The sequence below is a fragment of the Saccopteryx leptura genome, chromosome 1 (genome assembly GCF_036850995.1).
Source record: "Saccopteryx leptura isolate mSacLep1 chromosome 1, mSacLep1_pri_phased_curated, whole genome shotgun sequence".
NCBI classification, from domain to species: Eukaryota; Metazoa; Chordata; class Mammalia; order Chiroptera; family Emballonuridae; genus Saccopteryx; species Saccopteryx leptura.
In genome coordinates, this window is record NC_089503.1 from 366,568,557 (window position 1) to 366,712,735 (window position 144,179).

The 144,179-nt window shown below is 37.2% G+C and overlaps 2 protein-coding genes across 5 annotated transcripts in view; both read right to left on the reverse strand.

The window, feature by feature from the left end:
* Positions 1–22,731: 22,731 nt before the first annotated feature.
* Positions 22,732–108,318, reverse strand: TINAG (tubulointerstitial nephritis antigen). Of its 2 annotated transcripts, none has more exons than XM_066361379.1 (11): positions 108,082–108,318; positions 99,997–100,060; positions 99,187–99,276; positions 93,734–93,848; positions 77,423–77,546; positions 72,100–72,250; positions 68,801–68,981; positions 67,314–67,359; positions 63,643–63,766; positions 29,332–29,377; positions 22,732–23,623 (listed from the first exon to the last, which is right to left on the reverse strand). In XM_066361379.1, exons 1-11 carry the CDS (start codon positions 108,209–108,211, stop codon positions 23,489–23,491), a joined length of 1,206 nt encoding a protein of 401 aa, XP_066217476.1. In that variant the 5' UTR covers positions 108,212–108,318; the 3' UTR covers positions 22,732–23,488. The 2 variants fall into 2 exon arrangements, with proteins under 2 accessions (XP_066217476.1, XP_066217475.1); XM_066361378.1 differs by having other exon boundaries at positions 107,857–108,318.
* Positions 108,319–143,720: 35,402 nt separating this feature from the next.
* The window catches only part of MLIP (muscular LMNA interacting protein), a 270,123-nt gene continuing 269,664 nt past the window's right edge, over positions 143,721–144,179 (reverse strand). For all 3 annotated transcript variants that reach the window (XM_066359164.1, XM_066359158.1, XM_066359156.1), the window contains one exon: positions 143,721–144,179. This exon is cut by the window's right edge and continues 925 nt beyond it. The gene's annotated coding sequence lies outside the window, so the exon portion shown is untranslated.

Below are 144,179 nucleotides of genomic sequence, written 5' to 3' on the forward strand. Positions count from 1 at the left end.
TGTTTTTGGTGAACTCAGCCCCATGTGCATCTCATTCTCTTCTTCCCTTTCAGAGCTAACCTTAATGGAGAATGGGTCACTTTGCCATAATCCCATTCTTTTGCACACCCTCCTCAATCATATGTGTATATGTGTGTGTGCATATGTATATATAATGTATACACACACACACATCTCAACAACACACTCAGGACATTTTGTATGTAGACTTAATGGAGAACTCCACACCTGCATGTTGTTTAGCTCTCTCTCCCTCCTCTCCTCACAGCCGTTTCCCCTGAACTCAGCTTCCTTGGAATGCTGCTAGCAAACCCATTCCCTTTCAGCTCACTTTGGTAAATCCAAAGACATTATTAATGCCTCCTTAAGCGAAGGGGCTGTCTCTTTATTTAACAGCAAAGGCGTAGCAGAGACATATCTGGTCTCCTTCCTCCATCGGTCTCTGAATCGGAAAGACAGCAACAGAGAATTTATTTTCTCACTGATGCAAATCCCCCCCCCCCATCTTAGAAGTCAGAGAGAAATAGAGTAAGTTCTAGTTTTAAATAATGGGTCCCTCCATGGCCAATGCCTGCTGGTTATCTGGTATACCATCTGGCTTGCTCACTGCGACCCTAGCTCCTTGAGGAGCAAGCTGGGGGCTTTGTGACACAGAAGCTCTCCCCTGCACAGCAAGGTGCTTTACACACAGTATGTCTGGAGGAGGAAATAAATAAATGGCTGAATGGATGAATAAGGAGAGAGGATTTTGTAGCAGTGCCTATTCTCTGCATGTACTTAAATGTCTGATTAATGGGCTGTGCGAGCAGCAGATTGCTGGGTGGGCAGGGTCCCTAGTGATTCAGATGCCAGCAATATGGTTGGGATGAGCTCCTAGTGCAATTGCCTCTCAAATTATTATATTTAAGTGGTAAATATGTTTACAGACCTATTAGGAGAAATAATTAAGATGTAAAATTATACTAAACTATCCTAATACAAAGGATCTAAATAGAGTTGCCTACTTTCTGATGTAGTACCACAAAGGGTTAAGTGCATGGGACTTAGAATAAATCAAACCCAGGTGCAAATCCTGGCCTGTCACATCCAAGCCACGTAACTTTGACAAATTACTTAGCCTCACTTTTCTTTCCAGTAAATAGTTATTAAAGAGGTATTGTGAGAATTAAAAGAGAGAACATATGTCTAAAGCTCCTGGCTTACTTAACGTAATGTTTGCTGCTTACTCAGGAAATATAATGAGGTACTTACAATAATGCCATGTCTGTTATTATTAAAAAGAACCAACGATAACTAAACTGCTTGATGTTGAGGAATATGCTGGGCATTAATCTAAGATTTTCTTCAGCTTGCAGAATTTATTAATTCTTCTGTTAATCTTTGAATTCAAATACAATTTTGCAATTGTTCCCTCTTCCAATTATTTTTAACTGTGTTAAAGAGTTACAAACCAGGCTGCATGAGATGTCTGTAGTTCATTGAGATCAAAAGGGGGGAAAAGCATTCCAGTATGTTATTAGCCAAGAGAAGTTGAGATCAGTAATATGTAATCCAATCCATAGCACACTTTCACATATTTTATTCTAAATTGTGAGGGGGAGCTGGTTATATAATATATACAGTTCATGATAGCATTTATTGCCCACTCTCAGGAAATATAGTATAGACAAGTTATTTCCATGATTTTTTTAACTGTCTTAAAATTGTACCCGAAAAATATGAAAGCTGTCTTAAGACTATTCTATTAAAGGATTGGCTTTATTGAGTGGGCTGTGCTTTGATAATGTGCTGTCCAAAAACTGTCACAGACTTTCAACATTGCTGTGTCAATTTTAAGTGGGAACAGCCATCTTGTCTATTTCCATGTCTGTGATTGCCAAAGCCACGATGATTAGTATTTGTGGGCCTGACTGTGTTTTCTCAAGCCTACAGGGTGCTAAATGCCTCCACTTTTTCTCTTTGAACTCAAGGCCTTATCAACACCTGTGTGGACATTTTAGCTCCACATAAACTCTGAGTCCTGTGGGAAACAGAACTTCATCAAAAGGCAAACAGGATCCCATGCTGTGCTCTCCTCACATTTATGGGTAATCAATGTCCATTTAGTTGTGTTCTCTAATGCATGGTGTTTGCCCTATTACATAGAACGGAGAGTATTTTGTATGTATGTTAATAGCATTTATTGAGTTGTTTCTGGTTTCATAAAGCTAGAAAGACAATTTTTTTTAACTCAAGTTTTATTCATCATAAAATTTATACAATTCCTCATCACTGTCAAAACTCCCATCTATTAGCTTGTCCTCATCTGTGTCTGATGACGAATCACTGTCTTCAACGAGCACAAAAATAAGTGCAAAAAAGCGAGAAACACAAGTAAAAAAAAAATCTACAACCATTGTATAAGACACACCCAGTTTTTAGAACCCAAATTTTTTTTAAAAGCGTGAGTTTTATACATGGGGAAATACGGTAATTGAGCACATCTGTGAATCAAACATTCCACTTGTCAATACGACACAAAACAGAAGTGCGATTGTCTCTCGCCATATTGCGGTCTCGGAGAAAGACAAATTTTAAAAATAATTTTTTGTGATGGGTTTATTGCAGGAGGTGAGAAGCCAAAAGGCCCTAATGCACATGGGGCTGCTCCTCAGCCATCCCAGACATTCCTGTTCTCGGTCCCTTCCTCTCCACAGGGGCATCTACACATCTCCCCCTCGGGGCATCCCGCTACACAGGCCCCATATCAAGCCCCTTTCTTTCCTGGGTCCCACTCCTGAGAAGACGTGACAGACAGAAAGAGAAGACATTTCTAATTGGTAATATGTATAATTCCTTTCATGTCAGAAACATACAAAGAGCCTATATTCCTAAATAAACACAGTCTTACGAGCATCAAGTCCCCAGGTAATCTCTGCATTAGAGCCGAGGAGCAGAGAAGATGAAAGATGGGAAAGACACTATATTGATTGACGGGAGATGGAAGGAAGATGGAGACCTCTCCTGGGAGCCAGCTGCTCCCTGTGAACAGTGCATCTTTGGGGAGGGACGTCTGTTTTCTTTTCCTGTGAGAACAACACGGAATTGAATTCTTTTTTTTTAGCCCAATAGATGTTCCCACATCCAATTCAAGAGTAGAGGGATCCAGAACAGGAGTTGACTATGGAGCACATGGGAAGACATTAGCCTAACAACTGAAATGAGAAGAAATTGATCTTCTGTTGTGACAGGTGGACAGATCATTTTCACTTGGGGTATGAATATTTGCTAAAATTAAATCCTCTTTGGTTGTTGAAAGAATTCCTACCCACCCTATCCTCCCATCCTGCCTCTCTAAAAATGATGTGTTTAAACATTTAAATGAGGTCCTTAGGAGCTAGGCAATGAAGAGACTTGAAGCATTTGGGGAATAGACTCAGATTTGTTTAAAACAGGCTCAGTTTTGAACATTTAATTATATAGTCACCCCAGGAACTTCAATTGAGTTGGCAAAATATAGTCATTCGAATGAGGCCAAGACACAAATGAATAGCGGTGGGAGTGGGTAGAGGCAACGACAGGCCAATAATTTACTTTTCTCTCTGCCACATTCTTCATCTGCTAGTTCCTCTCCATCCTTTTCTCAATCTGAGGAGCTCTTACATGTTTGTTTGTTTTCTACTCAATGTCCATTTTACTGGTTTTCTCCATTGTTGAGTCTGTCCTGAAATCACCCATCCAACCCTCAAGAAAAATTACTTTTTTATGAACATGGAGAATTTTGTTCGTGTCCCGAACACTTAATATTTAGAAGCAATTATTTTTATGCCCATCTTCACCTTCACTGGGTCTTTCTGTGTACCTCGCGTAGAGTAGTCATTCAGTAAAGAGTCATTACATGGAATGGACTGAGCCAGGGAAGGACTGTGGTTGAGCAAGCCCCTTCCGCCCACTCGCCGGGGCTCCTTTCCATTCCACTCTCTCCTAGTTCCCTTGTCTTCACTATCCTTCTTTCTTCTGCTATCATTTTCCTTCTTCTGCTATCATTATTTTAGTGTCTTCTCTTTTATTTTCTTCTTAATTTTGTATTGAATTTGTTGGGGTTAACATTGGTTAGTAAAATTTTATAGGTTTCAGAGGTACAGTTCTGTAGAACATCACCTATATATATTGTATGGTGTTTTCACCACCCCAAATCCAGTCTCCTTCATCACCATTTACCCACCGTACACCCTCTACTACCCCCTCCATCCCACTCTCCCTCTTGTAATCACCATACTGTTGTCTGTGTTTATGGGGTTTCTTCTTTCCTTTGTGTAATCCCTTCATGATTTTCACCCAGCCCCACAACCACCCTCCCCTCTGACAGCTGTCAGTCTGTTTCTATATTTTTTGTTAATTTATTATATTCATTAAATTCCACATATAAGTGTAATCATATGGTATTTGTCTTTCTCTGACTGGCTTATTTCATTAGATAAAACTCTTCAGGTCCATCCATTCTGTCACCAAATAAGATTTCCTTCTTTTTTTTTTTATTTTTTACAGCTGAGTACTATTACACTATGTAAATGTACCACAGCATTTTTATCCACTTATACTGATGGGCACTTGAGCTGCTTCCAAATCTTGGCTATTCTAAACAACGCTGCAATGAATATAGGGGTGCATATGTTCCGTTGAGTCAGTGTTCTAGAATCAGATACGTTTTTCTAAGTAGAATCACTAGATTATAAGTTTCATTTTAAAAATTTTGAGGTAATTGTACACTGTTTTTCACAGTGGCTGCACCAGTCTGTATTCTTAGGAAAAGTGCATGAGGGTTTATTTCCTTTTCTCTACCTCTACACCAACACTTGTTGTTTGTTGATTTATTGATGATAGCCATATACTTTGAAAGCCGCTTCTCATAAAAAAGTTCTAATGTAATGGGAGGGGGAGAATGGGTTGTTTTTCTCATTTTATAGAAGAGCCCACCCACTAAATCCAAGGGGTGCTTTGTGACTTGACCAAGAATGTAGCAGGGCATAGAATATATAAATTGTTATTTCCTGGACTAGTCTTTTATACAATATTAAACTTATAACATTATAATTCTGTTTATTCTCTTTCCAGCATAGTTATTAATTTATACCTATGATAGATATCAAACCACATCATTTTATACCACTCCAGCAGAAAAAGGCAAAAGATATATAAAATATATATCTCTTTAGTAAGGGGAAGGTAAGTTCCTTCCCCTGTAGAACATCACTATATATTGTATGGTGTTTTCACCACCACAAATCAAGTCTCCTTCCATCACCATTTACCCATCACATTAGAAAACATATGAATCACCTTTTCATTCCTATTGATGTTCGGCATGTAAAACCAATACAATTAATTAGAACATATGCATTTTTTAGAGTATGAAAAAGGTAAAAATAAATGATTGTATTACAGTAGAGTTAAACATACAACCATCTATCAGAATGCCTTACTTGTTTGTATTTTTTCAAGGTTATTAGTTTCTGCCAATAAAATCCTCCTCAGCTAGTTTAAACAGAAAGGAATTTATGGAGTCGTATTGGGAGCTCAAAGAATTATTAGGTGTTGAACTCCCTTGTCAAGAACATCTCTTACAACAGAATTGGCCTGAAAGTTTGCTTCAGACACTAATAACACCAGAACAACTTTGGCTCTGCCTCAATTGAGTTTCTTAATTTGAGATGCTATCACATATCTACTGCCAGTCCCAGAAATACTATCCTGAACTGGCTTGATTAGGAATTTGTTCCAACTGTTTAACCCAGAATCAAAAGTCTCTAATGCTACTCAAGCCAGCAAGATCCACTTTCCATATTAAGCTTGTTTCTTCATCTAAAGATCAATTACAAAGCAAAGTTCAGGAAGGTTTTGTCTCATTGAAGAACACTAGATCATCTGTTTGACCCTAATGGAAAGGGAAGCTGAGGAATATAATTTTATGCATTCTTTTATGGGAAGGCAGCATTCAATAAAACTATTAAAATGTTCAAAAGAGTTTAGACATCTCTGAATGATAGAGGGTCATTTATACCTGTGTAAAATATTGCTTTGATTTGTAAACCTCTATAGAAAAAGAAGAAAAAAATAAATATTAACTGTCCACTAATTTTTTTTTCATGCAGATTACTATTGTTCATTGGTTCTCCGGTATTTTCTTGGGTAAAAGTTCTGAAGCTAGATTAATTTTAAAATTGTAAAGTCAGGTCCTGGCCAGGTGGCTCAGTGGATACAGCATCAACCTGGTGCCAGAGGTTGTAGGTTCAATCCCTGGTCAGAGCACATATGAGAAGTAATCAATGCATGCACAATTATGGAACAAATCTCAACTAAGTGAAACAATGAGTTGAGATTTCTCTTTCTTTCCCTCTACCTATCTCAAATCAATGGGAAAAAAATGCGAAGTTAAAGGTATTCACATGCTTTAGTTGTGCTTTTTTGGAAAGGTAATCAAAATAGATTTCTAAAATTATATTCTGTGTTCTTTATATTCTGCGTTCTTCAAAGAGTCAATGTTACTCTGAGATTAGATGAAACAAATCTGTTTTTCTATAAAGACATGATTAATGAAGCATACTGTTTTCTCTGCTTCCAGAGTTAACTTATGTTACATTTAAATGTACAATAATAATACAGTGCTTTATTAGCTTTCTTTAATATAGGTTTTTAGGCTTTCACATTTATATTTGCAAAACTTCATTAAATGCTGCTATTGCCAGGTATCTTGTTTTAGAAGATACTCTTCATCAATAAAGAAATACTATTTTCCTTGGCCAGATAGCTTGGTTGGTTGGTTGGTTGGTTGGACCATGACTCGGAAGCACAGAGGTTGCTGGTTCAGTCAGGGCACATACAGGAACAAATTGGTGTTCCTGTCTGTCTCTCTCTCCCTGACTCTCACAAAAAATAAAATTAAAAAATCTAATAGGAATCTATTCTTTTTTCTCTCTTTCCTACTTATTGACTTGAGCTACATTAAGTTTAAAAAGCAGGTGAAGGGGAAAGCACTATTGTTCAGATATTTTCAACCATGGGATCACTCCAGCAAAACTGTGTTTTGTGGTCCTGGCCAGTTTGCTCAGTGGATAGAGGATGTCCCAGGTTCGATCCATGGTCAGGGCACACATGAGAAGTGATCATCTGCTTCTCCTCACCTCCCTCTCCCTCTTCTCTCTCTCTTCTCCTCTCACAGCCAGTGGCTCGATTGGTCCAAGTGTCAGCCTCAGGCACTAAAATTAACTCTGCTGATTCGAGTATCCTCCCCAGATGGTGGTTGCCAGGTGGATCCCAATTGGGGAACATGAGAGAGTCTGTCTCTCTGTCTCCCCTCATCTCACTTAAGACATTTTTTAATTGTGTTTTGCTGGTAGGTCTGCCTGTCTGGCCAGCAGAGTATATACATATTTTTAATATTTTTATTGAATTTATTGGAGGTGACACTGGTTAATGAAATTATATAGATTTCAGATGTACAATTCTATAATACATTCTCTGTGTACTGTATTGTGTGTTCACCACCCAAGTCAAGTCTCCTTCCATCACTATTAATCCTCCCTCTACCCTCTTCCACCTCCCCCACCCCATTTTCTTCTTGAAATCCCCATACCATTGTCTGTGTTTATAAGTTTTTTTCTTTGCTTAACTCCATTCAGAAAATAAACTAACAAACAAAGTAGAAACAGACTCATAGATACAGAGAATAGACTGACAGCTGTCAGGTGGGGTGGGGGTTTTGAGGCTGGGTGGGAAAAGGTGATGACTTGCACATTTGTGCACTCACAGTCTTGTTTGAATCCATTGTTAGATGCATAATCTTAAACAAATTATTTAAACTTTATATATTGAATTTCCCACAGTAGTAAAAGACAAACCTGATAGTATATGACTCTCGTTTCCTGAGAATTTTAAGAAGATATAATTAATAGCCTATGTACATATTTCGTGTTCCTTCCAAGAAATGTATAAAATATTAAACTTTGGTCATCTTTGAGTAAGAGAATAAGGTTCATTCAGTGTTTTTGTCCACCCCGCATTCTTTCATACCCTGTATTAGGTGACCTCATTCAAGAGTCTGAGACATACTTAAAACTAAGACAATGAAAGTTCCTTCCTGAGATTCATGTATGTTGAAGGAGTCAGACTTCCTTTTCTCCAGAGCCATGGTTCTCTCAAATTTGAGCATACTTCAGAATCATTTGGAGGATATGTTAAGAAACAGACTGGGCCCTGGCCGGTTGGCTCAGTGGTAGAGCGTCGGCCTGGCGTGCGGAAGTCCCAGTTTTGATTCCCGGCCAGGGCACACAGGAGAAGAGCCCATCTGCTTCTCCACCCCTCCCCCTCTCCTTCCTCTCTGTCTCTCTCTTCCCCTCCGGCAGCCATGGCTCCATTGGAGCAAAGATGGCCCGGGCGCTGGGGATGGCTCCATGGCCTCTGCCTCAGACGCTAGACTGGCTCTGGTCGCAACAGAGCGATGCCCCGGATGGGCAGAGCACCGCCCCCTGGTGGGCGTGCCGGGTGGATCCCAGTCGGGCGCATGCGGGAGTCTGTCTGACTGCCTCCCGGTTTCCAGCCTCAAAAAAATACAAGAAAGAAAGAAAGAAAGAAAGAAAGAAAGAAAGAAAGAAAGAAAGAAAGAAAGAAAGAAAGAAAGAAAGAAAGAAAGGAAGGAAGGAAGGAAGGAAGGAAGGAAGGAAGGAAGGAAGGAAGGAAGGAAGGAAGGAAGGAAGGAAGGAAGGAAGGAAGGAAGAAAGGAAAGGAAGGAAAGAAAGAAAGAAAGAAAGAAAGAAAGAAAGAAAGAAAGAAAGAAAGAAAGAAAGAAAGAAAGAAAGAAAGAAAGAAAGAAACAGACTGAGGATGGGAAGCCCAGATCTAGAGTTATTGAGTCAGTAGGTCTGAGATGTGACCCTGGCATTTTCATTTCAAGCAAGCTTCTAGCTGTTGCTGATGCTGCTGGTCCAGGGATAACACTTTGAGAGCCATGTCTCTGGGGTCACTAAGTTACAATGAGCCCAAAACCACCGAGTAACCAATTCCCATACTTTGTCAATAAATCTGCTCCTTTCTTTCTTTCTTTCTTTCTTTTTTAAAAAATAGTATGTGATGAGGCCAAAGCTCAAAGAGGCCGAGAAAGAGAGCAATGAGAATTTGAGTTAGGGAGAGAATGGTGAGGTCATCATTTAGGCTCTGGACCCAGTTGACCGTATACCTTGCTTTATCTCTAATCTCCTCAGTTATATGAATCTAATCTCCCCAGTTATATGAATCAATTAGCTTAACCTAATTTAAAATGGCTTTTCATATTTTGAAAACAAAAAAAATTGTGTCCCCTCAGTTTGCAAAAAAAAATCAGGAGCTTTAATGGCATCATTTAGGGCTCTAAGTTTCATTTAAGAAGGGTCCCAGAAAAATGTATGGTACTGTGGCCATGTTTGATTCAGTAGGAAGAAGATGTTCCGGCATCTTTATATATAACAATATTGAGTACCAACAATTTTCAAAAAGGTTGAAAATTTTTGTGCCATACATTGGAAGATATTACATAAAACAGAGGATCAGTGCATTGGTGATTGATTTCTTAAAATATACACCTGATCACTTAAAATAAAGATGGTATTTCATTTCAACACAGATTTTTCTCTGTTCATTATTCTCAATTAGATTTTAAAATAGTTCATCAGTAGAGTTTAAATTGTAGAGGCAGCATAACATTATAGTTATTTACAAACATACTTCCGGCACTCTGGCTTGGGAAAGACTCACAATGAGAAGAGAATTTGCCTTTTTTTTTTTTTTTTTTTGGCATATTTGCACTACCTGTTTTGCTAATTCTTAATTGACTCTAAACACAAAAATCTATTCAAAAGATTAAATTCATTTCCAAAAATAAAAGTAAAAGGACATAAGAAAGGGGTGTAGGGCAAGTACAGGAGAAGACTTTTGAGGATCCTAATAGGTAATTAACACAATAAGTAATGTCTTCTTTGCATAAGTTCTCCATTCCCCCACAGAGCCAAAATCAAGGTCTTTTAATCTTTTAGTTCACTTTCTTTTCTAAGGATTATTTCTTTATACTGCCCTAAAAAATGTCCTTCATTTTTCATTAATGCTTTAAGTGCAAAGCTAGTTATGGTGATTATATAATTTTTCCAAGTCTAAATTGGGTTTCATACAGAGCATTATAAAGTCAAAAGGCAGAATTCATATAGTTCTGCGATTTTAGTGTTTATATGAATAAAAAAATATAAACTTTCAGAAGTTAGTTTTTTCTTTTCTTCTCTTTTTCTTTTTAAACCAAGTATTCTAGTTAGCATTTGTTTGACCAACAATAGCAGAAGTGGTCAGTTTTGATTATTCCTATTATTAGAGTTTTTATACTTGCCCAATTTTATTCAACAGAGACTATTTGTATAAGTAGCCAAGAAAAAACCCATATAAATTTTGGTATAAGTTTTCTGCATATCTGCATCATACGTGGCTCTATCAAACTGCCTAGTGTGATTAAAACCAATTTTATTGGTTTCTTGTGTTCTTGCTATTTTGATTAATCTGAAACATCTCATTTTATGGACATTACTGAAACTAAACTTGGCCAAACACTAAAATGCTCACCAAAACTTTAAATCAGTTATTTATATTCTGTGTTTTAAAACATTGACTATTCATCAATAAGAATATATTAAATATTTGTTTGAAATGAATATTACATCAGCACAATTAAGAATACAAACATTTCTTCTCAAAAAAATTTGTCATTCAACTATGAAGATAATATACCATAAACACAAACTCTCTGTCTCTTTATCACTGTCTTTATCATCTATCTTCCTATCTATCATCTATCTATCTATCTATCTATCTATCTATCTATCTATCTATCTATCTAACATATAGATATATAGAGGTTATATATCACTATATATAATGTATAGAGAAACTATATATATCACTATATATATCACTATGATATAACATATATTATACAGAGACATCATATATATATACACATAGTAAATTTTTTGAGTATCTTTAATTTTTTTATATTTCTTGCAACTTCCCATCTAATATTATGGGTAAATAATTTAATATTAGTCAATTCTTGGTAAAAATAGTCATTTCTCTTAAATTTTTTATTAATTTTAATTTATTGTGCTAACGTGAATTCAAGTGTCCCACTCAATATAATTCCCTCACTCCCACCTCCTTGTCCCTCATTAACCCCTCTCCTCCCTACCTTTTGGGATTTGCTGTCCTGTTATTTGTATCTATGTGTTATGCATATATAATTTCACTAATCCCTTTACCTTCTCTGATCCCAACCCTCATCCTCCTTCCTTCTGACTGTTGTCCCTCTAGTATCCGTGACCCCACCTCTGCCTCTATTTTGTTCCTCAGTTCACTTTGTTCATTAGATTCCACATATAAGTAAGATCATATGATATTTGTCTTTCTCTGCCTGGCTTATTTCACTTAGCATAATAGTCTCTAGGTCCATCCATGCCATCACAAAAGGTAAGATATCTTTCTTTTTCATGGCTGCATAATATTCCATTGTATATATATATATATATATATATATATATATATATATATATATATCACAGCTATTTAATCCACTCATTCACTGATGGACACTTGGGCTGTTTCTGGATCTTGGTTATTGTAAATAATGCTGCAATAAACATGGGAATGCATGTCTTCTTTTGAATCAGTGATTTGGTATTCTTAGGATATATTCCTAAAAGTAGGATAGCTGGGTCAAAAGGCAGTTCCATTTATAATTTTTTGAGGAAACTCCATATTGTTTTCCACAGTGGCTGCATCAGTCTGCACTCCCACCAGCAGTGCAGGAGGGTTCCCTTTATTCCACACCCTCACCAGCACTTATTGTGTGTTGATTTGTTAATAGGCACCATTCTGACAGGTGTGAGGTGGTATCTCATTGTGATTTTAATTTGCATTTCTCTGATGATTAGTGATGTTGAACATTTTTTCATATGCCTATTGGCCATCTGAATGTCCTCCTTGTAGAAGTTTCTATTCAGTTCTTTTGCCTATTTTTTAATTAAATTGTTTACCCTCCTGGTGCTGAGTTTTAGAAGTTCTTTATAAATTTGGTTATTAACCCCTTATCAAATGTATTGGTGAATATGTTCTCCCATTGTGTGGGTTGTCTTTTAATTTTGTTCATATTGTCTTTAGCTGTGCAAAAGCTTTTTAGTTTGATATAGTCCCATTTGTTTATTTTGTCCTTTATTTCACTTGCCCTTGGAGATAAATTGGCAAAAATATTGCTACAAGAGATATCAGAGTTTACTGCCTATGTTTTCTTCCAAGATGTTTATGGTTTCACGACTTTCATTTAAGTCTTTTATCCATTTTGAATTTATTTTATCGAATGGTGGAAATTAGTGGTCTAGTTTCATTTTTTTTGCATGTACTTGTCCAATTTTTACAACACCATTTATTAAAGAGATTAAGACAGTCATTTCCATATCAAAAATAATTATCTGGGGATTTAATCTTTTCCTTGATTGCTTTCAGGGAGGTAGCTCATTCTTAGGATTTATTTAACCTTAATTGCAATATTCTGTGGTTTTAGAGAGAGAAGGGTATTTGGACCTCACCATCTGCATCTGTTCTTACTGGTATAAGCTGACATAATGCTCATTTTCTTGTCTGGCCTCAGGCAAGATCATCCCTCTGCCCACTGAGATGTCCATCTCAATGTCAAGTTCCAGTTCATTCCCGTTTTGTATAATTCACCTATACTTAGAGGCCACTCTTGCTATTATGCTGTCCCTGCCTGGTAAGTGGGAGACTTTGGGTCTTTCCTATATTACTTTAGGACTGTGAAAGACTTAGGGTCATATCAACTTAACAAGTGAACTCTTCATTTTATCTCATTACCTGTTCAATGACTTCCATTGTACCAAGAATAAAATCCGAACTCCTTCCTGTGGCCTCCATGTGAATCTGCTCTCTACTACTGCTCCAAAAATACCTTCGTTCATCCCCCAATCATATCCTCCCTCACCCCACTATGCTCTGGACAGTTTATTCTTCTTTCAGCTGTTTCATCAAAAATATTCTTGTCTCCCCTTTGCATAGGAATTTCTTTGTCCTGAAATTATCTTCTCTCTTTATTCACCTGGCTGACTGCTTAATGACTTTAATATAACTTCCTCCCAAAACCTTCCATTCATGCCCCTACTCTCTGGGTGAATACCTCTTCCTTCAGTTCTATTACTTTCTTAATTCTAGCTTGTTTTCTTTATAGACCTTAACTCTTGAATATATTTGTTTATTTTCTGTCTTCCCACTAGGCTGACAGTAGAAACTATGTCTACTTTCCTATGCTTATATGACTCTACAATAGACTGGGCACTCAGAAATATCTGTTGAACTGCATAGCAAAATTACACCCAGCAAGTTAATGCCCTCCTTTAAAGCAGTATTTCAAGTACAAATTCATGAAATCCTGAAGATTCACTCTAAAAATTCTTGAGCTCTAACTATTTTTATTGATAGTTACCTAAAACTGAGTTCATACTGGAATTCTCACTCTCCCTCACCCATCACCATTAGTCCTATATCAAGTCCTGATAATCTTATAATCTAAACATTTTACAAATTTAGGCATTTCTCTTTCCCACTTCTCTAGCCCAAATCACTGCCATTTCTTACCTCAAGCTTCACAATAACTGCTGACAACTATTCTTGTCTCTAGTTTTCCCACCTCAAATTTACTCTCCAACTAGCAGCCAGAGCAAATTTCCTAATCCTTTAATAGCCCATGGCTTTTGGGATAAAGGCAAAACTCCTTAACAGTTTCCACAGGCCTTTCAGTCTGCTTGTTGCCTATATTTCTAGCATACGCCCCATCTCTCTCTCTCATTTACAAATAACCTCTACTTGATTTCTTTGAGAGAACTTCTCCCTCCAGACCTTCAGAAAGCTTTAGTATCAGCCACTTTCTCAGGCCTACTCCTACTTTCCCTTCAGTTACCAACCTAAATATCCCTCCAAAAAGGCCTTTCCAACACTCTGAATTATACCAATTCCTCCTGCAAGAACTTCCAGTCATCTGAAATTTTCCATCAAAACATCCCTCTTCATTAATTGTAATTATTTGTCTATTTATCATGCCAGACTAAAACTATATGAAAGTAGGGACTAAGCCTGACCTTTGCCCCCAAATTTTCAGTTCCTAGTGGAATATAACACAGAGAAAATGCTCCATAAATTTGTAATTAAATAACTTTTAAACTTAGACATGAGATCCTTACCTACACAGTTTCAAAAAGACTGTGTATGCACCTATGTATATGAGTGTGCCCAAGTGTGTGCATGTAAGTGTGTTTCTACCCTAGAAGCCATCAGATTATTAAAACCATTGGTGTCAAATGAAAGGTGAGATCCTGTGTCTAAGACATGTTTCAAGATCTGTATTCTGGCCCTGGCCAGTTGGCTCAACAAATAGAGTGTTGGCCCCGCATACAGAAGTTCCAGGTTTGATCCTGGTCAGGGCACACGGGAGAAGTGACTTTCTATTTCTCTTCCCCTCCATCTCCCCCTTCTTTCCCTTTTTTCCCCCCATAGCCAGTGGCTGGACTGGTTCGAGTGTCGGCCCCAGGCACTGAGGCAACCTGGATTGGTCTGAACATCGGCCCCAGGCTGGGTTGCCAGGTGGATCCCAGTCAGGGCACATATTAGAATCTATCTCTATCTATGCCCATTCTTCTCACTTAAAAAAAAAAAGAAAGATCTGCATTCTCTTCCCACTGCCATCACTACAGCTTGTACCATGTAAGGGTGGGGAGAAAGGTGGTCTCATTAATTTCTGTCTTCTTCAGCTGCACGCGTCACTTCATGTATTAAGTGAAAGACTGCATAAACACCCCCTATTATGTATATCACTCTAAACATAGAAAAGCTCAATAAATGTTAGTATGATTAATATGCTCATTTAGTTGAATATGAATAAATAAAATATGAAGGTATAATAACTCCCCAGAGGTCTTAAAGCCACTTTACCTGATTGTTTAATGTTCATCAGAAGGATAGCAACCTAATTTTACTGTATTTTATAGGTTTCTTTCAACACTATATTAAAATAGAAAAAATGGAATTCTTATTAATTTAACTATGTCATCATCTTAATTATTTCATAACCTTCTAAGCACTGTTCATATGCATGTCAATAAGTAAAATATTTTCAGAGATAATCAGAATAGGACTCCTTCTAACTATGGAGTAGTTTAGTTTCAATTTTACATTAATATTTATTTCCGAGGTAAGATACTCATGCCATATTAATTCATGACTCAAAAGCATAAATGAGACAGAGTTGATTAAATGCTACAGAGATTATATATGGTAATTGCAATGATAAGAATAAAGCTTACTGCCTTTGAACAAATATCTCTTCTCTTTACTGGGAATACACCTGTGAATTCAACATACCAAATTCTAAAATACCCTTGAAAGAAATACGCAGCAAACTACAAAATATAAAACAGATTTTTAAATGCCAAAATCATTTACATCTTGGCTGAAATTTCTTGCTATTTTATTTTCTCTGTCTCTGTATAAAACTAGAAGGCTAACAAAGGAATGATCTATAGCTTGTAGTTCTTGAAAAAGAAAATGTTAAGACCTTCAATTAAAGAACTAACAGTTAAATGCCTGCCTGGCCACAGAGAGCAGCACTCCCTGGAAACATAGCTTTCATCAGTAAATGCATGGGAACTAGCCTTGTATGAATTTTTCAATTTAAAATATGCATTAGAGCTAAGTGACTAAAATATGTTTCCTGCAACAAAAAGTACATTAGTACAGCTAGTTATCAAATCACTCATTTGGCGTATCACTGAATAGAGATGATTGAAGACAGTAAGTACAGTAGTTTTCCCTTCTGCATGGATTTACTCTCCTCCATTTCAGTTACTCACAGTCAACCACAGTCTAAAAATATAAAATGGAAAATTCCAGAAATAAACAATTCATAGGTTTTCAATAGCACAGCATTCTGATGAACGTGATGAATCCCATGCCATCCTGCTCCATTCTGCCCAGGACGTACATCATCGCTTTGTCCAGAGTCTTCACACCATATGAGCTACCCTGTTCTTAGTCACATATTACACAATACATAATAATATATATATTATTAATCCTCTAGAAACATCATATTCTGCCAATTAGAGAGACTGACCTCCGTCTGAGTCCAAAAACCTCTTTATGCCATTTTCAATGCATCAGAAAGGAATTCTTAAGATCCGTTGTGGCTTTGCTGCTCAAAGGAGATGTGGCTGTGGCATCTGCACTGTGAACCCAGGATCCTCCTCTCCCTCCTGGCCTGGCGTTTCAAACAGAGGTGGGGAGTGTGGGCTGGAGGAAATGGGTGAAGGTACAAACTTGCAGATACAATATAAATAACTTCTGGTGCCTTACTTGTGGTGGCGCATTGGATAAAGCATCAACCAGTTTGAAATGCTGAGCTTTCCAGTTTGAAACCCGGGGCTTGCCTGGTCAAGGCACATATAAGAAGCAACTACTATGAGCTGATGCTTCCTGCTCCACCCCCTCTCCCCTAGCTCTGAAATCAACAAATACAATCTTTAAAAAATGATCTGAAAAAAAAAAAGTTCTGAGGATTTAATATATAGCAAGGTGACTACAGTCATTAATACTTGGCAACTTGAAAGTTGCCAAGAGAGTAGATCTTAAATTTGAGGGGATATTAATTAAACTGTGATAATCATTTCAACAATATATGCATACACCAAATCAATATGTTGTACACCTTAAACTAATACATTGTTATATAAATTATATATCAATAAAACTGGAAATAAAAAAAATACTATATTCAAGATTTGGTACTATCTGTGGTTTCAGGCATCCATGGAGGTTTTGAAATGTACCCCCTACAAATAAAGATGGACAATAATACATGAGATATAAAATATAACTAGAACTGACACAACTTTTCTCCAATTTTGACTACTTAGAAAATGTTTTCTTTTAAAATATTTAAGTGATGACAATTATGAAAAGCTAAAGGAAACAATAATTTTACTGAGAAACATTTAGAGAGTGCCCTAAATAGGTGCTTAAATTTGAACAGAAGAAAACTCAAAATTAATGAGTTATGGGTACAATTTAGGAAGTTAGAAAAATACTAGAATAAATTCAAAAAAATTAGAAAACAGTAAAGAATTATGATGAGAGTAGTCATTAATTAAACAGAAAACAAAAGTATATTAGAGCATACCAAGAATACCAAAATTTGTTTCTTTGCAAGGAAAATGGATTAAATAAATCTCTGGTGACATTTTTCAAGAAAGTAAAAAAAAGGAGAGAGAGAGAATACATAAAGAATAAATAATATTAGGAAATAAAAGTGAGAAATATTAAACTAAAATATTATTATAATAACATGAATAATATAAACTAATATATTTAAGAAGTTAAAGACAAATGAAGTGAGAAAATTTATACATATACATGTATGGCTATACATACTGCAAATCTTTTCTCTTGGTACTATCAGTTCACTTTTCTTGTGTATTTTAAAAATGTCCTAACATCATGTCCTAAACATTATGTAGCAAAATTTTGCAAATACTTGTTTCATGGTTAATATTTTCTATATCTTACTATTTCTTCTTGGATTGCTAAATATATATATATATATACATATATATATATAATTTGTATGGAATTATATATATGCATCATATAATTCATTAAAATCATATAGTTTATAAATATATTTATATATTATATGTGATAAATACATTAATGTAAATGTAAACATGGAAAATATATTAAAAGTATGTACAATACACAAAGATACAATAAGGAAAGTGAACAGACAAGGCAAATAAATCAATAAAGTAAGTACTTAAGGAACTAAATTCCACTAATTTCAGAAAGCTTTTCTATGTTTAATGACTCTAGTGAATCCTTTGTGGATCACTAAAAGAAAGCTTACACACTTTCTAATGAGAAAAATTTTTATGTATTTTTAGTTAAAAATAAACTTCCTCAAAATTTATCGGTAGAAATTATTGATTTTAAACACAATGCTTGGACTAGTCATTACATGACCATGTTTTGTGTCCCTGAGGAGATGACACTGGAGTAGGGAACACAGGCAGTAAAGTGATAGTGACTTTATGTATGGTATATGTCAAAAGTCATTTTGTTCTGAAACAATGTGTTCAATATTCATTCACTTGCTAATTATTTACCACATATTTATTGTGTATAAACTGTGTTTGCTACTGGGGGTGGAAATCCTGAGGAATGGGGCATAGTCTTTACCTTAGAACAGCTTACAGTTTACTATACATCATCTTGCCAAGTCCTAACGATTATCAGCAGGAAATATGAACTAAAATTGTAAGAGTTAACATCTGTGGTTTTGTAGGTCAATGGCTTGTACACTTTTAATACCCCTAATGCTGGTATTTAAATACTACAAACCATAAGCCTGCTGAGGAGGTGACTGTCTCTTATATACTAAAAGAAAGCCACTGGCCCTGGCTGGTTGGCTCAGCGGTAGAGCGTCGGCCTGGCGTGAGGGGGACCCGGGTTCAATTCCCGACCAGGGCACATAGGAGAAGCGCCCATCTGCTTCTCCACCCCCCCCCTCCTTCCTCTCTGTATTTCTCTTCCCCTCCCGCAGCCAAGGCTCTATTGGAGCAAAGATGGCCCGGGCGCTGGGGATGGCTCCTTGGCCTCTGCCCCAGGCGCTAGAGTGGCTCTGGTCGTGGCAGAGTGAAGCCCCGGAGGGGCAGAGCATCGCCTCCTGGTGGGCAGAGCGTCGCCCCTGGTGGACGTGCCGGGTGGATCCCGGTCAGGCACATGCGGGAGTCTGTCTGACTGTCTCTCCCTGTTTCCAGCTTCAGAAAAAAAAAAAAAAAAAGAAAGCCACTTACTGATGCTGACCTATAAAATGAGGTAATTGAGAGGGGGACCTTAGCTTTGTGAGATATGATTGACCTAAAGAAAAAGTAAACAGTTGAAAAAGGTGATAGCTCTTAGCCATTAATCAAAATTTGCTTATAACTTACACATCAAAGTCTGGAATTATTGGTAGCTTAGAATATGACAAGAATCTTTCCAATATAATGGTCATGAAAGCAATGATGGCATTGGTGATAATAGTTGTCATCTATTTACAGCTTACTCTTTGCCAAGAATCATGTAAAAGCTTTTCAAACTATCTCTCAATTACTACTCAGAATAGTAAGGGTTAGTATCTATAACTCTAGTTTGTAGATTCAGATGAGTCTCACTGATTATAATTTGTTGACACAAATCTTTCCTAGATTCCCTCCTCCTTTTTTTTAGGTGAGAGAAGGGGATATAAAAAGACAGAGTCCTGAATGTGCCTGGAAAGACCAGGATCCACCAAGCAACCCCTATCTGGGGCTGATGCTCAAATCAACTGAGCTATCCTCAGTGCCCAGGACCAACACTCGAACCAATCAAGCCACTGTCTGCAAGAGAGGAAGAGAAAGAAGGGGGAGAGGGAAAGGAAGAGAAGCAGATGGTCGCCTCTCATATGTGCCCTGACCATGGATCAAACCCAGGATTTCTGCACACCAAGCCAACACTCTATCTACTGAGCCAACCGGCAGGGCCTAGGTCCCCTTCTTGATCATTCCTATTTTTTAGGTCAACATCATTTCTTTCTGGCTTAAGCTAGTTTGTCTTGGGGTTTGGTACTATACTATCAAATGAGGCCTATTATGAATGGTGGGACACTCACAAAATTTTTGAGATATATTGCTCACAGATGATAATATTTGTCCCTTACAGAGTAAGTTTAGAACACCTTTAGAATAAGGATCACTGAGGCCCAGGCCAGTTGGCTCAGTGGATAGAGCATTGGTCCAGAATGCAAAAGCGCTGGGTTTGATCCCTGGTCAGGGCACACATAAGAATTGACCATCTACTTCTCTCCCCCTCCGCCTCCCCTTTCTTCTTCTTTCCCTCTTGCAGCCAGGGGCTTGATTGGTTCAAACAATGGCCCAGGCACTGAGGATAGTTCGGTTGACTGGAGCTAGATGGGGGTTGTTGGGTGGATCCCAGTCAAGGCACATGTGGGAATCTGTCTATCTCCCCTCCCCTCCCCTTAAAAAAAAAAGAAAGAAAGAAAGAAAGAAAGAAAGAAAGAAAGAAAGAAAGAAAGAAAGAAAGAAAGAAAGAAAGAAAGAAAGAAGGAAGGATCACTGAACTCTTGAGCTCTCCTTACAACACACTTCACTGAAGCACAGTTCTGTCACATACTTGAGTGCCCTCACACACAACGGTTTTGACTTTGCACCCCAGAGCACTACGTGGACATTTCAGACTGGCTCCAGAGACATCCAGCCCCTGGCTGCGTTCTGAGAGCGCCACCGAAGTTGATTTGTGGATAAAGATAAACGCTCCCTGTAATATTAAAAGTCAGAGGTTAGGGTATGCCAACCTCTCTCTAAGAGCTCATTAGGGGCCTTTAACTCAAAACTATATCTAGGCCAATATCTGCCAAAGTGTGTTTTATAAAAGAATGATTTTTTGAGGTCAGACCAGGAGGGCACTGTTTCTCCTATGGGCCCCCTTGCTATTTATTTATTACCTAGCACAGTGGCTAAGTGCACATAGGAAGCATATACTAAATATTAAACAGATAATACATGATTTAATAGAAATTTTTAGGAATAAAAGAGTCATATGTGGAACCCTGGTACGTAATTGTGTCTGTCGATCGCCGCAGAACAGTACCCACTCAAGATGAGTGAGGACTGACATACAGGAAGTGCTTTGCCAAACTGTATCGTGAACATTTAAAATGGTGGATGTGACACCAGATATATCTTACATTCTATACAATTAGATACTTTTTTCTTTAAAACCTCAGAAGAAACATAGAATTAAGCAGCTTGCCTCACAGGCAGGAGAAGACCGTTCTTTGTCAAGTCTTTTCCTAATTAAGAGGTCTTACTGACAGTGCCTCTGAGGAGAAATCCCACTTTATTGGGTATACTTGTCAATAATTTTCTAAAGCATTTCTATCAGATATGGTAGCAAAATGATGTACAGTAGTATGTATAGCTGAAGATGGAGAAGCTTTTTCTCTTTTTTTTCTCTTCATCCAATCATCTCAACCTTTGTAGTGGTGGATTTCTTTTCCCTCTTTCATTGACTTTTCTGAAGGAATGTCTGTGAGTTCTCTAGAAGAGTCCTTCCAGATACAATAGCATCTGGTGAATTTATGCTGTTTCTCTCTTAAAACATTTTTTAAAAGTTGTTTATGACATACTACTCTCTTTTTCATCCTTTTTTTTTTTAAAAAAAGTAGAATCAACTTTCACTCAAAGAAAAATAGGAACCCTGCGATGAGATTATCACAAATCTTTTGATAGGCAATGGGAGAAAAACACCAGAATCTCTAGAAACTACTGTGAATAAAGTAGGAAAAAGTCTTTTTCTATATAGATTATAACATGTTCCTTATCAGAAATTTTACAACAGCAGAATCTAGGTCTACAATCTAGAACCACAGATCATAATGTGAAAATTAATTCCAACAATTTCTGTCCATTTACAAAGATAAGTTGGATCAACCTAATCCCACTAAGTGTTTTTAAAACCAGTGATGTCATCTGACATTTTAGCACATAATTAGTCATTATTTCCTCAGTCTTCAGCATCTAAGGAATATTCTGAAAGTGAATATTCACACCTTGAACAGAGACACTGTTGGTCCCCTGCCCGTATGACCTCACCCACACTATTTCAGTGGACATCAACCTGATATCCATCTACCGGAACCCACTTTTCTTTACCTGTGGGTCCTTTTCCTGATACCAGAACCTGCCTTTCCCGCTGGTATGCCAGAGCAGAACAACCTGGGAATTCATGGACCCCCAGAGCAGCCTTCAACCAATGAACTTCTTTCTTGGGTGGCATATAGCTAAGGAATGTACCCAGAAGGATAAAAACTAGTCACCTGTGGTGGTGCTTTGCTTGTTAATGCACCCTGCACTGTCCACCTCACTACCCTGTATCAACGCCCCCCCTCCTTTCTCAGTGTTCCCTTCACCCACAATTTGCATTCAGAATCTTATCTCAGGGGCTTCATCGAAAGGAACCCCAGCTACAATGAAACCAAATTGTTTTTCTACTTTCTGAAGGGTTGGCAGCCATCTCAACACAGTGAATCAGCCTCACGAGGAACCATGGGAATAAAGCTGCAGTCGTTAATGGAGAAAACAACAGTTGCAGCAACACTTCGCCTATCTGTGCTCTGCCTCCTCCCATGTTCAGCACATCTGGCTTGTTCCATCAGGGCGCCTTTGAGCACAATGACACAGAAAAGTTACACCGTAAAAACTAAGATGAAAAGAGTCCAAAAACGAAGGCCATGGACATCCCATCGTCGTAATTATAATCGGCCATGCTCATTTACTGATCAGCTTTGCTTCTTCATTTATTAGTTTGCCATTTAGGAAGCCACTGAATTATAAAAGGATTGTATCCTTCTCCAGACCATTATGATGATGCTATTTTTATTTCTCTGACTATAGAAAGCTAAAAATTGGATGCAAATTTGTGCTATTTAGCTGACTTTTTAGAATCTCAGGCTGTGAACTGTGAAGCGATTGTGATAAAAGTGCTAAAACCAATATAATAATGTATGTCAACTATAATGGAAAATATAAAAATGATTAAAAAATACGATCTGTAGGCGAAAAAATGTATTTATTCCATTTGACTTATGGCAACACATCATTGTCAAGACTGTACTTCTACTGTTAGCCTCCAAGCTTTTCCATTTCTTACCATCTTCTCCACAATACATGCCATTACACAACACCATAAAGACTAGTTATTTGCTGTGGGGAGTGACTTCTCTTTTGTGTTCGAATTGCAAGTTAGGTTTAGGCAAAGAAAAAGAAACAAAATGTTAGCTTTTTGAGAGAAACAATTAATAATCTATTTCCATTGCTTTTGGCAAAACATAAACAAGCTGAGTTAAGGAGGCATTATTTGGTTGAAAAAAAAATCATAAAGATGGAAAATTGGTGTTTCAATTTGTGTTTGTTGTCTAAAGTCCGCATTGCTCAAAGAGAGAAACCCTATCATTTACAAATGAATGCCATGAAGTTTAAGACAAAAGCCATCACACTCTTTGTGAACTATCAGAGTCAAAAGGACATTGTTCTCATAGAATAGTAAAGACAAGCGGGGAACTTTTAAAGGTACCATACATAGCCTCCCTGCTATTCTCTCTCACTGTTTTCATATTCTCAGTTATGTAAGGGAAGCAGAGGCATAGAGCCTGTGATAAAAGAAGAAAACGAGAAGATTATAATAACAAGGTGAAGACGCAAAGAATCCACTGACACAGAGAACCTCACATTGCTTAATTTTGATTTAAGGGGTTACTTAAATGCATGGCCTATGAAAATTTAATGGCATGTTATGGTTCATCTGAACTTGTCAGTTGGCCCCAAGCTGCGATAATCAACTTTTCAATGTCAGACTCATTAACTCCTCGAAGAATCCTGAAATAGCCATTCTCTCCCCATGACTTTCCCCAGGAATTGGCAGCAATCTGCAGAAGAAAAAAAAGAAAAAAGAAAAAGCTGAGTATCATACTTGGATATTTTAAAATTCTGCCTGTGAAAACAAAGGGATCTCATATGTAGCTTGTTTCTTGTCTTTTTGATAATAGTCATTCTAACAGGTGTGACGTAATATCTCATTGTGAATTTGATTTTCATTTCCCTGAATGTTAGTAATGCTGAACACCTTTTCACATACCTGTTGGCCATTTTTATGTCCTCTTTGGAAAAATGTCTCCAAATCCTTTGCTCATTCTTTTGCTATTGAGTTGTATGAGTTCTTTATATATTTTTGGATATTAACCCTTATCAGATACATGCTTTGCAAACATTTCCTCCCATTCCATAGGTTATCCTTTTATTTTGCTGATTGGTTTTTTAGTTGTACTGAAGTTTTTAGGTTTATATAGTACCAATTGATGAATTTTGCATTTGTTGCTTGTGTTTTTGGTGTCATACCCAAAATACCTTTGCCCAAACCAATGGCAAGGAGAATTTTTTTCCTTACATTATCTTCTAGGATTCTTACAGTTTCCGGTCTTACAATTAAGTCTTTAATTCACTTCTAGTTAATTTTTGGGGGGCAGTATAAGATAGAGGTTCAAGTTCATTCTTCTATATGTGGTTATCCAGTTTTCCTAAAACCACATATTGAAGAGGCATACTTCCCCCATATGTTTTCCTGGCTTCTTTGTCAAGTATTAGTTGATCATAAATCAGTGGGTTTATTTTGGGGCTCTCAATCTCTTCGTTGCTCTATGTACCTATTTTTATGCTAGTATCACACTGTTTTGATTACAACAGCTTTATAATAATACTGGAAATCAGAAAGTGTGCTGCTTCCAACTCTGTTCCTCTTTCTCATGATTACTTTGGCTATTCAGGGTCATTTGTGGTTTTGTATAAATTTTAGAATTGGTTTATCTATTTCTGTGGAAAATGTCATTGAAATTTTGATAGGGATACATTGAATCTATAAATGGCTTTAGATTGTATGGATATTTTAACAGTATTAATTTTTCCATTCCATGGCCATGGTGTAGCCTTTCAATTTACATCTTCTTTAATTTCTTTCATCAATTCCTTCTTTAATATTCAGTATAGCCCCTTAGTCAAATTCAGTCCCAAATATCTTTTTATATTATTGTAAATAAGATTTATTTTATTATTTCTTTTTTTAGATAGTTTGCTGTTAATGTATAGAAATGCAGCTGATCTTTGTATGTATATTTTGTATTCTGTAGCCTGACTGAACTCATTTATTAGGTCTAATAGAGTTTTGATGAAGTCTTTAGATTTCTATATATAAGATCATATCATTTGCAGTAATGGCTTCACTTCTTCCTTTCCACTTTTTTTTTTCCTTGCCTGATTGCTCTGGTTACAACTTCCAGTACTGTATTCAATAGGAAAAGGAAAATTAGGCATCCTTATTTTTTTTAAATTTGTTCATTTTAGAGAGGGGGAGAGAGAGAGAGAGAGACAGACAGAGAGAGAGAGAAGGGGGAGCAGGAAATATCAACCCCCATAAGTGCCTTGACCAGGCAAGCCAGAGGTTTTGAACCGGTGGCCTCAGCATTATAGGTTGACAATTTATTCACTGTGCCGCCACAGGTCAGGCAACATACTGATTTTGTTCATGATCTTGGCAGAAAAGCTTTTAACCTTTCATTATTTAGTATAATATTCAATGTAGGTTTGTCTCATATGGCATTTATTATGTTAAGGTATGTTTTTTCTATACCCAATTCTTTCTGTATTTTTATTATAAAAGGATGTTGATTTTTTCAAATGATATTTTTGTACCGGCTGGAATGATCATATGAATTTTAACTTTTTATTAGTATGGTATATTACATTTTCTGATTTGTATATGCTCAATTATCTTTGCATCCCAGAGATGTATAACTTGATTATGATATATGATCCTTTCAATGTACTGTTGAAGTTGGTTTGCTAGTATTTTGTTGATAATTTTTGCATCTATGTTCATTAGGGATATTGGTCTATATGTTTATTTGTTTATTTTTTTGTAGTGTCCTTATCTTATCTGGTTTTGTATCAAGTTAATTCTAACCTCAGAATTAAAAGAAAATTGACAGTGTGCCCTGCTCTTCAATTTTGGGGGAAGAATTTGAGAATATTTGGCGTTAATACATTTAATGTTTTATAAAATTCTCCTGTGAAACCATCTAGTCCTGGGTTTTTCTTTATTAGAAAGTTTTTGAATGCTAATGCAGTATTCTTATTCACTATTCCATTAAGATTTTCTATTTTTTCATAGTTCAGTCTTGGTACATTGTATGTTTCTTGGAACTTATCTGTATCATTTAGGTCATCCTGTTTAGGGGAGAAATGTTGGTCAAAGTATACAAACTTCTAGTTATAAGATGAATAAGTTCTGAGGACTTAATATAAAGCCTGATGATTATAGTTAACTATAATGTTTTATAACCTTGAAAGATGCTAAGAGAGTATACTTAAATGTTCTCACCATATACACAAATCAAAATAATGATATAAGGTGATGGATGTATTAACAAACCTTATTTTGATAAATATTCTGCAATATTTAATGTATATAAGTATCATCACTTCATACACATTAAACTTAAACTTACTTCAAACTTAGTCTCCTGGCATACAAATTGTGTAGATGATGTAAAGATAGGGAATATTTGCTTTCATTTCTCCCAGAAATACTTGATCTTCATATACCAGGAGAATTAGATCTGTAGCCATTTGTCTAGTAAATTGATCTGATCCCAGTGGAAAATAAAAAATTTTCTAGTCTCCCCAAGAGGGCCAAAATGTTAGAGACCAGAAGAGTCCCTAAATTAAGATAGAGGGTACCAGAGCACCGAGCCTTAGCTCCCTCAATATTTACATGTCAAAATGAATGAAGCCTGTCCTCTAAAGACATTATCTGCTAGTTATCTTGCCCTTGAAAAAATTTGGGGGTCTAAAAACTGGGCACGTCTTATACAGTGGTTGTAGATTTTTTTACTTGCATTTTCTGTTTTTTTCACACTCGTTTTTGCACTCACTGTTGAAGACACTGATTCGTCATCAGACACAGATGAGGACAAGCTAATGGATGGCGTTTTGACAATGATGAGGAGTTGTATAAATTTTATGATAAATAAAACTTGAGTTCAATAACTTTATGTAATACATTTTATGTAATACATGGTGAAATATAGTATAATCCTAAAGGCAAGGATAAAAACAAAGGACACTTTCCAGTTCATCTTAATAAAAAAAAAGTTTTTGTTTTTTTCTCTCCCCCTAGAAAAAAAGAGGTTGCCTCTCTCTCTCCTCTGTATAAATGGAGAAAATCCATTGTTTTCTGTCTCTTGCTTATGAAGTATAAAGTGCTACCTCTGTAGAAAACTTCCATTGGCTCTTAGGCTCTTCTCAGAGCACCTGAAAGACTCAGGTGTGGGGACCAAGGTTGTGACATCTGGTTGTAGATCTTGTTGTATCAATTAGGAACTCTTTTTTTCTGACACAAGTGCCTTAATTCAAGTGGGACAACATCTCAGAAGCGTCACAATTCTTGACAAAACAGTTCAAAAGTACTTAAAGATTTTATACTGTAATTAAAGCAATATTAAGTTTTATACAAAGGTAAATCATCTTAGTGACCTGATCAAATGCATAGAATAATGTTCTTCATTCGATCATTCAACAAATATTGTTTATGTTACTACTATGTATCAATAACTTTATTTTGCTCTTTGGATACATCGGTTAATTAAGGCAGATATGATTCTGGCCTAACATAAGTATAAAATTTAGTGGAGAAAAATGTCAACAAAACTGTTTTTACAATAGTAACACAAAATATTACAAATTTTCAGTTTAATTCTTGTATTCCTACAACTTACATTAAATATTTTATCTGAAATAGTCACATTAGAAAGAAATCCTGTCCCTATACCCATGATATAAAGTTTTCTTTGAAAATTTTTGATAAGTAGCATGTTCCAAATTGATAGTAATTACAAGAGTAGTTTAAACAGATAGTGTGCATGTTTTGAATACATGAATGGGAGTCAGTGTGTCTGTATTTTGTGTATGTGTGTATGCATGCATTTATATCCCTCATGCGGCTCAAGGATTAAATTGATGAGGTTGAAGAGAATCAGAGTTTTCCTTTGCACTTAACATTTATATTCATATTCATTCAACATATTCATATTTAGTCAACAGTTACCTAGTGCTATATGCTAAGGAGTGTTATGCAATAAATACATTAATCAATGAACTTATTTTTGTCTTTAAATGTTATGATGAGATTGAATAACTATTCACATATACTTAATAAAAATCTCATTCAGAAACCTAATTGTAGCTATTCAAAGAACATCATCTTTCACATATTATGAATGTTAACTTTTGAACATTAATGTTAATTATTGACTAATTCAAGGTTTATTTTCATGGGAAAAAATTATATCTAAGAAAGCTCAGTTTAAGTACAAAGACACATCATTCTACTTTTTTTTTTTTTTTTCTGTATTTTTCTGAAGCTGGAAACGGGGAGAGACAGTCAGACAGACTCCCACATGCACCCGACCGGGATCCACCCGGCACGCCTACCAGGGGGCGACACTCTGCCCACCAGGGGGCGATGCTCTGTTGTGACCAGAGCCACTCTAGCACCTGGGGCAAAGGCCGAGGAGCCATCCCCAGCGCCCGGGCCATCTTTGCTCCAGTGGAGCCTCGGCTGCGGAAGGGGAAGAGAGAGACAGAGAGGAAGGAGAGGGGGAGGGGTGGAGAAGCAGATGGGCGCCTCTCCTGTGTGCCCTGGCCCGGAATCGAACCTGGGACTTCTGCACGCCAGGCCGACGCTCTACCACTGAGCCAACCGGCCAGGGCCACATCATTCTACTTTAAAGAATAATGTTCCCAGATATCAAGACAGAGACAGGTATGATCATGTACCTGTGAGACTGATTTTTGTGAGTGCCTTATGGAGAAATCTAAATAACATGAGTCGGTCTGGTGAGTACAAGTCCTAATATTTAATGTTTTATAAGTTATAATAAGCCCTCTACTGGATGCATTCAAATTCAAATAAACATTATCACCTCAACTTATACTATTTCTGGAAAACAAAAGGTGTACAATATAAAGACTTGAGACAATTCATTATAATGTATTGTAACCAACTGAATATTGTAACATGTTTTATTCTTGTCCAAACTGTTTCTCATATGTAGCTTTCCATTATTTTTTAGACTACATATTTGTTCTTTCTTTATATATAAACCTGAATGTGTTATAATTGGCAAAAACACTTCACACAAATATAAATAACTGACACAAATGTTACAAAGGCATCATTCATAGCAAAAATAAAGTAAGAATACAAAGTCGATTGGCTTATATGAGAGAAGTCTAACCATTACTTTAAGTTTACCATAGATGATAGTAGAAAAAACTTTTCCCATTGATTCTCATTTTGAAAAATACTGTATACTTTTTCAAATTTGAAATAAGAGTAGTTCAGGAGAACTATTACTGTAATATTAAAAATGACAATGAGTTTTGTGTTAGAGAAAATACCAATATTACACACAATATAGTACAGTGACTTAGGATGTCACTTACTAATGCAAAGCAGAGAATAGAGATGCAGACAATTCTAAAATATTTACTTTACAGTAGAGATACAAGTAGAGTTACATACCCAAAATTTTTCTTTTTGTCCCTGGGCTCCTCTCAGTTTGCCCCATCTACAAGTAATAAGAATAATAGTAATAATAATATGATTTAAAATGCTTAATTTGCATCTTGATAAAATGCCAATTATTTTCAGGACTGTATCTTTTTTATTTTCCTTTTACTATGGAGCTGTCATCATTACCCTACAGAAATGTGCTTGAATAGTTTTCTTTTTGACTATAGCATTATTTACTTGCTTAGAATATACTCACCTATATCCCAATGGCTTGAAATCAAACTTACTAACCAAAGATAAATCTTAGAGCAACTAGAGTATGGAGGGTTATTTTTTGTTTTTATTTATTATTTTTATTAAAGTGTATTTGGCATAAAATAGTATGTTAGTTTCAGATTTAAAACAGTGATTTGACAGATAAATGGAAAAAGAAGATGTGATATATACATACAATGAAATATTATTCAGTCATAAAAAAGTGAATAAAAACTGGCCATTTGTGGCAACATGGATAAGTCTACAGTACAATATTATATTAGTGAAATAGGTCATACAAAGAAAGATAAATGCTCTATGATGTCATGGTGGTTTTACAGTACTTAAAATATTTCTCTTTTCTTTATATCTAGTCCTCAGAAACTTGAAATTATGTCATAAGTTACAAACCTCCAAGATTAGTGATAAAAAAAACCAATGCAAATACAGATTGTTGTAGAGAAGATAATTTATTTAAAAATATTTATACACCTCTATTACTTTATAAAGTGGGTAGTCACCCAACGTCGAGTTTCTTTATATATGGAAATAAGACCCTGCATTCCCAGTGCTAGCCCATTTTCAGTATAGCATGGAACAGTTCATTAAGAACCCAAACCTACAATATCTCACTTTTTTCTCTTGACTAAACCCAGTTAGGTACATGTTCCTAACATGTTCTATTTACTAATGAAATAACAAAACTTGTCCAAGATCATGGAGTGGGAAATGTCGAATCAGAACACCAAATCCTGTACTCCTTTTAATATATTACATTGCTTCTCTTAAGCCTCCAACCGCAGTGTGTACTGAACAGCATCAGTTTTACGTTGAGAACATATATTGACTACCACTTTAATGGGATTTAATAGATTGTGAGAACACAGTTTTGCCCACATATCACCCCATCAACCCATCCCAAATATCCCAGTTCCCAACATAAGAGCTTCTTCAAGCTAAATCATGGTCTGCCATAACATTTCTGGAACAGATACAAATTTGCTGTTCAAATATTTTCAAGATATCAGTTGCAGAAAATTAGTTTTAATATGGTACAGAAGAGAATAATGGTACCATGCATGGAAGTATTGCCTAAAGACGACAGGTTTATGATAGAGATCTTGAGGCATTCAGGAAAATATAATGCCTTTTGGATCCTTTGGCATGAGAGTGAGGGGAAAGAGTGATCTCAGGTTAGAAAAACAGTAAAGAATACTTTTTCTTTCTCTTGCTCCTGACAGAGGCTAGGAGTGGTACTTACACTGATTGCCATCTCTCTTTTAGTTATCTGCTACACACAGGCATAGACTGGAACACTTTAAGGTTTCAAATAGCTGGGCAGTTTAATGGGTAAGTTTAAACTGATCCAATTTCCAAAGCCATTTTTGTAACTTTTTAACTATGCTTACATCCTTTTAACTTTTCTAGAAAGCCATCATTATTGAAAAAACTTACCAATAATGTATATATATGCCTCCAAACCTTTCAAGGACCTGATGTACTTCAAGTAGGAGATCATATCTGAAACTTTGAGTCTCTCATTTCTACTAACTTACCATGAATAGTGAAACAATTTAGAAAGCCTTTACCACTCAATCAAACTTTCTTTTAGATGGTCTGGCTACTAGTTACTTAAAAGAAAATACAAGAGTAAATAAAAAAAATCTACGGAGCTATGTAACTCCAAAATTATACAGGAAGCAGGGGGCCCCCAGTCTGAGATCCTACCAGACTTGGTGAGAAGTTGGGGGCAGGCTTGTCTGAGGCACTAAGGAGTCTCCCAGAAAGAACTGCCAACCAAGAAACAGGTATTCAGACATGACAAGCTTGGTGCAGTAATTAAACTTTGATCAAAAGAGAAGGAACAATTGAGAGTATAATTTCCTCCCTGTTACGCTGATCTATCCAAACTCAGTCCTCACACCACACTCAGAAAAGTTCTGAGTTGGGGAAGGAGGGAAGTCATACTTATTATTAAAACTCAAAAAAGCAATTTTATTAAAAACTCTGCATATTCTATAAAACACTTTAATAACACTCAAATAGAAGGTAAAACTAAAAGTGGATAGAAGTTTCCTTCCCACTTTGTAAGATCTTTCAAACTTCTTGGGCCCCAGTGCATTGAGGACAATGCATAGAAAAGCAAAGAAATATTCAACAGAAAAATACACCATGAAATAAATATTGCACTTATAAATAACACCATTTTAGTTACCCCAGGGTCCTCTCAGAAATATTGAGGCAGAGTTTGAGGACATGAAGACTATAATTGCATATGGAGTTAAGATTTAGCAAAATAATTACTAGATATCATTTAATTACCAACAGATCAGAGATCAACCAATTCTATGAAAATAGAGCATTTCCTCAAAAAGGCAAAGAGGCACTTTAGATTATAGTTGTATTATTTTTCTAGTATTAACAAGTAAATTATCACTAAAGTAAACTACCTTAGTTTGGAGACATCTAAAATTTTCAATTATATGATAGATAGCAATGCTTCCAATCTTGCAAATCTTTCAACTTTTTGGAGTGCTGTAAATTTTCTTTCAAAAAGTATTACTGTGTATTATAACTTTAAGATGCATTACTTAAAATACCAGTCATTTTATCCCAAGGGGAACACCAGCACTCAGAATATTCTAAAACATCTCAAAATGAAGTCTTCAAATAAGGTAATAAAGGGAAAGTGAGGAAAGGCTGCTACATCTGATAGTTTCAGAGACCAGGATGATTATGGAAGAAAATTATAAACAGAAGATGTTAACTTCTATGTAAAATTCAGATGGAAAGAAGATATCCCACTTTACCATAGCAGCTATAGTGTAGTGTACTTCTCCTATGTTGCATCCTCTGTGTCAAATGACAAGCAATGTCTATCCATCATAGGATCTAACACTGGCACTGTGATCTTCAGTTAAGTTTTCTGTCCACTACCTTCTCCACACAGTTTCTAATATGATAATCAAATTTCCCAGATTCACAATGGGGTGTTATAGAAAACTATACCTGTGGGTTGTTGTCTTAATATCCCATGCTCTTAAATACAGGGAAATAATCACTTGCCCTAGGTATTTCCCATTGGTATAATAGCAAATTCATGTAATGAAACCTTTGGTGAGGGTCTAGGATGAGTCATCCCACAATGTGCCTCTGGTATGGAGACTTTTTTGAGCTAAAGGCAACTTTAGCCACAAGCTCAAGAGAAACTTCTACTTTCCACATTAACTACCTAGAAGAATTTAAATTATGGGTGTTGCCCATAAGATATTATCAGAGATAACTTCTTTTGACCTATCTATAGGGAGGAAAAACTTCCATTTATTAAAGTTCTGCTGCTGTTGTTGTTGTTTAATCATTCTGCAATGACCCTTTGAAGCCCCCAAGGCACTTTACCTCATCCCTAGGATGTCTTATACACCTATGTTCACCTTCTGTCTCTGAATCTCTCCTGCATTTGGGGTCTCTGACCCTTTCCTGTAGACTGGGTTCCCACACATATGTATGTATTAAACTTGTATTAAACTCTTGTTAATCTGTCTTTTTTACTATTAGACCAACCAGAAGAATCTTCAGGATCGAGAAAAGTCTGTTCCTCTCCCACACTTTTATCTACACAGAAGTGAAGGTTAACTAGAGCAGGTACAAGCAAGAACACTACTTATATGACTCATTTATAGGAGAGAGGACATCTCTTTTTGACCTCTGAAGGTTTTTTGTTTTTTGTTTTTCCTAATATATGTATGTTTCTGAATTGTGGTACTGAACTTTTACTTGCCGTTACCAGTGAGCTGAAAAATTCTATAAATATGCATATATTTTCACCAATGTACTCTTTCAAATCAACAGCTGTTTTTGAAAACTGGAGATCTTTATATTCATATTTGCTCTAAACATAACTAGTCACACTCTTCTTTCCTTTACTTATATCTGTTCATTACAAGGACTATTCACAGCATTTATTTAGACAGACCATAACCTTAACCTTACTCTTAGATTGTTTCTTTAAACTTGCTGCTCTAAAACAAGCTGTACAACAAATTCACAAGCTTGAGAGATCTTAATAGTGGCTTTTTTGCCTCAAAATGACTGTACTTCATATAAAATTGATCCTGTTCTTTTGATTCTTTTCTACCTCATAAAATTAAATAGCTTCAATTATTTGTTAAGATCCATTAATGTGTATTTTTTTTCTCCAAATTTAGTAACATCTGGGAAAATGACAATATTTTAAAGATCTGGGCAAGTCTGAGCCTATGTACCACATTCCCTGAGGATGCCTGAGAACTGGTGGTTCCCTACATGAGTTTATTCACACATCAAGCATGTGATCACTTAATCTCTTCCTTCTGGAGTCATCTTATATGCTCACTTTTAGACAGTTTTGGAAACACGATTTTTCTTTTGCATACTATTAAAACTCTTAGTGGCGAGACCCTAAATTCTACAGAGGATAGCATGAAACCAAGTTAAAGAACAATATTAGATTTTATATTGCTAACATTATGAATATCTTTTGCAAACTTTTATTGAATTTATTGGGGTAACATTGGTTAATAAAGTTCTATAGGTTTCAGGTGTACAACTCTATAATACATCATCTGTATATCATATTGTATGATCACCACCCAAAGGAAGTCTCCTTCCATCACCATTTATCCCTCCTTTTAGTTCTTCTGCTCCCCCCTCAGGCCCCTTTCTCTCTGGTGATCACCACACAGGTTATAAATATCTTTATGCATATTTCCTTCAAGAAGAATGTTGCTCTTTTCAATAACCGTGTTGAACAATACTAGATTTCCTAAAACCTTATTTGAAGCTATGTCTAGATAGTAAAATTATTGGACACAAATAACTTCTTTGTATATGATTTTAAATGATAATTTTTTCCCCTTGGTTTTGATTTTGTCATTGAGGTTCATAGATTCAGTGATATCATATTTAACATGGTCAAAAGAGTATTAAGGTAAAACTTTCTTAAAGTAATATTTATAGTCCTATGAATATTCCTTTTTAAAGTAAAGCACAGAATCTCTTCTGCTCTATTCATTTCTTCTTTTATTCAGCAACCTCCTGTTTAGTGTGAAGAAGGTACCTTGAGATACGAACAGACCAACATACTTTTTTTAAGATACGAGCTACGACTCAGTCCGTATTTTTGTTTGAGATCCAAGCAAAATTCCGAGATACGAGTAGTGATTTGGGAAGCTGCCGCTAGTTGGCACATTGGCGCACAGGTTTAGCATTGGCAGTTTGATATATCATACGAGTTGACTGACTTACGAGCTTGGTTACAGAATGAATTAAATTTATATCTCAAGGTACCACTGTATATTTTTTGCCTTCAAGAGGAAAACAATTTAATGGGATGAAGCTGGGCAATAAAAAACAAAGCATAAAACAATTTGAATTCTTTAATTACCACTTTTTCAAAGCATGTTTTAAACTTTTCTATGAGTTACAGATGAAGAAATTAACTGTCTGTGGAGGTGAAGACAACTGCCTTCACAGAACTGAATTCAAATTCTTTAGAAATGAGAGTATAGTGTTTTAGGCACAATGACTAAATGGAAAGCCACAGAGAGCCACAATAAGCTTATCTCTGCCTAGTCTAAGAGCATCTTTGGCCCAGTGTGACAGCAGAACAGCAATGGCAGACAGGAAATGAAGGTGGAAAGGCAGATCTGGCTGAGGCCGTTAGGAGTACCCACGACTGCCAAGGTTGGCACTTACAAAGCTGAGGATAGTCATTTGAATACAGCATGTGAAATAATCTAAATAGTTTTTCAGAGGAACAATGCTGGCACTACTGAGGGATAGACTCTAGGGGGAGGAGGCTAAAACATGAGATGGATGCCACACAGTTAAAGAAAGACATAATGAAAGAAGGGAAGACTCACAAAGCAAATATTGTTCATTCTGTTAACATTCGTATCTCCAACATCCAGTACAGAGGCTGTCACATAGTCAACCCTAATTAGATATTCACTGAACAAGCATGTTGGGTGCCCCGGCTGTGAAAATGGACAGGAGGGCACAGACTGGAGATCTATATTGGAATATAAAAAAAAAGTGATGGAGTCTCTGGGCCAATTTTTACTGACAGAAATTAAGAAGAGCAAGTCAAAGTTAACTCCAGAATTTCAAGGTTGAGTGAGTAGGTATATCAAACGTGGCATCACTAGAGGTGCACTTCACATTACAGAAATGTGTTCCTGACAGTTAAGGTTGAGTTATCATCGCCAAAGGCTGTAGTTACACAGTGGCTTCATATTCTTTGAGTTGTCTCTACTGATAGTGGTTCTGCATAATAGCCTTTAAATCCATGGCTTTCCAGGGTTTCTGACAGTTAACACACTGTGAACCAAGGCAAGCTGGTTATAAGATGGTCAGCAATGGGGAAAGGTCACGTGAGGAACCCAGACCCAGGAACTTTGGCTAGAACTGCCCACACTCATGCACGCCAAAAGAAACTTCCCAAGAGTCCCTTGGAAAAGAATGACTGTCTGTCAGCCAGTGAGATTTTGCTACGTCATATTAGCTCGACCACCCTAGAGGACCCCTTGAAATTTGCCCCACATGGTCTCTCCATGCAATTTTCCTGACCTCCATCTCCCAGGCCAGTGAATCTTGTCCGAGAAGCACTGTATTCAATAAAGCTTTTGCTTATCCACAGTTGGTGGCTGCGCCCCTTCCTTCTTCCTCGGTGGAGAAAAGTACCTTACACTGGTTATTAAAAGAAATTGTGAAAGAGCCTTTTATGCCCAGTGAGGAAGTCTTCTGTGATGGGAATTCTTATTCCCTAACTCACATGTCAAGAGCACATTTTCTCAGGAATCAAGTTCTCTAAAGCAGGCCTCATATCCATCTGAGAATCTGGAGTTACAAGAACAAAACATGTTTCGTTTATATTGACAGTAAGTACATCACACTGTAGCAGGATCAGCTAGACTAAAATGTCGCAATGCCTCTGATGACTTGCTACTTCTGGGGTCCTAGCCTGTACCCAGTAGATTTGACAACAGGAATACAAATTCATGTTTTCTGGGCAGACCAATTCTCTATTAATGAATGTAGATCCAGACAGATAAAAAGTTTCTAAACAGTGGATGTGTAAAAAAAAAAAAAAAATCATGTAGGATAACCTACTAGAACAGGAAATTTTGGAGGCAAACAACAAATATGTAAGAAAGCCTGATATGGAACTCTAAACTTTCTTATTAAGGAAATGAAAGTCAGATAGAATAGAGGTATAAAGAAATCATCAGATAAACCTTCAGTCAATAACAGTGATGCAACTACTTGGATATAGGATTTTTGTGTTTAAAGGTAAGACTGCAGACAGACTCTCAGCGCCCTTTACACAAAGATTTGAAAGATAACTGCAGGAACAGTGAGGCAAAGATATGCAGGCTTTTGTTCTACTTAGTAACTACATTCCCAAAAAGAAGATGCTCTGGCCCAGTGCATGTGGAAGCATTGGATATGGTGGAGAGCTATCAGAGAGTGTTCATGGTAGATCAAAGGTGAATAAAAATGACTGCATGGGAAAGCACAATGAAATAAGGGCATCCCCCCCCCCACCTTCATTTTCTACTGAAGCAAAATGTAAATCAAGCCAGGGTTCTCTGAATCCAAGATTGAGTACTTTTATTGCTACGTTCTGCAAAGGAGCTACAGATTTTATTAAAGATTGGAGAAACAATGGCAGATATCCGAAAGATATTTCTTCTATGAAGATGTCTGTCAAAGATAATTGTGCACTCCTAATATTAATTAATCATACAAACAGTGATATTTACTGAGTTGCTGACATTATCATTAATTCTACCCTATCCTATTATCTCAGGAAGCAAATTTGACCAAGAAAGAAAAGTATGGAGGAAATCAACAGCCAGGTTGTGTCCAGTTTCTGCTCTGGTCACAGTAACCTTCTGTGGAACTGCATTGCCTATACTGACAGAATAAGTGTTAAGTTCCCCACAGCCATGTGAAGTGTCCCAGGGAGAGAGAGTGCAAGGCTAAAATCACCCATTATCATCGATGACAACGGGGTAATATCGTATGAAAATATATTATACTTTGAGGGAAAACTTGAGCCATTTGATGTTAGGAAGAGAAATGGCTGTTTATTGTCTCATCAAATCTTAGCACTGGAAGGCATCTCGAAGATTTCAGTATACCCCCGGGGTTGTCCAACTATGACTCACAGGCTCAATCTGGCTCACCGCCTGTTTTTGTAAATTAAGTTTTACGGAACAGTCAAGCCCATTCCTTTACATATTACCTATGTTCACTAATGGCAGACTTGAGTAGTCAAGACCATATGTCCCCCACCCCAAATTAATCAAACTCTAATACAATTTCATTGCTCCAGAAATAGGGCAAATGAGGCCCAAAGAGGTTAAATAACACCTCAAAGTTATATGGTAAGTGGCTAAATTGTCACTAGCGTCTAAGGAGCAATTGAAAACAAAGGCAATCTAAAGGAGGATGAAGAGAAGGCAGAGATAGCTGGCATCGTTTCCAGCTATGGTGAGGGAAGGCACGGTGGTCCTCGAACGATTTGTTGATGATATCAAGAGGCCACGAGGACACACCTGAGAGAAGAGTGTGAAATGGTGCCAGGAGCTACCCCTTGCACATTCACAGAGAAATCGGGAAAGGTTTGGAAGCAGTGGGATTGTATAGGCAGCCACAGAAAGACAAAAATGGTGATGAGTAACAAGATGAACTGAAACAGGAAAATGTGGGGTTGTAAGACAGGAAGAACAGTGTGGTCATTATCACAATATTCCAATCAGGGCTTCATTCATCACGTCCAACCATCTCATTTGTATCCAGAAACGTACTGGACATAATCATCACAATGATGGGATTAACAAGAAGAATATCTAATGCATTTATTTTTGAGGATCAAAATAAATCTAAGTTGTCACATGGTATCACAAATAGTATTCATTTATCACCTGCAAAATATGTTTTTTGCAACCTTTTCCTTTTTAGTGCAACACAGATTTGACATGACCTTTTCTTTGGTCTTATTGAAGTAGTAATATTCTACTTGTTTCTGTTCAGAAAACACATTATAAATTACCATAGCAACACATGCCTTTTAACAAAATCTCCCAGTTTGTTCACTCATTAGAATTTTCAGTTGTATCATATTATTAAAGCATAGTATAAAATCCTGATACTATATTCTGAAATGGTAAGCTCATATTATATGTAAAAATGTACAATGATTTTCCTAAAAGTGAGCCCTCTTTCAAGGGACAACCATTACACACTCCATTTGACGGAATAAAGTCAGAAACCTCTACATTTCCTAACTCTTGATGTTTCCTTCCCCAACCACACACCTCTAGAAATTCACAAACATACACTTTAACTAATATCTATGTCAATTCTATTATACTTGGAATGGGAGAGCAACAAATAAAACCTCCAAAAAGAATTTATTAAACTAACTTGAAGATAGCACAGTACCGAAAAAATAAAATTTTATCACACAGGCCCCCCCAAATCTGAAGTATCCACAGACATTAAAAATCATCTCAGCAAGAAGTAAAATATACTTTCCCAATAATTGAAAGCAATTCTCAGTCTTAGTTAACCCATTACTCTAGTTCTCCGTGAATCTAAGGGTTTGCCTATAATCACCTTCCTCAGTTGGGCCATTTGTTCACGGATCACATCTTTCCTTGATGTATACCAACCAGTAAATTGTTATTTCCAACCCCACTGGTTTCAAATAATCCACTAGAATAAAAGTGTTATTTTACTAAACTACTACTACTTATGTAGCTTTCTTAGTAAAAATAGAATCATCATATCAAAAGTCATGAAAATTTTGTCACATTTACCAAAGAAATTAATCATTTCTTCCTACAGTCACATTTCTGCTTTCCTCCTCATCTTTATCATTTACTTGTGCTCACAAAGTAAGCTGACCAAAAACACCTTTAAACAGTAATACATTAAAATATGTATGTAAAAGTGTATTATATCATTGATAGGTACTCATTAATTTCAAAATTAGAATCAGCTCCAAATTACAGTATACTCTTTTTAAAAATAATGTTGAAAGCAGGTTCAGAGAAACAAAGAACAAATTTAAAGTACGATTTTTAAAAAAAAATTGGAGGAAGTATAAAGCTAGTGGTGTACTAGGTGGCAGACACGCTGCCTCGTTTTATCCTCACAAGTCAGTGAGGAAGCTATTATCACAATGTAACAGATGAGGAAACTGAGATACAGAGAGATCCAATAGCCTTCCTGAGACCACACAGGAAGAAGGGCAGAACTAGCGTTTGAACCTAAGGTTGACTCCTAAACCTGTGTTCTTCATGTTCCATAGCATTACGTCCACAATTAAGACGAGTCCTGTGCTGTCCTGAAGCATAAATATCATAGAGACCTTTGTGTGTGTATACATATGCATATGTTTTATATATGCCAAATGTATGTTTTTAAGCCACATTTTTTATGAATGTCAAGAGAGCTCTTTAAGAATTATTTTTAAAAACAACACTCCTACCATGTCTTCACCTCAAGAAAAATTAAGCCTTTCTTTCTTTGCTATGATTGTTCTGCTTCATAAAAAGCCAGTCTGTAGCGATGGCAATTACAGAGTAGAACGACCTGGTCAGCGTTTGAGATGACAAATCAGGGAAAGGCCAATGTCAAACAAGAGAAAACAAATGGAGCACAAACTGTCCTGTCAACGTGATTCAGTACTGACAGAGAAGGCAACATGATTCAATCAGCCCTGAAAATACAAGAAAACGAAAACCCATCTATCAATTTCACCCTCCCCAGGACCCACTCCGCCTCCACTTTTCTGTCAATGAGTTCGGCTCAAAGGATCCCAAAAGTCTGTGGAACCCCCCAGTGGCTTTTCTGGATGATTGATGAACAGCTTTCCACAGCTGTAGCAAACCAGGGGGGTCTCATTCTATTTTGTTTATATAAACGCTCTCCATGTTACTCATCTCAGTAGGTCCAGCACCTAGCAAGGTGCCTAGTCACAATCATTGCTCAATAAAATCTGTTAAAAGTTTGAGATGATAATAAATTAGGGGAGCATCTATATCAACTAAATAATTGCATTTTTCACTTTCTATTTAAGGTTCAAATATTTTTGGAAGTCATTCAATATAATAGCCAAAGCATTCTCTTAGACTTCAAGTACACTTAGCTATTTTTTAAAAAAATTTTCATTAAGTTTTATTCATACACAATATGAAAATATATGAATATCAAGTAAACTCACATAGGAGGAATAAAATTTGACAGGACTTAAGATAGAGATAAAGAATATTCTAATATAATTTGCATCGACAATTATAACCACAGATACAAATGCAAAGACTAAGCAAGAAAAAACAACTTCCACTTCTTTCTTTTTCTACAGACTTTGATATCTGTTTCATGTGCCTTCTAAGTATTGCCCTATCAGCACCACTTCACACTAAGCACTCCTGCCTTTGGGGAAGCCTTACTTTCCCAGGTCTGTGTGACACCAAGCCTGTTCTCCCTCTCTCACCACTTTTTCTGTTTCTTCTACTATCCTCTCCTCTATATTTGACCTTTAAATGTTGGGCTTCTTGGCCCTGGCCGGTTGGCTCAGTGGTAGAGCGTCGGCCTGGCGTGCAGAAGTCCTGGGTTCGATTCCCGGCCAGGGCACACAGGAGAAGCGCCCATCTGCTTCTCCATCCCTCCCCCTCTCCTTCCTCTCTGTCTCTCTCTTCCTCTCCTGCAGCGAGGCTCCATTGGAGCAAAGATGGCCCGGGTGCTGGGGATGTCTCCTTGGCCTCTGCGCCAGGCGCTAGAGTGGCTCTGGTCGCAACAGAGCGATGCCCAGGAGAGGCAGAGCGTCGCCCCCTGGTGGGCGTGCCGGGTGGATCCCAGTCGGGCGGATCCCGGTCGGGCGCATGCGGGAGTCTGTCTGACTGTCTCTCCCCGTTTTGGGCTTCAGAAAAATACAAAAAAAAAAAAAAAAATGTTGGGCTTCTTCCAGGTTTGTCTGTAATACACGTCTGGACTTCTGTGGCTTTAGCTACCATCTAACTGTTGATCACTTTCAACAATTTCTTTCTGGACCTATAAAAGCCCAGGGTTTCACACCAAACACACACATGCACATGGATGCTTATTTAACATTTCCACTAGGAGCCCTCCAGAAATTTTTAAATAATGTATCTAAATTAAACTCTTGGTTTTCCTTCTACTTCTATCTATTGTTCTCCAACAGAACATCTGTGCAACATGTGGCTCATAAAAGATAGTGGGGACCTACTATACCTTCCTCTCCAATCACTATCCCTTTCAACAAAATACCAAGTCCTGTCAATTATACCAAAACATTTACCTCATATTTATTTATTCATACTTAAAACTGCCAAGCTACTCCCAACTACTATTATTTCTTGATCAGGGCTTCCCACATTACATTCCCAATTGTTCTTCTCGTCCTCCAATCCCATAGTTTCATTATCTAAGAATCACATAAAGTTATCTATTTAAAAAACTGAAAAATAAGTCATTTTCCTGCTGAAATTCTTTGAAGATAACATTCTTGAAGCTTGAGATGTCATTTAAAATCCTAACTGTAACTAATTAGTCCTTGCAGGTTTTGTCAGATGCCTAATTTATTTCTTGGTTTTCAACTACATTGTCCATACTTCTGTTTCTCCTAATACCTTTCTAATAACTTCCAGAAAACACCAAAGCAGTATCTAAGAGTAGACAGTGAAGCATGGTATTTGGGACAACATAATCGTTATAAGAAAAATGTAATAATTGCGGAACAGGAATATTTGTCCAGTAGAGACAAATGCTGATTGGGAGCACCACGTCTCACCCCAGGGCAGCAGAGTCTGAGTAGAGTGGTCAATATATGACAGCAGTGGAGCTAGAAGCTGTACACATCAATGTAAACTTGAATTTAGAATATCTGCTGGGGATCGTACCAGAGACCAAGAAGATGGGTGAGTGAGTCTCAGACAATCTACATTGCTGTCTTTTCGCAACCACAGAGTCTGGATAGATATATTTTTGTTAACCAAGGAGGTAAAAGAGAGAACCACTTTTTAATTTGCTTTTTTGGTTTCTCTATTAAGACACTAATAGTTGATTTTTTTTAATAACCTATTATAAAACACTTTATCATTTTTTGAGAGAGCTTCAGAAAGATAAGAATATTTATGGATCAGAAAACCAATATATCTGTTATTAACAAAAATAGTAAATATGCTAAGTATTTTAATATTATCTAATTTAATACTGTCAAAGTCAAAAAGAAAACACAAAAATATTAGTAACTTCCAATGTAAAATAAGTGATTTTACATACTGTGTTTTGATCCCTTCTGCACTTTCACACACAACTATTTATTTTTTTTATTATTTTTTTTATTTTTTTATTTTTTATTTTTTTGTATTTTTCTGAAGCTGGAAACGGGGAGAGACAGTCAGACAGACTCCCGCATGCGCCCGACTGGGATCCACCCGGCACGCCTGCCAGGGGCAACGCTCTGCCCACCAGGGGGCGATGCTCTGCCCCTCCGGGGCGTCGCTCTGCCGCGACCAGAGCCACTCTAGCGCCTGGGGCAGAGGCCAAGGAGCCATCCCCAGCGCCCGGGCCATCTTTGCTCCAATGGAGCCTCGGCTGCGGGAGGGGAAGAGAGAGACAGAGAAGAAGGCGGGGGGGGGCATGGAGAAACAAATGGGCGCTTCTCCTATGTGCCCTGGCCGGGAATTGAACCCGGGTCCCCCACACGCCAGGCCGACGCTGTACTGCTGAGCCAACTGGCCAGGGCCACACACAACTTTTTAAAAAGAAATACACACGCCTGTCTAGGCAGTGGTGCAGTGGATAGAGCATTGGCCTGGGATGCTGAGGACCCAGGTCTGAAACCCCAATGTTGCCGGCTTGAGTGTGGGGTCGCTGGCTTGAGCGTGGGATCATAAACATGACCCCATGGTCACTGGCTTGAGCCTAAAGGTCATTGGCTTGAAGGTCAAGGTCACTGGCTTGAGCCCAGAGGTTTCTGGCTTGAAGCCCAAAATCACTGCATTGAGCAAGGGGTCTCTGGCTCAGCTGTAGTCCCTCAGGCAAGGCACATATGAGAAAGCAATCAATGAACAACTAAGGTACTGCAACAAAGAATTGATGCTTCTCATCTCTCTCCCTTCTTTTTGTCTGTCCCTGTCTGTCCCTCTCTCTATCACAAAAAATAAAAAATAAATAACACAAACATATAGTATATGTATATCATACATATTATACAATTAAATATTTTCACAAATTTAGATAAATGGTTTTTGAGCTAAAATATCCAAATCCTATTATTAACATGCTTTTTTAATCTTTATAATTTTAAAGAATATTTTTAACTGTATCAGGAGTAGGAATATTGTGTTGAGTTCACATATATGAAGCACTTAAAACAGTGCCAAGAAATTTAAACACCATGCAGAGGAGTCACCAACAACTGCTGCTACTTTATCACCATCTCCTCCTCCTCCTCCTCATCACATTGTTATTATGATGAACTCACCACCCTTGATGTGTTAATTTTCTGGAAAAAAATATCAATTTAATCACAGTCGAAAGCCAAACTATGTAAATAAATACAATATAAACTATTAAAAATATAAAATAAGTATTACTCCTACATAGATTTAGGGTTAGATAGTTTAATATCATATTTTTAAATAAAAAAGTATGTATACCTTATAAAGAGCTCTAGAAGTTAAAAATTACTGAAATTTACAGAATTTATTTTGTATAATTAACAATCCACTACCAAAATCTGGAAAAACAATAATATAAAACTAACTTTATATTAGTTTTCTCTATAAGTAAAATTGTAATAATTTTAAATAAAATGCTAGCAAATCATGTGCATTGGTGTATAGAGCCTTCACAATATAATAGAGGTATTTCTAGAAATATAAATGTTTACTGTTAACAAATCCATTGATAGAATATTTATTAAATCTATTAAAAAGGATTTACTGATTTCAATGTATATTAAAATTTTTGAATAAAATTTTAAAATTCACTGTGATCTAAACCTTTAAAAAATTAGGATTAGAAGAATATTGACTATTATCAAAAAAATCTACCTTTATTTTCTTCTTTATTTTTGTTGAAAATAAATTTTGGCCCTGGCCGGTTGGCTCAGCGGTAGAGCGTCGGCCTAGCGTGCGGAGGACCCGGGTTCGATTCCCGGCCAGGGCATATAGGAGAAGCGCCCATTTGCTTCTCCACCCCTCCGCCGCGCTTTCCTCTCTGTCTCTCTCTTCCCCTCCCGCAGCCAAGGCTCCATTGGAGCAAAAGATGGCCCGGGCGCTGGGCATGGCTCTGTGGCCTCTGCCTCAGGCGCTAAAGTGGCTCTGGTCGCAATATGGCGACGCCCAGGATGGGCAGAGCACCGCCCCCTGGGGGGCAGAGCACCGCCCCTGGTGGGCGTGCCGGGTGGATCCCGGTCGGGCGCATGCGGGAGTCTGTCTGACTGTCTCTCCCTGTTTCCAGCTTCAGAAAAATAAAAAAAAAAAAAAAAAAAAAAAAAAAAAGAAAATAAATTTTGTAGCCCTGGCTGGTTGGCTTAGCAGTAGAATATTAGCCCCATGTGTGAAAGTTCTGGGTTCGATTCCCAGTCAGGGCACACAGGAGAAGCCACCATCTGCTTTTCTACACCCCTCCCCATCTTTTCCTTCCTCTTCCTCTCCCACAGCCATGGCTTAAATGGTTTGAGCAAAGTTGGCCCCAGGTGTTGAAGATGGCTCCATGGCCTCAGTCTCAGGCCCTATAAAATAGCTCCTTTGCCAAGCAACAGAGCAGTAGCCCAAACGGGCAGAGTATAGCCTGGTAGAGGCTTAGCCAGGTGGCTACTGGTTTGGGCACATGTAGAAGTCTGTCTCTACCTCCCCTCTTCTTACTTAATAAAAAATAAATAAAAAATAAAAATAAATGTTGTTTTCTTTACTCATCCTTGTACTCCCACCCCTTGGGCAACCATCAGTTTGTTCTCTATATCTGTGGGTCTGTTTCTTTGTGTTTTTGTTTACTTATTTGTTCACTTGTTTTGTTCTTTAGGTTCCACATACAAGTGATACCATACAGTATTTGTCTTTTTCTGACTTATTTCACTTAGCAGAATACCTTCTAGGTCCATCTATGTTGCTGCATATGTTAAGATGTTATTTCTTTTTATTGCTGAGTAATACTCAATTATACTTAAGTAATATTCATATATACATACCATATTTTATTTACCTATTCATTTATTGATGAACACCTAGGTTGCTTACATATCTTGGCTATTATAAATAATGGTGCAAAAAACATAGAAATGAATATACCTTTCTGAATTAAAAAATGTATATTGATTCATGAATAAACACATCTTTAAAAATTAAACCCTGGAGGCATCCAAGTTAAAGGAAGAAAAGAAAAATGACTCCTCTACTCCAGTTAGTGAGTTTTAGAAGTCCTGGACAATTTAAAACACATAAAATAAGCTTTTGGTTTCTTCTTGAGTTATGTTCATGTATACAATAGAATATTTTCTGTACCTATCAATACATCAAAGTTAACTTCCTTTTCAAATTTTACTAATTTCCTCTATTGCTTAAGGTCACCTTTCTTAACAAAAAATCAGGTTTGTTTTTAATTTTTTGTTTCAAAAATTTTAAATCTATCTTCTGTCCAGTTTTCCTTCAAGAAAATTAAAGAGCAGTATTTAATTAGATGTTATCACTAGTAACTAAAGAAACTCCTCCAATTACACTTCTGACAAATAAAGAATATTTTGTCACCCATTTTCTCCAAACTTAGTACTATGTAAAGTGCCTCTTAAGTGCTTTAGGAAAGCATCAGCCTCTCTGTATTAGGTAGAGCTGCTACATCTCCCAGGCTTGGTAAACTGGCCTTGTGTAGAAGGTGTCCTGTAGGGCGCAGTGGCACAGCCTTCCTGATCACCCAAGCTGGGCACACTAGCTGCGCTGCCCAACCACCTCATGTGGCCTGTGTACCCCATCCTGGTGTAGTTGAATTTAGATTGCTATTGGCCTGTCAGTGGGGGAAATTTACCCCCAGGCTGATCTGCTGCAAGGACTGGCTGTGACCACCAACTACCCTGTGGGAAATCAGCTGTTCAGGGGCCCGCCCCACAGAGCAGGTCTTACTTCGGTGGGGGTCTGGTGCCCACTGATCCACCACATGTGTGTGTCACTGTGGAGGTGGTTGGGTGGTATTTCCTTGTGGTCTGGAGCTGTCTGCTGGGTGTGCTAGTTCTGGAGCTTCCCTGGGGGTGAAGACCAAGGTCAGCCACTGCCTGTGTTCTGCCCAGCACCATGTCACATGAGCTACAGAGCAAATTGCAGGTGGCTATAACTTGTGCTGGGCTTAGAGGTGCCCAGGAGAGGCCAAGCTGTGGACCAAGACCAGCTGCTGCTAGTGCTGGGGTCATTTAGTGAGACATACAGGGTACACTAAGGCCAGATATTGCTTGTTTGTGTGATTTTAGGAAAATCTGAAGAGTGAGCCAAGGCAGGTCATTTGTATGGAAAGGGCACTGGAAACAGCTAGGGTGGACCTGCAAGTTTGGTTGGGCCGGGTCTCAGGGAATCACCAGGTGGAGCAGACAGTGTTAGCCAGGTTGATGGATTTTCAGATATGGCCCACCTACTGGTTCTGTGGTGGGGGAGGGCTCAGAAAAGGAACAAAGCCTCTGCCAGCACTCTGTCTGAGAAAGAGGCACCCCCACAGTTCTAGCTCTGCTGCCAGACACTTCAGTTCCTCCCACTCTGTCCTGGTGCTTTTCTCGCTGTTATTCCCCTGCTGGAGCTCAGAGTGAGTGAGTCAGAGTCAATCTGTGTGCAGACCCTTTAAGAGAAACTGCCTAGGACTCCAGGAGCTCTCTGTTTCACTCAGCCTCAATCTCCACTGGCTTTTACAGTAACAAATATGGGAACTTATCTTCCATCACTGGAACCCTGGGCATGGGGGTCTGGAATAGGGCTGAGACCCCTGGCTCCACTGGGGGTGCCTCTGCCCCCAAGAGATCTATCCCGATTTATCCGCCACACATGGGTGTGGGACAATATTGTTCCCTGTCTTCGCACCTCTTCTCAGTCTAATATGGTTTCTTTCTTAATTCCAACTGTAGGACTTTTATTCGTCTAGATTTCAGATGGTTCTGAATGATGGTTGTTCTGTAGTTTAGTTGTAATTCTCATTGGGAGGATGCGAGTGTCTCATTTACCTGTCCTGCCAGCTTGAATGGAAGTGAAACTAAAATTTTCAAATAAATTCATCCAATCTTTGACATGCAGTAAATAACAGAATGTAATACTATATCCTATCCCTCAGCAAAATTTATTCTAAAGTCAATTACCAATAGCAATAGTGGTTTTGCTTGAGAAATCTTCAAATAAAATTTTACAGTGTTATAACCATATTATAATGTATAAATTGAAAATCTTTGAAAATATTGGGAAAAAGCATTTAGTCAGTGTTCAAAAATAAGATGATATCACTTATTTATTATACTCATGATGGTTTCATTTTCCATATAATTACTTCAATTTTCTCCGGTTAGAAGTTCAGCTTTAATTTCAAAGAAGGAATCTAACATCTAGAATCTGATAATGTCATTTAAAATTATTAACCTACTATGTTATAGATTTGAAGAAATATGTTATAGATTTGAAGAAAAATATAGCATAATTTAAAGTTGTCAAAGTATATATGTAAGTACAAAATAAGCCCAATTGATAACCCTCTTTTGATGGTATTACTGATAATAGCTAACTTGTAAGAATGCTTCCATATATCAAGCATAAAACCACTATGTCTGCATGATCTCATTTACTTCTTATAAACACCCTTTTATGCCCAACTTACAAAAGACTAAATAAAGCTAAATGGCAGCAATACCTTTTTAATTTAGATGTCTGACTTCACCATGCAGTCTCTCTTTCTTTTTATTTATTTATTTATTTATTTATTTATTTATTTATTTATTTATTTATTTGAGAGAGAGAGACAGAAAGAGAGATACATGAGAAGCATAAACTCATAATTGCAGTACCTTAGTTATTCATTGATTGCTTTCTCATACGTGCCTTGACTGGGGTGGGGGGGTGGTGTCCAGCCAAGCCCGTGACCTCTTGCTCAAGCCAGTGACCTTGGGTTTAAGCCAGTGACCCTAGGGCTCAAGCCAGTGACCATTGGGTCATGTCTATGATCCCACACTCAAGCCAGCAACCCCACACTCAAGCCAAATGAACCTGTACTCAAGCCAGTAACCTTGGGGTTCAAACCTGGGTTCTCAGCTTCCCAGGCCAACACTGTATTTATTATGCCACCACCTGGTCAGGCCACCACACATGCTCTTAATGCTGTGTTATGTCCCAGTGATTTATTAAAAGTAATTAATGCTGAAGTGACTTGAGGTGAATATTGATTCTGCAACTAACCAGCAAGTGATTTCTAGAAAATCTCTATGCTATGCCTTCTTTGACATTAGATTACTGGGTTCATAAAATTCATGATCCTTTACAGATCTTAGGTAGATAAAATATCTTGAGATTTTAAGTTTGAAAAGCAGTAAATTCTTTCATTCAATTCACCGAAATGATCACTTTAATAATTTTTTATTTTAACAGTATTTACTGTTAAAATACTTTAATCTGGTAACAAAAGTGAAATAAAATAGCAGTCAAATAACTTCATCTTTGAAAGTTGCATTTCAGAAAGATATAAAGATCTTAGGAGATAGAGAAGAGGAAGAAAACAAGTATTACTAAAACAAAACCCTTGAAAAATGAGTACGAAATAATAGTCTTCCAATGGAAAAAAAGTTATTTAACCTTTTTTTATAAATAAAACATACATGTTTCAATTTAATCAGTTTTTCTGAGTTTTATTTTTTAGCATCATTGGGAAAATAAACACTAAATAATAACTGGATAAATACTGGGAAAAGGAGAGCAATAAAGCTATGCAAATACCATCTAGTATTAAAATAAAGTGGTAAAACTTAAATAGTACAGAGGATTTTGAACAGGACACCCCAGAATCAAACCATATTAAGTTTATATAAGGGTTTAATAAGCAACAAAAAGTGCATCATAAAGAGTAAGGAAGAGCTGATTATTCATTATGTGACCTGGTCCTTTTAAGCTCAGAGTTTGGAGGATAAATTAGATTGTTACCATACATCCTTCACCCAAATATTTTTGGGATGATGTAATTATTTAAAAAATAGAATATTAGGCCTGACCTGTGGTGGCACAGTGGATAAAGCGTCGACCTGGAAATGCTGAGGTCGCCGGTTCGAAACCCTGGGCTTGCCTGGTCAAGGCACATATGGGAGTTGATGCTTCCAGCTCCTCCCCCCTTCTCTCTCTCTCTGTCTCTCTCTCGCCCTCTCTCTCTCCTCTCTAAAAATGAATAAATAAAAAAAATTTTAAAAATTAAAAAATAGAACATTAAAAATCTCAATTAAATGTTATTGTCCAGGCCAAAATTGTCAAAAATAAATTCATAAAAGCCAACAATTAACTGAAACTTAGTCAATATTATAAAAGGGTTAACTCAAAGAAATAACTAATATATTTATCTCTGTTCTAGGGTCTTTCCTACTCTAGTTCTCTCTTGTACCATCTGTAATGCACCTGTACACCTGTACCCCTCTGCCTCCATATGGTTTCACCCCACCAATTTCAAAACCAATGACTTACATTATATGTTCATAGGCCATCTCTATTACTAGATTTTAAACATGTCAAGCTTAGGCAAGTGTTTTTACATATTTCCCAGAGCTCATATCTGCAAGTGTGTCAGGGAAAGATTATTTTTCCATTTTGAAAGTTGTATAGTTTCTGTTACTTGCCTTGTAGCACACACTGAATTTCAGTTTGTTGAAATCTCATTTTTTGTTTTCAGTGACAGTGTCTGATCTCAGATATGTCTCATCTCAAAGTAGAATGATTCAGAAGTAGGATGATAAACTGAACTGCTTGTAAATGTGAAAGACTTGATTTGGTGTCTTTATTGGAAACATCGCTTCACAGGATGTGGGGTAGAGGGTGTCACACGGACATTTCCTGGAACTCTCACTGCGAAGCAAATTATATTGCTGCCAAGACATATAAGTTAATATAGATATAATGGAAGGATGTGAAGCAAATCAGAGAGACTGAAGTAGTCAAAGTCAGGCTCCAAGATAACTCATTTAATAGAAGAATGCCCCTCTGACCACCCCTTAGTCTCATTTTTCAATAGATTTCTTCTTGGTCTACACTCAACGCATATTAAGTTCCCTTCAAATCCTTCAGTATTCTCACTGTGAGCTTTTGCATTTACTGCACATTTTTCCTGGAATATACTCTTTTCTTTTCATATACCTTTTATAATTTCCACTTGCTCGACTAAACACAGTAGGTGCTACCTTTTTCTGGAGTCTTCTCTGGCCCCAGGGTTGGGATTATATACCTTCCTATATGACGTGCATCCTCACTACTCAGTTTAAATTCCTACCCTATTTTCACCTCCACACTTAAGACACTGTGTATGAACACCCGCCTACCTCTCCCTCCCTCCTTCCCACTCTCTCTCCTTGCTTGAGGACCGGAGAAATATGTTATTGATATTATTGACATTTCTATTCTTAATGCCTAGCAAAATATTTAACACATATTATATAATTAAAGTTTCTTTTTGAAAAACTAAGCCAAAGTCTTTATGTACAGATTAAATATTTGTGGTCAAAGCAAGTGAGAATATAATTTTGGATAGGATAAAATAATATATTTATTTTTACCCTGAAGAAATTTTTATTAAAAGCGAAAATATAGCAATTTCTTGAGAAAAACCTATGTAACAAACAGACATTGAGTGGATCTTGACACTGAACCATCCTTGTCCATATACATAAATGTACTATTGGCAGAATATTAACTTTGAAGTCAGAAAGACCCAGAAAAGTTTTCTAAAACACTCTCAGTCTCTTATTTCTGGTAAAATGAAATAATAATTCTCATATTATAAGGATTCTAAGTATGAGGATTGTGTGGTAAGGCTACTTCAGTGAGTATGGATGGAGTTATTGCCAAATACAATGATTAATTTAATCAATCTTTCAGAACAGTGATTCTCAAAATTTTCTTAAACACTAAACACATAATCAGCAGATGTCCTGGGAGGTGTTGACCAGGTAACCTCTCCACAAACTCAAAATCTGTGTCTTGTTTTATTTCTCTTTAAAATATATGCAAATTTGAAATTTTACCCCAATATTTAGCTCTGTTTGTCCTGACATTAAAATGTTTCTGACAGACCTTTTACATTTCCCAGCCACCTCTGTAGCTGGGCCAGAGTCACAGGAATGAGGTCTAGCCTAAAGAGAGTAGACGGAGTGATAAGAAGCATTTCTGAGTCAAGACTTTAAAAGAAGTGAGTGTAAAATTCCCTCCTCATACTCTTCTTCATTTTCAGTAGACTGAATGAGATCACAACATGTAATCCTAAGAGGTAAAACACAGCAAAGCAGAAAGAGCTTGGAGTCCCTAAAACCACATGAAGGAGGACCATCCAAAAACTAGAATCGCCCACCTTGAACTATATAAACAAGAAATAAACTTCTATTAATGTATTTGAAATATTAATTGTTTTGAACGTTAGAGCCAGCTACTATTATTCAAACCAGGGCACCCTCATTCCCCCAAAAGAAAATGCTAAGTAAGCATTTTGCAGTTGAAACATATCCTAACACATAAATTAAATGTTTCTGTATTGTCTGTACAAATTATCACACATATATTTGTGTTTTCTAAATAAGTTTATTTGAAATGTTTATCCAAGTGTCTTAGACTTTCTCATGCATTCAAAACCTCTAATTTAAACGTCTACTCAGAATTTATCAATTTTCTAGGGATTATACATAACATAGCATGAAAATTCAAGGTTACTATTCAATGGTGCCCTGGCTGGTTGGCTCAGTAGTAGAGCACCAGTGCGTGGATGTCCCGGGTTCAATTCCCAGTCAGGGCACATAGGAGAAGTAATTATCTGCTTCTCTACCCCTCCCTCTTTTCTCTCTCTCTCTTTCATCTGTTTTTTTCTCCCACAGCCATGGCTTGATTGGTTCTAGTGAGTTGGCCCCAGGTGCTGAGAATGGCTCTATGGTCTCTGCCACAGGTGCGAAAAAATAGTTTGGTTGTCGGATGATGGAGCAACAGCTCCAGGTGGCCAAAGCATCGTCCCCTAGTGGACTTTCCAAGTGGATCCAGGTCAGCGTGCATGCAGGGAAGTTTGTCTCTCTGCCTTCCCTCCTCTCAATAAAATAAAATAAAAAACATTCAGTGGTTATTCAGAAAGAAAGGGGGGGACTAATGGGGAAATGAAAGTGGTGGCCCCAGTAAAGCTATGTCAAATAATTTATAATGACACGATCTAGTGTCATGATTTATGCTCATGGAATCTTTGCTATTTATGATATGTATACAAAATATAGAAAAAAAGTGTTAGAAATTTAACTCTAAAGCATTATCTTTATAGTCTCCTAGAGAACAAGTACCTTTAACTAGATAGCTATAGATAGGTAGATATCAATAATTTATGACTAAATAGATGATCACTTTTCAACATAATTAGGCACTAACATAGAAAATTATGGCTTTTAGTCACTCTATAGTACTGTATTCATAATATTCAAAATATTACTTCCTTATTATTACATGACTATATTTTTCTTATAATAATAAAAATCTAACAGACAAAAAATAAATTGGAGAATCATAAAATCACTGAGATTGGAATTACCACAGCCTCCAGTCCAGTGTTTATGCTATTTCTTCAAGTCCATCAAGGCTCTCTTTTCATCAGTCTCATTAACATCTGACATTTAGCAATACTAACATTAATATTCATAGCCTAAACCTTTTGTTTCTCTGACTCATCATTGTATCCATCTGAAACACAGTCAGCCGAATGAGTTTAACTACACGTTGCTCTTTGTTTACACCCAAGCAGCTGATGACAACAGCAGAAAGCACACACAAGAGGGCAGAATGGGACCATCAGCAATCTGTGGCAACCTCTTTAGGTTCCGTCTGGGCAGCTCTCGCTCCTACACTTCTAGAGAACCGTTGCAAACCATCTCTATTCTCAAATTTCTGAAAATGATCCCTCCCACCTCCTTTTCCCTCTACAGATAACCTTGCCTTCTACTTTCTGCTCCCGATACAATAGAGTTGCCACCCAGTCTCGTTCTAAGACCAATCTTGTCACCTATTCTGAATCCCAAACTTTTATCTTTCCAGCTTTCTCAAAAAGCTTACAATAACAACTTTTTAAAATAAAACTTTCCTGGCCTCTTCTCTTTTTCAGTAGACTCATAATTTTTAGTGAGTCATTACAGATTGAATTCTTGCATGGCTTAGTCTCAGTCAATCTTTCTTTTTTTCCTTATTCTGTTCAATCTTAGCCATATTCAACACTTAACCTCTCTTACAACCTTGAGATCTGCATATTGGTCTTCTCCAACAACTATTTACATTTTTATGTAAAGACACTTCAGAATCATCATGCCCAATACCAAACTCCTCCATCTCATTGTGCATGGTCTACTCCAAATCCACATAATGTCTACCAGATTTTCTCCTTAAATATTCATGTCTCCCAAACTTTTCACCATCTTACCAAGTCTAGACTGTTAACTTTTACTTAAATTATTAAAATTTTTCTTATTAGACCACATTTTTATAGCAAAACTATTTTTGAAAATACAAAGAAAAATCATGTCATCTTCCAATTAAAAAAAAAACAACACTTCAATGACTTCCCTTTGCTCTTAAGATCCATAAGCAAATGCTTAACATGCTTGACTAAGTTCTGTAAACTGGCCTGCAAGCCCTTGCCACCTGAGACTCAGCAGTCACAGCATTGTGTTCATATAGTGTTTTGTATCCCTCTGACCACAGGTCCTTTAGACAAGCTGCTCTCTTTTTCTGTTCATAAACAACCCATATGTCCCAGCTCAGACGTTCTTCCTCAGGGACATATTACAAATTCTCAAGTCTAGATCAAGTATTATATTCCCTCTTACCACTTTCGACCCTGTTTTTGTAAAATGTAACATAACTACATTTTTAAGTGTTTTTGTTTAATTTCTAGTTGCACTATGAGGTCAAGGGCTGTTGTTTTATATTTCTCACTTTGCTTGTTATCACAGTACCAAGAACAAGATGAGTTCTCTTTTAATATTTTTTGAATATATAGAAAAGAGAAAATTAGAAATCATTCTATGTGTGCCCAATTTTAAGTCATATAATAGATTTGCACCTAAGTTCACAGAAATCTCTGACTTGATTTTTAGACAATTCACTCAAGCCAGATGTCTTCTCAGTCACTTACTGGAAACATGTTTAATAGCATTTTTTAAATGTCTTTTGGGGTGTTCAATTTAATTTTGAAAACTGGCAGTTATCATTCGTAATCTACTTGAAAAGCCTCTTTGTTGTTCTTTAATTGTTTCTTGGATGACATTCATGTTTGCTTTCCTTCCAGCCTTCACTTCACAATAGTTTGTCTCCTAAGTCACTATACAATATCTTTATGTTAAAAAAAAATTGATGTTGTTGACATTGGACAAAAACTTTAGCACTCAAACTCTCATCCTTTATAAAACACAATTTTAATTGCCTAACAGCTCTGCATTAATTAGTAGAATGCAAGTTTAATGAGGACCATCAGCAGCATATATGCTAAAATATTATTAAATAATAGCAAAAATAGGTCCTAAAATTATTTTGTTATTCTCTTTTGGTATATATAGACTATACCCTCAATAAAATTTGGTCCCCAAAACAGAGGTAACAACACAAAGAAAATTCTATATTTATCCCAATTATTTTTTTTTAATTTCTAAAATTTATAACAGATAATTTTTTTTTATTTCAACTTCTAGTGATGATTCTGGAAAAAGTATATGCAAAAGTAAATGATATTAATGAACTACATTATCAACTTCTGATTTAAGGATTAAGAAATCTCAGAATTTTTTTTTTATTAAGTGAGAGGTAGAAGGGCAGACAGACTCACTCCTACATGCACCCTAACCAGAATCCACTGAACAAGGCCCTATAGGCGATGCTCTGCCCATCTATGGCCACTGCTCTGTTGTTCAGGCAACTGAGCTATTTTAGAGCCTGAGGCAAGGCCATGGAGCCATCCTCAGCACCCAGGACCAACTTGCTCGAACCTTTCGGGCCATGGCTACAGGAGGGGAAGAGGAAGGCAGCGGGGAGAAGCAGATAGTTGCTTCTCCTGTGTGACCAGACCAGGATTGACCCAGGACATCCACACACTGGGCCGACCCTCTACCACTGAGCCAACTGCCTAGGGCAAGTTCAGAACTTCTTATGGACAGGAACACTTGATGAACTGTGATAGATATGAAGAAGGCTACTGATGGAATAGAACCATTGTATAGAGAACACTGGTCAGGATAAACATCTCAAATATCATAAGGTTTTTATTGCATGTACTTTTTTACCAGCATATTTTAATATCTCTAAAATTAAGTACCATTTGGAAAAAAAAATGAAATTTCTTAGTTTAATTAGTAATATTTTCTTATTATTGGTATATAAAATAATGCCCATTTCAAAATATGACATTTTTTATTCAATTCAATCCTTTTATAATGATAGTATTCATAATGGGGATAAACAGACATTTTGGAAAGAGAAGAGAGAGGAGTAAAATAAGATTATTATGAGCAAAAGATAAACATTATAAAATTTTATCTACCTACCACAATCCTGCCCTTTATGTATATGGATATATATAGCATTTATTACTTTATCCTGGAGTTAGCTGTGAATGTGTCTGCCTCATTCCCTAAACTCCTTAAGAGCAAGATGATGTAGTAATCCTTCTTCTATTCCCCAGTGCTGGGCACTTGATAGAAATTTAAATTCATTTGTTCAAGTAAGTTAAATCTAATAGCTTTGTCTTGTACAGGGACAGTGGCAAATAGAATGTACTGTAATACATTTGTAAGGTACTTCATAAGAGTATATTAAACACTCTGATAAGGAACATTAACTCACTTCGGCTACTTGAGTACTCTTTAATTCACTGATGCATTAATTTTCTGCATGCAGTAATTACCAAATCAGGAATTACTAATAGAGAAATGAATTAAAATCTACTGCTCCAAGGCAGCTAACAATGCTTATGTGAGCTAAAATACTTCTGAAAAATAAACATATGCTCCAAAAGCAATTTGTCAGAATTAGCCTTGCTAATTGTCACACATGTGATAGAAACTTATAAAGGTCTCAATTTTCTAGGATTTTATAAAAGCAAACAACTTGCTGCAAATGACACATTGAACGTGGAAAAAAATACAGTGTCAGAGTGATTAAATGTAAACGCAGCCTTATCTCGTACAACCCCAGCATGAACAAACCTAGGAGCAGACTGAGGATGACATAACCAGCATGGCCACATAGGTGGTGGAGAGGACAAAGGCTCAGTTCTGATAAATCAAGGAAGAGTTCACATTGGTGTTGGCATTTTCAGGGTTCTCTGAATGACAGCAAAATTTATTTCAATCACCAAGTATATGGAGGGAAAAATTTCCCAATCAAGGATGTTGCTAGGGAAGATAAAAATGGATAAGGAACCACACATGGAAAGGAGAGGTTCAGAAGAAATGGGACTGTCAAACAGAAGGAAAATGAAGCAGAGCTGAATTTTTAGTTACAGAGGTAGGATGAAGGTATTTTTATTCAATCTGTCTTCCTGAAAAGTCACTCAACAATTAAGAATTTAAAAAATAGCCTGAACAGTCGGTTGTGCAGTGGATAGAGCATCGGCCTGGGACACAGAGGACCCTGGTTGGAAATTCCGAAATTGCCAGCTTGAACACAGACTCACCAACTTGAGCGTGAGGGCTCTGGCTTGAGTGTGGCATCATAGACATGACCCCAGGGTTGCTGGATTTAGACCAAAGGTCACTGGCTTGAGCAAGGGGTCACTGGCTCAGCTAGAGTCCCCCAGTCATGGCACATATGAGAAAGCAATCAATGAACAACTAAGGTACCACAACAAAAAATTGATGCTTCTCACCCCTCTCCCTTTCTATCTGTCTGTCCTTATCTGTCTGTCCCTGTCTCTGTCTCTCTCACTAAAAAGAGAAAATTAAAAATAAAAAATAAAACAAATCTTAAAACCTCAATACTTTCTATCTTTCAAGAACCAAGAAAACAGCTGTAATCTTAAATAGCAGTTTAGAGGAATAACAGAAAATTGGTTTTGTTCTCTCCCAAAACAAAGTCAATGCCTAGAAACAGCACTCACTACAACCCTCCCCTCCACCACTAACCTTCATAGGAAAAGTCTGCCCTTAAAAGGGTGTGACACAGTCCAGAACTATCCCCTCAGGAGCTTTAGAATGAAGGCCATGAGCAGACTATAGTGATTAGACTGTCAGTCCGTTCCCATCCCATCATGGAGGTCACTGGAAAAGAAATCACAGTGGAAGCCCTCTGGGTTGCCGAAGTCCTGACTAACCCTTCCAGGACAGCGCTTGACAGACAAAGCAAGCTGAAGCAGAAAAGAAAGGCAAAGAAGAGCACATGACAGCAAAGATACCTGCAAGGGATGTGCTATAACTCTCACCAAATGTTCCAGGCTATGCCCGAAGGGTAGAGATGATTTGTGAAAAGTGGTCCAGAATTGCCCACTTCAATCAAAGCTGAGGAGTGCCTCTGCTCTCTCCTCCAACTTCTCTTTATTCTGTTTTTCAACAAAAAGCTGACCCATTTAAAGATGAGAACCAAATGAGAACTAGCATGTGCTAGGAAGTTCATTTTTTGCCTAGAAAAAGCATTAACTCTATTGCCAGCTTGAACACAGACTCACCTGACTCTATATTATAGATCAGCACTGCATTAGGTGGGCTGGCTCCATCAGTGAATCATACAGCCACCTGCCCTGGTGGACCTTTATTTTATTAGGGAGGCAGACAATACACCATGAGCAAAAAAGCTAGTTAAATTAAACATATGTTAAAAAGTGATAGTTATACAAAATTAATAGATTGTGTAAGAGGGATCAGAAATGCCGGGGAGAAGGCAGGTAGCAGGATTACGTGAGACAATGAGGGAAGCACATTTTTGAACAGATGAGATCTGAGCAAATCCTCAATGTGGGCACAGACATTAAGAAATCAGACAACGGGTAAGAGGGCATTTCAGCCAGAGGCAAAGGTCCTGAAGCGTGGGTTCCCAGAACATTAAAGGATGACTAGAGCAGGAAGAACAAGGCACAGAGGAACAGAAATTGAGACCAGAAAGTAGATGAGGAGGGCAGGCTGGCAGATGGGGGAGTCTTCAGATCAGGTAGACCTTTGTAGACCATTGTGAGGACCTCGGGTGTTACTTCCAGGAAAATGGGAAAGATCTAAGATCTGAGGACTGTTATAAAAACAATAGTCTTGTTTCTCAATTGAGAATAGAATTTTGGGGACAAATATATGTTATAAATGCAGGAAGAGCTCTTCAGCTATTTAAGTAATCCGTGTACAAAATGTTGGGTAATAGTTGTTCAGGCAAGAGTGGTGGTAGTTTTGACAGTAAAAACTAGTGGCCTAGTGACAGAGTCACTCAGTGGGTAGAGCGTCATTCTGGCATGCCGAGGTTGTGGGTTCGATCCCTGGTCAGGGCACGTATGAGAAGCAACCAATAAGTGCACAACTAATGGGAACAACTATGTGGAACAATGAGTTGATGCTTCTCTTTCTCGCTCTCTTTCCCTCTACCACCTCCCTTTCTCTCTCTTTCTTTCTCTCAAATCAATGGGAAAATATTTTAAAAAGTGGTTAGATTCTGGATATAAGTTGAAACAGCAGTGTCTGACACACTGAAAGTGAATTGTAAGAAAAGGATAATTTCAAGATTTTCAGCCAGAACATATGGAAGGATGCTGTCATCAACTAAGGTGGAGAAGGCTGATGCTGTTCAGCAGGTGTAAATGCAGGAATCAAGAGTTCAGTTTGGAAGTGCTGACTTTGAGCCATTTATCAGGTATCTAAGTGGGGTTGTCAAGTGGGCCATGGAATGTATGAGTCTGGAGTTCAGGAAGAGATCTGGGCTAGAGATATAATTTCAGATGGTGTCATGTTTAGATCGTCCTCAAAGCCAGAATGAGCTCAAGACTGATGAGTTCATCAGACAATGAGTGAAAATAGAAGGGAGAAAGGGGCCAAGAGTGAGTCTGGAGGACTCTAACATTCAGAAGTATAGAAGTACAGAAAAATAGAAAACAGCTAGCAAAGAAGACTGGAATGTCACAGCCAGAAAGGAAAAGCCAGCAGGAAAAGATGGGCAGGAATATAGCAATGTGCAGGTCATTCATAACCTTGACATAAATATTTTTTATGAAGAGGAGCATGGAAATGTAAGTGTTTGGAGAAGTTTAGAAAAATGGGAGGAGAAACACTGAAGAATGTAAGAACAGCTATGATTTTTTTTTTTTCTGGTTGTGTTCATATGCACAGCTACAGGTACAAATTAGGCTGATTTGAATTTAATCTAACTTCAGATTTTTCTAAACCAATACGATGAATCAAGCAAGGGCAGAGGCATCCAGGGCATGTGTGAGTGATTGGTAGGAATCACCACGGAACTTTAACTAACAAAGGGACTGTGTGCATTGGGGACAGGTAAATGGTGGGCAGATTGAGTGGACTCGTTCACTGAAAGCATGCATGGGGTGAAAGGACAGCTGCAGTAGAGGGAGAGAACTGGAAAGAGGAGGTGCTAGAGGGTGAAGTTCATAGATTAGAGGTTACAAATTTTTAAAGAAGCCAGGCAAAAGACACATGGAGACTACATAGCTCAAAGGAAACTATTCAAGGAAACTGGAAGTCAGACATAGACTCAAAGAAATTACAGACATGAATTCTACAAGTACAGGTCAAAGAAGACCTTAAAAGACAACTTCAAGAAAGGGAAGAGAAAAAATTAGAAAACATTTCAGAGGCAAAAGCCCTTTAGAGAACGAACACTAAATAGCACAATAAATATTCAGGGATACATGAAGCAGAATGGAAAAAATCATATACCATGAAATAATAAAAAATTATTACATAAATATTATTAAAATATAAAAGATACAGAAGATCCAGCATTGTACAATATATAATTTTAAAAAGTAAATAGTTAATTCAAAAATAAAAGAAATATTAATATGAGTATTTGAGTAGAAAAGGTCATGTCACTTGCAAGGAGACAAAAACATCTGGTTGGCCAGAGATTTTTCTGCAGGAAAACACAATGTCAGAAACTGTGGAGCATTAGTCACAGAGTTTTAACCCTTTGAGTTGTATGAATGTTCCTGTACGTCCTCGTGCCTCCTGACCATCCACAGTATGATTGTACATGTGTGAGACAACAATGAAAAAAGGAAATGTATGTTCTTGTTTCTATAAATTGATTATCACACATGATTTTAAGTTAATAAAACTGTAACTGGAACTAATTTCATTTTTTGAAAGAAAACTCACTCCCAGGGGTCAGTGAGCATGAAAAGAACTCACTACTCAAAGGGTTAAAGGTTCTATACTTTAACCAGGATTTTATACTTATTAAAGTTATTCTTGAATAGAAAGAAAACAAATTCTTTCTCAAACATGCAAGAAATTAAAGACCACAGGAATTCAGAGCCCTTCTTGATTAAAAATAAAATACACCCAATAAAATAATTAATAAAATTTAATCTTGAGGACCAAAAAGCCAGAGTCAGAAGATACTTGCTGATCATTGACTCCATTAATATATAAGATATTATAAACTATGTATATTATGGTTTCAGAGAAAAATGTAAATTTTTTAATTATTAAATATGTAAAAATGCCATGACTGACATATATAAGTTGTATGAGAGGAATGAGGTGAGAAGAAGAATAAGAATGATAAATTCTCTCATCTTGTCTATTAACAAATCAATGTAATCTGAAATTAAAATATGAAATAAAAAATGAATTATTACTCCAATAGTTAATTTTTAATATATAAGGGTAAAGGGTTCTTTTAGAAACTAGAAGAATCAAAAATATCTCATTTTACATCATTTTATTATATTTCATTAAATTCAAGTAAAATAAACATGAATATTAGTATTTTTAAATACCATTATCCTGTATTATCTTTCTATTTTTGTCTCTCTAACATTTTATCAGCAGATAGAAGTAGAAAGACTTACATGACATGATTTCACCACATGCTAATAATGATTTTAGAAATATTATATGACTAAACAAAAATTTAAACACCCAGTGTTTAAAGGAATATTGAGAAACTGGCATTCTAATTTTAGTGAAATGTTTCTTGTCATAAAATGTTAAGTACTTCAGTATTTCATTTTCTTCCTTTTTTTTCTTTTTGTGACAGAGACAGAGAGAAGGACAGACAGATAGGAAGGGAGAGAGATAAAAAACATCAATGTTTTTTGTGGCACCTCAGTTATTAATTGACTGCTTTCTCATATGTGCCTTGACCAGGGAGCTACAGCAGAAAAAATGAGCCCTTGCTCAAGCCAGTGACCTTGGACTCAAGCCAGTAACCATGAGGTCATGTCTACGATCCCACATTCAAGCCAGTGACCCTAGTGCTCAAGCTGATGAGCCTGCACTCAAGCTGGATAAGCCTGCAATCAAGCTGGCAACCTCAGGGTTTCAAACCTGGGTCCTTTGCATCTCAGTCTGCTCTATACATTGTGCCACTGCCTGGTCGAGTTGTATCTCATTTTCTTATAAAAAAATATTTCTAGTTACCTATCTAGCTATCTTTCTCTATAGCTATAAATTTAGGAGTTCTGTAAAACTACTCCAAACAAACTATTAAGAGAGGTTATCACTGAATAGTGAAATTATCTTAACATTTCTTTTCATCTGTAGTTCTTTAAATATCCCACATTAACTTGAAATATATTTCAACTCTTAGATGCACATATTTTTACATTCTTGAAATCAATAAAATCAGTAGTACCTTATATTTATTAAAATGTAGTAATTTTATAATGAAAATATTGGAGTATTTCAAATAAAGGAGGTATGATGATTAAAGAGACATCACAGAAGACAACTGGTCTACATACCTTAGACTTGACTCAGAGTTTCAAAGGTCAGTAAGGAGAAGGTTGTAGCAGAGGTTGTTTTTGTGCAAGTTCAATTAAATTTAAAGAGGAAGAACATATTCAACAGGAAAATTTATTTATCATAAGCGAGATGAGAACAGTAAGGGTTTGTAATGGAAACAAACAAACAAAAAAATATCCCCAAAATCTTTTCTGTAGCACTTTATTTGAAATGGAATGAGACATTATTACGTGAAAAGAATTAGATTGGGCAGAGCCAAAATGCAACTGAGAAGGCACTAGACGAAGTGGTCTCAAATGACCACATTCTCTTTCTTAGTACGTTCTATTTATGGAATACTTACTATAGAGATGTAACCATATTTTGACCCTGTTTCTTGCCCTTGGATGGCTAAATGTATTTACTCACAAATTTGATAAATATTAATTCTACAATTCTCACATAAATATAAAAAGTAATCTTATATGTACTTAAAGGTGGCCTTACCTTCTCTTTCTGCTTAAACTTTACCATTTGTAATTTCATTGAAAACCTTTTCACCAAATCCTAATACATTTTGGATTTGCAACCTTGTCTTAATTATACCATAAGTAAAATATATTATTATTAAAATAATGTATTTCTCTTGTCTTTGGAATAGATTTTTAAGAAACATTCACAGGAAATGGTCATTTCCCCCAGAATTCTAAGTTACCCTTTCACTAAACTTTAAAATAATGACTAAGGATTGGACTGTTATGGCTTAGGTAATTTTTAATTTGTATCAGACACTCTCAATACAAAGGGGAATTTTGGTACCTTAATGTACTACATACACTTTTTTTAAGTTTCATATTTCAAAGGCATTAAATGAAGATTTTTAAGAATTTTCTTACCCAGTGAGTTTGACTGCATGTGTTCGAAACTTTCGATATTTTTCTGTTTCTTCATTTATGCTGGTAACATGTCTATATATCCCTGATTTATAATGAAAGAAATCCTCATGGACCTGCATTATGGCTAAAATAAAACCCATAAGAAAAAAAATGTCATGGTTAAAAACATTAACTTTGAAAACCTCCAGAAATTCTCACAAAAGAATCTATGGGTAAATTGCTAGGTGTAGAATTTAAGAAAGGATTTTGTTAGTGCAGTCTAGCCTAATTTTGGTTCTTAGTTAATTTAATTGACTGCAATATATACTTTCCTTTTTTTTCTTTTTTAAATTAAATTTATTGGGGTGAGATTGATTAATAACAGTATATAGGTTTCAGGTGTACAATTCTATAATACATCATCTGTATATTAGACTGTGTGTTCACCAACCCAAGTCAAGTCTCCTTCCATCACCGTCTATCCCACCTTTATCCTCATCCTCCTCCCTCAACTCCCTCTCCCTCTGGTAATCAGCATACTGTTGTCTGTGTCTGAGGCTTTTTTTTAACCTAATCCCTTCACCTTTTTCACCCAGTCCCCTAACCCCCATCCACTCTGACAGCTGTCTGTTTTCTGTGTCTTTGAGTCTGTTTTTATTTTGTTTGTTAGTTTATCTGGAGAGAATTATGCTAAGTGAAATAAGCCAGTCAGAGAAAGATAAGTACTTTATGATTTCACTTACATACAGCTGCAATATTTTCTTATTTTCTTTTAAGAATAACTTTTAGCTGTTGAGTATACCCTATACCTCTGAAACACCATCTTCTCTTAATTGGTAGAGGCACTATTACCAGGAATTGAGTCCCTCACAGTGAAGGGCCACTACATTTGGCTAGTGATTTGTGATGTCTCCATTAACTTTATGCTTCCCACAAGCCTCTTAAATCTCCAATTAAGCTAGCAGCAAAGGGTGAGCCTAGCAAACCAGGCTTAAAGTAAATTTCCTTAATCCATAGAAATAAATACAAATCTTTCCTTGGTGAGCTTGAATAAAAAGCAAACCCTTGGCAAAAGAACATTCTGACAAGATTTCTTCCTCCCAGCTGTGGAGAGCTAAGCCAATGTTGCGTTCCTTAGAAAGTAAGAGCTTCTACTTTATAAAGCTCTCCCTTCATTCCCTCACCTTAATTACTTCTTTTCTGTATTGCATGCTTTGTTGAAGGTCTTGGACAGTTCAAGGTGAAGACTTTATATTTCTCTTCTGAAAGATGTGAACTGAAAATATTTTTAGTTTGGACAAGATAAGTATACCTTCATAACTGTGTGCAATGCCTGTCTATTTGTTTGACATGCATTTTAAATACAATAGGAACTAAGGCCACTGGCATTTAATAGTTACTAAAAGGAAGCTTCTACTCCAAAGTCAGATATAACTTTTTAATGTTCCATGCTTCTTCTGATGCTGTTCAAATATTCTTGAAAGAGGTTAAATTTTCTTTATCGACTTTAAAACACATTCCATAAGTTCTTAAGAATTTATGTAACCGCACTCTATCTTTGCTTTTGTTCTCTTCCCATAGCCTAAACTTATTTTTAACTCTACATATTTTAGAAGAAGGCACACAATGTTATTTATTCAGCATTCTGTCGCCTTTTTCAATTCTTTGTATTGAAACTGGGGAAAATGTAATATGTTAGCTCAGCAACAATGGGAGGACAATCATATTGCATCTACAGCAAGATGAGTCAATCAGCATTTATAAATACGAGAGGATATTACTGGTGATTTTCCTCTTCTATAAAGCCATTGGTTTCTTTAGCATTTCCCAACTCTCCTTTAACCGCCATGAATAAAATATACTGTTTATTGCTGAAAAATACTGCCAATGAAAAAGTATGGGTGAAAAGCTATCACAACTAACTTGAAGGTGGCTCTTTCTTTCAGTTTCTGACATCAAAATGGACTTGAATTCACAAACATCTAACTATATAAGCTACGATAGAGCAATTTATTTTTGAAAAACTGTAGCAGACTTACACAGAATTATCTTATGTATGACGGCAGGATGAAGCCCACTTTGACTCTAGCTCTGTCTTTGGGTCCTGGCTCAGGCTGGCAGGAGATGGGTTCTCAGTAAACAATTGTTCAACTGGATATTGATTACTTTGCATTTTAACTTTATTATTTTGAAATTGTATCTATTTATTTTTGATTTGTTATGTGAAATTCATGAACATTTAAGTGTATGACCATAAAAAAAATAAGATGTTTTTAATTTTAGATAATAATGATTCAAATTTCTTTTGATTGGGGGTGGGGGGTGGCTTATAACAGATATTTATTTATTTAATTCATTTAAATATTTAATTTGGGTTAATTAATTTTCTGAAAGGCATTTAAGTAGTCAATATCAAAGTTGGATTTTTTATTTCATCCTTGAGTTTAAATGCCTGTGTACCTTCAAATTTGTCATACAAACTCCACTTACTGAAGCATATATTCAAATGATACATGCATTGCCTTCTCTTATAAAAGCCAACAAAACTGACACAATTTTAATAAGGGGGAAAATTCCTATTCATTTGTTTTAGGTTTTATGTAAAGTCCTAGGATTTTTTAAATTAAACATGTCCCATGATATGTTTAGTATAAACTTAAGTTTTTCAATAAATGTTAAGTGGTAATAACAATAAATACAAATTATTCCAACATAATTTTAAAATCCATGGTTCCTGCTAGATGTTGTATCAATATGAATTAGGTCAGCAGTCAGAAAAACAAAACTGTTCAATAGCTCCTAAGATATAATAAAATATTTTAAATTTAAGTTATGGTTTATTTAAATTTCTTTGGTTTATTTCAATGTCTTTGGCTTATCCCAATACATGCATAATATATTTGGGACCTTTCGTTGTTCACAACCTGAATTCCCATTTTAGACCTCACTACATTTGTTCTTCCATGTTTTTAAGGCAATGTTTGGTACCAAGAATATACACTTTGAATGTGATTCTAGCTGTGCCATTTGTGCAAAGTAAAATTAAATAGGTTAGCAGAGGAACAATGCATCAGAGATGACTTCTTAAAAATCAGTCAATGTACAGGAAGCATTTTATTTTCTTATTTACTCTGTTTACTATCCATCACATTTTTACAAAATTGATCAAAATAGAAAACCTTTTATAAAACAAAATCATACTGAATTATTTGATTTATTTTGAGTTTATAGGAAAAATAGTATCTACTTTATTTCTACTGTTAAACCTTGATTTATTTTTAATACATTACCTGGTCCATTTAAATTAAAGAGGAAAAAATTTTGAACACTATAAATGATTTTAAACTAGGACTGAATAATTAAATGAGCCCCATCTCTTAACATTTTATGTTTGACTGTCTTGCTTGGTTCATGATGACTCTGGAAAGTTTTAACAGACTTTCATCAAATGTGTCATTAATTTTTAAGAATTCAATTTATGGATGAATCTATTTTTTTTAAATAAAAATGACACCTAATGAAGTTATTAGATGAACATATTTCCCATGATTGCACTGACCCTTAGAACAGTTGAACTCTTATGAATAAAAGTAAAATTTTCTTTCTTTTATTAAGCTCGTTTTACATGAGCTAAAATGTAACGTTGTTTATTAAAGGAATAAATCACACAACCGTATTTCATTCAAGCTTACCTTGAACTGGTCCATTGTGCATGATTTCTTTCATTATTTCAGTTTCCTAGAAGGAAAACATTATCAGTGCACACTAAACCCATTGTCTGGTATATAATGTTCGCTGTTATGCAATCAATATAGGAGTTATACTACCCAATTTGCCCTGACCACTTGCTATTAATCATGCTTTGAAATACTTACATGGGAAATGCCCCATTGATGAAGGTGTTAAAAGCAAGATGTACCCATTTATTTCATTGCCTTTAACACCGACAATAATTTTGGAATGGGGAGAAAATAGAACGTATGGTCACAAAAAATAAGTTAAAACCATGTTTAATTATTGGCTATTAGTGTCATCGCCATTCTTTTAATCACAGGAGAGATTCCAGATGCATGTTTAGTAAAGTTATTTCATGTAGATTTAGCATCCAAATGTTGCTCTTCAATGTGTAATGCAGCCCATAGTAAGGAACCAGGTCATTCATTCATTCATGTATGTACATGTATCACAGAGTACATATAAGCAGAAATCAAGATAACAGCAAATATTGGCCCTGAACCTATTATCAGTGTATTTACATGTTGGTAGAATAGACAGACAGTAACACAACTAATTGCATTACAAAATGATAAATTCTGTTGTACAGACAAGCTCACAGTGCCAAGAGTACAAAAAAGGAAAGGGAAATTAATTCTACTCTTAGTCAAGAAAGCCTCACAGAGAAGATAAAATTCTGACCTGGCCCTTGACACATATGTGAGATTTTATCAGATGGAAGCGGGCGGAATAAGCTTTTGGGTAGGAGGCCTCATCACTTGGCTAAGTAGAGAAACACGGAAGAACTGTGGTGTCTAGGAAGAGACAGTCGTCCTCTATCAGGAGCATTATAGGCGGGTGGAGGGGTGGGTGCTGGCCAGACAGAAGTCTGTAAAACAGTAGGTCAGAGCCAAATCATAAAAGCCTGTATGTTACGGTAAGAATACTAGACTGTACTTGCAGGTCACTGGAAGATGGTGAAGGTTCAGATATTCTTAAAGTGAAAAGGTCTCAGTAACACGGATATGATGAAGTAAAACTTGCCAATGCTTTTCACATGACAAACTGGAACCCATGGGCGTCTTTTTCCCATTATAGCTATGTCTAAGTATTTTGTGGAGTAAGGCAAAGAGTTGATAAAATGAGCTACTACCACAAATAAAAAGTTAGTAAAAAAGGGTTTGATTTAGTTTTTGTCAAGTATAGTTATTAATTAATTAATTAATTAATTAAAACATAATTTCTAAACTCTGCTTTCATGGACATTTTTAGATGTAAGCCAAACCATTAATACTGCTAATATTGCAAAGATCAGAAATCATACCCAATGGACATTTTAAAAATATAAAAAAAATCATACCTGAAAACATAGCATTATCTTAGCATGTAATAGTTTTAAATAAACAGCAGAGCTATATAATTTTGAGCATGTTAACCGCTGTTTGTTCTTGCCATTGAGACTTACACTGGAAGAGACTCTGTATGGAGGAGAACACTGGTAGATCCTGTTAGATTTCTCAAGGTTGTTGGGACATGGCTTTGTAGCATGCCGTTTTCCCCGCCCATCAGACCTACTTGCCATGGCGCAGCCATTATTGGTAGCATTTTGATCCTTGAAAAGTGGATAGCATGCATGGGATACCAGTCTGTGAGGAATAAGCAAACAAGTAAAAGTAATACTTAGGAAAATGCCATAGTATCCTACCTACATGCGATTTTACCAAATTATTACTTATATGTAAACTTTCAAAATGTTGCCTGAATCTAAAAGAGCAGTTCACTGATGTTACACACTCCCCTCCCTTCTCTTATTTCTTCAATATAATTAGTAAAATCTTAATTCAATCTATTTTAATAAGTAATTCTACCTACATGATGGAATTTCCTGAAGATGAAAAGTGACTGTCAATAAAATCTATGGTAATTTTATTGGGGAAGTACTTCTTCATTATGCATCTATAATTACAAGGTAGAAGAGCCAAATTTAATGTAAAAAAAGATTGGCCCTGGCTGGTAGCTCAGTGGATAGAGCATCTACCCAGCATATGGATGTCCCAGGTTTAGTTTCCAGTCAGGGTACATAGAAGCAACCACCTGCTTCTCTTCCACTCCTTCTCTCTCTTTTCTTCCTCTTCCCCTCCCATAGCCAGTGGCTCATTTGGTTCAAGTATGGCCCCAGGCACTGAGGCACATCAGCTTCGGGTGCTAAAAATATCTTGGTGCTCGAATATCAGCCCCAGTCAGGGTTGCTAGGTAGATCCCAGTCTGGGTATATGTGGGAGTCTGTCTTACTATCTCTGCTCCTCTTACTTAAAAAGAAAAAATAAGGCAATAAATTTTATTATTCTTAGATGGGGGTAGGGTATTCTGATAAATCATATAAGTTTTATAATTAAGGGTACATTTTACATTTTTCTTAAGTTATAGACACCTTCTAATAAGACTTTAACTATTATGTCTATAGTTTATGATTGTTTAAAGAAATAGTATATGTGTTGGGCAGATAAAATGTATTATGCTCACTTTGTTAAAGATAACATGAGGAGGACATCGCCCAGGTGATATTAATGTGTGTTGGGGTGGGCTAAAGGCAGGCAGAATCCTTGTAGCCTGGGGCTTGGTTTTGGGATTAAGCCTTTCCTACCCTTTTTGGTGAAAGGTGGTACAATCCTATCATGCCTCAGAGAAGTGACTTTGTATTAGAGACTTCCCTATTATGTATATTGGATTAAGGGTTTGGATTGCTACACTATAAAATGGGGACGGAACGAGAGTTTGCGCTCTTGGTTCCTGAGGTTAGCATGAGAGAGGAGAGAGTAGAGCCAGCAGTGGAAGGAGGCCACGTGGAGGAGGCCAGGAGAAGCAGCCAAGATGGCGGAGTGCTGAGTGAGATGCCAGTTTGTGTAGAGTTTGTATCTGGGATAAGGCAGGAGATGGGGAACTGAGGAGAAGAAGGCTGGTGAGCTAGAAACCTTTGATTCTAGGAAACTCGGATAAGTCAGTGGCTTTGTGAGCGCTGAGTGTGACTGGGTTTTGGAGCCCAGTGTATGTTTTTACTTGCCCGCCGGGTGCAAGGTAGGATTAAAGGCTATGGCCCACCAGTTTTTGGCTCCATGGTTTCTTTACCGACTGTCCGAATCCAATGTGAACCTGCATGGGCCAGGCTGCTGTGATAGTGGCCCTGGCTGTGCCTCCTGGCTTTACAATATGCTAACATAATATTTAAAGTTAATAAAGTAGAAATTTATTAGACATTACACAAAAAATAAAGAAAACTATTTTAATCTCTAATTCTGAAATAGGACATAGCAAATAAATTATTTGGCTCCAAAGCTATTATAGTTCATTGAATAGAGAAGCAGATGATAAGAAAATAAGACAATGGAATTGGCTTTATAGATACTCAATGTTGAATAGGCCATAGATGTATACATTAGGATTGATTCAAGAAAATTCAATAGTGTTCAGCAGAGTAATAAAATCTGGGCAAAAAGTGTAATGGAAGCAAAGCCATTAAAAACATAAGGCTTCAAAAACTATCTTGCCTTAGTGAGGTAATGAGTGCTAGCTATTGAATTATGTCAGTACAAATTGACATGTTAAAGCCCTAATCCTCAACATAATGGTATCTGAGTTGGAGCCTTTAGGAGACAAGAAAGTGTAAACAAGGTATTGAGGGTGGGGCTCAGAATGGGGTTAGTATCCTCATAAGAAGAGGAAGAAACAGATCTCTCTCTCTCTGGCCTGCTCTCTGGCCTGCGGGAGGCAAGCCAGTAGGAGTGCTCTCTATAAGAAGTGAATTGGCTAACACCTTGCTCTTGGGCTTATCAGCTTCCAGGACTATGAAAAAGTAATGCTTTATTGTTTAAGACATTCAGTCTATGAATTTTGTTATGTTAACCTAAACAAACTAATACAATGAGATTTAGTTAGATCTCAATTATTATTTATATTTTTAACCCCCTAAAGGACTTTAATTTTTATCATAGTACAAAACAGAAGCAACACAAACACTAGTATGCCAGGAAAGTAGTAGCCCAAGATGTCCATTCTAAGCACTACCTTAATAAGCAAAATATGAAAAAAAAATTTAACAAATGTATTGCCACCTATCAATATCAGACACACACTCTTTCATAGCACATATCTGTTCTGTAGCAGGTCCAGAGCACACAGTGGATGGGGAAATAAAACGTAACCAGACATATGTATTCTACTAGTTATCACCAGCAGTTTACTTAGCCAAACAACTCAGTTCTGAAAGTGCAGTATGGGTATCAAAGCATATAAAAATAAAGAAATGCAACCTGCTTTTTTCTCATCAAAGGGGATGGGGACAATTACTGATATTGATGAATTAAGGCAACTGTAAATTACTTTTTTTATTTTATTCATCTGATTCTTAACCTACTGGACATTATTTATTCATCTACCTGGGTAACTAAAAGGTCAGTAGAGGTACCAGTGATATCAATTACTCTGTTCATTCCATCTGGTAGAGCCATTTCGCTCAGAGCAACAAGAAGACAATGCTTACTTGAGTCTATTAATTTTTCTAAGATATATACATTTTTCAAATAATTGTTTCTAATAGCTTATGTACTCAGTAGATACCAAAAATATATAGCATATGTTTATATAGATGTAGCATATAAATTTGTACATTTTTTTGGTAAAAATTTTGAAATATATATATTTTTCCTTATTCTAACCTTAAGCAGCCCTCATAAGCATTCTAGAAATACATGTTGGGCAGCTATTTACCCACGTTTTCTCAGGTACCACCAAGCCCTATCGATGCTTCCACTGTTGCATCCATCACGGTTCTTGGCACAGCAAGAAATCAAATTTTGAGGAGACAGATTGGCTGTGTATCGACCCTGAGACTGAATTGCTATTCGGTCAGCAGCCACACCTGTTTCAAATAAAACATTGATTAATATTCAAATACACATGGTATTTCTAATAATTTCCATACCTCTTTCTATCAGAACACTAAACTAGTCTTCTAAACTTTATGTAATTTAAAATTAAGGGAAAATATCATTAATATATTTATGTATCTCAATAAGTTAACTGTGTCATAATTTCAATAGTAAGTTTTGTATGGTTTTGGTATTACTCCTTGTCCTCCCAACTTCAAAGACTTCTCTACGTCCTTGTTTCTATCATGTTCTATATACTTCTGATTTTGTTTTTTACAGAGACAGAGAGAGAGTCAGAGAGAGGGATAGATAGGGACAGACAGACAGAATGGAGAGAGATGAGAAGCATCAATCATCAATTTTTTTGTTGCAACACCTTACTTGTTCATTGATTGCTTTCTCATATGTGTCTTGACTGTGGGCCTTCAGCAGACCGAGGAACCCCTTGCTCGAGCCAGTGACCTTGGGTCCAAGTTGGTAAGCTTTTGCTCAAACCAGATGAACCCACGCTCAAGCTGGTGACCTCAGGGTCTCGAACCTGGGTCCTTCTGCATCCCAGTCCGATGCTCTATCCACTGCGCCACCGCCTGGTCAGGCTACTTCTGAATTTTTCATTTAGAAGTCTATCATATGAAACTCCTTGAGGACTAAGGCCATATGTTACATACATTTGTATCTCCTGTAACTATAATGGTATCTTATATAAAGTCACAGGTAAATATATTTTTTTGGAAATGAATGTAACCAAGGAAATGAGGAAAACTGGTATCTCATTTAACTGCCCAAGGGACCATTCTTAAATTAATCCAGACTAATGTAAAACTATCTTATAAAATACCTAAAAGCTACATAGCACACTTTTATGCTTATGATAAATCATGATCCTAATCCTATTTCAGTAGACCTGGAATTCATGTATGTTTGTGTGTGCATGTGTGTGCATGCACACACACACACATACACACACACACACACACACACACACACACACATATATATATATATATATATATATATATATATATATATATATATACCTTTTATGACTGAAACGTATATTCTTCTGTTTCAATAATTTCCTAGCATGGTTATTATTAATCAGTTCATCCCTTTCCCTAACAGATACTTATTGATCACCTACTAGATGAGAGCAGTGCTAAGCACTAAAATGTTAATGATGAACAAGAAACAAGAGAGTCATAATTAGTCATCCAGGAGCAAGAACTATATTCATGTTTTATTTTAATCATGGCACCATGAAAAACTAATAGGAGTAATGAGATCAGGAGAAAAATTGGGGTGAGTGTTGTTTTGGTACAGATTGTTTGTTGTCTGTTATACTTTCAATCTTGATGTTTAAACTCTTTACTTTTAATTAAAAGTAACAAAGTCATAACCTGTCTTCTGTCCATCCAGTTTTCTCAGAAAAAGTTATAGTTTTTCTCATCAAAACTATCTATTAGAACCCCTCAAAGTGCTATTTTAGAATTATTCTAAAATAATTTAGTCATATATGTGTACATATACACACACATGGCTTTTATGTAACTACAGTATATATACAATTCTACACATGTATTTCTATATGTACATGGCTTTTATGTAACTGCAGTGTATGTACAACTCCACAGCATAATTGCTGGCACATTTCAGATGTTCAATATGTGTTGAATCTATAACCTCCTGCTCCCTTCTCAACTCCCAACTCTTATTGAGTTAGTATATACATATTTCATAGGAGCAAATGACACTATACTACCACCCCTGCTATTCTCAAGCAAACAATCCCTACTTCATAAAAGAAAATGGAAATTCTTTGATGCTTTGACTTTCAGTACCATAGGTCAGAATCAAATATAAGTTTTTGAGATGTCACTATTCTTTGCCTCAGAATATACTTTAAAATGTAGAGAAAGCAGTATACAAGGAGTCAGAAACCTGGCTTCCAGAATCATTTCTGATGCTGCTTGGCTTTTGGATCTAGGTAAGTCCCTTTACCTATATGTGTCTCTTTTATAAAACCAAAGACTCGAAAAAAGTGAGCTCTAAGATCCTCTCCAGCTCCATGAATCTGGAGATTTCAACTAAAAGATAAACATTTTAAATTCTAGTGATATGCAGTATGTTGCTCTCATACAGACATTTCTGAATCTAATTCAAATTTACTAGAAATACTTAGAAACGTTTGGAAGGTTAAAGAATGACTCAGTTCAGCAAATTCTTTCTCGCTCTCTTTTTGAAAACTTTAATTGGGCTTTACCTCTGAGACAGACTCTATTATTTTCTCTGTTTACTTTATTCTATCTCCACATTTGCTCTGTGGCTAGTATCACTCCCACTATATCTAATTCCTTCACCTCTTCACCTTCTGACATCTTGCTTGAATTTTATTTGACTGAATAACTACATATGTATGTGGTGGGGGGGGTCTATAGTCTCATTGTTGCTTTAATCAACTGTTCTGACACCTGATAGCTCAGCGCTCTCTCCCAGTTTAGCTGAGGTCCTGACAGTATTAGTTATTTTAATGTCTTATTTATTCTATTGTACAGCTTATAGCTTCTTTGAAAGACAGTTTTGTTATTTTAACTACTGCTTCCTGAAATCATTTTTCTAAATCCTTACAAGAACCTAGTTTCTTCTTTTCTTTACTTAACACATTTTAAAAAATAGCATCAGTCTGATTTTCCATGCTGAACACACAGGATACAAAACTGTGTCTTCCGAAACCACAGAAGTGTTGAAAACCTGCTCTTTTCTGTTTGGCTGAGTTTCGTATGGGGACAAATGCTCACTTAGTGCTGTGCTGAGGCCTTCTGTGAGTCTGTGACTGAGAGATCCCAAACACACTGTCTAAATCAGCCTAGCAAGTTGACTCTCAGCATATCACACCAACATGTTTCCTAAGACAGCTTCAGAAATACTGGTCTAAAGTTAAAGCAAAATTCTTTCATATCACCTGGGAGATGTAATACACTAACCACTTGAATATAAAATGAAAATGATTTATCTGATTACATCCCTCCTCACCCTTCTGAAACAGGGCTCAAAAAGGTCCCCCATGGATCCCTAATGCAGTGAGGACAAACATCAGCTAGTCAGGGAGAATTTCTACTTGGGGAGTAGGCAGTAGCATAGGGTTAACAGACGGAGCCACTACATAGGTGACCTTGGCTGTTAGCATTATTTCTAGAACAAACTAGCTGATATCGTGAAGTAATAATATTTACACAAAGATACCAGCACTTTCCTGTCCCAAGGAATGCCGCCCATCAGAGTTGGCTCCTTTAAGAGCTTTTGTACTTATTTCACAATACTTTTAGTACTTAGACTGCTTTTGAGCATGCTTTTGGAATTCCCTTTAAAGCTTAGCGCATAGTTTTATGAAGATCTTTGATAGTAGCCAATAAATATTATGTTAGTGTCAATTGAATTGCTGGAATGCAACACACCTTTGAGAATAATTTGGAGATCAAATCTTGGCATTAACCTGAGTATTTACTTACTGGATTTGTGAACTTATACAAAAATAGCTATAAAAGATGTATTGTTAGACTTTTGGACAATTAGCAACACTAATTTGGAAGTTACTCTTATTAAAGGACCAGTTATATTACTTTAGACTCAGAACCTATATATTTGTGTTTATCTAAAATGAGATTAAACACATTTAGTCCATTATCAGTTGATTCTGGTCTTTACATCAAATTAGGTTACCAATTTAATATATTTTTGTATATTGTAATTCTTATTTATTTATTTATTTATTTACAGAGGAAGGGAGAAAGAAAAATAGGGAAAGGGAGAGGGAGGGAGAAAGAGAGAAGAGGAAGAAAGAGAGAGGAGGGAGAGGGAGAGAGAAACTTCAATTTGTTGTTCCACCCATTCATGCATTCGTTGATTGATTCTTGTATGTGCCTTGGTGTATTGGAATATTGCTCTAACACACTGAGCTACCCAGCCAGGGACAACCAATTTAATACATTTTGAAAATATTTTTAAAAGAAAAGAATTTTCCCTGGCTGGTTGACTCAGTGGTAGAGCATCGGCCTGGCGTGCAGGAGTCCTAGGTTCGATTCCCAGCCAGGGCACACAGGAGAAGCACCAATCTGCTTCTCCACCCCTCCCCTCTCCTTCCTCTCTGTCTCTCTCTTCCCCTCCTGTAGCCAAGGCTCCATTGGAGCAAAGTTGGCCCGGGCGCTGAGGATGGCTCTGTGGCCTCTGCCTCAGGTGCTAGAGTGGCTCTGGTTGCAGCAGAGCAATACCCCAGATGGGCAGAGCATCGCCCCCTGGTGGGCATGCCGGTGTATCCCAGTCAGGTGCATGCGGAAGTCTGTCTGACTGCCTCCCCGTTTCCAACTTCAGAAAACTACAAAAAAATTAAATTAAATTAAAAAATAAAAGAACTTAAGAATTAAATAGGTGTGTGTATATCTTTATTAGCATTATGTATGGATGAAAAGGAAACTTACACTCCTCTTATTATCTGGCCTTTGTTCTTAAAGGACAAACACATTTGGCAACTTTTCTTTGTTGTACTTTTAAATATAAAAGGTTTTTTCTCTCTTTCTCCCTTTTTTTTTTTTTTTTGTATTTTTTGACGTGAGAAGCTGGGAGGCAGAAAGAGAGACTCCTACATGTGCCCGATCGAGAGCCACCCAGCATGCTCACTAGGGCGCAATGCTCTGCCCATCTGGGGCATTGCTCTATCACAACCAGAGCCATTCTAGTGCCTGAGGCAGGGGCCAAGGAGCCATCCTCAGCCCCCAGGCCAATTCGTTCCAGTGGATCCCTGGCTGTAGGAGGGGAAGAGAGAGATAGAGAGAAAAGAGAGGAGAAAGGGTGGAGAAGCAGATGGGCGCTTCTCCTGTGTGTTCCAGGCGGGAATCAAACCCAGGATATCCACACAGCAGGGCCATGTTCTACCACTGAGCCAACTGGCCAGGGCAGGTTGACTCTCTTTTAAGATTAGACCCTATAGACCAATTTACAGAGTAAAATGGATTTTTATATATCCTTCAGTTTGCTTTATCTGAATAAGACTTTATTTTAATTAATCAAATATTAATATTTAAATATTCTAATTTTTAAAACCTCTCAATTACTGTTCCAGGATCTAGATTCCGTGGGTGATTTGGAAGTAATTAAAATAACATTATTACTTGCAGTGGAAAATGCCCATGATGCAGCACAATTTCTTTGATCCAGGGGGCCATGTGTCCACCCAGGCCATTTATAAGACGCAACAAAAAACTCGGGAAGATCATTTATTGCAGAAAAAGGAGCCTAAAAAAAAGAAGAGGCAGATGTGTTAGATTTTTTCAAATGTATCCCTATAATCATTATAAAAAAATTTAATGGCCTTTCATAATGTTATACATTTCATAATAATAATGTATTTATTTTGTACATTCAAGTTTTCTGAATGACACCTTTGAAAAACATTGGTAACATATGATTTCTATTTCATATATGTTTAAAAATGACAATCCAATGTGAGGAACCATAGCATAGTACAAAATCACAACAAGACATAGAATTCTTTTTCTGGGTTACCACAGAATACAATAATTTTGATCACTGTTTCTCATCTTAAATCATAGTTTTGGTCATCCTTGTGAAAGACCACTTGGAGTTATATTTGGCCTCATAAATAATGTTTACTTTAATATGTCTCCTCTATTGGAGAGTATGTACAATTCTTTGCAAAATTAATTTTGAAACAATGCATTTGTAGCAACTATGCATTAATACACTTGGAGCCCCAAGGAACACCAATTTTCCAACAGTTACTGGGAAACAAAACTGGGACAAATTCGTTGACATTTATAAAATCTTTGAAGATTAAAAAGAACTTCAGGAATTATGTAATGCTAAACATATTGCCCTACAAGCCCATGTTCAAGTCCTGACAGAGTTCATTTCAGCTGCTGTCTTTCCAAGAAAGCAAATTAAATGTTATAGACCTTGCTGTGTTCATGTCATGCAAAGAAAATCTAAAACACAACACTCTGTTCTTTGCCAAAATTTTCTGAAGTGTGATAACATTCACTTCCATAAATAACCAGAACTCAAAACAAGTAAAGAAATATTATTTTTATCACTTATACACACACACGTATCCACAGATGCATGCATCATTTTTGAGAATATTTTAAAGTTTTAAAAACTCAGTAGTTTGTCTTCTCAATAGATCCAATATAATCAGAGCAAATATTATTCAATCCATTTTATGAATGAGGAAATAAACTTCTAAAAGTTAACTGACATGCTAAGGTCTCTCAGTTAAATAAGAAATAACCCTGAAACTAGACCCAGGTTTTAGGATTCTTAACATTATGCTCTATTAATCATTTCCCTACCATATCAGGAATATACAGATACTTGGAACAGAAGTAAAATATCTATGAAAGCTAAAATTTTACCTATTTAAATGTTTTGTAATTGTGCATTGAACAAGTCAGGCTACTGATCCAATATCTTGCAAACAAAATTACTTCTGATAAGTACAGTGTGTTCGTAAAGTCATGGTGCACTTTTGACGGGTCACAAGAAAGTAACAAAAGACAATAGAAATGTGAAATCTGCACCAAATAAAAGAAAAACCCTCCCAGTTTCTGTAGGATGACGTGCCAGCATGTGCACATGCGTAGATGATGACGTAACACCGGGTATACAGCGGAGCAGCACATGGCCATGCCAGTCGAGATGTGGATGGTACAGAGGAAAGTTCAGTGTGTTCTGTGGCTCGCTAAATTCGAATCTGTGACCAAAGTGCAACGTGAATATTGGCGCGTTTATAATGAAGCGCCACCACACAGGAATAAACATTACTCGGTGGGATAAGCAGTTGAAGGAAACTGGCAGTTTGGTGGAGAAATCCCGTTCTGGTAGGCCATCAGTCAGTGATGAGTCTGTAGATGTTATAAAGGATAGCTACCTAAGGAGCCCTAAAATATCTGTGTGTGAGCCCACATCAAACTGCACTGAATAGGTATGAAACTGGGAGGGTTTTCCTTTTATTTGGTGCAGATTTCACATTTCTATCGCCTTTTATTGCTTTCCTGTGACCAGTCAAAAGTGCACCATGACTTTACGGACACACTATATATAGTACCTTTAAAGACTAAAGTAGAGAATTTATATGACTGATTGAAATGGTATCCATCCAAAATATTTATAAATTGAGCTACCAGAAAACAAAAGATAAAATTTTGATATTTTGTGTTATTTTTATTTGTTTGTATATACCTTTTGATCTCTGCTTTTATTTCTTCTTAGTCTCAGTCATTTTTTAGAAGTGTGTTGTTTAATTTTCACGCTTTTGTGTTTTTCTTTACTTTCTTTCTGAAATTGAGTTCTAATTTCAAAGCCTTATGATCAGATAATATGCTTGGTATAATTTCTATCATCCTGAATTTTTTTATGTTAGTTTTATGGCCCAACATATGGTTTATCTTTGAGAATCTTTCATGCACACTGGCAAAGACTGTTCTGATGAAATGTTTGGGGATGTAATGTTCTGTAGATGTCTATTATGTCCATTTGGCCCAGTGTGTCATTTAAAGCTGGTCTATCTTTGTTTTTCTTTCTTTATTTTTATTTTTTTGTGAAAGAGAAGAGAGTCAGAGAGAGGGACAGATAGGGACAGACAGACAGGAAGGGAGAGAGATGAGAAGCATCAATTCTTTGTTGCGGCATCTTAGTTGTTCATTGATTGCTTTCTCATATGTGCCTTGACCAGGGGGCTTCAGCAGATCGAGTGACCTCTTGCTCAAACCAGCGACCTTGGGCTCAAGCTGATGAGCCTTGCTCAAATCAGATGAGCCCACACTCAAGCTGGTGACCTCAGGGTTTCAAACCTGGGTCCTCCACATCCTAGTCCAATGCTCTATCCACTGTGCCACTGCCTGGTCAGGCTTTCTTTTTTTCTCGCTCTTTCTCTTTCTCTCTCTTTCTTTCTCTCTCTTTCTTCCTCTCTCCCTCTCTCTCTCTTCCTTCCTTCCTTCCTTTCTAATTAAGTGAGAGGCAGGGAGGCAGAGAGATGGACTCCCATATGCACCCCAACTGGTATCCACCCAGCAAGCCCCCTATAGGGGGCTCTGCCTATCTGGGGCCACTGCTCTGTTGCTTGGCAACCAAGCTATTTCAGTGCCTGAGGCAAGGCCATGGAACCATCCTCGGTGCCTGGGGCCAAAGTGCTTGAACCATTCACACCATGGTTGTGGGAGGGGAGGGGAAAGAGAGAGTGACAGAGAGAAGTAAGAGAGGAAGAGGTGGAGAAGCAGATGGGCATTTCTCCTGTGCACCTTGACCAGGAGCCAAACCCAGTACTTCCACACACCAGGCCAATTCTCTACTGCTGAGTCAACCAGCCAGGGCCAGGCTGATATTTCTTTACTGATTTTCTGTTTGGGTGATCTATCTAAAGCCATCAATGATGTGTTGAAATTTCCAAGTATCATTGTGTTTTTGTTTACTTCTTTTTTTAGATCAGTTACTAGATATCTTTTATATTTTGGTGCTCCCTGATTCAGTGCATATATATTAGATTCATATATATGTCTTCTTGATACAGTGTCCCCTTTATTATTATGAAATGTTCATCTTTGTCTCTGGTTACCTTTGATGTCTTGAAGCTTTTTATATTTTATATTTTCCTTTTTTATTGAATTTATTGGGGTAGTACTGGTTAACAAAATTATACAGTTTCAGGCACATGATTGTGTAACATATCATCTTTACACTATATTATGTGTTTACTACCTGAAGTCCAGTCTTTTCTCATCACCATTTATCCCCCCTGCCCTCCTCCCCTTTACCCACCCCAGCCCCTGCCAATCACCACTCTGTTGTCCATGTTCATGAGTTAAAGTTTTTTTGCTCAATCCCTCCATCCCCTCTATCCAGCCCCCAAGCAAGTAATTTTTGACAAAGGAGCCAAAATATGCAATGGAAATAATACAGCCTTTTCAATAAATGGTGCTGGAAAAATTGGAAATCCTCATGCAAAAGAATGAAACTAGATTACAGTTTGTCCCCATGTACAAAAATTAATTCAAAATGGCTCAAAGACCTAAAAATAAGATCTGAAACAATAAATTATATAGATGAAAACATAGGTACTATACTTATCGGTCTTGGTTGTAGTCAACATTTTATGAATTTGACCCCAAAGGCAAGTGGAGTAAAGACAAAAATAAATAAATGGGACTATGTCACAAAAAAAAGCTTCTGAACAACCAAAGTAACTGACAAGAAAACAAAATGACAATCAACCATATGGGAGATGATATTTGCAAACAACTCCAAAAAGGGCTTACTATCCAAAATATATAAAGAACTCATAAAACTCAACACCAAACAAATGAACAATCCAATGAAATAAATGGACAAAGGACCTGAACAGACACACCTATCCCAAGAATACATATGGCCAAAAGATGTGTAATAAAGATATTCAACTATATTAGCTATTAGAGCAACGAAAATCAAGACTACAATGAGCTATCAACAAAACAAGTAGTAACAAGTGTTGGAGAGGCTGTGGAGAAAAGGGCACCCTTATTCACTGCTGGTATGAATGTAAACTGGTATAATCACTATGGAAAACAGTATGATAGTTCCACAAAAATTAAGAATAGAGTTAAAGACCCAGTTATCTCTCTTTTGGTTATCTACCAGAAAAAACTCAAAAACATTTATTTGCAAAGATATAATATATGCACCCCCATGTTCACTGCAGCATTGTTCACAGTAGCCAAGACCCAGAGCCAACCAAAGAGTCCTTTGATAGAGGATTGGATAAAGAAGATGTACATACATACAACAAAATATGACTCAGCCATTAGAAAAGATGAAATATTGCCATTTGTGATAACACAAATAGACCTGAGCATATTATGCTAAGCAAAATAAGACAGTCAGAAAAAGCTAAGAACCATTTTCACTCATATGTGGGATACAAACCTGAAACTCATAGACACAGACAAAAGTTTGATGGTTACCAGATGGAAGGGGGTGGGGAAGTAGTTAATGGTAAAGGGGGCCAAATATATGGTGACAGAAGATGATCTGACTATGGGTGGTGGGCACACAATGCAATATACAGATCATTTATTATAAAAAGATACACTTGCAACCTATAATCTTATTAAACAATGGCACCCCAATAAATTTAATAAAAAATATATATATTTATAAATTTGAAATTTAATGAGAAACTTCAACTGATTTAAAGAATCATTGTCGACTGATAAGAAAGTTATTAAATCCTTATTTCCATTACTAAAATACTGCTACCTCGACAATGGAAGAAAAGTACAGAAAACATTAAGCAGATCATAATAGAGTGCATGCAGGATAACTTGAAAAACACTATTATATATAGAAGTCCAGGTGGTTTAAGATTATTATGCCATTAGATTTTACCTCACAGCAAAAACTTATATTTGAAGCAGAATAAATTTACTGCTCTGATTAGATAGTTTCAGAGATATTAGAGTCACTCTTCCAAGGACTTTTTCTAACTGGGATGAAGTACAATGGTTCCTCCTATCAGTGGTTTTTGTTTTCTGTAGTTTCAGTTCCCTGAAGTCAACCATGGTCCAAAAATATTACATGGAAACTTCCATAAATAAATAACTCAGTGGCTGTCTTGGGTTATCACATCATTTATTAAAGATAGAGACCACATTCACATAATTTTTATTACAATGTATTGTTATAAATTGCTCTATTTTATTGTTAGTTATTTTTATGAATCTCTTACTATGCCTAATTTATAAATTAAATTTTATCCTTCCTGGCTGGTTGGCTCAGCAGTATTGCGTTGGCCCAGCAGGTGGAGGTCCCAGATTTGATTCCCGGCCAGGGCACGCAGGAGAAGCACTTACCTGCTTCTCCACCCTTCCCCCCTCCTTCCTCGCTATCTCTCTCTTCCCCTCCTGCAGCCAAGGCTCCACTGGAGCAAAGTTGGCCTGGGCACTGAGGATGACTCCATGTCCTCCACCTCAGGTGCTAGAATGACTCCGACTGCAGCGGAGCAACATCCCAGAGGTGAGCATTGCCCCGTGGTGGGCATGCCGGGTGGATCCCAGTCGGATGCATGCAAGAGTCTGTCTGCCTCCTCACCACTTCTCACTTGGGAAAAATACCAAATAATTAATTAATTAAATTTTATCATACATATTTATAGATAGGAGTAAATATAGCATATATCAGGTTTAGTACTATTCGTGGTTTGAGGCATCATCTGCAGAATCTTAGAATATATTCCTCAAGGATGAAGGGGTGCTACTGTACACAGTTCTCATATAGTTCTCATACATTCTCATTTTATTGTTTGCTTATGGATGTGCTTTTAAGTATTTATAATACTAAGTTGTCCCAAGTTTCAAAAAAAATAGGTGTCAGTTGTTAATTTACCACTTTATAATTTCTATTTAATAACATAGCTCGGATATTTCCCTTCTCTGTTGAAGAAATAAAGATATAACCATTACTTCAAACACACTTTAGCAGGGATGAGTTATTCAGAATTTGACTTCCACATTCCAAAGCCTGCCAAAGAGCTCTGTGCATGAAAGGTCTTCAATATATGCCTGGTAATAAGAGGACGATACCATTTATCTGGTATATTTCATCTCTTTTTAAAAACCAGTGTTTTTCCCTGTAGGTACATTCAGTTAAGACATAATACCAACATGCATTTTTTTTGCTTTTAGGATTTATTGTTCAAAAGTAAAAATATAAATGACTAATTCTTCTCAATAAGATAAGGCAATAGAGAAACAACAAGCAAAACAACATTTTTATCGAAACTATTTTTACCAACCCACCAAGCCAGATCAATTCATAAAGCTTACCTATTAGATCTTTCAATATTTTTTACCACTTATTTAATATTGCTTTTCCTAAAAATAAGCCCATAGGATTTATGGCCTATTGAGCATATATTACCTTGCAATTTTATTTGCCTTATGATTTCAGATACTGTGATATAATGGATGCAGAGGAAATTTTATAATGCATTATTATATAATTATTATTTTTACATTAAATTATTATGTACTTTCCCTGCAAAGTGATTACTTTTAAATAAAGGTAAGCATCACAGAATAACAGCTTTCTGTTATTTTTGGTACTAGAAGTCTGTCTTCAATAAATCATACTTGGTTGTTTGTTTTTAGTCAAAGGATAGCTTAATAAAGCAGAAAATTCAGGAAGATTAGCTGAGTGTAAGAGGAATTCCAAAATGATAGTGGCATAAATAGATAGAAATTTATATTTTAACAAGATTTCCACTATTACATATGGGTATTTTTAATTCTTATAGTTGTCATGTTGAAAAAAATTCAGTCATGATCTAATTATATTTCCAAATAAACAGTAGTCAAACCTGAGGTTAATTTTGAACAGTCATTCTACTTCAAAAATTCCATTTAGAAATTAGTGATTAAAGATATTGTGAACAAATAAAAAAAATTTACTGTAGTGGTTAGCACTAGAGAACTTTTTACAGTAATTCCTCCATTTAACTCAATCAACATCTCTGAAAAAGAAATTGAAGCAATCACAGAGCAACTTAAGAACAAACTAATCAAATTCTGGACTTTCTGGATGTTCTCCTATGTGCCTATGTCTATACAATATTCACCATGTGAATTATTTCCTGTATCTCTAGTTGCACTCCCCTCCTCCCAAAGAAATTTTGATAATCAGGATGACCAGAGAATCAAAGGAAAGCAGCAGAGAATATCATTCTAGCCTGACCTTCACAACCCAAGGCCCTACATACCACAAAATTTCTTCTACACTATTTGATGTTGGAGAGCAAAGGGCTAATTCCTGGCTGTTAATGGCAAAATGAATTTGTGAACTTTAACAATAGTTGCCTCCCTGCCTTAACTCTGAAGAAGTTGAAGTTTGATATTTCTCTAGTTTCTGTTTATAGAGAAACTTTTTTTTTTTTTTTTCATTTTTCTGAAGCTGGAAACAGGGAGAGACAGTCAGACAGACTCCTGCATGCGCCCGACTGGGATCCACCCGGCACGCCCACCATGGGGCGACGCTCTGCCCACCAGGGGGCGATGCTCTGCCCATCCTGGGCGTCGCCATGTTGAGACCAGAGCCACTCTAGCACCTGAGGCAGAGGCCACAGAGCCATCCCCAGCGCCCGGGCCATCTTTGCTCCAATGGAGCCTTGGCTGCAGGAGGGGAAGAGAGAGACAGAGAGGAAAGCACGGCGGAGGGGTGGAGAAGCAAATGGGTGCTTCTCCTGTGTGCCCTGGCCGGGAATCGAACCCGGGTCCTCCGCACGCTAGGCCGACACTCTACCGCTGAGCCAACCGGCCAGGGCTATAGAGAAACTTTTTTTAATGATCAACTTCTGGTAAATATCAATATTCAGGAACCACATTATAGCAGGTAGTGCTAGTTCTAGTTCCCCAGTCCTGCCCCCCTCCTAGGCTTTCCTTTTATTCACAGAAACAACTATTTTAGTTGTATACGGAAGAGTAGAAAAATGACTAGATTCCCTACCCTCCTTGGCTACTAGATGTGACCACATTCCTAACTTCTGACCTATAAGACAAAATGTCATTGGAAGCATGTGAGAACTTTCCTTGAACAACATCTGGCACTTCACTTTTACTATTTTTTATTGATCTTATTTTTCTTTTACTACTGGTAGGAATTTATATACTGTGGATAAACATAGAGCATTGTATGGCCTTGGATAGGAAGACTCTGGAAAACTGAAAAAGAAGGAAGAAGCCTGAGTTTCCAACACCAATAAACACAACTCTGGTGGAGGGCCACCCACCTCTAGATTTGTTGGTAGAAGATCAACTTCTATGTTATTTAAGCCACTATCATTTTGGATATTTGTCACTCTCACATGAGCCTAATCATAACTAAAAAAGCACACATAACAAATGTGAAGGCTATTAGGGCAAAAATCACATTTCACTGAACGCAGGACATCAACAAATGTAAGATACATCCCAGTTTCAGGCAGTTAAACAGTGAAGAAAATGTGCATCTTAAAATTGATGAACTATGATATTTCCTAAAATGAGTTTCTTGGAAACTCATTTGTTTCCAAGTTTTGAGGTATTGTAATCAATAATTACTAAAGAAGGAATTAATCAAACAGTTCTTGGAAACACTGGTTTTGATAATTAAATTGATTTTTGTCCTCACTCCAATATGTTTTATAAACCACCTAAAAGTTGCGTGGCAAAAATAAATGAAAATAATGTTGATGATTGGAAATGATTATGACCCAATGCAAAGCATTTTATTTTATTTCACATCATCCTATCGTGAAGCAGATCAAAGGGCTAGTGTTTCATGGAATAAACTTTCAGAAGAACCATTAGAGTAGATTAGATAGACCAAGGCTCAGGGAGACCAGAGGGTAGGTGCCTGTGAGATCAACATAACACATCACCTCAGGAATCTATTTTGTAACAGCCCCAAACATTTGCTGTTAGAGAGGGAAAAAACAAATTTTCACATTTCTTTCTGAAAATATGTCTTGCGGTGATCAATTCAGCCCCATAGTGTTGGTCACATCATGTTCCATTATATCACAGTGTTATGCGTCAGACTGTGACTAGTATAGAGAAATAAAACTGAAAACTCAGAAACCGATTTGAGAGAGAAGACATTCATTTTGCCACAGGTTTAGCTGAATAAGGAATGAGGCTGGGTGCGTATTTTCTAAAATGTAGTGAAGGGTTTGGGATAACATTCAGAGAATGATGGAAACAAAGAAAAGACAGGGACTTGAGGAGACATAAGGTAATCTTTGATGCTCTTTGAATTTTAAGACTCAGAGACAGCAAGAGGAACTGGCATCCTAGTCTGTCCCTCAGTCTTTATCTGCACAAATGGAACGATTCTGAGGTGAGCTGACGGAAATATATACTTGAAGAGACTCCACTATGACATCTGGTCATGGACCTGTCCTGCACATCATGGGCACCTACTGTACTGTATAAAATTATTGTAAAAGCCTGATGTCATTTGCCATACGTTTGTGGGAGCTAAACATCAGTTTTATGGGGAAAATATTCATTTTGTTCAATATTATTTAAAGAACATAAGTATATGTTCTTTTCTACTCAGTGTTAGTTTCTATGCAGGCTTTTGTTTATACAGGTAACAAACATTAGAATCAAGTAGAATCAAAGGGGATGTTTTTGGGTGGGGACGCAGCGGAATTTCTCAGCAAAATCATCCTCACTGTTGTCAGCTGCCTATTCTAGCTATACATATAGACCATCTTATGCTAAAAATGGTATAAAAATTGGGGGAGAGTGGTGAGGGTGGAAGTTATCCAGGAGCAAACAAAAAATTATTCATTTTCAATTTACTCAGAGGTAATTTGATATATTGGGGATATTTTCTATGTAGTTAACAGACTAAGAACTATCCTATTTTTTAGCTTTTCCTGTAGCTACCAGTGTACCTCGGTTCATGTTAACCTCATGTTCTTCCTAGAAGTACTTATTATATTTATGATTTTCTTCTACCTGACCAGATATTAAGACAAAACCAACACCTAGAAACTTTTGAAAGGCCCTCATTTCTCAACCTACTGTGCCCTAGAAAGAAGCAGCTACTTCCTTGCCTTAGATCATAAGTGGTTACAGATCAGCCAAATTTTCCTTATTGTTTCCTGGAATTACTCGGCCACTGTAATACATTAATTCATAGCACTAGGTAATTTAAATGCACCAAATTATTAATCATTAAAATATTTTCATTTAAATATCACCACTGTGACTTCTAAGCAAGGAAATCCCAGCGGCCAATAACGATTTAGAATTAAATTTCTGGGCCCTGGCCAGTGGTGGAGCATTGGCCTAGTGTATAGATGTCTCAAGTTCAATTCTCGGTCAGGGAACACAGGAGAAGCAACCATCTGCTTTTTCACCCCTCCCTCTCCCCCTTTCTCCCTTTTCCCCTCCTAAAGCCATTGCTAGATTGGTTCAAGCACATCAGCCCGCTAGATTGGTTCAAGCACATCAGCCCTGGGTGCTGAGGATGGCTCCATTTTAGGTGCTAAGAATAGCTCGGTTGCAAGCATGGCTCCAGATGGGCAGAGCATCGGCCCCAGAAAGGGGTTGCCAGGTGGATCCTGGTCCAGGCTCATGAAGGAGTCTGTCTCTCTGCCTCCTTGCCTCTTACTTGGAAAAGAAAAAATAAATAATAAATTTATTTTTCTATGCTATGGTGAGTGGCAACTTGGGAAAGAAATGTTCATCATTTTCTCTAGAATATAAAATATTCCACGTTGCAAAATTTTGAACTTAAAAGAAAATGTTAGATTAATACAGAAAAATGTATATAAACACCCAGTATGTGGCTGACTGGGGCCCTTAATTAAGGCAAGGGAAAGACCAATCTTTATAAAGGGATAAATTTATTCTTTTCTTTAAACAATTCTACCTATTTGTTTTCTAGATGAGGACAAAAATGAAAAAGAGGCAGGAAAAAAATAACTCTTACAATTGATGATACAGTCAGGTCACTAAAATTGACACAATTTGAGCCACCCCCTAAAGATTTTATATTTCACTAAATATAGGAAAGAGCTAAAAATACATCTAATCTGATCATTTCATAAAGTTAGCTCTGGATCAAAGATTGAAAGGCTTTTTGCTCTTTTCGACAGGCCAAAGCTAACTGATTCTACTGGAACTCTGGGAACTGTGTTGTGGGCAGATCTTTTAAGATGTCTTGGCTCTGTAATTTAAGTAATCTGTGCTGCTTTTCACATCTCTCAGTCTCAGCATGACGTAACTGCTCTCAATCCCAATTTTCTTGTCTTTAAAATGTGGATAATTATGGTACCCACTCCATCAAGCTGCTGTGGGAATTAGATGAGATGATGTGTGAAAGTGCTTATAAGAGTGCTTACCACAAACTACTCAATAGAGGGCAGCTATTACTATCTTTTCTGATACTAGATATAATTTAGAACAGGGGTCAGGAACTTTTTTGGCTGAGAGAGTCATGAACGCCATATATTTTAAAATGTAATTCCGTGAGGGCCATACAATATGTTTAACACTAAGTACAAGTAAATGTGTGCATTTTATGTAAGACTAACACTTTTAAAGTACAATAAGTCTCTGAATTCTTTTTAATAATGTTGTTATGCTGTTGCTAACCAATGATAAATAAAATATTTCTTACCATTAATGCGACTTCCGGTGTTGCATGGTTTTGCTGGTTGATATATGGTGAGATAAGCTTCATGCAGGCGTTGAGACTTTCATTCGTTAAATGTGATCGTAGGTTGGTCTTAAAGTTCTTTAGATGTGAGAAAGACTGCTCATATGCATATGTAGAGCCAAACGTCAGTACAGCAATACTCATACGCTGCAGTGTGTGGTATGTGACGGGAAGTGCGTTCCAAGTTTTGACAAACAATTGGTCTGTGGGTTGAAGTTTTTTCATTTCTCCCAACTTATGTTTGCTTGCCAACTCTGCTTGCTGTCATGCAAGTCTTTCCAAATCTTCATTCAGTGACTTGAACTTATTCACCCACATATCTGAGGCCTTCAGGTCAGCAGCTTGTAGCTCAAAATCTCTGATGGAGACACTGGGGATGTAACTCAGGTTGGCACTGTCCACTGCACACTCGTGTGGATGGGTGATGAACTTAAAAAGATGAGTGCACTCACAAAATTCTCCAAAGTGTGCTTTGAATGACTGCAGGGGATTAGATGTGAAGCCCGCTAGCTGCTGGAGATCAAGATATTGAGCAGGGTCACTTGCTGTGCATGCATCTTTAAACTCTCCCAGTTTTTCAAAGTGTAGTAAACAACCTGTTTCAATGTCCGCGATGAAGAGTTCCAGCTTGTTTTCAAATGCAAACACTGCTTGTTGAAGGGATAAGACTGTATTTCCAATGCCTTGCATTTTCACATTGAGCTCGTTCAGATGTTCATTCTTGTCCACAAGATAGTAGAACTTCAGGAGCCACTCAGTGTTAGCTAACTCAGGATGCTTAATGTTTTTCATTTCAAGAAAAGTCTAGATTTCACTCAGACAAGCCACAAAACAGCTGAGCACCTTTCCTCTTGACAACCAACACACATTGCTGTGCAGAAGCAGACCAGGATAATTATTCCCAACTTCATCCAGCAGTGTTTTAAACTGGTGATCATTTAAAGCTTGGGCAACAATAAAGTTGACCACCCGAATGACCAGCAAAATCACCTCACCAAGCTGCTCGCCACACATCTGACCACAAAGTGCCTCCTGATGTAGGATGCAGTGAAAACTTAGGATGGGTCTCTTTTCATGTTCATGAAGAAGTGCTAGGAATCCTCTGTTCTTCCCCACTATGCACGGAGCACCATCACTACACACCAAAATGACTTTATCCATCGGTAGATTTTTTCTTTAGCAAACTCAGTGAAAGACTTGAATAAATTCTCCCCTCTTGTTGTCTCTTTCATAGGCAAAACAGCCTGACTTTCCTCACATAGTGTGTCACCGACAGCATACCTTGCAATCATGCTGAACTGGGATAAATGGCTTACGTCTGTTCACTCATCCAAAGCGAGAGAAAAGAATGGTGCTGCATTTATGTCCTTCACTTGTGTTGCCTCAATTTGATTTGCCATCATGATGGTACGATCGTGAACAGTTCTTGCCGACAGAGGCATGTCTTTTATTCATTTGATTATCTTGTCTTTATTCGAAAAGTCGTCAAAAACTTCATTGGCAACATCAAGCATGAATATTTTGGCATACACCCCATCTGTGAATGGCTTTCTATTTCTCACAATTGCTAAAGCACCAGCAAAGCTAGCCAAATTTCAGCCACCTTGTTGGGTCCAAACACAGAGTTGCTGCTGACTCCGTGATGGCGAACCTTTTTATAAAAACTGCCCACTTTTGGTCCCTCCTGCCCACTGTTCCAGCATTCATGGCGGGATGTATTGGGGCAACCAAATGGCACCACGATTGGCCCACCATGAAAGCTAGCATGCCCACTAGTGGGCAGGAGGGACCAGGTTGACCAGCACTGCAAAAGTGGGTGGTTTTTATAAAAAGGTTCGCCATCATGGTGCTGAAAAGGTTCGCCATCATGGTGCTGACTAGCTTGCATTCTGCACAGTAGCTCTTGACATGCTTTTATCCTGCTGTCTCCTGCTGGATATTTTGATGCAAATGTAGTATGGCATGTGTTGAAGTGCTGCTTTATATTTGACCATTTCATCGATGCAATTTTATCACTGCATATTAGACACACTGCAGAACCTGCTCTCTCCACAAAGGCAAATTCCTCTGTCTATTCCTACTGAAAAGTATGATACTCCTCATCTTTCTTTCTTTTAGCCATCTTCTTTGTCAAAAGGGTTTCTACAATTAGCTAGCTGACTACTTGATTAAAATGAGGAAAGTTTACTTTCTAACCTCACAACAACCATGTACATTATGCATTAGCCAATGAAAATTTGGTGTTGTCACAGAGGACAGCTGTGATTGGTTCCAGCCACCCACAACCATGAACATGAGCTGTAGAAAATAAATAGATTGTAATACATGAGAATGATTTATATTTTTAACGTTATTATTGTTTTTATTAAAGATTTGTCTGTGAGACAGATGCAGCCGTCAAAAGAACCACATCTGGCTTGCGAGCCATAGGTTCCTGACCCCTGATTTAGAACGTCTTACTTAGTGGAATTGGAGTTGGAATAATAATTCAGGGGATTATACCTCTCAAAAGCAAAGTGCATTAAATGTTTAATGAGAAACCTGGGGATTTACAATTTACCCAACAGCAAACAACAGCCCTGCTTGCTCTGAGATGCTGAGAGCTTCCAGTCAGCCAGGAGGTGGTACCTTCACTGCAGAGTGAAGAGGCTGCACTTCAGCAGCTGGGTGTGCAGCTCTGCCCTGGGCACTTGTTAAAAGGCCTTGAATACAATCAACATCTCAACCACAAAGTATGTGTGCCTCAGAGACGATGTGGGTGGAGCGCAGAGCGCATTCCTAGCAGCTGCAGCTGATGCAATGCTGTGAGAATACTCCAGCTCCCAGAAGCCTCCTGGGCATACCCAGGAAGGGAGCTCACCCACTATAAGGAAGTGACTTAGCGCCAACCACGCAGCTCCCTGATCTTTTCAGCCATTGGCTATGAAGGATACGCTGTAACATCCTATTGGCTGAACCTATGTATATAAGCTAGCTTACTTCCTGAATAAAGTGGATCTGCGTCACTGAACCTGGTCCCCGGAGTCGGGTCTGAGTCTCCGTCATCCTCACCCCCAGCAGGACTTGTCCACAAGACGCCAAACATCTCAAGTGATAAAATTGCAGCTTTAGGAGTTAGAAGTCTATGATAATTATAGAGGTAGAAGCCTATTTCTGCAAGATATCAATGATCAGACGGTAATACCTCTTAAAAATAAAAGGGAAAACCAATGTATAGTACAAAGCACAAGTGTTAGGAAATGCAGAAATCTCAAAAAGGCATTTCCTAGGCCATCTGACAAAATTTGAAAATGCTCTTTCCATGGAAATATTCAGGATTTTTGAAGGTAAAACTTTATTCATCATCATTGCATACATGTCTGCTGTTACTGGCATTTATTTTATCCTCATGTGTTAATCAATAGTTCAAAAGACTAACTCACAAAATACCTGTTTAGTTTTTAAAAGGAAATAAGTACTAGATGATTTTACTTATATGGGGAATCCAATGGGAAGAAAATGAACTAACAAACAGAATAGAAACAGACTCATAGATACAGAGAACAGACTGACAGCTGTCAGAGGGGAGGGGAGTGGAGGACCAAGTGAAAAAGGTGAAGGTATTAAGCAAAGAAAAAAACTCAGACACAGAAAACAGTGGTGATTACAAGATGAAAAGGGGAGTAAAGGGAGGTAGCAGAAGGTAATGGGGGGGAGTTAATGGTGATGGAAAGAGACTTGACTTGGGATGATGAACACTCAGAACAATATATAGACAATGTGTTATAGAATTCTACACCTGAAACCTATATAATGTTATCAACCTATGTCACCCCAATAAATTCAGTTTAAAAATAAATTAATAAGAAAAGAAAAAGAAAACAAAGATAAGTGATGCCTTTCTTAAGCACTGGGTCATTAAACAGTCAACAATCAGAAAAATGAATTTCTATGAAATCATTAGCCATGTATTGATAAATGAACACACAATTGTCTTGAAGATAGGAGACTATTTCTAGTTGCTATTAGTAAACTTTAAAACTCTAAATAAAATTTTGAGGAATGTGACAGCCATTCTGAGAAAGATTTTTTTATTTATATGACAAAATTATAACTTGGAGAGCTCAAAACTCACTATTTCTGTTATTTAAAATTGATTTAAATGCAAATACAAACACACGAATACACATAGACACACACGCACACACATGCACACATACATATGTCAGAGAGAAAACACTTACAGTGATTTCATTCATGTTCAGAAGCATGGAACTGGGTGGCAAGGTGCCAAGACGATGTTTGAAACCTTCTTCTAAAGTCATTCCCCAGAATTGACTGTAGTTCTGGGCTGTCCATCTGCCTTACAGATGAAAGAGAAAAATATGCACAGGTTATGTAACAACACTTTGATAAACACATGTTCACTTATATTTCTGAAATTCATACAGAAGCAAAACACACAATTTTGGAGCAATTACTGCAAGTGAGGTATTTTTTATACAAGTGATGCATTATTGATTCTTCTAGTAGTAAAGCACATAAGACATTCTTCCTATATATAATTACTTCAATGATTCATATGAGGAACATAAGGTTATATCAATATAGAATAAATTTAAGAATATAAAATCTTTATGAACTGTTAAGGGGTTAAGTGGTAATAAGCCCAAGAATTGCAGTTTCTTTTAAATGTGATCAAATGCATTTCAGATAGAAACTTGAATGTATAGAAATGTACCTATTGATTAAATACAGTCATCTATTATTTATAATTTAGATTTGAAAATAAGTTGACCTCATAAAAAGAAGTATCCATGAAAAATTGAGAATAAAGTAGGTATTGTTTAAAAAATTACATCATTGCTAATTAATTTTATAGAAATTTAAAAAAATATTAAAATATGTGTTAAGTGCTCAATAATAGTTATTATGATTAATATTTACAATTATATAAATTTAATTGGTGTTAAATTAGAGAAACAAAAAGGGTATATTTTACTAGAGAGATATTTTGTGCCCTTACATAGAAAAAAAATGTATTTTCAAATTCTAATATTAAAATTTGAAGACAACAAAAATTCCTTAATGTTAGGAGATGAAAAATGAGCAAGATGAAAGTAATTTAATCATTGCTTGTTTGAATGATCTACAGATTGAGGGCAATATATTTTCAGTACTTAAATCTAAACTTTATTCTTTTGTGTTTATGCCAAATTGTTTATAATATAAAAGGCTATTATGAATGATTGAAGATAAAACTCAATTTTCAATAATACATTTAGCAAGTTAACACTTTTCTTGTATAAGATTTGTTAGTTCACAAAACTTTAAGCAACTTTAAGCCATAGTTTTCAAATGCAGTCTCCATTCAAATGCAGAGTTGCAGCATTAATTAAGAGACTAACAAGACCAGCTTTAGGCAAAATTATAACATCAGGAAAGTATGTTTTTGGTGCCCTATACTAGTAATTTCTAAACATTCAGAGACATTTGTGGGTCATTTGTTCACTAAATTTAGTGAGCACGGATGAGGATTGAAGAAAATAAAATTAAAAAGCCTTGGCTGTATCGGTCAGTTGGTTAAGAATGTCGTTCCGAAGCACAGAGGTTGCCGGTTTGATCCCAGGTCAGGGCATAAACAGGAACAGATTGATGTCCCTGTCTCTCTCTCTCTCTCTCTCCCTGTGTCTCACTAAAACCAATTTTAAAAATAAAATTAAATAGAATACAGGAGAAATAAGAGGAAATATTAGAGTTTACTGCACACAGTGAGGGTAAGTACTGTTTATAAATATCTAGGGGTGTGTGCATGTGTACAGGTGTGTTCACATGTATGTGTGTGTGTGTATGTGTGTGTGTGTGTGTGCTAGGTCATAAAGTTAAATGTGTGTTTTTATGTGACTTATGCTCAACAAAGTGTGAAAGACACTACTATCCTATACCACCATCTTTTGATTTAGACTCATCCATTTCTTCTAATCCAATTTAGCATTTACTGGACATTATTGATTACTTATCAGATTCTCTTATAAACACTTGGAACATTGAAATAAATAAATAGTGTATTCCCTCATGTATAAGACGCACTATTTTTTGAAAAATGTGGGGTCTAAAAACTGGATGTGTCTTATACAGTGGTGGTATATTTTTTACTTGTATTTTCTGCTTTTTCATGCTTGTTGAGTAGTTATATGAATTTTATGATGAATAAAACTTGAGTTCAATAACTTTATGTAATACATTTTTTTTTCAAATTTCGGGCCTCAAAATTAAGGTGTGTCTTATACATGGGATTATCTCATACATGGGGAAATATAGTAGATTTACCCTTAAGGAGCTCATAACTAAAAAGACCACAAAGATAGAAATGACTTTAGTATATGTCTTTCAATAGCAGTAGGTGAAAGTGTGTTCAGAGGAAAGGATTATTGCATAACTCTGCCTGAAGAAATAGGTTCACTTTTTTTTACAGAAAGTGATTTTAGTGCTCAGTACAGAAGAATAAGAATGAGTTTGGTGGCCAGCTGGGAAAGAAGAGAGCATTTATTCTAAATAAAAACAACATGAGCAAAGCATGCATGTTTGAAATTGGATAGAACATTTAGGGAATGTCAGAGAAATTAAATGCTTAAACTTTGAGAGGGACTGGGAAGACAGAGGCTGGAAAAAGATTAAAGATTAGGCAGGAAGAAAGCATTTTGGCCAGATGGTTATTTGCATTAAGAAGTGTTATCCTATTTTATAAGCAGTGGAGGGTTGTTGAGAATTTTTAAGAACATGAGTGGCAAATATTTGTTCTAGAAGGATAACCATGAAAGCATAAAGTATTGGTTGGAGTTGAGTCATTTTGGAAAGAGATATGTCAAATCATTTCAAATTGTTTCATAAAGAAAAGCACTAGATAACAGCAAAGGAGTAAGAAAATAAATATTTTAAAGAAATGTGGGAATTATAAGAGCCGAGTGGGTGAGAGGAACAAAGAATCAAATTAATTTCAAAAAGTCTGTTGTCAGTTGACAAGGTGAAGGGGAATAACCAAGGGAAGATCAAAGAGGTTAATCCTTTCAGTTTGGGGTATGCTGATTTAGAAAAACCAGGGAAAAATCTAGGCCAATTTTCCCAACAGATTAGATTTTGAGCTTATAAGAAAAATCTGGTTCAGAGATATGATAAATTTAACACTGTCACAAAATTTTTGCACCTCCTCCATCAACAGGTTGGGCCTATTTATACAACGTTTGTAGGATTGGGCTGGTCTAGTGGATTGCCTTGTCCACTAGAAAGCAGAACTGATTCTTTGCAAATTTCAAGATTAGGTCTCAAGAGAGGCCCTTTGTGGCTCTAATAAGACTCAGGTCTTATTAGAAGACTTTTTATGTGAAGAAGCAAAGGCTAGCCCTCTACAGACACGTGGGCCCACCAAAACCAGCACCAACCACCAGACATGGGAGTGAGGCAATCTTAAACAATTCAGCCTCAGTTAAGGTTCCAGATGTCTGTAGGCACATGGGTAACCCCAGGACAGACCAGAAAAGAGCCTCAGTTAAGTCTACCCCAATTGCTGATGTGAACAAATGCAAAATTTGTGATATTAAGTTACTAAATTTTTAAATGTTTTTGTGTGTGTGTTTGTGTGTGTGGTGTGTGTACACATGCACGCATGTGCAGCATCAGACAACTGGAACAGTTATCTATATCCTTTTGTTCCACTAACATGCTGATTATTACTCAAGCCACTAATTTGGCACTTATATACTGCACTGTCATTATAAATCCTTCTAGAAAATATGACATTGTGCCTTCTCAGCTAGACTGTATATTCCTTTAAGACAGAAATTATTTATTTATATCCTCAACAGTGCCACACAAAAAACCATGTTTTTAGTACTAACTAATTTCAAAATAATACAGGGAATAAATAAATACTGAAGAAGGTTATGTAGAATAAATAAAGACTTGTCTCTAATACACAATCAAGATGCAAGAAATAAATGTTTCAAGGCAAAGTTTGTGTATATTTGTATATGGGCTATTTTAAAAGCCTTTAATAAGTAATAAATGATATGTAATCCTGTTTTCACAAGAGAAAACAATTTGAACATAAGGAACAGAAAATATCTAACAATTAGAACTTCCTTTTAAATTCAAAGACTTTCTACCCCCATTTTTTCCCCTAGTAATTAATTTTAGTTTTATTCCTTTCCTTCCTATGTCTTTTACTTGACTTGTTTTTTTATTTGATCCATGTATATTTCCTTTTGCTTCAATTACACTTTACATTTTATTCTTTTAAAGTCATCTATGCTTGCTACTAAACACAAAGTCCATGCCACTGAAATAGTCTTAGAATACTCTGTCAGTAAAGAAATGATGAAATGAAAATTTTTCCTTCCAAAGAAGGCAGCATTCCCAACAGCTTTTGTACTGTTATATGTACTTTCTTCCCACATCGCTTTAGACTGGTTCCTCCTGGGTCTGCAGAAAGGTGGGTCGCTTATTTTGGCTGCTTGGAAGTGTGTGCTAGGCATTTGAAGCAGTTAGGGACTTGATTCAGATCGTTTCCCATGATGACACAGAATGTTACGTTCCTTTCATGATTTGAATAATACTTAGTCACAGAAAATTATAATGAGTTTTTTCTAACAATATTTAAAATATATTATCACCCAAAATATTAATTAAACACACATACACAGAACTCAGAATGGGTTATGATTATTAATGTCAACAAATGTGACTTTCTATATTTCATGTCTTCAAAGAAAATATTTTGGGTACATTGAAATATGTCCCCATTGTGCTGGGAAACATATGTCTTATTAGTGCAAGAAAATGATATTTTTAATTTTTAAAAATACATTTTAGGGTTACTTTGCTTTTACAGTTGCTTGTCTTGAGTGAAAACTTTTCCAAAATATGTAAAATGTTATCAAGAGTATATAGAAATTTGATCAATGGCAATGGAGAAATCCTGAGACAGACACCAACAAGCCTCTCCCTCTTCCTTTAGTTCAATAAAGAAAGCCGGAATTAGCAACTACATCTTAATTTCTTCTCTATAAGTGGAGAAGCCATCTAATTTATTAATATTTCCAAGAGCTTCAAACAGTTATTTCCTATGTTTAAGTGTCAGTCAGCCCTATCTTTAGTTTATTAGCAAATAAACTAAAGCTCAACCTATCTTTTGACTCAACTGTAAGTGAACTTGACTAGAAATCAGCCATGTCTGTGAAATTATCTAGATTGGCTCGCTATTCGAGTAATCAAGATATAATACTGCCCGCATGAGGGTAGACTCTACCCAGGAGAGTTGATCATGTGTTTGGCTGGGTCAGGATAGCATCAGAGGGAACAATGGTAAACATGAGTAAATCGATTATGCCTACTTCCTGATTTTGCCTAAATACTTAACTAAACAGAAACTCCCACTCCACTGCTCGCTCACACCATGACAACGCTCCTTTCTAGACAATTTAAAACCATGCTCTATATTTCTTCTTTGTATATTTTAATTAATATTTACCTCTGTGCATCCTAATTTTGCATGTCTTTCTACCTCCCTTCCTATTTCTTTCCCACTCTTTATTTTGAAATATTGACTATTTTTATATATAAAAGATAGGAAAAACATTGTTTGGAACCTGAGGAGTAAACTGGGAGTGCCAAAAAGCCTATAAAGCAAGACTTCACTCACCCGTAGTCTCCTTTATTGACACGTTCAATTAGTTCTGGTTCAACAAGGCATACATGCTGCGAACATTTCCACTGCTGGCCTGAGCATGTGCTGCAAAGGGATAAAAACTAAAAGTGAAGTGACCTGGCCTTCATGGAGTGCACTTGCAAAATGAGTAAGCGGAGCTGCCCATTGTTAAGACATAAAATGCATACTGTTCACAAAAATTAGGAGATATTTTATCGCTTGATATTCATTTTGAAATATCCCCTAATTTTTCTGAGCAGTATATTTTGATTAATGTTAGACACATGCCTATTTGATTTTTGGCAAATAAATTATACCATATGCATTAATTACCACTCAATATACTCTTATCTTTGTACTCCAGGAAACTGATAAACAATGACTGCACATTTGCTGAAGTTTAGAAACACAAGTCAATTTAGACGGTAGATTTAATGTATTTGTAATCGGAAACTTTCTACAGGATAATGGATAATCCCGTTAAGGCAGCCTGTTTCCATGTTTAATTACTGTGTTTAAAAAGCACAATTCATCCACAGTATATCAGAATGTTTACAATTAGGAAGTAGAGTTAGCGCAGGCCCGCTGTCATGAATATCAAACTCAAGTAATAAAAATATATTCAGGATTAGATTTTTTTAACATTCATTAAAATTAAATATGCTTATACAAACTATAGAGAGGGGATATGACTTATGACTCTATTTGTTTATAAGTATAGGCTTTGTTTCACAGATGTTCCTTTGATTTGAAGAAAATACCACACACAGCAGAATTCAATTCAGTGCCACTTAAATTCATTACCAGGAGTTGCAGTTTTCTTTAACTACGAATCCTTCTTCATAATGTTGACCATCTCTGAGGCAACCTGTGAGTATAACAGGTAAACAAATAAAAATTCTAAATTGAGAAATAAAGTGCATTTACACAAGGAATCTAAAATTGTGTTTAGTTTTTCAATTATGCAAAAATGTGTGATGCCAATCAGATAAAAATTCACATCTGGTTTGTGTTAAGGCTTATATTTCAAATTCTGGGCTTATTCCATGAGCTTTTATGTTTAAACTGCATGTTATAGTACAACAGAGAGAATTTGTGAAACGTAAAAACTAGATTACCAAGATGTTAATCACTAACCACACTCAAAAAATAATTGTGCTTAACAGGTAAGCAATAAAAGTGTTTTAAGCATTTCTCACTTTAAAAAAATCAAATCTCCTAAGTGAATTAATTGCTTACAACTAATGTAAGGAGCTCAAAGTTTTGGACAAAATATGACACTATTTCACTAAATTCACCTAACAAAACTAAATTCTGTTTTTCATGTCTGACCTGTGGTGGTGCAGTGGATAGAGCACCAAGGTCAACAGTTCGAATCCCTGGGCTTGCCCAGTCAAGGCACACATAAACAAGCAAGCAGTGAACAACTAAAGTGAAGCAGCTATGAGTCGATACTTCTCACTCCCCACCCTCACTCCTCTCTGTAAAATCAATCAATAAAATATTTTTTAAAAACCTAAATTCTATTTTTTTCTTCAGGATTTAGATCGGGGGAAAATTCATGAAATTAATAAGATTACTGCTATTTCCAAATCCAAATCCAAAATTTTTTCAACTATTAACTAGTTGTTAATTAGTTTATCAGATTATATAAACTACTCAACAGAGATCAATAATGAATTATCATCATATAAATACCATAAGTAAGATATTGTAAAAATAGTACTTGGTTTATATATTAAATCTCCTTTGAGAAAATAATTTATACAAATTTAAAATTCATGCTTAACTAGCAATGTAGCAAAATCTACTACTTTGTTTTGTAAGAAGTTTTTTGGCAGAAGCATGTAATTGATAGATCACATCAATGGCTCCTAAATAAGCAAAATTCTAACTTTTTAGTCAATCTTATGGGAAAATCTACATGTTACAAAAATGTTCTAAGGGATCTGGTGTAAATACTTGCCACAATATCACAAAAGCTATTTATGGAAGAAACTATCCTCTGAGTTTAAAAAATAATAATTGTAAAAAACATTTCACAACTGCCTCTCTTCAGCAGGTATTGTGTTTTCACAGCTCAATAGTTTGCCAGATGAATGTAAAATCTCTGTATAGTTGCATCTATTCACCTCTTTCCCATGGACTTTTGACATTTCATAATCATGAGAAAAGGGGAGGAAACCCCTTCTCTCCTAAAGCTTGATATAGCAAAGAGGAGGGGAAAGACTCAACTTCAAATTAAATTCAAAGCTTTAATTTCTACCCAGGATTACACACTTTTAATTAAAGAATGTACACTAGGTTTATAACTTACAGAGACTCTAAACCTTTTTATTATCTAGGGGCAACAAAAAATTCATGCAACACTTCACATTAATTCCAAGTCAAGGGAAGTACTTCTCTAATTAGTTTTAAAGCAAGAGTGGGTGATCAATTCAAAGTTGAGTTTTAATTATTCCCTATGAATCTTGCTTGGTCATCATACCAGTTATGTACATAAAGGAAAAAGAAATTATAAAGATCCTAAGGGTAAAAGACAGTCCCTTCTCTGACCTGTACCCTATCAAATTTAGAATAGAACCACACTTTTTACAGTGACTAAGGTGTTACCCAAAATGCTTCCGCCCACATTTCTCCTTTGTGCTGGATGGGGTGGATTCCCAGAAACTAAAGGATTTAAAAGATAGTGAGATGGAGAGAAGCAAGTGGGCATAATTTGGAGATAAAGCAAATGGGACATGGATTGAGTTTGAGGAATGAGGATAATGAGGAATCAAAATTGTCTCACTAGGATTTTGGCTTTAGCAATACAGAGACAATGGAGCTGTTACCATAACAAGGAACAGCCTTGTAGCAAGAATTCATGATTTGTGCTTTGCCTATTTTAGGTTTGGATTGAATCTCAGTTAGACATCCTATTAGAGAATGTCAAGTAGAGTAGCTCATGAAAATCCAGAGTTAAGTCAATACTGAAGCATGAGTTTGAGAGACAGCAACATACATATTTTTAAAAACCTTAATACTAAATTAAGAGTCTATTTAAAAGACTGTATATAGGTAAGAGAAAGAGGTCCACAACTGATTTTTTTTATTAATTTACTAGGGTGACATCAATAAACCAGGGTACATATGTTCAAAGAAAACATGTCCAGGTTATCTTGTCGATCAATTATGTTGCATACCCATCACCCAAAGTCAGATTGTCCTCTGTCACCTTCTATCTAGTTTTCTTTGTGCCTGTCCCCCTCCCTTCCCCCCCCCCCCGTAACCACCACACTCTTGTCAATGTCTCTTAGTCTCGTTTTTATGTCCCACCTATGTATGAAAGAATGCAGTTCTTGGTTTTTTCTGATTTACTTATTTCACTCCGTATAATGTTATCAAGATCCCACCATTTTGTTGTAAATGATCTGATGTCATCATTTCTTATAGCTGAGTAGTATTCCATAGTGTATATGTGCCACATCTTCTTTATCCAGTCTTCTATTGAAGGGCTTTTTGGTTGTTTCCATATCTTGGCCACTGTGAACAATGCTGCAATGAACATGGGGCTGCATGTGTCTTTACGTATCAATGTTTATGAGTTTTAGGGGTATATACCCAGTAGAGGGATTGCTGGGTCATAAGGTAGTTCTATTTTCAGTTTTTTGAGGAACCACCATACTTTCTTCCATAATGGTTGTACTCTACATTCCCACCAATAGTGGATGAGGGTTCCTTTTTCTCCACAGCCTCTCCAACATTTGCTATTACCTGTCTTGTTAATAATAGCTAATCTAACAGGGGTGAGGTGGTATCTCATTGCAGTTTTGATTTGCATTTCTCTAATAACTAATGAAGATGAGCATCTTTTCATATATCTGTTGGCCATTTGTATTTCTTCCTGAAAGAAGTGTCTATTCATGTCCTCTTCCCATTTTTTTATTGGATTGTTTGTTTGTTTGTTGTTGAGTTTTATGAGTTCTTTGTAAATTTTGGATATTAGGCCCTTATCTGAGCTTCTGTTTGAAAATATCATTTCGCATTTAGTTGGCTGTCTGTTTATTTTGTTGTCAGTTTCTCTTGCTGAGCAAAAACTTCTTAGTCTGATGTAGTCCCATTCATTTATCTTTGCCTTCACTTCCCTTGCCTTTGGAGTCAAATTCATAAAATGCTCTTTAAAACCAAGGTCCATGAGTTTAGAACCTATGTCTTCTTCTATGTACTTTATTGTTTCAGGTCTTATATTTAGGTCTTTGATCCATTTTGAATTAATTTTAGTACAAGGGGACAAACTGTAGTCTAGTTTCATTCTTTTGCATGTGGCTTTCCAGTCCACAACTGAATTTAAAACACTCCAGCCAACAGAAGTTCAGAAGAGGAAACTGGGAAGGAGTGGCCTACGAGGAATAGCAAATTCAGGAAAGGGTGGAATCTTGGGAAGCAAGAGAAGAAAGTATCTTATACAAGTATTAAGAAGCCAACTGTGTAGAGTAGTGCTGGGTAGTCAAGAAAATGAGACCAGACATCTGAATATTGCATTTAGTAATGTGAAAGTGGTCAATAACCCTGTCAAGAAAGATTTCATTGAAGTATCAGGAAATGATATTTTGTAGGAATGGGTTGATGGGAGACTTAGACATCACGATGTAAAATGTATCTTTCAGGTATTTTGCCATTAATGGAAAGAAGACAACGGGAAAGCAGCTGGTTAAGGACGTGGAATCAAGGAGGGGGGTTGTCAAAGTTGGGAGCTCTAAAATATATGTTGTAACTTGATAGTTTATCAGGAAGGAGGGGGGAAATGATGCTTTAGGAGAGGTGAGGAGAGGAGGGAGAGATATAGAGAAGTATAGAGGAGAGAAAGGGAGGGAAGGAAGGGAGAGAGACAATTGTAGGAGTGATGATTTGGAAAACAATAGAGTATGGACTTCAGAGGTCAAGAGGAGGAATTGACTCAAGATAACCAGTAACCCAGATAGAAGTAGTTAGAAAATTATGATGAAGAGATAAGACAACTTCTGGTGGCTTTATTTTTTCAGTGAAATATGTATGAAGTACCTCAGTGTTTGTTAATTGAATTGGTTACACATATAGCATCTCAACAAAATTAAAAAGTAATGACTATTGAAATTAAGGGAGTTTTGCTACTTTAACACCCATTAACACAAAATATTTGGTGAGTGAACAGTTGATCCACTGATGTAAGAAAAGATGGTAATAAGATTTTTGCAATTTATTTTTAAATATTTCATCATAATGTGTTATAATATCTGTGCTGGTCTAAACTTCTCCTTAGGGAAGGCAGTTACTTGCCCTAATCAGGATTCTATATTTCAACAGTGGTCATTCTGAAAGGCCAAATTCTAGTGCAGCTGCTACAAGTACCTCCATTTTCTATCTTTTGAACACTAAAATGTTAGTATAATGAATGCCAGAAGTGGGTTTTCATTGGTAACACTAGAGACTTATTAATCAGCATAAAAGATGTAAATAATCAGCTCTTATTGGTCAAATTAATAGTATTCAATTTATATAGATTAGATAAAATATTTTAAAGTTATATTCTACTTTAATATATCATGATTTAAATGGATCTCTTAAGGTCAAATGCCTTTATTTTTAGACCTGGTACCCTAAAATTGTTTTCTGTGTCCAACCACTGGTAGGAGGATTTCTCATTTCCTGACACCCACAATAAAGGTAACAAAGTCATACTTCTGTAATATTATCACATATTCCTCCAGTAAATTTTTCATGCAAGGTAGATGTGGGAACCTCTACAAAGCACAAGGACTTGAGGCTTCATGAAGCTTACAGAGGTTGTATGAATTCGTTCATGTCTCTATACCAACATGTGTATTTGGAACTATCAGTATGCATGGCAAAGTTTCAACTGACTTCTCTTCCTTATAATGTGGTTAATGAGGTTGTGAAGGAGTAAATAAGCCTCATACGATTCAAATGTGTCAGTGGCTTACATACGTTTTTTACTGACATGAACATGAGTTGTGCGTAATCAAATCAGTTTCGGTCTGTTCACAACAGATGGTATACTAGACTCTTTCCTTAAGATCTGCTACACCAAAATGGTTCTGTCTGGAAAATCCACTCTAGTTCTGTTTCAAACTCTATCATTTTTTTTCTGTATTTGACATTTGAAATTCTCCAATTGCTGAAAAATACCACCAGAGATGAGGGAAAGAAAGAAACACAAAAGGAAGGTATTTACCGACATGCCCTACTTTCAGTTTATATTTATACACAAAGGATGTGATATAGTTTATAATCCTCAAGACAATGGTCATAGCTTTAAGTTACTGTTTTTTTAAAAACAAAACAAAAGCTCCTGGGATAGCTGCAGTACAAAGAACCAAACAATGCCTTGTTATATATTTACATATATATATAATTCATATATATATATAATATAACAGAAAAATGATATTTACTAGATCTGTGAATTAACAACTTCACATTCCAGAGAAAAGTGACTATATAGCATACAAAAACTTGTAGAAAATATACACAAGTGTCTTTTCATTTTAGTTAATTTTGCACAACTTTTTAGTATTGTTTAAGACTTTTCTTTCAACCAGCTACTTCCACAAGCATGGTAAAACAAAAGAAAAATGTTACCTTCATGAGAGCAATTATAGTCTAATGCAAACTTTTTTCTGCTAAATAAAATGATTAATTGCTTCTCTCCATAATGGATAGAATAAAAACTATTCTTACATAAATTCTACCTAAAATAGGATCTTAAGTGAAAGCCTTAGCAAAATTCTAGCTCTCAAGCGAAAGTGAATATTGAAGAAGTAGCAATTATTTTTATGAAGAGGTTATATGTCTCAAATAAGAAAAGCTCAAACACATAATGGCACATGAAAAGCACTGCAGCCAAACATAATATTTAGACTCAACACCCATGAAGGCAACCCTATTCCTACATAGCATCTCTCCATGAGCTCTCATAACAGAATAAATTCTTAAATCCTCACTATGACCTATAAGTCATGTCAGAATCTGACCTCTACTTACCTCTCAAACCTCATCTCATGTTACCCTCAACCTTCCCATAACCATTAATTTCCAGAAAATGTGGCCTCCTTTTCCTGTCTGGACCCAGCTCCTCAGTCTCAGTACTGAAACGGCCCTCAGGTCTGTGGGTCAAATCCCTCTTCCTCACTCCTTCAAGTATCAGCTTCAATGCCCTTCCTTGTTCGCCTCTCCCCCAGGCTAAATTTATATATAATTTTGTATATTAACATTATATTCTGGTATACTTTTTCACAGCACCCTAAATATCAATATTTCCTTCAGATAATTTATCACCATTTGTAATTGTACAGTGAACTTGTCAAATGTAATACACATACACAGACACACACGCCAGCTTGACTATCCTTTAGTGAGAATAAAATCTTGCCTTTTTTCTTCCCCATTGTTGCCTTTGAGCTAAGCACTATGCCTGAGACAGTGGAGATGTTCAATGAATAATTTTTGATGTACAACCAAATCTCCCATTCTTAGTGGAGTGTCTGCCACTTTTGAGGATTAAATCAATGCTTGTTGAGTTGCTTATTGATAAAGGCAAAGGCTTGGTATAAATGATAATTCTCTAAAAATTCTAACAGAATACATAAGTGTTTTAAGAAGCATTTCCTCAATTTCTAGGAATAAGATGACACTGAGAATGAAGGCAACAGCATCTAGAATTTGAAACGAGATCTTGATTTTGAAGGATACCAAATTCAAGTTTATCCTAAATTTTTTTCTAACTAATTTCTAGTTACAATACCCATTTACAGCAGTACAACAGAGCTCTGATTAAAACTGCATTTCTGCTTAGGAAAGTTGACATGATAGGTGACAGAGAAATAAGGCCTCATGTAAGTGCAACAGTAGAGTTTTGTATTTAGTTGCAAAACTTGATATATTGATTTTCCAAAATCTATAGCCATTCAATTATAATTAGACCAATTTGGTATATAGCATCATTCTTATTATAAATTATTTTTTTTATGCACTTAATCTTAGACTTTTACAATTACCCTCCAGGAAGCCCTCCTTTGCTTATAATAGTTTTAAAATCTCAAATTGGCCAAACCAAACAACAATACACATAAATGATCTGTTTGGTATCAGTCACGGCGTGTGGCTGACTTTATTTTGCTTTTGTGCTGGTTTTAATGGCATTGCAATACCACAGATTCTAATGATAGGAGGTCCGTTAGTCCCATGATATAATATGTAAAATATGACATGAATCTGCAGATGATCATGTGACTTTCATGACATTCTCTAAGAGGTTATACTCAAGAAAGCTTGAGAATACTGTTGTTAATCCATTTTACAAAGAAAGAAAAAAGTTTCCAGTAACTTTTATATCATTTGAGCATGTGTTTAAAATAGGATTCAGACCAGCATTTGTGACTGTCACACCAGAACTTTCCTGAAGGTGCTAGTATGATTCACATACCCTGCATCTAAACCAACATATTTTAACAATCCAAAGAAATTATTCTGGGTGATCACAATATTCACTTTTCATTTCATCTTAACGAAAGAAGGAAGGGAAGGAAGGGAAGGAAGGAGGGAGGAGAAAGGAAGGAGAAAAAGCAAGTTTGACAGATCTTGTTATGAACTAGCATAATGCTTCAACACGTCCCCAAAGCCTACCTTCTGGATACCAAGGCTCTGTGTGAGGAGGCCATTCTTTCTCTTCATGGCAAAATGACTTGTAATCAGGACAGCAATCAGAATTTTCCCTTTCACAGAATTTATCACAGTAACACAGTGCATTCGCCTCATAGAAATGCGTGACACAGTCATCATCTCTGTCTTCACAACAACCCAAACTTCTACAGTACTGCCCTTTGAAAATGGCTCTTTTGAATCGAGTACCTTCCAAAATCGTGTGATTGCTAGTGAAATCGGTTCCTGGGTCCACTTCTCTCTGGGAGACATACTGTGTCTGCATCCAAATTTCTGTAATAAGATAAGAGATGATTAAGATCTTATATCCAGTCCCCATTCTCTGCAGGTCAGGTATGTCTCCCACTTTCTGTTGTATCCAATATAGAACTTCTTGGGGTTTCTCCTTGGAGCCTGAATTCCAGTCATCAAGACAACTCCACCTGAATCCTGATACTGATCCTTGACTTGAACTGAGTATACTTCTTGTAGTTAAACATTAATCAAGAATTGAAATGTTTGCCCAAGATAACATAAGTGTTAGAAATAGGCCACTGTAATTCCTCCAAAGTTAAAAATTTATAATATTTCCTACCGTGTTAAAAATGTTCATCATCATACAAATAAACATGATTATTCATTTCACCTCCTTGTATTGCAACTAAAATCCAGGCTCTCCAGAGGTTGCCTGCTAGGATCTGTCATATCAATGATAGTTGCTCTAAATCATGCCCAGTCACAGACCGGTTTGATTTTTCCACCTGTACTTCATTTACCTACCAGAAGCATTTTGATTTCAATGCTTAGTGAAACCTAATTTAGCTAGAAATTCCCTGAGGGTGACAGTTCTCTCCACCTATTCCCTACGGGGTATCCACAGAGGAACCTCAGTGTCTGGAAGGCAGGTTATAGTTAAGGAAAGTCAGTACTCTCTCTGCTGAAGAGCTGCAGGGGAGGGAACCGTGAGGGAAACTCAAAGGTCAAGATGTCCTTAGTATTTCTGTGGAGCTGTGCATTTACAGTGGGTTTTGCTATACTGCCTTTATTCATTAACTGCAATAACTCCCTTGGATTGGGGACAAGTAACTAGTAGACAGTGATTCAGCAAGAATGGTTGGGTGGCCTGGTGGAAAAAGCTTGTCCTTACAATCAGACAACTTGGACTCTGGTCCCCCAGTGACTGTTTAATTGGCTTTATGACCTGGGGCTCACAATTCACTTGTCTGGTCCTCAGTTATTTTCCTATAAAACCGGAGTCTTCCTTCAGGGCTAATTCATAATTCCAACCCTTCAAACTTGTTCCCCGACTTGAATCCTCAAGTTATTGGATTCACACTATTATTTTCACGGTGGTGCTTCCTTCTGGCACCTTACTTTTTCTCATTTTGTTTTGTTTTGTTTTGATTTTACACCATCTTGGTGTCACTCTCCATAATACCCCAGGTCTCATCTATCCAAAAATTGCTGTCTCCACTTTGTCATGCACAAAGTCACTGAACTACTGTAAAGTGCTACCTACATTCCCAGCAACATTTCGCAAGGACCTCCTCACATCCAGGAACCTCAGAGCTGTGTCTATCATTATCATACATGATCTTGTGCAGCGCTTAGCCTGCCTACCAACTGCTTAAGAACAGGAGCCTGCGTTAGACTAATGGAGCTCACATCCTAGTTTTACTGACCAGTGGCATGTCTTTGGGAAAGTGGCTTATTCACTCTAGGCCTCAATTTTCTCATCTAAAAAATGTGGACAATACTATTTATTGCCACATCAGATGAATGGAAAATTTAAATGAAATCACACACACAGTACCTGTAGCACATCCCACAGGCTGAATAAATGCTAGCCATCATTAATAAGTAGACTCTCCACCTAGAACACAGTTTCCTCCTTTGTCTTCTATGCCTTCATCATTCTCAATTGTTTTCCCCTTCGTGATAAGGCTCCCAATTATCTGCTTATTCTTAGACTTAACTGCATTTCCTTCTCAATGGTCATTTAAAATGTTTTCACCAACATTCTCAAACCATTCCCTCCCTACACCTCATCATCCCTCAAAACTCCTGGCACGAAATCAACCTCAAAGCCATGGGACTCTAGACCTTATACAAGGTGGACCTCCAACTTTGTTACCCTTCTGACCTCAACGTAAACCACTCTACTTCTTGCTAACATCGTCGCTAGCCTTCTTGCCATTCCTCAGCAGGCCAGGCACAAGCCTGTCTTAGAAACTTTGTACTTGCTGTGCCCACTGCTTGGAACACATTCTAGATATCCACTCTTTCAAGAATTTTTTTAAACTACACCTTTTGAAAGAGGCCATGCCCACATTCCCTATCTAAAATGACACGCCTCTCTAGCTCCAACACTCCCTGTCCCCATTCTCTGTGCTTACAAATATTTATTTATTTATTGTTAGTTTGTTTGTTTATTTGTTTTAATTTTTTTGGTGAGAGGAGGGGAGTCAGAGAAAGACTTCTGCATATGCCCTGACCAGAATCTACCCAGCAAGCCCACTAGGGGGCAATGCTCTGCCCATCTGGGGTATTACTCCATTGTAACTGTAACCATATTTTAGTGCCTAAGGCAGAGGCCATGGAGCTGCCCTCTGCACCCCAGTCCAACTTGCTCCAATCAAGCTACAGCTGCAGAAGGGGAGAAGAGAGAGAGAAGTGAGAATGGGAGGGGTGGAGAAGCAGATGGGTGCTTCTCCTGTGTTCCCTGGCCGGGAATCAAACCTGGAACATCTACACATCTACACACTGGGCTGACACTCTAAAACTGAGACAATTGGCCAGGGTACAACTAATATAATTTTATTCATTAATCTTATTTTATTTTTTTCTCCAGAATGTAAGATCTACAAAATCATAGAATTTTGTCTATTTGTAATTTGTCTGTTTCTTTTTCCAGCACTCAGTGCCTGATATATATTTGTCATTCAATAAATATTTATTCAATCAATAAATGAACTTAAAATTTGCATGTTTTGCCCCTGTACCACATCTACTGAGTAATGTTGGAGATAATCCACCAGCCCATTGAGTTGGTGCCACCACACATTCTTGGATTTTGCCTCAGCTAAGCTCAAATGCTGCTTATATTTTTAAAAGTTGTCTCCCATTCTCTTTAGTGACTATTACAAACTTTGCTTTCCTAACTTACTAGAGATCCTCACTTCCTAGTGATGACCTCTCAGAAGTTACCAAGAAAACAAAAAAGCAGATGTTAATCCCATACCTTCCTGTCATCAAACCCATGAACCTATCTGTTTGTAGCCATCCTTCTCATCCTCCTTCCAGACTCAGAAGCTGGGGTGTCATCCTGTTCTCAAACAATTCTTTCACCTTTGATTTTAAGTCTGTGACCATGCGTCCATAATTTCTTTGCTTGTCTCTTGGTTCTCATCCATCTTCAAACTCCCCCTCATCCAATTCTTTCAGTGTGTTAGTAGGATGGTAGCAGACACTGTTGTCACCCTGCTCATATTTCCACCATCCTTATCATTTTAGAACAGGGGTCAGGAAACTTTTTGGCTGAGAGAGCCATGAACACCACATATTTTAAAATGTAATTCCGTGAGGGCCATACAACAACCCGTGTACATTATGCATTATCGAATAAAAATTTGGTGTTGTCCCGGAGGACAGCTGTGATTTGTTCCAGCCACCCACAACCATAAACATGAGTGGTAGAAAATGAATAGATTGTATACATGAGAATGTTTTATATTTGTAATGTTATTATTGCTTTTATTAAATATTTGTCTGCAAGCCAGATGCAGCCATCAAAAGAGCCACATCTGGCTCGTGTCCATAGGTTCCCGACCCCAGTTTTAGAACAAAGTTAGCTGAAATTCCAACTTTATGAGGTATTAGTCAGAGCCCACTCTTCTCCCTATCTCCACTACATAACAAGCCAGAAGTGCTAAAGAATTAATAACACCTTCTCTGTATCCAGAGCAGCCTTTACATGATGCCTAGAGGAACTGGTAGACAGTCATCCTTCATATCCTTGGATGCGTTATCTCCGGTAACCCCACATACATAGCCTTCATCTTGAGGAAAGGGTGGGAGTTCCACAGGCAGAGAAATTGCCAATGGGGGCCTTAACTTATTAGCTTACAGCACAGTTAAATTCTGCAATTCATCACTGCCTGGTAAGTGTTATCTACTAATGATAATGTCTCACATTAATTAATGCACCTTCTCTAAATTGACAAAAGCTTTAAAATATCTCCGCAAAGGAGCTTCACGTTAAAAGTGACACATTGACACAAGTATTACTACTAACGTATTCCTTTAGACCTTTCTTTTCAACAGGGGTGACTTTGCTGCCCAGGAGACATTTAGCAATGTCTGGAGACAGTTTTTATTCTCCTGACTATACAGGTTCCATGAGCAGCTAGTAGACAGAGGCCAGGGGTGTTGCTAACATCCCAGAATGCACAGGTCAGCACCCACAACAAAGAATTCTCTGGCCAAAAGTGTTAATGACACTGTTGAAAATCCCTGATTTACACAAGTTACAAAAATTTTAAAACAACTCACAAGAAATCAGAAACAAATGAAATTTAATGGACAAACAACCATTTAGTGGAGGTTGCTTTGAGATAGTAGCTAATGACAATAGTGCATACAAACTGGAAATGTGCTTTCAAAAATTTTGGATGTAGTGTATGTATGACTCAAAAGTTAAAGTCCACCATGCCACTCTCTTCCAACCTGACAGTTCTTTTTGGCTGGGGTACATTTTAGGTGAAAAGGAAAGTTTCATATTACCACTTCTTGTGATTTTTACAGCCTCCATCACACCAAAAATACAATGGAAGTAATCAGCAGCCTTGTGGATTTTAGGGGGATAGAGTGAAGTCAGTCAGATAACCTCCTTAGCACAGTATCTCAGCCAGATGCTATGAAACTTACTGGCCACTGGAAATTAATAGTCTTTATAACTGGAAGTTCAAATAAGTGAAGTGTAAACTTAAAAGGGGGAGAGAAAAAAGAGAGATAAAATAGGAAGATGGGCTTACTAAACAGTTTATCTTATTGGCTTGAATTCTATCCTTAGAAATTTATTCCTCTGAATGTTGGAGTTTGCAAAAGTGCCATAAAGTAGTAAGTGCTCTTTGGGGAAGCAACTGAAGTACTATAAGCTCACCTTTCAGGGCTTAGGTTTGCTCTCTTCACCTTGACAGGAGATCGAGAGAGCTCCACGAGGGGTGAGAGCGACTGGTAAGGACAGTAAGAAAGGCATGGGGAGAAGACATTGAAAAATAAATGCCCTTTTCTCACACATTGGGCCATCAGAGATTATATGACGCTACCTTCTTATTTCTATTCCACGAGTTCATTCAAATTTTAGAATAGAGGAGTTCAATGAGACATAAAGAAAAGTTCTGACCACAAGGCACAGTTGTCGGTGGATTAGGCTGCTGAGGGAGATTGGAGAATTTTACACCTAATCACAATATACATCTGTGTGTGTGTGAGCGTGTGTGTGTGTGTGTGTGTGTGTGTGTATAATATACATCTGTATATATATGTATATATATACACACACACACACAATACATATTGTGTCTAGATAATCTCTTTTGATCCTTGCAAAATTATGTATATTATTCCTGTTTTTGTTTGTACAAGTGAAGGACTGAGACTCAAAGGACTCTGCAAGGTCGCACAGCCAGTGATGGAGTGTGTGCCTCCAAGCTCGGCGCACCCTCCCCTGCCCCATGCTTTCCTATGTAAATGTTCACCTCGTACTCTTGACACAAGCCTGGATTTAGTCCATGATATGTATAATCTTTCCAGATGCTTTCCCGACTCAGTGGCTCCTACAGTGGGGAGAACACGGGAGAGGGTGGCGATCTAGGAAAGGATCACAGGGTTTACACCAATTGGCTGTGCGTGTTGTTGAAACATCCATGTGAAACTCCGCTTTTCTGTGAAATTTACCACTTAATGCATACTTCTTCTCTAATTATACATTGCTGAGAAAATTTTTAAAAAGTTAAAAACATAGCAGATCCATAAAATAGACAACTGAATCTTGCAATAGCTCCCCAACTGACAATAGTTCTGGATGATGGGCCCACGCCCAGGCTTTTGGCAAATTTGCACAAAGCCTTCTAACTTCTTACTATAATTAAACAGGTACTTTGGATTTTCTTTCCTATTGTTTTTTACTTTTTTTTTCAATAACAATTTTAACATTCTTTTTTTAATTTTTTTTATTTTTCCAACCTAGAACTGTGTGGTATAGCGATTTATGTTCTGTGCGTTCGCAGATTCAGACAATCCAGAGGCAATATCTGATTTAAACCACCAACCAGTGCCTGACCTGTGGTGGCGCAGTAGATAAATCGTCAACCTGGAATGCTGAGGTCATCGGTTCGAAACCCTGGTCAAGGCACGTATGGGAGTAGATGCTTCCTGATCCTCCACCCTTCTTTCTTTCTCTCTCTCCTCCCCCATTCTCTCTCTCTAAAATGAATAAATAAATCTAAAAAAACAAGCAAACAAAAAAAAACACCAACCAGCAAAAAAATCCTCTAATGGACAAAGAGGATGCATGCATTTGGGCCTGAAAGGATGAGAGACAGAAAGAGAGAAACTGTGACAAAGATCTCACTCCCCTTCCTATTGGGTCTCTACTCTGGTTCAAAGCCCCTCCTACAGATGTTGCCAATCCTTTGCCTTGTAGTGAACAGGGGAGGAGCCATTCAAACCTCATAATGATGGGACTCAAAAAGAACCCTGCCCCAAAAAAGAGAAAAAAATGAAGGAACATGAATGAAGGCAAAGGGTATAAGTAAAAACTACAGTGGAGAAAAAGCTAACAGACAAAATGTCATTATAAGAAAAAGTTGTACTCTGAATAAGAACAAAGTTTTCTTTCACATCAAGCTTCTAATTTCAATGTATTTAAATAGGAGACCTCCTGACCAGGTGGTGGTGCAGTGGATAGAGTGTCGGAGTGGGACGCGGAGGACCCAGGTTCAAGACCCCAAGGTCGCCAGCTTGAGTGCGGGCTCATCTGGTTTGAGCAAGGCTCACTAGCTTGAGTGCAAGGTCGCTGGCTCGAGCAAGGGGTTACTCAGTCTGTTGTAGCCCCCTGGTCAAAGCACATATAAGAAATCCATCAATGGACAACTAAGGAACTGCAACAAATAATTGATGTTTCTCATCTCTCTCCCTTTCCTGTCTGTCTGTCCCTCTCTCTGACTCTCTGTCTCTGCCACAAAAAAAAAAAAAAAAAAAAAAAAAAAAAAAAAAATTAAACAGGAGACCATGGGAAATGCAAAAGGCTAAAAGGCTACCTCTAGAGATAATAAAAATAATTAATTAATGCTTTATTTCACAAGAGGCACCTGAAAATAAGAAATAGGCCTGCATCTCATTCTCTCTGTGTGCTTCTGACAGTTTAAAGCTATGAAGAAGGACATTTATATTCACTTATTTTTTGCTCAAAATTAATATATGTTGAACTTCAAATGGATTTTAGGCACTGCTATATTTTGGGAATGCACAGATGAATAAAACCTATCTTAGTGCTTAAACAAAAACCCAGTATAGCCGGAGAAACCAACCTGTAAAGAAATCAGTGCAATCAGCCTTGATAAGTGTAATCACAGGGACAGGGAGGGGCTTTAATAGAGGCACAGAGTAGGAAGTGGGCAATCCTTCCTGGTGGAATTAGGGAAGACAACATAAAAAAAAGACATTTCCACTGGGTCTTAAAGAATATATAGGATATATGCCATGTAAATGAGACAAAATTTCTAGCCTGAGAACTGGTGAGGGCCTGATTATTTTTGGAACTTGAGTGACAAGGACATTGTAAATTATAGAGTTTAAATTTGGAAAGAAATATGAGTCAGTTGTTGGTTTTGCTCACCCGATAATTCTTTGTAAGTAACTCAGTGAGGAGTCCCTCGTGTGGTGTTCTGGTGGGTATCTGATGGAGCTGACTAATGAGATGCTGGCTTCCATCTTTGCTAGAGTGTAATTCTGGATGCCATCAACACCCAGTTAACACCAAAAACAATGGAAAGAATGACATTATCAATCATCACCCAGGGCTGAAGCATGACTCTATAAGTGAGATATTTAAATAGTCTATATGTCTTCACAAAGAATTTTAATTTAGAACCTTGTGAACCCTGCTGAAGTTTTATTATTTTTTCTATCAACTACGTAAAAATTCCAAGCATCCTTCATGTCATTGTTTTATGGGAGATGTCATGGGATACGATGATTATTCTTAGCTTTGGATTGGAATCAAAATCAGATTGAAAGTTCTTGACCAATGTAGCATTGATCAAGTTATCTTCTTATAGGTTTAGGTAACTCAAATATCAAAATAGAAAATATAACACCAATTTTATAGAGTTGCTTTAAGAATTAAATAAAATTATCTATGAGAAAGTGCTGGACCATGCAGAAGTTTCTTTACTTGCAAAGGTTTTTGAAAGTCAGTAGGTTTAAAACCCAAAGGGACTATAAGGTTTTAGCTGGTGATCCTAGATGCATTTTCCCTAAAATGACTTAACACTAAACATAATCTTATCCTCTTTGCTAATTTATATCCAAATAGGAATCTTTTTTGAAAACATGACTGTTTCATCTATATGAAAATGTAAGAATAAGCCAGCCACTTTCCCAAGGATTTCTACAAAAGGGGAAAGAGAAGTTAGCACACGACAATAGCATTTGTACATCATCATTGGTTTTCACGTGCAAAATTCCAAGGGGCTCTGAGCCTGTGGAATTTCCACTCGAGTGCGGCAACCATCCTCAAGTCACAGCACCGACACACTCAACACTTCAAAGCTCCTTCAGTTACAAACCCTCACCTCTGAACTCCGAACCCGGTGGCTCACACATCAGCTACAGATCAGAATCACCTGGGAACTAAAAATTATAAAAAATAAAAGCAAGCTGGTGTGTGGGTCTTCTCTTCCCCAAATGATGTCATCAGTATTGTATGAGAGAAAGTCAGGCTAAAACAACTGCTAGGACTACACACTGAAAAACTGTCTCATTTTTTTTTCAATCACTTTTTATCACCTCTTGCCTATTAATTTCAATGATACAGACATAGGGTTTTCAAGTGTTTCGTGATTTGCGATAGGTCCTTCGGCTTCCTTCTTACTGAAAAATGAGTCATACCATACACTTGTGCAATAGTCATTTATTTCTTTATCACTTTTATATTATAAAAATTATCTCTCCTTTCCATCCCATTATGTCTTTCCTTTTTGGTACTTATTTTGCACTTACCTACTATGCTGGGGTTAATGATGATCATAAATTAGCTTAAGACTTAATACGTGCATGGCAGACTTCCTGTCTATGACTCAAAAACCACAATGACTAAAATGGCCTAATTTTACTCCATCTATTGGTGGTGGGCTCTTTTAATTCAGTATAACCTTGTTCACACAATTAGAGCCCATAAACTGAAAATTTCTAAGTAGAAAAGCTTCTGTATCAGATATCATAGGCACTCAATTTACACTCGTTTCCTCTCTATTTCCTTGTTCCGCCCCTTCCTTTCCTATCATTCACCTTTGAATAATCAATGCATTATTAAGATTTTGTCTCATCTTAAATTCTAATCTCCAGTGAGCTATTAATATTCAGCAATCGTATTTCTTCTCTTTGTAAACTCGAAGAGAGCTTGTGCTCATGAGTGGGGATCCTCAGGGCATTCACACCCCATTTACTCGCAGAGATGGTGATAATAACCCAATCGAAAATGACGATGCTGAATCCGAGCAGAATGAGGAAAATGAGCTGAAACGCTGGTGAGAAGGATGCCTGTGTTCTGAGGGAGGGATGGTGGCTCCAGACAAGGACCGGGCTCCTTACTGCTCCTTAGGAAGAGGTACCTTTCTGCGCATTATTACAAGGATGGCGTTGGTGGGTCCTACCTGCCCCCCACGCCACCATGAGGCAGAAACCACAGTGACTGCAAAAGCCGAGTCACTTCCAGCGGCTGCTGTAGTGAACAGCAGAAGACAGGGAATGGGAGTGTTTCCATTATCACAAACACTCACAAGGGAAATGGAGACTAACAACTCTTTCTAACAAATTTCAAAACTTTAAGGAGAAAGAAAGGAAAAGAGAGAGAGAAAGCAGCACATCTCCATTTAGAGGACTATAAAAACACACCTGAAATAACCCCATTTAACACGGTGATGTCAAGAAAAGGAAGTACAGGGCCTGACCAGGCGGTGGCACAGTGGATAGAGCATTGAACTGGGATGCGGAGGACCCAGGTTCGAGACCCTGAGGTCGCCAGCTTGAGCGCGGGCTCATCTGGTTTGAGCAAAACTCACCAGCATGGACCCAAGGTCGCTGGCTCAAGCAAGGGGTCACTTGGTCTGCTGTAGCCCCATGGTCAAGGCACATATGAATAAGCAATCAATGAACAACTAAGGTGTCGCAATGAAAAACTGATGATTGATGCTTCTCGTCTCTCTCTGTTCCTGTCTGTCTGTCCCTATCTATCCCTCTCTCTGACTCTCTCTCTGTCTCTGAAAAAAAAGAAAGAAAGAAAGAAAGAAAAGGAAGTACAGGGATACCTCAGAGACTTTGCGGGTTACGTTCCAGACCACCTAAAAAAAAGCGAGCATCACAATAGAGTGAGTCGTATTTTGTGTGTGTGTGTGTGTGTGTGTGTGTGTGTGTGTGTGTGTGACAGAAACAGAGACAGAGAAACAGTGTGTGTGTGATTTGGAATCTAAGAGAACCAAACTTGGATTCTGGCTTTGGCCCCTCACCTGTGTGTGTGTGTGTGTGTGTGTGTGTGTGTGTGTGTGTGTGTGAATTCCTTCTAGAGCTGACTTAATCTTCCTGTGACTTAGTTTATAAGTGAAATGAAAATAAATATACCAGTTCAGCATGTTTTCTTACATATGGGTTATCTGTGTGCAGGACATGAACCGGGGATGAGGGGCAAATTTCATGCCTGTGTATTTTTGCCACTAAACTTGGAGTCAGGTTAGGCATGAATGACTAATTGTTAAACAGGTACTCAAACACACACCCGAACAAGAATAGGCAATAGTTCAAGCACAGTGCTGGCTGAATTCATATCAGATCCCATGTTTGTTGCTATTTCTATGCCCTCAAAGCAACAAAATCTGCGGCATTTACATCAATCATAAAATTTACATTACCCGATAGCTCCCATGGCTTCTGTGCCTAAAGTGGCAACATGCAGATTATTTTATAACTGTCAACAAGAATAATGTATGGGTACTTAATTCACATTTGTGTAGCCAAAGTTCCCCTTTAAGTTTTCAAAACAACTCCTAATGTAAGTCTGAGACTCACTTTAAGGAAAATGGAAACTGGTTTCAGAGTTTTTATAGTTGTTGGACTTGCCTGCTCTTCTCTGAGGTTGAGCTTGCACTTCTACTTCCGCTCAAGCAGGGCACCCTGAGCCTGCAGTGTCACAAAGCAGGGGAAGGAGGAATCGGTTTTCAGTGCGCGGTGATAGAGATTGGCCTGTATGGTAAATGCAATTTTAAAAGTAAAGAATGAAGTTTTCTAGAATTCTACCACTTTCTAAAATATACTGAAAAAGACCATTACCAGGGAATAATACACTTAGATTACTTTAGACCAGAGTGCTTAGAAACCTTCACATGACTTCACTTATTGGCTATGATGCCTTTCAAAATCTGTATCCTCAGTCTAGCAGGCGTCCCCAAACTACGGCCCGCGGGCCGCAATGTGGCCCCCTGAGGCCATTTATCCAGCCCCCACTGCACTTCTAGAAGGGGCACCTCTTTCATTGGTGGTCAGTGAGAGGACCACTGTATTTGGCAGCCCTCCAATGGTCTGAGGGACAGTGAACTGGACCCCTGTGTAAAAAGTTTGGAGACCCCTGGTAGAGTTTGCTTCAAATTCCTTGCCCACATTTTGACTGCGTACTGGACATGACTTACATATCTCTCAGTGATCCTAAACTAAACATTTCTCAAATGAAGTTTATTCTGCTGTGTCTGCTCCTCTTTCTTTTTGCCCCCAGCCACGCACATACACACACAAGTTTTCTATGTTTTCTTTGTTAGGATAGACTAGCCTTTTCTGTGAGAACAAACAGCCCCCAAATCTCAAAAGCTTGTATAAAGTTTATGCCCAGCTCACACAAAGTCTTTTTTTCTCAACTGGGCAATCATCTAGAGCACCCGTGCTCCATGGTTGTAACTCAGGGTTCTCAGCTGTTTTGATTCCGTGGCTTTATCGTCTCAACATAGGGCCTCCCTGCTTCTTTGCAACGAGGAAGAAAATGACTAGAGAATGGCACGGAAGTTTATGTTGCATCATCCCAGAAGTAACATACATTACTTGCTTTTTCTTTAATATTTTTATTGATTGACTGATTTTAGAGAAAGAGAGGAAAAGAGAGAGATAGAAAATCATCGATTTGTTGTTCCACCCATTCATGCCTTCATTGGTTGATTCCTGTATGTGCCTTGATCAGGAATTGAACCCACTACCTTGGCATATTGGGGAGGATGTACTAACCAACTAAGTTACCTGATCAAGGCCTACATTACTTTCATTTACATTTCATTAGCCAGAGATAGTTACATGGTCTTGTCTATGCAAGAATGTTGCCAAATATAGCTAACCTTGTGTCAAAGAGAAGAAACAGGAAATAAAAACTATAGAGCATTGGCCAAATTTTCTATTTTTCAGATTCTTAGTCCAAAAACTGTGGCTTCACCCATCTTTCTCTGACACCCCATGATCCATCAATTAATAAGTAGATACTATTCTGCTTTATCTACCTCTCCTTACTCAACTCACCTTTCTTTATTCCCACCCCACTTAATAAATTCAAACTCTTGTCACATCTTTGATGACAGCAACAACTTTCTCACAGGTTTACCTGTCTCCAGGATCCTCTCTCAAATCAATTCTCTACACAGCAGCCAGAGTAATGTTTTTAAAATACAAACACGATTGTATTGATTTAACCTACTCTTTGAAACCCTTCAGTAGCTCCCAGTTGTTTTTTCTTTAAATGTCCAAACCTGTAAATACGATTTAATAAGACCCTGTGTTACCTGGTATGTGCTTACTTCTCTAACTTCATCCTCTGCAAGTGTACGCCTTGTAGTGGAAGCTGTGATGTGTCCCACCCACCCCTCCAAGTCTCAGGCAGGTACTTCTCCAGCCAGTGAAAGGGTGCCTGCCGCTGAGAGCTCACAGCTGAAACCATTTCCCAGAATTGCCTTCAACCAAAGGAAGCTGCTTCCTCCAAGGTCATTCCCTCACCCCTGGGGCAATGTTTATCCAAGATCAGAGAGCACAACAACTCACCCCTTGCTTCAAGGAGAGGTGTGACAAACTTAAAGAGCCATCCCGGTTCCAGCCCAGGATCTGCAACACAGTCACTCCCTGACAGGTGTTGTCACTTCCCCATAACCTCCTGCACGGACATCTGTGTCCTAGAGTCCGGTTCCTGGGGAACCTAAAACATTCCTCAAGCTCTGTGCTGCAGCCACTGGAAACACTCACACAGAAACTTTGCTCATATGGTGTCTGCGGCCTGGAATGCTATCCCAGCTCCTTAATTTTGCCTAAGTAATGCCTAGTTATCCTTGAGGACCTGAACATCTCACGTCAACGAAGAACACAACGTCTACAAAGAAGCCTTCTCATCAAGTCTGTAACAGGGTCCTGCAAACAGATCCTCCCTCCTGCAAAGTCCTACCCAGACTAAAAGCAATGCAACCCCCTTATCCAACACATTACCAACCCCTGCGACATAGGGTCATGAGGACTCTCACATATGTAATGAAAATATATTTGTGGTGACATAATGGACCCACCACAAAAATGTGCGATCCCAGTTATTTGGCTCTGGTCTTAAAGCCCAGAACACTCAGTTGATTTTTGTTTTGTTTTGTTTTGTTTGTATTCTGAACCCAACCTTTTACACCATTCTGGGTTCAATAGGACCTCTTATTGATCTGGGAACCTCTGGATCTCCTCAAGTCTGCATGTGGCCCTGGGGAGACAGAGTGCTCCCTGGATTCCTCCTGCCGCACATCCACCCGATCACTCATGGACCATTTGATTGTGGAAACAAGCTGAGAGCTGGGATTCTTCCAGGGATGTTCAGCTTCTCCCATGTTACATCTTCCATTCTTCTTCTGTCATCAACTTCAAGGGCAACAGCTGGCATTCCCCCAGCAATACCCCGAGACCTCTCTAACATAGCCTCCCCCTCCAATCCAGTCTTTCACTTATCTCTTGATATGCTAAATTAGGAGGATAGAATAATTTAGAAAATTATTTTCTCTCACACCTCTTTCAAAGCCACCAACTTCCTAAAAATGGCAAGAAAGTCAGCTTTAAAAGTTAAGACTAATGAGCGGGCTCTTTTCTAAGCAACATCTTCTTCTCCTTCCCTGGAGCCAGCAGCCTGATGGCTCAGCTTGAGTTGGGAGAGGAGCTGCAACCCACACATTTAAAAAGGAAATTAAAATGTGTGGGTTTCGTATTTGCAAAGAACTCTCCCCTGTTGCATTTATTCATTAGTCCGCTGCTTCAGCGTGTAAATTTTCTGTCAGTAGTAAGAATTTTTATTTGCCTTTGCAAATTCAGTGACTAATATAGTGCATAGACCACGGCAGGTGCTCCAACATTATTTGTTGGAAGACAGAGTATCTTTACCTCCTACTTCAGATCTGTTGTGATGCTGCTCCTATCCTGAAGAGCCCCCATCTGTTTATCTCTTTAAACTCCTGCCTCTCCTCAGTTTTAATTTCAGCTGCAATTCATCCTCTGAAATTCTAGTCTCTTTCGTTTTCACCAGTAATCCATGTAATTTCATATATAGGGTAAGAAAATGTAGGCAAGAGCCTTATACATATGGAAAACATACTGTAATTTTTATCATTAATTTGCACTTATGGTATATATTTCATGTACTTATTTTTGAGGTCTGTTAATTATTTAATTTTTTATCTTCAACTATGATCCAAGTGTCTAAACTCCTAGAGAGAGAAAATTAATTTTTATGCATTCTGTCTTTGACAGGTATAAATTTCTTCTGCATACAATTTTAAATAATAATGCTAACCAGAACAGAAAATGAGTTTGACTTTGAATTATAAATAACTTCCAGATATTGATTCTAATTAGGGATTGAGGCACACAAGACTTTCCAAACCTGACTAAGGCTATGTAGCTATAATAAAAATAACAGCTCACATTTATTGAGCGATCACTCTGAGCCAGACTACTTAAGAATGTTTGCATATACTACTTCGTGGCATCTTAGAAGATTACTAATGTAAATGTTCTTATTTTACAAGTGAGTTTAAGTAATTTCTCCAAAGTCACATGGTTGCTAAATGTCCCATTATAATTCAACCTGAGATCATTTAGTCTAGAATTCATGCTTTTATTACGGTATAACGCTGCTTTCTTTCTGCATATCCAAGTGATCTTTTGCTTATTACTGTGAAACACTCCACGTGCTAGTTCTCTAATATGATGAAAACGTTATATTGTCACCCTGAAGTTGCTTGAATGGCTCCTAAGATTATAGTACTTGAACCCCATTTAGAGTCCTCTGCTTTAAGCCTAGTCAACTCTTCTTAAGTTACACTTTAACAGAAGTTCCCACAAAATATTCCAACGTACTCTAACAATGAACCCAGTGAACCCCGCTCCTTCATAAGTCTAAGCAAAACTAAAAGTTCATTGGAGCACCTGCATCTGATCATTAGAACATGGACACACTTATGAGGAGTGAAAATGCTGCTGGAAATATATACGCAGTAAAATCTTTGAAAAGAGGTTATTTGTCTATCAGTGCTGTAGTGGCCACCCAGACAATCAGGCTTTGAAATTTTGTATCACTATAAGTCATTTAAACTTCTTTTGGTTATAAGCAGTAGAACTAGTTTAAGCAAAAATAAATGTATTCATTGGGAGGGTGCATGGAGAGCCATATAAGCAGAGAGGCAGGTGGCCCTTGGGAACCAGGGGCTGCAAGGCCAGAAGGACTTCAGATTAGACCCTGTCATCACTATTTGCCTTCATGCATTTCCTTCTTTTGACTCTCACTGCAAATCACATTTCTTCCAGCCAGCTATAGAAGATGGAATGAATTATCTACAGTCAAAACCCAAATTTCGCCTGACCAGGCGGTGGCGCAGTGGATAGAGCGTCCGACTGGGATGCGGAAGGACCCAGGTTCAAGACCCCGAAATCGCCAGCTTGAGTACAGGCTCATCTAGTTTGAGCAAGGCTCACCAGCTTGAGCCCAAGGTCGCTGGCTCAAACAAGGGGTTACTCGATCTGCTGAAGACCTGCGGTCAAGGCACATATGGGAAAGCAATCGATGAACAACTAAGGTATCACAACGCGCAATGAAAAACTGATGATTGATGCTTCTCATCTCTCTCTGTTTCTGTCTGTCTATCCCTATCTATCCCTCTCTCTGACTCTCTCTCTCTCTCTCTGTCTCAACCCAAATTTCTAGAGAAGAAGTTGCTTGGTCAAGCCTGACACAGGTACCTACCATGTCTACTGAAATATAGATTGAGCTAGGCTCTTGAGCCCAGAGTTCATTTCTGTACAATTGAATTTTGACCTGGGACCATCACTGTAACAGTTGTATGTAAACCACAGCTCCACCACTGACTGTGTAGATGATTGGTCAGTGTGTACATAGAAGGGCTGGGAAATCCCTAGAGAGAATGAGATACCTAAATTAATGGGGAAGAAGGAAAGCATAGCTTATAATTCTCAAACATACCTAGGGATGTCATAGATATTGAAGGCATAGAGGAGGAACAGTATTCTAAATCACAACCTCAGAGACCCAGTTCTCCCCAGCATGAATGAGCGTATTCAAGGTGAACCTCTTCCTTCACTCGGGCTACTCTTGACACAGTGTTTGGCTGAATGTGAGTAAAAGTAAAAGAATGTGAGTAGGAGAAGGACGTTTGTTGGGGCTTGTTCTTGGTAGTATGAGGGAAGGCACAGAAAACGACTTTGTTGTGTAGGCTACTATATCAGCCCTTTCTACTTTTGATCACATTTCATCCTCACAGCAACACTATTCATTATTCTACAGCAGTGATTTTCAACCAGTGCAAGAACTTTTAAAACATGCAATACCTGACTAAAGAGTCAGGGAACCATCTTCTTTTCCCTTAGATTGTCAAATAAAAAAAATAATAATAATAACAATAGCCAACACACTAGCCATCTGGTGTGAATGAATCAAAGTTAAACCTATTATTTTTGTCATATCGAAAAATATATATATTTTTGGTGTGCTGCAGAATTTTAGTAATTGGTTTACATGTGCCGTGAGATGAAAAAGGTTGAAAAACTCCATTCTATAGTATCTCTGTTTAGCAGCTATGAAAACAGAAACTGAGAGGTAACGTTTTTCAAAATCAATTCTAATAACTAAAAGAAAAAATAAAGAGAATTGAAACCCAAGTCTTCACCTAAAGATACCTAAAGACTATGACTTTTTGTTTTTATCACAGGAATACATTTTATATGTAATCTTATTAACCAACATCACTCCAGTAAATTTAATTTAAAAATAAATTAAAAAGTAAAATATATAGATAAATATATAAAAGAAAAAACCCTCAAGCTCTGAAGAATTTTGGTAACAAAGTATAAAGTAAAAATAATCATGTGAAATCATCTAGGTGAAGAACATATTAGCAGCATCAGGCCAAAGGAGAAAAGGGGGCATGGCCCGGTGGGCGAGCTCAGGAAGCCGTGGTGCAGAAGCAAGACTGAGCACGGGGGTCGCGTGTGCAGTGAGGGAACACGTGAGGCGTGCTGGCTCCAGAGTTAGCAAGGCCATTGACTACTGCCTTAGAGGAAAATGTCCGATCACTCAGGACTGAGACGGCTTGGTTAATGAATAGTGTGATCGTGACCTTGAAAGTTTTGACCATGTTTCCCTGAGCCTAATGACAAAGGTTAACCTGATTCAATTATTTTTGTTTAGTGACACGTTGGTGGGTACATACCCTGCTAACAAAAATGAGGGCATCAGGGAACATGCAGATACTCCAGTACTTTCAGCCTTTTGTACAGTGCATTTTCACCAATGAAATAAAAGTTGGTTTCGCATCTCATTTGCAAAATTGAACAACACTCTTTGACTTGTCGTTTGCTTTTCTGATGTTCTTGTTTAATAAAAAAAAAAAAAAAATCAAATGCTTCTTTTTTTATTGCTTCCTATTCATTTTGAAATATCCCCTAATTTTTGTGAGTAGTATATTAATCAGAGACTTTCGGAGTATAAGTTCCTGGGAAGTTCTGAGATGTCTCTTGGTGGGGGAAGGGATGGAACCCTCACTCCACAGATGAGGAAACTGAACCCCAAGCAGCGCCCACAGCTTGGCCACACTCACACCGGAACCAGTGGCCCAGACAGTGTCCTACTTTCTACCCAGTCCACCAGAAAGAGATCCCGGTGAGAGAAGGAAGTGAAGTTGTCAAGGGTTGGGACATGAGTCTAAGACAGGGTCAGTGTGTCCCCAGTAGAGGACAAGCCTCTGCCAGCAGGGGCTGGGCCCCTGGACCGGTGGGCCTTCGTGTGGTCAGAGAAGACTTTCTTTAAAACCACTGCTCTGAGTTTAAGCAAGTTATCCAAATACTGCCCAGAGCCTCCACATGGACTCAGATGTAACAAAACAGTTGTGTTCAATTGTTGTTCAGTGCTGAGAATAGAGTTCTAATTTTAGGAAAATGAGTTGGAGAGAGACTTTTAGTTCAACAAGGCTGATCCCTCAACACAGGGATTGTTGCCATTCGGTGATCTAGTCTCTCAAACCCTTCTCTGGGGGAAATTTGTTACCCTTCTTTTCTGAAACTTTTAATAATCCAATAAAAACAGGGGTCCCCAAACTTTTTTCACAGGGGGCCAGTTCACTGTCCCTCAGACCGTTGGAGGGCCAGACTATAAAAAAAACTATGAACAAATCCCTAGGCACACTGCACATATCTTATTTTAAAGTAAAAAAAACAAAACGGGAACAAATACAATATTTAAAATAAAGAACAAGTAAATTTAAATCAACAAACTGACCAGTATTTCAATGGGAACTATGCTCCTCTCTCTGACCACCAATGAAAGAGGTGCCCCTTCCGGAAGTGCAGTGGGGGCTGGATAAATGGCCTCAGGGGGCCGCATGCAGCCCGCGGGCCGTAGTTTGGGGACCCCTGAATAAAAACATGATGCCATGAACTCCCCCCCTCTGGCACTAGTCTAGCCCTCAGGCTCCACACTGAACAAGCCTGGATGTCAATCTAGTTTGAATTCAGGTTGGTTCAGAGCCTCCTGCCTACTCTTTCCAAAGTATGAATTCTGTCTGTAATTCAATTAAAATGAGAGGCAGAGAGAAAGAACGAGATTTCCATTCATTGTGAGTTCAATTCATTCCTGATTCATTTTGGGTGCAAAGTGTGATTGTAGCTTCGGCTTGATTTTGCTTTTCTAATGTCTCTAGTCCTTAAATTGCAATTGCATGGAAAGAGCTGAAGTTTAAATACCGGGAAAACTCAGAAACCTTTTTCACAGTTTCTGGAATGTATCCCCTTCCCCTGTACCCCCAGTTCCTTCCTACCTGTTTCTCTCCTGAGACACGCACCCTCCTGGGCCTGGCCTACAGTGCTTCACACTTCGGTATCAGCTTAGCCTTCCATTCCTCAATAAAATCGTGCCCAACTATGGCTAAACAGTCTGCGGTACCTTCTGTCTGGGACTTTCAAAGTCCCAGAGCAGTACGAGACACTGAGGGTGATGAGCCACGGGCCCCTCAGCACAGCCCCAGACACAGTGCCTGGCACAAAGTTAACTCACCAGAAACTCTGTGAAATGATTAAATCGACCAATTAATTAATAAACCCCAAATTCATCCTCCTTTAAAGATGCTTTGGACTCCTAATTTAACCAGAAGTCTTTCTTTCAGTAAAATAACATTGGACTCCAGGGTAACTTAGCAACTATATAAGCTTAGTCATGTTATGTAACATCTTTGTGCCTCAGTTTCCTCATTTGTAAAATGGAAATTACAATAGTAAATGATGACATAATACATGTAAATCAATAACTTAGAGCAGGGGTAGTCAACCTTTTTATACCTACCGCCCACTTTTGTATCTCTGTTAGTAGTAACATTTTCTAACCACCCACCGGTTCCACAGTAATGGTGATTTATAAAGTAGGGAAGTAACTTTACTTTATAAAATTTATAAATCAGAGTTACAGCAAGTTAAAGCATATAATAATAATTACTTACCAAGTACTTTATGTCAGATTTTCACTAAGTTTGGTAGAATAAATCTTTATAAAACAACTTGCTGTAGTTAAATCTATCTTTTTATTTATACTTTGGTTGCTCCGCTACCACCCACCATGAAAGCTGGAATGCCTACTAGTGGGTGGTAAGAACCAGGTTGACCACCACTGACTTAGAGTAATGCTTGGCACCTAATAAAAATTCATTTAATTTTAACTATTATTATTATGGTGGTAGAAGAATACAGATGGGTGATTATATGGGTGATATGTTTAGATTATAGATTATGGATGAATGAAATATTTAGGATTTATAAATATATGCTTAGCATTTTTTATTTTTTTCAGCTTACTGAATTATTAAAAGGTGGGTACCTTTCTAATCACCCAAGTCAAAACACAGAAACTTGTTAGCCACCCTACAATTATAGCATCTTCTCTCCCTCCTAGATTTTACTCTTGCCTTTTCTTTTTTTTTTTTACAAGACAGAGAAAGACAGACAGATACACAAGTACAGACAAACAGGAGGTAGATGAGACGCATCAACTCATAGTTGCGGCACCTTAGTTTTTTATTGTTTCTCAAATGTGTCTTGACCAGGGGGCTCCAGCTGAGCCAGTGACCTCTTGCTCAAGCCAATGACCTTAGGCCAGTGACCATGTGGTCACATCTATGACCTTTACACTCAAGCCAGTGACCCCGTATTCAAGCCAGATGAACCTGCCCTCAAGCAGAGACCTCAGGGTTTCGAACCTGGGTCCTCAACATCCCAAGGTTGACACTCTCTCCACTGTGCCACCATCGGGTCAGGCTATTCTTGCCTTTTCTGCCATAAGTTTTAAAGTCTATTTTAATCTAGAATTTAGGTTAAATTAGACAAAGTCTCCTTTTTTATCTCTTTCTCATTTTATTTCTTTTACAACATTTCTGTTGAAGAGCCCAGGCTTACTGTCTTACATGTAGTTTCCTGCAGTCCGGATCATGTCGATTGTGCCTTCATGGCATGTCTCTACCCATTCCTCTGTCCTCTTTGTGGCCTGAAAACTGGCAGATGGATGAAGAGGCATGATCAAATCGGTTTTAGTTCACTTGACAGAATGTAGACAGTGACATATTCTCTAATCAGGAGGCACACAGTGACCAATTTTTCCTTTTTTTTTTGATGTTTGCAGTCATTGATGCTCAATTCCTAGATCCACGAATTCACTGTAGTCTGAAAAAATACTATTATTGTATCATTTTATTTTCATTTATTAGCTGAAATAATTTTATGAGATGTTTCCCTTCAATTACTACTTAATTACACAGTGCTACCACGCACATAGGAAAGCCAAAATAAACGCTCATTCTTTCCTTTTATTTACTCAGTTTTCAAGATGACACGTTAGATTCCTATCATATTCTGACATAATAAATTTATCTTTTAATGCTATTATAAACTCATGGGGTTTTAATCCATTTCAACTTTATTTTTACTGAAACTAAAATTATTTCATTTTTTCCCCATGAGAGTCTTCGAATTTGCTCCTGAGTCTTTCCAACATGATCGTCGTGGTCTTTGGTAGCTTTCCAGCTCATCCTGGACATGTCCTGCTCCACAATGTAAATCAGCTCTTAGTCCAAGAAGCCAGAGTTCATTTTGATGGAATATAGTATTTGAAAGCAAGAATCGGTAGCTAGAAATTCCATCGACCTTGGGTCAATCATTGCTTCTAGGCATCTTCCGTGGAGAGAGCTAGGAGCTGTTACTAATATTTCAACTCAAAATCAGATTGCCAGCTGTTTAGTTTTCTCCCACAGTAAGAATCCAGTTTTCAAAGATCCAGGGCTAGTAGAATTGAAATACTCCTCACTTCCTTGTTGGCCTTATTTCACATTCCACACACAAGTTTCAGAACGACAATACCAATAATACTACTACCTAATATGATTACTAAAAACTGTTAAAATAATAAAACCACTACAGTCGATGCCATTATCAAAAACAGCTTAAAGAGCTCTGGTTCCAATTCCAAAGTGGGGAGGATTTCCCCATGCCACCAAGGAATACTCTGGCTACGAACTGGATATCCTATAATTCAACTCAATTCTGACGCTGTCTACATAGAGATATCATTAGATCCCACAAGTTAAAATTCAGTCCTATAAAAAAAAACTTTCCCCTGCCCTGCCATGCCCACTCCACACACACACACTGGTGACACCAGTTGCAAGCTCCCATGCTTCTGACTCATGCTTCTGACTGGCCATAAATCAGAAGTTCCCATGACCCACTCATCAACTCCCTCCTTGGGTCTGACTAATCTGCTAGTATGACTGATAAGATTCAGAGAGATAATTTACTTACTAGATTACCAGTTTATTATAAAAGACTATAATTCAGGAACAGCCTAAAAGAAGAGATGCATAAAACAAGGCCTGGGGAAAAGAGAACAGAGTTTCTATGACCTCTCTAGGTATGCCACTTTCCCAGCCAGACCCCCCAAGTGTTCACCAACACTGAATCAAGTTCTTTTGGTTTAGTTGGAGGCTTCATCTCAAAGGCGTAAATGATGTAATCATTGTCCATTGGTAATTGAACTTCATCTCCAGCAGCTTTCTCCTCCTTAGTGTCTGGTGATGGGATTAGAAGTTCCAACCCTCTAACCACTAACCATGTAGTTGGCTCCATTGCCACCAACCCCCATCTTTTAGATTCTTTCCAAAAGTCACCTTATTAACATAACAAAAGACACCTTTATCACTCTTAACATAGGAAATGCTAAGAACTTGGGAAGCTGTTAGCCAGGACCCCTGGGCAAAGACCAAATATATATATTTCTTATTATAAATCACAATATCACAGGTACATTTCCCACTCTCCTAACATTTTTTAAAATGGCTTACCTATCTACCCTGTCAACATATATAGATATGTGTACTGTATTCGCTCATTTTAGGCTTTACCTGGTCTTAATTGTACAACTAGCTATGTATCTAATACTTACCACATACTTCTATATCTTTAACCCCATGTCTCTTTAGTTATTTCTGGTTGTCTAAAGCTCATTCACTAGCATATTTCTTTTTTAATGAGGCTGCTAGCAGTATGTCCTCTGAGTTCTTTCATGTTGGTTTCAATTCATCAGTGTCATTTATACTTGAAGGGCAGGTTACTGAATATAAAATTCTTGACCACATTATCTTGAATATCTTAAATATGGCACTATATCACTTTTTGGAATTCTGGAATTTTCAACATCAGTATCCAAAACTCAGATAATAATTTAATAGGTTTCTTTGTCTCAGAAGCCATATGTTTTTCCTTGCCTAAACAGTCAAAGAAAATTTTGGTGGGCATTTTTTCTTGAATTGTTTTTATTTCTTTCTTCATTTCTTCTTTTTTCTCAATGCAACATTATTAAGATAAAATTCACATAAAATGAAATTCACCCCTTTAAAGTGAATGAATGATTCAGGGCTTGTTTTAGTCTATTCACAAAGTTGTACAACCATCATAACTACCCAACGTTATACCTGTAGGACCTCATACCCATTAGCACTCGACTCTCCCCAGCCCCTGGCGATCACTAATCTACTCTGTGTTTCTGTAGTGTTTGGCCAGTAAGTTTGTAAAATTTGTGTTATTTGATTTTGCTCACTTTTATTGTTAAAAATGGCCACTGCCCACATGATGATGCTGTCAGGTGATACTGCTAATTACCTTTCTGCTTAGGGAGGGGTTTGGTTATGCTAATGTGTGCTGGGGAAGGGTTGTCACGCCAAAAAGTTTTAAGAGAAAGAGGCTATGTTGTTGCAAAGAGGCAGCCAAAATGGTGAGGTGCTGAAGGGGAACAGAGATAAGGGGCTTTGTGAGCTCTGCTGAACTAGTGGGGGCCTTTGATTCTAGGAAAACCAGAAGAAAGTCAGTGGCTTTGGGAGCCCTGAATGGAAAGGGAAGAGTTTTCCAGCTGTGAGTATTTACTTGCCAGCTGGTTGCGAGGCTAGAATAAAGCTAATGGCCCACCATTTCTTGGCTCCGTTGTTTCTCTACCATCTATCTGAATCTAATGTGAACCAGCACATGTCAGGCGGCTGTGATGGCCATGACTACTGGCCATACATATAGATTTGTCTATTGTGTACATTTCACATAAATGGGACCATACAATATCACCCTTTTATGGCTTTTTCATTTAATATAATATTTTCACAGTTCATTAGTACTTTATGTCCTTCTGTTGCCAAATAATATTTCATTGCATGAACATACATTTTGTTTCTGTATTCATCAGTTGACAGACATTTAGGTTGTTTCCATCTTTTGGCTACTATGAATAATGCTATTATTAACATTCATGAACAAGTTTTTTGTGGACTTATGTTTTCTTTTCTTTTGAATATATACCTAGAAGTAGAATTGATGAGTCATATGTTAGCTCTATGCTTCATATTTTGTCTTCTTTATATTTTATTTTTAAGTTGTCTTTTTTTTTCAATTCATTTAAGCATTTCACCATGAGGTGACTCCCATTTGCTAAGCACAAATATTCACAAATGGTATATTTATAAAAGTACTCTTGGTGGTAAGTAACATAAATCAAGCATTAAATTACTTCATTAATAAAATCTTTTCTCTCTAGGGTTGCTCCACTCAGCTAAGTTCTCTCCACATTCTGCTATGTCATCACTTATTAATATTGCCAAATTTCTGCCTCATATCAATATAAAGAAACACAAAAATAAACTCTGTTCATTAAAATTGTGATAAAAGCACATAACATGAGATCCTGTAAGTCCCTTAGACCCTTCACCCTTTTTCATTCTTTTTGTTGTTGCCTCTCTGCCTAGATAATTTCAAACAATCTTTCTTTGATTTTACTGATTCTTTCTTCTGCTTAATCAGATCTGGAGTTGAACCCCTCTATTGAATTTTTCATTGCAGGTATGGCATTCTTCAGCTCCAAAATTTCTGTTTGGCTCTTTTTTGTATTTTCTCTTTGTTGAAATTCTCATTTTGTTTATGATTGTACTCCTGAGCTAACTGAGTATCTTTTTCTTGATTATTTTGAGTTCTTTCTTGGGTAATTCAAATATCTCCACTTCTTTAGTGTCAGTTTCTGGAGACTTACTTTGTTTGGCCCTTTTTTGTTTGTTTGTTTGTTTGTTTGTTTGTTTGTTTCTCACATTCCTTGTAAATCTGGGATGGTATTACCATATTTGAAAAAGACAACCACTTCTCCCATTCTTTATAAACTGGCTTTATATAGAGCAAGACCTTCACCAATTACTTTGGCTAGAAATTCTAAAGACTTCTCAAACCTTTTCTGTGGGGGTGTCTTCTCTGGATTTGTACGTGTACATTCCTCATTAAAAGGATTTGCTGTTTTTTTCTCTTCTGATGTTCATAATCTCTTGCTCCCTCTGCTGTCTGTCAGTTGTATCATGAAGCAGCAGCACATCGCTCAGCTCCTTTTTGTTCTCAGTAGTCCCCAGGCATTTAGATCATGCCACTTCCTATCTATGCTCTGAGACAGGTAAGACAGAAATCAATTCTTTCAGCAGTCCCCCCCAAAACTCAGAATGTTGGGTACAAGGTCCAGTCTTCTCTTCCATCCTCAGATAGAATCCAGGAACAGAAACCATGTTAAGAAGGTACCATGAATTTTCTACTAGTTCTGATGTACCTGGTTTCATACTCACATGGGGTCTAGGAGATACTTAACTAGCCTCTGGATTTCTCACAAAGGGAACTGCTTCAAGTATTGTTGAACTGAATTTCCATAAGAGAAGGGGGAATAAGCCTTTCTATTCCACAATCTTGTTGACTTCACTATTCTATGGTGTCTCTTTTAAGACCTAAGGAATGCTTCATAGAAGACCATAAAAAGACTTTTTAAAAATCTTATTGACCAGAACTGTGTCCATTTCCCTTCTTAAGCAATCAGAGGCAGTAGGTTCCAAGGTCACTAGGAAGCAGAACAAGTAAGTTTTCATTTTGGAAGTAAAATACTAAAAGAAGAGTATTTTCTTTTTTAGTTAAACAGGTAAGATTTTAAAGAAACTGGTAGGAAGAAAAGATGCAGTAGAACACAAATCATGTTAAATATTGTAGGTAGACTATGGTTTATAAAGCTTCTGTCTAAATAAGCAATGTGAATCAGCGAAAGTCAGCATGTCAACACCATGTAGAAGCCCAGTCTTGCATGACTCTGTGAAAGAAATAACACATAGGGCAGAAAGAGTAATCCAATTACCATATCACTCTTTTAAAATGGGCTCCAGCCACAGGACAATGGGACAACACTCTAGGCACTATCTCTGCGCAACTTAATGTACCTGTTTGACCCAAGCATGGGATGAAGTGTCAAGACAACCTAAATTGAGTGAATGATCCTTTGGGAGGAAAAAGAATAACAAAGAGAAAAGGGTTATCAAAGGACTAACTTGCAAGACTTTAGGGCAGGGATGAAAATAGGTTTCATCTTGAATATAAACTATTATACAACTATTTGATTATGGCTTCCTGGAACTCTGTGTGAAGGATTCTGAAGCCAAACCTAGATTCTGTGCTCTTAGACCATGATCAGAAAATAATTCTGCTATTAGTACCAAATAAGGGAAGGGGAGATTGATGTCAGATTTTTGCCATTCTGACTGGAAAGAGTCATCTCAAATTTCTTCACCTTGCATCTGTATAAAAGCTTACATATCTAATCTCACAGGTATTGGTTGATCTATATTTAATTATGCAAATGGAAATTTAGAATATTCTAGAGCCTTAAGCTGCTAGGGATGAAGTACAGGCATATACCTATTGTGTGTGTGTGTGTGTGTGTGTGTGTGTGTGTGTGTGTGTGTGTGAGAGAGAGAGAGAGAGAGAGAGAGAGAGAGTTGGGAAGTGGGGAATGTGACTTAAATAAAAATGAAAGATTGATTTGACAACCCATCTGCTTTTGTTCTTTTGCCCACCTGACTGCCATCCCTGAATCTGGTGAAGGTGCTAACAGGCTGTGACACCACCAAAGCCCAAACCCTGAGATATCTGACCTCATCAGCCTTTACACCCTGAGAGTGGACTGAGAAGTGTTTGCCGGGAAAATCTTCAAAGGCTGTGTCTGGGCTGGTCCCAACAAAGAAGGGACGTTCCTTTGTAGAAAATGTCTGAAATTCATCGCCCAGGGCAATTCAGCAAGCAAAGCAAAAGCTTATCACATGTACAAAGCATATTTTCTTAGTTAAGTTCTGTCTTTGGGCATAAATAGAAGTAGGATGCAAGCTAGAAGGACCATTCAGTCAGCTGCACGATTCCATTTATATTTGTTATTAATTGTAGAGATAAAGCACTTGCTAAGAAAATGGTCTGACATATAATATTGTTAATAAACTTAAAAAGGTATCATATGAAAGAAAAATGATTTTGGTCCTTCAGAGTTAATGCACACCCTTAGCCTCATGTATTCTGCTCCATTTAAATCCTTTAAAGTGAGTACAACACTCACGTAACAAGGAATAGAAAATAGAATAATGAAAACTGTAAAGTTTTTCAGAAAGCAAGTGTATTTTCAATCAATAGCATTTTACACTATTTCTCACAATATTACTATCTGCTTCTAAAGTAAAGTAGAAGGCATAGGTCACCTTCACCATAGCTTATCACTCAACACATATCCACCAACTGAGACTCCCAAATGGTTCAAGTTGAGTGAAACTCCACCTTTTTCCTGTTTAGGGTGGTCCTGGGCCTGAAATCTCCACACTTGCATCAGAGTCTTCCATATGGCAAATTTTCTAGAATATGGGTCCATAGAGTAAGAGATAAGCACCTCAGGGAAGTGTCATATCAGAGCCAAAGGCGTGTTTCAAAGTCAAGTTGCCAATCTGAAGAGAGCCTAGCAATGAGAAAGAGCCTAACACACCAGTGAGCATGAGGGGCTGAGAAGATGGGAGGTCTGAGTAGGTGGAAGGGGTGGAAGAGCACCCTATCACGGAAGCTCTGTGTCCAGGTCCTGCTACTAAGGCTCAGGATGCCTGGACAACTCCAGAGTAGGCAAACAAAATAGGTTTGGTTTTGTTTTTATTTATTTTACCATGATGATTTTAATCTGCCTAAGTGTTCACTTTCTGTAAAGGACTAGAAGAAGGAAGAAAGCTGTGGTAGACTTTTAGCTGAGATTTTTAGATACTACTTTTGGTAGACGTATGGCCTAAACTATTATTTTTCTCTTAGGAAGGGCTCTGAGGAAAGAAACTATTATTATTTGGGGAAATCAATAATCCTTGATTGAGTAGGGAGAAAATCTGAAAAAGGGATATTAAAATAGTTGCATAAACTTTAAATAGCAATATGTGGATGGAGCAGAGCAAAAAGACAGAAGATGGGAGAAGCTGAACATTACTAGGTAGAAGCAAAAGACACCAATTTGGCATAAATGCTTCATTCCCTTTTAACAACAGAAATATGAAATCCAATTTAATACCATTTGATACCATTCTATAATCCCTTGTCTCCCCTATCCCTCACTGTTATCCACAAATCTCCCATAACTGTCTGTTCCACACCTTGTTGGAGGCGACTTTGAGGTTAGGATTATCATGTTGATAGGTTGTGACCCACACCAAGGACACTCTAAAATGAAAAGTAGAGCAAGAATATTCCACAGGAGCTAAAAATTTGTTCTACAGGAAGTCAGGTAAAAAATAAGTTTTGAAGAATTCACAGAACTTTGGAGAGGGCATTGCATTTTTCTTAGCCAAAAAGGTATGCATCCAAGCTAGTTTTAACCAGAGGTAAGATTCTATATATACTATTGAGAGCAATTTAACAAATGTGTTCTGAGATGGTGAATAAATCACACTGAGCTTTCTTGACTTCTCAGGGAACAGCATGGTGTAACAGCAGTTTTCAGCATCAGAGTGGTAGAGCATTCTGAGAGAGAGGGGTAGACAGCTGGTATACCAGCTGAAGTGCATATTCTCTCTAAATCCTCTTTTATTGTCATAGAGTGCTAAGTGAGGCACAATTTTTTTAAAAAAAGAAAAAAAATACATTAGTCCTTCATAGTTTAAGAAACAAGTCACCTTGAGGCAGATTTTGTTAAATTGGGAAGAATTGCTTGAGCGGTATGGGCCCATCAAGGTTGGCTGAGAGAAGTAGAACCTGGATGCCAACAGGGAGTTCACCTTGCACGCAGAAGTCTTTGGGCAAGGAGAACCGGAGCACAATGTCAGGACATGGTCATTCCGATGTACTATTCATAGGGCAAGTGGAGATGTGAGCTATCAATTTGAAAAGTAAAAACAATTGAAGGAATTTGCAGCCCAGCCTGGTGGAGAAGCTCTCACCTGTTATGGTCGCCCTTCAGCAGCTCTTGGTGACGTGCCCAAACAGATGTATTTTCCACTGGAGTGTTATGGTGGGCATATGTTATGAGGAAAACAAACAAACAAACAAACACATAAAAACAAACACTGAAGCAAAAAAGATCAAAATTCAAATCCAATCCTGCTCTATCCTAGCCTTGGGATTTAATCTCCCTCAGCTTCAGTTTACTTCTCTGTATTACTGAAGCAGTAATGGCCACCTTGTATGACTTTGGGGAGGATAAAATAAAACAAGTTAACATATCTAGATGAGTCTATCTCTGATGTTGGCCTTTCAGGGGCTCATAACAAACACTAGTTCTTTCCTTCCTCAGTTCCGATTGCTGTAAGAAAGGATAATAATATATATATATATATATATATATATATATATATATATATATATATATATATATATATACTGTTTTTTTAAACATTACTATTTTCTGTCCTGTATATTTGAGTTGAGATTTATTCTAAATATTTACAACAAAAATGATGGTGAGTCTTTTTTTTTCTTCTGCACAATTCAGTAATATATTGCCAAATTTAGATAATTTATTATTTCTATCATATACATAGCTTAAATGTATTCAGTTTAATTACATTATCCACCCTTATTTGATGGATACAAAAACACTGACTATAGGTCCTCTCTTATTTCCTCCCGCTGCCAGTAAAATAAACAATGCCACAACATGCTTATCTTAACCATACAGAACATCCCCTATTTCTTCCCATTTATCTAACATACTGATCTAAGGATCTTTGGTTTTTAAAAGTTTGCATTATAATCACTAAAAGACATTATTATAAAAATTTTTTACAGGCCCCACTTTATATATTCTGGTTCAAGAGGCTTGGGGGAAATACAGGAAATGAGCTTTAATGAAGCACATTCACTCATCCTAAGACAAGTGGTCTTGATCCCTCTGAAAGATATAGCTCGGACTAGAAGAGGCCCATCGTGCTGAAACACAACCCTATTTTCCCCCAAACCATTCTGCTCCTCAATTTCAAACTTTTGAGTCAAAGTCCCTAAAACTGAGCAACAAATTTACATAATTATTTTAATAGGAAGGAAACCAAGGAAAGAAAAATCTAGTCTGACACATATTTTGCTGATGAGAAAACTGAGCCTCGTAAGGGCAGACTAATGAGTCCCCGAGAACACACAGCTAGTTTATCCAGAAAGTTCTTCACTTAAGAACGCGTCATTTTCTTCCCTACAGGAGCACAGCATCCCAGCATCTACATCTGTAGTAAATACCTTCAGGTAACTGTACGCCTACCTTGTGTGTGGATGCTTGTCAAAGACAGAATCCTTCTCTAGAAGAGTTTAAAACATTAAAAATAATTCAACATTAACAATTTAAAGTACACTCTAATAATATAAAAATTTCCCGCTCGGAGCTAAATGTAGCTTTCAAAAGATTTATTTTACATGAGTTTTCATTGTTTTATCAACATGATGACAAAGTTAAATTGGGAGATATTTATTGCAAAAAAGAAAAAAACAAAACAAATGGAACTGTGATTTTTCAACTTTTATTATAGAATCAGTGTGCACGTGATATTCTGCAACTCTCTTCATCCTAGTTCAAGGTAGGTCCTTGAATAAAAATTGTTGTACCAGTTAATATATTTCTGTTTAGGAGTTCAACTCTTTTTCTGCAAGTAAAATCTGGGACTAGTGATAGGATTGGAAACTCAAAGGATAACATACATATTTTAATTTTCTCTCTCTCAGGAAGATATTAGTTTTATGAAAAAAGAAATGCTGGGAAAGAAATGATCTTTTTAAGATTATTAACCTAGATTACAATAATTAGCAAAAGCTTGAGTTCTTATTGGTGTACTTTCCACAATTCTGTTGAACCTATCTAATGTTTTTTGTTTGTTTGTTTGTTTTAATTTTTTTTAATTTTTATTTTATTTATTCATTTTAGAAAGGAGAGAGAGAGAGAGAGAGAGAGACGGGGGAGGAGCTGGAAGCATCAACTCCCATATGTGCCTTGACCAGGCGAGCCCAGGGTTTCGAACCGGCAACCTCAGCATTTCCAGGTCAACGTTTTATCCACTGTGCCACCACAGGTCAGGCTCTAATGTTTTTATAACTGTTTAACAATTCTTTAAAAAAAAAAATTCAGAGCATGGCCTACTACATATTGTTCAAAATCTACTTCTTTTTCTAATATTAAATGACTCAAGTAAAAAGCTTTCCATATATTTATCTGTTCATCAGAAAAAAAAAACAACAATTTATGCTTCTATTGATAATCTCTCCACAATTTTTACCTAAACTAGTGTTGATTAAAAAAGAAACAACTGAACTATGACCCAATAGAGTTGGCAAAAATCACAGGAATTCCTACTGCCTTGAGTAATTTAATTTAGCTTGAATTCATTTGAAAATCCCTCCTAAGTCTTGTGAGGAATATTTTGCAGTTCCATTCCCGTTATAGCCCAATGTTTTGCTTCTCCGTTAGTATCTTCACAAAAATTTTTCTTGGCTAAATATTGAACAGCAGTGTCTTCTTTCTTTGTAGTTGAATCTCCTACTGTTTCTATTTTAGAGATTTCTGTTTAGTATTTCTTAGTCTCCACCTGTAGATACCTGGATAATTTAATACTTTTTTTTTTGTCATTTTGTTTTTATATTATTTACTCCCTCTGCTTTGTTTTGTAGTTTCATTTCTTTAATTTATTCCCAGAGCTTTATTTAGTTAAGAAAAATCTGAACACAAGTACTTAAGTGATACAAAGAAATTTTTCAGAAAAGAGTCTATTAAAAAAAACCTTTTAAGAAGAAAGGATAGCATATTCATTAAAATAATTGAATTCTAGTCAAGTAAATTGAAAACAATATGTTCTAAAACATGAGAGAAATGTAATGTTTAATGTTACAATATATCAAAGAATTATGTTGAAAGTCCTGAAAATATAATATATATTTTATACAAATTTGGTAATATTTCATAATTACTATATGATTTTTCTAAGGCTTCTAGACATGCTTTAAAGAAAACAATTTCTCCTTCTTACAACACAGTTGTCCTCTCATCTTGTTGATTGAATTTCTAATACATAAAGGTTGTTTCAAATATGAAAATTTATGGCAGTCTAGTTAGAAAAGCAATTTTTGTTCCCATTACTAATTACAGAATCTTCTGCTTGTCCAATAAATAAAATATGGAGAATATTGTCTTATTATTTAAGCTTTTGATTAACTCTAGCTTCCTGCACTTGACTTAAGAGACTATAAAGAGCAATATTCAATACACTGCTATTCTTCCCAAATTAAAATTTCATAAGAAAATAGTGGACCCTATTGGTTAATCATAATGAAAAGTAGAAAAAACAACCTGTAAGAAGAGAAAAGTCACTACTAGGTGAATATTGGTTGGCAAGCACTAGGGAAACTACCCCAGTTCCTTTCCTCTAAGTGGAAGTAACTCTCAGACATGTTCAACCTTGTGCCGTAGAACTCTGCGGTGGAATGAGCTCTGCTTGACCATTACTGAAATTGTCTATTCAGGGGTCCCCAAACTTCTTACACAGGGGGCCAGTTCACTGTTCCTCGAACCATTGGAACATGTGGAGGGTCACCACATACAGTGCTCCTCTCAATGACCACCAATGAAAGAGGTGCCCCTTCCAGAAGTGCAGCAGGGGGCTGGATAAACGGCCTCAGGGGGCCGCATGCGGCCCCAGGCCGTGGTTTGGGGATGCCTGGTCTATATAATAGATTCTCTATTGGTTCCTTCCCTAACTCTCTTCCTCACTTTCTCAGCAGTGTTCTTTGTGATCCACTTCCTTGTCTCAGAATCTGCTTCCCAGAAAAAGACACAGAAAGATACAGCCTCAAAATCTGTCTATTCCATAATACATATTTCCACTTCCTTCCTCCTCACAAACATCCATTGTATTCTTAAGCTCCTCAGGCCACTGTATGCTCATACAAACCAATCCTAAAAGCAGCCAATTCTGCATGTTCTTCCCACAACCAAACTTACTCCTTGAGTCATCATGCTCTTACAACTCTGATCTTTACTGAGAAATCAAACAAATAGATTAGGCTAGTGGTTCTCAAAGTGTGCACTAGGGCATACTAGTGTGCCCTAGAAGATTTCCAGATGTGCCTTATGGTATTCCAGAGAAATATGTGCCTGTTGGGAACTAAAAAACCAACAGGTTTTTTGGAGTTTAGATTTTGGGGGGACAGAAGTGTGGGGAATTGGCTGTAAGCTGACAGTCTGCCCAACCCCCCACCTTACTTGCCTGATTAGGTTGCAAAAGGCCATTAAGCTGTGGTGCTGGATTGTTTACACTACCCCCCATGTTCCCCGAAAGACTGGAGGCAAGTTTCTTCTATCCTTTGTTTGGTATAAAGCTAAGATGATATGTATGGTGGGAGTTTTGGATTGATGATTAAACATAAGGAGTTGTCTCTTAAAACCTTTTGGATTTCTATAAAAGAAAAATATGTGACAATATCTAAAAAAGCTTTGAACATTTTACTACAATTTTCAACATCTATTTATGTGAATTAGAATTTTCAACCCTCAACACAATTAAGAGTAAAAAGAGAGGAATTCTTCAATGTACTGATGAGGAAATGAGACTTTGCCTTTCAAATATATGCCCAAACATTGAAGAAATTGCTAAGACACATCAGGCTCATGTTTCTCATAAACACAAGAATGAAAAAACTTAACACATTCATGCCAGGACCTGCCGAATTTACTAAATCTTATTAAGAATGTAACTATATATATATATATATATATGATAACTTTTTTGTCATTTTTGTTATTTTTTAGCCCCCCTTTTTTACAAATTCTAAAAAGCATAACTCAAAAAATATAACATAAAAATGTTTTTTAATGTCAGAATAAATTTAATTTTGTCATATTTATTTCATTTAATTACCATAAAAGCACACTTGGACTTTATATTTTTTTCTTTAATATTTGACTTAATTATTATAACATATTTCTCAGTAATTTGTGTATAGTGCGCCTACAGTTATTTGTAGGATTTTAAATGCGCCTTGACTTCAAAAAGTTTGAGAACCACTGGATTAGGCCATGACTGTCACAGGCAGCCAGCTTTGCTAGAAATAACATAATAGGAAAGTCAAAAGATCTTGTACTAGCTTTATAATTCTCTACTTAGGTACTCTCAGTCAAATAACCCTGTAGGTTGTTTTTCAATGAAATGAAGACAATACCACCTGACAACTGCAATTATTTAAAGCATATAACATTTTCAAGAATTGGAAAACTTAGTAGGAAAGGATGCCCTTGTTCAAGTAAATTTCCCATCTCAAAAGTTGCCTTTAATGATATTCTAGCCTAGCCTAGTGTTTCAAAGCTCAGTCCTTTAAAGAAGAACATGGGGATCTAAGAGCCTAAAGCATTGCTGGTGGGGACAGAAATGAATAGACACATTCGAGTAGCAATCTGGGGGGAGTTAGTCAAATTAAGTACATGTATATTCATGATTAAACAACCTTGAGTGTATATGACAGAGAAATTCTCACCAAAGTCCACATGGGGGCATAGGCAAGGACACGTGTCACAACCATTCCTGGTATAGGGAACCATCCTGAAACACCAGCCCTGGGGCTATTGGGCTGGGGAAATGTGATGATGGCACACCATGCAGTTGTGAGGAAACATCCATGAAACATTCGCAGAGCAATGTGCAAAAAGCTTAGACACCACAGTGCTGAGTGAGGGAAAAGAACATTAAAAAATGGAATATAGGCCCTGCCGGTTGGCTCAGTGGTAGAGCATCGGCCTGGCGTGCAGAAGTCCCAGGTTCAATTCCCGGCCAGGGCACACAGGAGAAGCGCCCATTTGCTTCTCCACCCCTCCCCCTCTCTTTCCTCTCTGTCTCTCTCTTCCCCTCCCGCAGCCAAGGCTCCATTGGAGCAAAGATGGCCCGGGCGCTGGGGATGGCTCCTTGGCCTCTGCCCCAGGCGCTGGAGTGGCTCTGGTCGCAACAGAGCGATGGCCTGGAGGGGCAGAGCATCGCCCCCTGGTGGGCAGAGCGTCGCCCCATGGTGGACGTGCCGGGTGGATCCCGGTCGGGCGCATGTGGTAGTCTGTCTGACTGTGTCTCCCCATTTCCAGCTTCAGAAAAATACAAAAAAAAAAAAAAATGGAATATAAACAATAATGCCATTTACGTTTATTAAATAAATGTGAAGACAAAAATGATGCATATCTTCAAAACACATAAGAATATATATTAAACATATAAAAATGTGTGCCTACACCAGGCGATGATACAAATTGTTATAAAAGGTCACCCAATTAGTTGTCTAATAAAACTACACAGGAGAGGGGCCTTGCTCAAATAACAGTCTGCCATGACCTTGGTAGTGTGATCAAGTCAACCTTTTATACCCAAAGTCAAAGCATGAATGAATAAATGAATAGACAAATGATTGAATAAAAAGCTTGGATTTGGAATCCTGATTGGATTTGAATTCTGCCTGTGCCACTTAGTATCTTGATTTAATTTGGGGGGCCTGTTTTTACACACATGAAATATGAATAATAATATTTACAGGCTCATTGTGAAAATTAAAGTAAATTCGTGTGAAGCACTTGGTTTGGGGCCTGGCACATG

Coding starts and splice junctions, on each gene's coding strand:
- TINAG (XM_066361378.1), bottom strand. CDS start 108,211: ATGGGGACTGGATATAAGATCTTAATCATCTCTTATCTTATTACAGAA. Junction 77,547..93,733: donor TGAACATGAATGAAATCACT/GTAAGTGTTTTC, acceptor TCTTTTTTTTAG/GCTCCTTTTTCTGCAATAAA. Junction 72,251..77,422: donor ATGGGCATTTTCCACTGCAA/GTAATAATGTTA, acceptor TATTTGAAACAG/GTGTGGCTGCTGACCGAATA.